At 36.4% G+C, this 144179-nt stretch overlaps 2 protein-coding genes and 2 long non-coding RNA genes across 5 annotated transcripts in view; 2 read left to right on the plus strand and 2 right to left on the minus strand.

Moving 5' to 3' along the window:
- The window catches only part of LOC105437788, a 7758-nt gene extending 2925 nt beyond the window's left edge, over positions 1 to 4833 (minus strand). Inside the window, exons 1-2 of the long non-coding RNA XR_004063009.1 lie at positions 4635 to 4833; positions 1650 to 1742 (exon numbers count right to left, since the gene is read on the minus strand). This is a non-coding gene — a long non-coding RNA (zinc finger MIZ domain-containing protein 1). The remainder of the gene's footprint in view (positions 1 to 1649; positions 1743 to 4634) is intronic.
- A 31122-nt stretch (positions 4834 to 35955) lies between these two features.
- On the minus strand, positions 35956 to 48798 carry LOC115921632. The gene is made up of 2 exons (XR_004063010.1): positions 48649 to 48798; positions 35956 to 36412 (listed from the first exon to the last, which is right to left on the minus strand). It is a non-coding gene; the product is annotated as an uncharacterized LOC115921632 (long non-coding RNA).
- A 7789-nt stretch (positions 48799 to 56587) lies between these two features.
- LOC579484 lies at positions 56588 to 66936 on the plus strand. Its single transcript, XM_794947.5, has 4 exons — positions 56588 to 57009; positions 62099 to 62392; positions 63117 to 64085; positions 64545 to 66936. The coding sequence occupies exons 1-4, from the start codon at positions 56764 to 56766 to the stop codon at positions 64986 to 64988; spliced, it is 1953 nt and encodes a 650-aa protein (XP_800040.1). The 5' UTR covers positions 56588 to 56763; the 3' UTR covers positions 64989 to 66936.
- An 11108-nt stretch (positions 66937 to 78044) lies between these two features.
- On the plus strand, positions 78045 to 98524 carry LOC105437783 (calcium/calmodulin-dependent protein kinase type II). Of its 2 annotated transcripts, XM_030979285.1 has the most exons (4): positions 78045 to 78371; positions 78544 to 78638; positions 87968 to 87979; positions 98062 to 98524. In XM_030979285.1, exons 1-4 carry the CDS (start codon positions 78304 to 78306, stop codon positions 98280 to 98282), a joined length of 396 nt encoding a protein of 131 aa, XP_030835145.1. In that variant the 5' UTR covers positions 78045 to 78303; the 3' UTR covers positions 98283 to 98524. The 2 variants fall into 2 exon arrangements, with proteins under 2 accessions (XP_030835145.1, XP_030835146.1); XM_030979286.1 differs by lacking the exon at positions 87968 to 87979 and having other exon boundaries at positions 78047 to 78371.
- The last annotated feature ends 45655 nt before the right edge of the window (positions 98525 to 144179 follow it).

Here is a 144179-nt window from a genome sequence, read left to right on the forward strand (position 1 = left end):
GTATAAGTGATTCAAATAAAGGATATTTTAAACCTAAAAACTTAAAATGTTGTTAAAGGGAGAACCAAAAAATAGCACGAGTGCTAGTCTGGATTGGGTCTCTGAGTTTCTAAAACTGTATGCACAGTCATATTAAAGTATGTATTCACAATCAACAATTAAGCAGGAACATTTATTTTGCCTTAATATCATATTATTTGATTCTTATGATTCATCTCTGCTTAAGAGTTTAATTTTGAGATTTTTATGAAATGATGATCTTGTTTTTTCTTCTCTTATATTTATGGGCAAATTATTCCGCAGCTTTAAAGTGTTCCGATCACATGAAGAAAGGTAAAATGTATCAAATCAACCTAAAAATATCTTTACCTGACATTCTATAGGTAAACGGTTAAAGAATATGAAGAAAATAAAGGATAGCATAAAAACGTACCAGTCCTGTTCTTTGCAAGTGCGTGTGTCAATACATCATTACTTCTTAGTCATATTCTGTATTAATCATCTTTATTGTAATGAGATTCAAATAAAGGAGAATGAATTTAAGTAACCAAGGCCCAAGGTTTACAAATAAAATTACATGTATATGTTCCGCAGGCAGGGTAACATACAAAATACATTAACAATGTGCAGAAAAATAAAAGCGATAGATATAGATTCATATATTAGGTAAAAATGTATATTTCAAACATGCGGAGCAAAATAAACATTTTGAGGCATGACTCAGAAATCATTAACTTGAAGAGATTAAAAAATTGACAAAATATAATTGAAATATTGATAAAATTATATGGTAACTGGATATAATGAGGTTAAATACCGGGTAATATAAAAGATACTGGTAAGTGATTAATTATTTTGATATCATGTGGGTCATCACTTTGGTAGTTACGGCTATAGAAAGTTCAGTTAATAAGAAATTATCAAAGGATTACTGGTATTGTAATAGCAGGCAAAATACAAATATTTAGATATAATTATTTTTAAAAATTTGACATGTAACCAGCAACTGCAATTAATTGATTTCCATTGTTCTGAAGAAAACCCCAATCCTCAAATATTCCACAGCCTATGGGATGTGAGACAAATAAGGGTGTGTTCAAGCAATTTTTTTTATAGCTAGAATCACAAACATGAATCACATATCAAACGCCGTTAAAAAACACTGTTACTGCGGGAGAGCGTTCAAGCAAATTTTCATCAAGGCTGATTCTTGCTCATTTCAAGCCCACCCACTGCTCATCGCAGTTTGACCCAGGAAGTGTAGGTCAACTTCGCTGCATGCTTTCTGTCTGAGTTTACAGTCGAATGTCGGTCAAACCGGAAGCAAGCCACGATAATGACGTCATAGAATCATGATTGAGACCCATGTTCGTTCAAACAAATTTTAGCGACCGTGATTCTGCAGAATCATGATACAAAACGCATCTTTTTCAGCGTTTCATGTTATGTATTTTTAAACACGTTTATTTTTATGACCGATGAAAAATCGCTTGAACGCAACCATGTTTTAAACTAAACGTCTTTGAAAACCGTGATTCTAAGGTGAAAAATGTTGTTTGAACGCACCTTAGGACTAAGAACCAACTGGACTAAGAAGGACTTGGGGCTTAGGACTTTGGATTTCAGAGAGAGGTCCCTGCTTGACTTACCTTCTGAATACAAGATAGCCTCTCAATGGTCTGCAGAACATGTCTTTCCACGGACACCTCGCCAGCCATCCTTTTCTCTCCTTCCGGTCATCACTGAAATCAAACAAAACAGGTTCACTTTTACATCTCTAACATAATTACAGAGCTGCCAACCTTGTGCGACTAAAAAAAGGACCCATGAAGGCAACAAAAAACAGGAATTTCCAGCAACAAAAAGGAATTCAATAAAATAAAACTTACAACCAAGCGCGACACACTTCCAACGCATAAATGTCCATTCCTCATGCTGTTTTTTTTCTCCATATTAGGACCTATAGTTTATTTACAGGTAGGTATTATCTGCGTTTTATTCTAATAATTTTCTCTTCAAGTATATTTTGAAGTATGTTTTAACCTTAGTTTTCTATTGAATTTGTGATAAAATCAATATTTTAGGGCAGCTGTTTGACGCGCAGTATGTAAAAAAAAAAAAATATATATATATATATATATATATAAATTATTTTAAAAAACGTACTACCATAATTTGGAGGAAAAAACAGTACAATTGCAGAAAAAACGTAATGGTTGGCAGCTCTATAATTAATAATAGTCTTATTTATTCACAGAAAATTCATCATTTCAGCCAGGCAATTTCTTTTTAAATCATAATCATTTTCGTAACAGTTCCGATTTGTTTGTTTTTATTGCTATTGTTGTTGTTTTTGTGTTTCAAAATTTTCAAAATTTCAAAGTTTGTTTGTTTTTATTGCTGTTGTTGTTGTTTTTGTGTTTCAAAATTTTCAAACAAAAAGAATTCATCATTGTCGTAGTTAATCTTAACTACAAATATATTATGACTGAAATTACATGCGTTTTGTCACAATAAACTTTTGTGACTCTTGATAAAACAATATCTAAACTCTAATATATAGTTGTTTAAACAGTTTTTGTCCCTGAAGTGTGTGAAAAGTTAGGACTTTAATCAATCATAAAAAACACTATCAACTTCAGTTTTTCAATCACTGTGTTTGAACAACCTTTCAGTTGCCTAGTTTGTGGTTCGTTCGTCATCAGTCGATATTGCAAACACAAAGGGTAACAGGACAAGTTCAATTTCTACTTCTTGTCATGGTGGTGGGGGCAATTATGACAATAAAATTAACACAATTACTGTATCATATTTATGATATTTACAATAATAATCATGATAATGATAATGATGAAGATGACAATAGTAATAATACTAAGAAGAAGAAGAAGGTGAAGGTGAAGAAGAAGGAGGAGGAGAGGAAGAATACCAAAAGTAATAAAAGCTCTCGCATTGTTTTAAACTAATCGACTTGCACAAGTCTATGATAAACAGAAAAATTAAAATGATGTACATGTAAATGGCAATAATTATTAGTTGGTGTCTTGGTGATGATGATTATGATGAAGAATCAATTTCCTGAAAATGGTGATGATGATGGTGATGGTGATGGTGATGATGATGATGACGACGATGACGACAATGACAACAACGATGATGATGATGATGATGATAGAGTTTGTGATAATCATGATGTGGCAGTTATGCTGATGTGTTGATGATTACGGTATGAATGATAATAACAAACACAAAGATAGTGATGATAAAGATCATAATAAACACAGTACTAATAATGACTACATGTGCATGAACAAATCAAAATGACATGATACCAAGTTTTATTCAAAGTTTGTCTTTAAGTCTGTCTCACATTTTGAACAACATGCAATCGTACTCAAGTGAAAAGCTTTGGGGTTATTGAGAGAGATGAAATGGTGAAATATTATCACGCGTAACAAGCAGGGGAATGTAAATTGCAGCAATGTGCCACTCCGTTTCACACTTGTGTTTTCTGCTCAGTTCTCCTGTTCTCCTTATCCTCACTTTCAGAGCCATTTATGAGGGATATACAATGTAATTAGATCCTGTTTATTAAAGGGATTTGTAGATCTGGTAAGCCTGAAGATGCATAAAGATGTTTCATAGAAATTTATTGAAATTCATACACCTGCACGTGGACAAGAATATGCTATTTTTTAGCAATGTTTGAAATGAAAGATGGAACTCTTTTACCATCCATTTGGTGATTTTCAGGGTAAAGATTTGAGCAATGTCTTGTTTTTACAAGAATACAATGCTATAAGGCAAGGTAGTCTCTCTTTTCTCACTCGACCCAGGTGAGGTAAATGGGTACCTGGTAGGAATTAATTCCTTGAAATGCTAGAGCGCTGTATAATGGCAGCTAGGCTTAAGCCGGGGTAATAATAAATGCACCTCCGAATAGAATTTCTAGATAGACGGCGCTAAAGAAATGCCTATTATTATTAACAAATATCTGTAGTTTTAAAATCACATTTGTTTGGATTACAACTCAAATTCACAGTGCCAGATTTTTAAAATAACATTATCAAAGACTACATCACTTCAAAAGGAAAATGAATTTGACAAAGCAGATAAATAGAGATGCCTCTGACTCTCATGCCCAACCCTTTCTTTTTTCACTCCTCTTTTCAATCCTGATTTCCATCTCTCTCTCTCTCTCTCTCTCTCTCTCTTTGTCAATCTATCTTTAATACTCCCTCTACCTTTCTCTTATGTTTCTCTTTTTACCTGCCGATTATCTCTTGCCTCTCTGCTCTTTCTCCTCCTATATATTCCCTTTCTGAACTTTCATCTCTCGCTCTCTCTCTAACTCTACCCATCTTTCCCTCTCACTCTCTCATCTATCTACCCCTCTTTCTCTCTCTCTTCCCCAATTCAACCCTATAAAATCAAGCTGCGCAGGAAAGAGGGGCAGTGTCACCTCGCGTTGCAGGAAACATGATTTTCTATACCTCGCGCTCATCACCCTAAACAGACCCACAAGACAACTTGATCAATTCCATGCTATGAATACCCAGAGACAGAGCAAAGGATGAAACTGAGAGAAGAGAAAAAAAGATGCAGCGAGCGAGCAAGCAAGCTGGTAGCCCTACCTGCTCCGCTGATTGAATTACATTCCTTGCCGTCACGGTGAGATAAATGGACAAAAATAATTCCTCTGCGCTGACTGGCTACGCTTCCTAACACCCCATCGTATAGCAGAACAAAGATTGGCTTTCAAATCACCACCTCTATTCAGCCGAGCTGCCAAAAGAGGTTAAATACTCAGATAACTAAACGTGAACCTTCAAGAGAAATGCAAGCATGCATTATCCCAAGCCGATGCTCTGTATAATATGGCAAGATAACGTCGCATTCCCGGTGCCAATATCAACTAATTTGGGCCCACTTTTCGTGTTGACCTTAACTTGCCTAATATCAAACTAATCAAGACATTGTAAATTGTCACTTTGTGTGCTTTGGACGACCGGGAATGATAACAGTTTCAGAAATCCAACAATTCTAAAATAATCGAACAAGGAGCAAAGGGCAGGAGAAAAACAAACATCAAATAGGCTGTGGTGTGGGCCCATCATTATATAGCATCACCTTTGGTGTTGTAAAATGATGCCTTTTTATCGCCCGGGTTGTCTGGAGTTTATTGTCGGGCTAAGGATTTACATTCAATTACAAAAGACTTAGCGATCAATTGATCTCTAATTATAGGTTTGGTAGGAGTTCTGGGGGGGCTAAATGAGATCAGGTGTGCTAAGGAGGACCAATGGATTACAGTATAGAATTACCAAGGAAAGGGAAGAAGACAGACAGAGAGTCATACAAGAGATAAAGAAACAGAGGTTAAAAAAATAGAAAGATGGAAAAGGAGGTCATTTATGCCTGCATATATGCTTAAGCAGGTAATAATATAACATTTCTATTATCATGTAGCTATTAATATTCCAATGATTATTAAAGCCCCTCTAAAGTGATGGGAGCCCCAAATTAGAAGAAAAAAAATTGATGGCAAAATTCAACTTAAATTGTATAATAATGTGAAAGAGGGTGTCATTTAAGACACATTTCTGCATAGATTTACACCAATAAAATTTGTTTGAAGACAAATATTGATAAAAGAATACATTCTGTTATACCAGGAAACCATATCATATTCGACTTCAAACGCATTTGTTTTGAAAATCCTTGGAGAAATTTGTCTTAAATGCATCCTTTTTCACGTTAGAATACAATTTAAGTGAAATTTTGACATCAAATTAACACTTTAGAGGGGCTCTAAGATTATAGGCCTACGTATCTTGTTCCATTTTCACTTCATCTCCCCATCCCTCTGTCTGTCTTTCGTGCTTTCTCTCTCTCTCTCTCTCTCTCTCTCTCTCTCTCTCCTCTATCTCTCTCACTCTCACTCCTTTCTCTTTTTTTCTGTCACTCACATGATTTAAAACAGGCTTTCTGATCAACTTCAAAACTTCTATTAAATGGAAGATTAAACTATGATTTCTCAACAATATTTTCAAATAAACTTGGCAGTACCGAGATGAAGTGACAAAGCATTTTCAATAAGAAACAAAGTGTGGTTTGGGTGTTTATTTTGTGTTATGTCAAAGCATTGGACTTTGCCTTGTGGTCAATTCTTGTTGTGTAATCTACATGGTATCCAATAAATAATTAAGGAAATGTTCCATTCTACGGTCAATACAACTAGAACAAAGAATAGTTCAGTGGATTAAAGATGAAGTTGAGTTCTGGTCATGCGATTGCATTGTGAAAGAAACGGTGTGGAATCGACCAGAAAAGGTTGATCATCTGGCATATAAGAATTTGTGTGTATTGCAAGGTTCTGGAATCATCAAAATGATAAGAAATTTGGCCAAGTCTTCGGAACTACAAACACTGGACACAGAAAGATGTATATGGGACTATACGAACACGTGGCGTAAAAATCCCACCCCCGAGTTTTACGATGTTACATGACATATTTAGAATATGAAGGCATTTGAAGAGCCATGCTTTTCAGGGAACATGTTTTATCTAATGTTCTTCCACACTTGCATAATAACAATGATAACGCTCACAAATTATTTTTCACCTCTTCCCAGAACTCAACTTTCTCTTTAATTAATACTCTGGAAGTTGAATTAACATGGTCACAAAGACTTGTTTTTAAATGACCCTCATGCAATTTCAGTACCCCTATCCATCATCTATTGAAAGGTTGTGAACATTACAATGCACTCTTATGTAATTTGAACAATATTTCTATAGGATAAACAATGGGGTCTTAAAATTGCCCTTGAATTGATTTCAAGGAAGTGTTTGAGATTGTGTTAACAGCATGACATGCTCCAGTTAAGAATAGCTCTGCGAGCGATATCCCACCGTCCCCGAATTCCAAACTTAACTCTGGACCAACACTTTATCTTAACTTAAACCTGACCCTTATCCTGCACTTAAACGTAAATCTAACTATGTAAAGTATAATTTCTGATATAAGCAAACATTCCTCTGGAACATTACAGGTTTCAAAAGAGGGGCACTGAGCAGTTAGTTAGCCCCGCCCCCCCCCCCCCACCCCCAGTGATGTGACCTCTTTCTTCAACATTTTTGTCATAAAATATGTGCTTCCCTTTTTTTCTCTTTTTCTTTTTACAAAAACATGTCCTCTCCTGGGGATCTCCTGAAGGGGTAAAGCCTGCCTTCCTTTTCTTATTTGTTGGGGGTGTTTCACAAAGCCTTTTTTCAATGACAAATTTCAAAAATCAGTGACAAATCTGCTGATAACCAATCAGAAGCAAGCATTTCAGTAGCTTATAACATAAACTGTCATTTGTCACTGGTGACAAGTTTTGTGAAATGGGGCCCTGGATGCCCCTCTGCTTATAATTCACTGTGTGATCATTCTGTACATGGATGATGACATGAAAACATTTTGGTTCCCCTATCTATGCCTCCTCATTGACCACTATTTGAGGAACAGTCAGAGTGCTATTGAGACTGAATTCCCTAAACATGTTGCTTTCATCTAGCCTTCAAACACAGACTCCAGCTTATCTCATTTTATATTTAAAACTTTAGTTAAATCTTCACTATCTTCATGAAAGGCTGCACATCATTTTAGAGATGAAGAAGGAGAAGAAGAAGAAGGAGAAGAAGAAATAGAAAAAGAAGAAGAAGAAGAAGAAAAAAAGGAGAAAAAGAAGAAGAAAAAAAAGGAGAAAAAGAAGAAGAGGAAGAAGAAACTACAATACCCCCCCCCCCCCCCCGTCAATTTTTTTTTTGTTTAAACTTGTTATTGGAGCTTTCGCAATTTGTTTGGGAGTGAATAAGATTGATGAAAGTTTGGATGTGTTATAGTGCAAAATAACTGATTTACAATATTGAAATCTCTCTAACTTTGTAAAAGTGTCTAGCTCTAAACACAGCGGTCCTTAGCAATATGTGCAAGCTCCTGGTTTTACATCAATTAAACAACATTTGTGTAAGGAAAAGGAAAGGTGTGGCCATCAGCTCGAGGTTGCCAAATAACGTGCTATTTTCAAAATCGGGATATTATCCCAAAGCTTGAAATTACGTGTTCACCAGACCGATACGCTCATCACAAACTAGCTCGGACGGGCGCAAATTTCCCATATAGCGAGATATTTTAGAAACAGGACCAAGAATTCTCGGGAAATTTTCTCAACTAAATATACCATGACATTAATGTCCTCTGACAAAAAATCAATGATTATTTTCCACACTTTTGTTTTCACATACCTTTCATACCATTTTAGTTTGTACTAAAACAATATTAAGTATCTTTACAACATGACTTAGCCCAGTGATCAGCTTCCTGTAAACTCCTCTGGGTTCAAAAGAGATTCACTTCTTTGAGATAATGATTGAAGTTAGCAGCTACACAACAATAGGATTTGATTCATCCATGACTAAAAACCACACCAATATGACCTGCCAGGGTTTGCGTATGAGAACTAGCATCCGACTTTGAAGAGATGCCCATTGACACGCTACCTTGGCAACCCCTCCTTGCTCCTGATCCAACGCCAGCATTGGAATGCTAATCAGGACTCGAGAGGCCTGTCTTCATCAGCTCGAGATTGCCAAATAGCCTGCTATTTCTGATTTGGGAAATAATCCCGAAGTTATAAATCGCGTCTTCATCAGCTCAAGATATTTTGCTCAGCGTTTGCTCAGCGTTTGCGCATAGTGCGAGTCTTCGAGCTGGTGAAAAAGCACCACAAAAATAGCGGAATATTTTGCAAACTAGCCCAAGATATCATGGGATGATTATCTCGACCAACTGTCCCGCTAATTGCAACTTCGGGCTGATGAAGACGTAAATTAACTGAATAGCGATCAGGATAGTTCAGATAGCAGGATATTTGGCAATCTCGAGCTGATGAGGACAGGCCTAAGGAGAAGATGTTAGGAGGAGATGCTGGGATAAGGACAAACCGGGAGTAGCGTTTTGACATTTGAAAACCTTGTTGTCTGTTTACCGTGTTGCTTCAAGTTTATTGGCTGTCATCACACGAGGCGAGGCAACAAGGACATAAAGATGTGTCCCAACATAACACTTTAAAGCCCTACTGTACTACTTATAGCTACTTGCGCCCTCTATATAGCAAACAATGCCTAATCAGTGCATGTTGGTCCCCCATGATCCTCTTTTTCTTATGTTAAAGGTAATACAAAGTTATGGTATGGGGTCATGAATTTGGTTCAAATGAACATATTGGAAGCATGTACGATCCTACAATATTCAGTGATCGTTGTCGCGGTCGGAATCAACCCTAAATTTATGAAATTGTAAATAATAAACACTTAATGTTGAATAGCTCCCTCTCAAGGTCAAGATATTAATTAAGCTATAAAACAATGTTTATTGACTAAAATTGACCGATTAGCTATTCTCGTTCGGAAATGATATACCATAACTACATACTCTGGGATTTTCATGGTCGCAGCTACTATTGTACGGCCGTAGGAGCTATTTGACATTTTTCAAAATTTACCGGGAGCACCGGTAAATCTTTATATTCTATTTTTCTCAAAAGCAGAAGTGTTTTAGGAACTAAAATTTCTGGTGTTTTAAATACATCCACAGGGGCATCCAAATATATCAAAATTGTAAAGAATCACTATCCACCCATTTTTCAAAATTTCCCAAAACTTTGTAATACCTTTAATAGAGAGCTGATTTGATGAGATAACCTCCCGTCAGCGACCATGCAGGGAGGTCTAATCCCCATGGCCAAACAAGTGAGAGGTGTGAGGTGCATTAGAATGTGGAGATAATAAGGAAGTGTTTGCTTTCATCACTATTTAAAATTAGGTATGGTATTTTCAGGGAGTTATAGTTTAAGGATCACTCATGCCATCTCTGAATTTAAATACAGTCAGAGATCTATATACAATGCAGCTTCACATTGTATTTCAATTATTCCATCTACAACCCATTTATTAATCTAGCCACTCATTCAAGTCCCCCCCCCCCCCCCAACTCCCCTTCCCCACTGTTCTATCCTACTTTCTCATCTGCCCTTTTATTTCTCTCTCTCTCTCTCTCTCTCTCTCTCTCTCTCTCTCTCTCTCTCTCTCTCTTCTCTTCCCCTCTCCCTCTCTCTTCCCATCTCCTTTTGTTTTTTTCTCTCTCCCCCATCTAAGCATCTACCTATCTGTCCCCTATCATTCCCCCCTCCCTCTCTCTCTCTCTCTCTCTACCCCACTCTCTCTTTCTATCTCTCTATATTTTTCTCACACATACACTCTCTCTCTCTCTCTTTCTCTGTATGTCTCCCTCTACCTTTCTCTTACGCTTTTTCTACCTCCTCGCTTTATCTCTTTCTCTTGCCTCTCTGCTCTTTCTCCTTCCACTCCTGTTCTGAACTTTCATTTCCCATTCTCTCTTTCTCTACCTATCTTTCCCTCTCACTCTCTCATCCATCTACCCCCTCTTTCCCCCTCTCTCTCTCTCCCAATTCGACCCCCTCTTTCCCCCTCTCTCTCTCTCCCAATTCGACCCCCTCTTTCCCCCTCTCTCTCTCTCCCAATTCGACCCTATGAAATCTCTCTTTATTTCTCTCTCTCTCTCTCTCTCTAACCTCTCTTCTTTCTGTGCCAACAACAACATTTTCCCTACACTTCTTAACCTATAAAGGGTGTCACAGAGACACAGAATACATCTACTTTAGCTTTACGTACTAACACATTCCACCAGACAAAAACAGATATCACCTGTCATTTTGTAGTTAAGTAGAAAACAAGCTGCTGACATTTGTTAACTTGAATAGTTGATATATTTCTGAGTAAGCAATTACTTCTCAACAGCAAAGATTGTACACTGCTTTGAATGAACAAAATTCCACACATGCCAATGTAACTTACGGTATTCCAATCGTTTAGGTAGAACTTCTACAGACCCATTTACACATAGGAAAAGGTGACATATATTTTATAATTTCCTTGTAAGTTGCCCTTTCATTACATACCAATAAAATAATTAAAAATAATTAAAAATAGAAAAATGTAAATTGCAGTTCAAATCTCACATTTTTGTCCAATAATCACTATGAACATGACAGACAATGAAAGCGGACAAAATATACAGTTCCTCAGGTAGACAAAGGGACATCCCTTCACGGCTATTATGTAAAAATGTGTAGAACAGGTGTCACATGCATATTCACCTTTTTACATAATAGCAGTGAAGGGATGTTCCTTTGTCTACCTGAGGAACTGTATATTTTGTCCGCTTTCTTTGTCAGTCATATTCATAGTGAATAGAATTTTATCTGACTTTCTTTGAACCTCATGACTTCATGCACACTCAGGCACATAGCCAATAACTTTTCATGAAAAATCTACAACTAGTGAGGACTTTGGTGAGCAGAATCTCACTAATTACTATTATTTTTTTATCACACTAGACAGGGAGAAAAATACTTTACAAATTTTGGGGGCTACTTTTCAAGCTTGCTTGCATGAAAATAACACTCTTTAATTTGTTTAGCATTGAACTCTATGCAAATTTTTTGGGGCTCTTTTATGACTTTCAATCATGGGCTCTTTTGGGGCATTTCGGGGGCTAGTTCGGCCGAGCCCCTGTGCATTTTTTACACTGACACTAGAAAAAGAATGATCCTCTGTTTGATTAAATCATCATATTTCATGTCAGTTATAACATGAGTGAACAGCCTGCCTGTTTACAACATGGGCCTTCAAATCATTCTGAAATAGATATATACCATATTCATAAATCTAGTATTAATTCATATTGCTGCTATCAAGAACAATTGCATGTTTCTTACTGGTGACAACAAATTCTGTCCAAATATGTTTACATGGACTTATTTATCTTCTTTCTTTATTTTCCAACATCCAGGGCCACTATTAATCTGTACATACTTGTAAGTGGACTAATCAGTGAACTCACATGAATTTCGAGCACATATAATTTAAATTTAAAGCCCCACTGTACTACTGGTAGCTACTTGCTCCCTCTATGTAGAAAACAATGGCTTATCGGTGACCATTGGTCTCCCATATGATCCTCTTTTTCTTATGTTAATTGAGAGCTGAGTTGATGAGATAGCCACATGTCAGTGACCACCCTGGGTGGTCTAATCCCTCCTAACCAAACTAGTACAGACAGCCTTTAAAATCACCTTTGGTCAATAGTTTACTATTACCCCTCAAATAGTCAATACAAAATAGCATAGCATATTAGCTATCTATAGAAGATGTGAATGTGTTGTGTTTGTATTTAAACTGTTCTTTAAAGGGATCGTTTAACAATGTTAAATCTGAGATGCACGGCCCTACATGTTACCAGTGTATGTGATATAGTGTAATATTGAAGCTCTACAAAAATTGAGTTTCAAAATGATCAAGAAGTGCCTCAAAAAAGTAAAAAATTTGAGTGTCCAGTTTTACCATACTCATTTTCCCCAATAGGTTGTAGTGTTATGAAAACCATTAGAAAAACCCAAAATTTGGTTACAATTTCCATTCATAAATATCTGGATAATCAGACAGGCGAGCAGCTTGTAAAAGTCATGGGATTCCTGACTGACCTTAAGGTATATAATTATGATTGCAGCGTGAGCTAAATCCAGGATTTTGTTTCAGAATCTGAGAAAATGTTACTGGGTCCCATTAATAAAAGAGTCTTTTCTTCAAATACATGTAACACATGTCTTATCAGTGATCATTCATGATTATCCCATATCATAACATGTTGGATTAAATAACCTTTCGAATTTACCATAATAGCATATCAGCTAAACTAAGCATGACTTTAAACTTTGCACAAACATCAACCAATATGCAGACAGACTCATATGCATGGTGATGTTCATCCAATCCTTAAATATTCACACACGCAAAACAGGAAAATCTTTATTCCTTCCTTGAGGCATGATCCTACCTCACCTTGAATAAATCAGAATGTTAAAGATCATGCACATTTCCTGCATTTCCAATATCCCAAGATATCAGCCTCAAGATAGACGTGTCCCCATTTTGAATGTGAAGCATCACACTTCAAACACATACGAGGACTTCTCCATGTCTTCATTACAAGAACCGGTGAGACAGAAGAAGGGGAGGCAATATCTAGATGCAAGTAATTTCCTGCATCAGTCATTACTCTGGTTTGGGGGTAGGGGAAAGGGTACATCATAAAGACGTCAGAGAAACTCTCTTTCTCTCTTGCCAGGTTCAACAGTCAGATTCCTTTCGTCCTGTAACCCCAGCTGTGAAAAGGAGAACAAATTTTGAGGAGATACCTTTTTATACATCTTTGTACAGCACTCCATCCGAAGGCCAACATGTAAGGGGAGAACCCCCGTCTCGGTAAACAATTCCCACACAGACATGGGTATTAAAACGCCCACATTGACATGGCTCTACGCATAAATCTCAACGCCCACATCCGGGAGAGGGCTACAAAAAGCTAAAGATGGTTCAGTGTCTGTAGGCCATCATAGTTCCACCTGCTAAAGTGAGGGGAAATGCTGGTTTGATTGTAGTTTCTTAACAACGGTTTAATATAACTAGTAAATATCAACCTATTAGAGAAATCAGTTTCATCCAAAATTATCTCCGACTCAATATTCAATGGGTCAATAGTAAAACTCCAGGAAGATGGAGGATGTAAAGAAATAAGTAATTACTATTTTAGCAATGATATCTACTTCTAGTTAGTAGTTATACATTTCTTGAAAAGGAGCATTGATAATCATTTTTCATGCAACTGAGGGATGTGTTTTAAATTTTACATTATTAATGATACAAATTGGGAAAACTGATCTGATTGATTCCTTAATTCTCCCAACTATATTATTACAATTTAATTACATTTTAGGAGAATTTAAATCGTCACAAAGCAATGAATTATCTCTATATATTATTCCAGACATTTAGGTGCTAATAGATTTTTAAAAGCCTGTCTTATGTCTTATTTTCATGGAAAAGCAATTGGGGAAAATTCAAAAATGGTCAGGAGAATTTGCTGTTAGAGGGTGTTGCACAGTGACGCCTTCAAAGAAAACCATAAATATCTTTGTGGTTTGAGAATTTGCTCAGGATTTTTTGCATGTTAGAGGGTGAGTACAGTAAAAGAAATATAACAAGTAACATTTCATACAAAAGTTATGCAATTTGTTCATCAACCTTCAACAACGTTACCGAGTCACTTTAATGAAGACATTGTTGGAGAGTTTTTTCATCATTGTTTTTCATCATCTTCCGTCATCCACTATTTGAGGTAGGGTTATTGATTAACCTATACACAGATATAATGTCATGGAAAGGTAATTCAATCTTTATACTAGATAGCTCTTACTAATACAAAGTTGTGATTGGTCCACAGCTTGTCACGTGATATCAACATAATTAGCATACTGCACTCCCAATAATTTTTTATGTTATATGGACAGCCTGGTCAAATGAGTATATTTTTGCTTCATGCTGTATCCAAGGAACTCTGCATGCAATATAGCGCGTACCCATTGTTTGCATTGTCTTAGGTGCACGCATTTGACGTGGAAAGCGGGACGGCTCAAGCAAAAGGAAACAACAAGGCATGAGATCAAAATTACCCTTAGTTTTGTTTAAGAAAGTGTAGTCAAAGCTATCTATTTTAGTAGATATTGACAGGTAGGGCGTGGGATATAACATTTCTTGGACATCAGAAGAGTAATATTTTCCCTACTTGCTAGTTACCTCGTTGAGTTCTAAGCTTGTTTTTGATCTATCACAGTTACAAGACTTCATAAACTGTCCTATTCTTTTGGATTTTCCCCAACTTGTGCTTATTCATTATGTTTTCATGCTTTATTTATTAAGCCAGTCATTTGTTGGAGTAGACTTCCCGTTAATGAGAAAATAGATTTGATTGATGAGGGACACTTAAAATACTCAAGAAAAGTTTAAGCAGTGTCTTTCAAGATTCAAATGAATGAAAGAATCAGATGATAGGTAAGAAGCACAATTTAGAAGAAATATTCACATCCAGTTGCTGTCGCTCGGAAAAAATAAGGTGCAGTCTGTGATTTTTGTTTTTCAAGTTGTTGACTGCTTCAGGGGTGCTCGAGAGTCTCTGCTACGAGAAAGTCACCTATCCTATGCCCGTCTGGTGGGAGTATACCGATTCATGCAGTGACCTTGATTGTTTTGACCTTCACATTGGGTTCAAAGATATCAGCCCTCCAGAGATGAATTGAGAGTTGGTTAACGGTCATGTTCAGGAACACCAATACCTTTCAACTACCGTTTTGTACATAACCTCCCACCTGATGTTACGGGAAGTCATCCATTTTGAAAGCAACGCTGTTTTTGTACGTTTTTTTTTAGCTTGCGGGCGTATATGGATACACTCTGTAATATCTAAAGTGACGTCAAATGGGCGCGTTAGATACCGTATTTGGAGAACAGATTATTAAAATTGGAGAAAAATACTTTTTTATGTCTTTATATCCCGTTTTATTTTTAGAAAAAGCAGTTTATAGTATAGATTTCTTGTCGCTTCGGGGCAGGTGATGGAAGAACCATGTCATCTATTAAGAGGCAGAAGGAAGTTAACTTTGTGTTCAAAGATGTGGATTAACACCCTTCTGACTTTCAGCTATTGATATCTACAAGATACTATGTAAAATTGGTTAGGGTCTGGAAAAAGATATGATTGTGGAATTGTTTTTAAATTCTGAAATCCTTGGATGTTGGTATTCTTTGGTGTATTGTGGCAGGATGCTGTCCAGAAAAAGAAAAGAAAATGCAACAAAACAAGAAGATAGTAAACACAAAAACTGAATGCTTTGGTTTGGAAAAAGGTCATAACTTGTTTTTGTGTAATGATAGGGTAGTTGCATTCTGTGAAAACATGAAATTTTATATTTCCAGACAAAATTACAATTACTATGCAATTTGCCCTCCTCCCTGACCTTTCCTGGTTTTAGAGCTCTTTTTTAGCTTTCTACAGCTAAATCACACTGTACTCTCATACTTGTTTTTAAGTCATCAATCACATGAAATAAAATATACAATTCTACATGAGGCCAAAGTCTAGAGTGATTTGAATGTTGTTCTCAAAAATAGAAGCTATTTCCCTCGTGAAAACTCAGATTCCATTTTTTAGTGAACATGTTAATAATATGCTAAAAGCATCTTGCACGTACATAATCCAATTAAAATTTCTCCATGCAATACACTAGAGTATACATAGAAACTGCTGAAGAGATTCTTCTTTTCTTATGTTTGTGATGTTACAAAGCGGAAAAGAATCGAGAAGACAGGATATCCTCTTCCATAATCTTAAAGGACATCAACATGCACAGCTTAAAGCGAAGGTTGAGTTCTGGGAAGAGGGGACAAATAATTTGTGAGCGTCATCATAGTATTATGTCAGTGTGGAAGAACATCAGATAAAAAATGTTCCCTGAAAAGCATGGCTCTTCAAATGCCTTAGCATTCTAAATATAGCATGTAACATCATACAAATCGAGACAGATTTTTATGCCAAATTTTCATGTAATCCTATATACATCTTTCTGGTACAGTGCTTGTAACTTTACTGAGACTAGGTCAATTTTTGTAAATCATTTTGATGATTTAAGAACCTTGCAGTACACACCATAACTTATATGTTTATAGATGATCAACCTTTTCTGATCGATTCCACAACGTTTCTTTCACGATGCAATCGCATGACCAGAACTTTATCTTTAACTATTATTGTGAAGGAAAAGATTGGAAATTACAAAAGCCCTAATCAAAATACAAAAACAACACATTTATTTTTTTCCCAGTGTTTAAAAATGAACCTTGATAGAAACACGTAAAAGAAAGAATCATAAGGGTTTAATTCTTTTCTCTATAATGGAAAATGCAAAGTGAGATTTTGAAAAGAAGTCTTATCGGGAAAATAAATGATTAAAAAAGGGGGATATTTCCAGTTTCTCAGTATACTGTATCATACCCTAGATGGTTGAGAAAGGTCAGGCAATGATGAAAGAAAAGTAAAGAGGTCATTTTTGTTCTCTTTTGCTTTGGCCTAATCCTCTATAATGATGGATTTTTGCCACTTCTAATTATTTCTTTCTGTGTGAACACATCCAGTACCCAAGACGGAGCACAACAGAATGGTCAGGCAATGGGGCATTTACACTGCAAGCTAAAACCATCAGTTTCTCCCGCATTCCAGAGTTTTGTGTGAAGTTGCTAGGCAACTACTCATAATCATGACGAAAAACTCAAATAAAAAAACCCACTTCTGGAGTGTGGGTTTTTTTTAATGACGACCGTAACAACCTGTTTTTGCAATGAAAATGCTCGCTCTCAAAACACCAGTGAACTATTCTCGTCCTTGCTTCCCCGTTAAAGCATGCAGAGCAGTGATAAGTAGTGCATGTGTAGAATTCACCCCCCAAAAAGAATTATCAAACATCAACGTTATTTTAATGGGTTTCTCCATTAATGTAAAAACGGTAGTTTTAAAAAATTGGTGTTTTTTTTTTATTGGTTTTTCTGTAATGTAAATGGTCCTCTTGAAATCAGTTTACTCTTCCTAATCACAATGTTAATGAGGTCAGTGAGGTAAATCTTTTTCTTTTTGTGTGAACATATAATAAATGGTGATGAGTAAAAAAAAAAAAAAAAAAAAAATAAGGAAATTAGAAGCAAGGAGAAAATAAAAACTGCTTCTTTTTTAAAGGTAATACAAAATTTTGGAAAATTTTGAAAATTGGCTGGATAGTGATTCTTAACAATTTTGATATATTTGGATGCCCCTGTGGACGTATTATAATCACCAGAAAATATAGCCCTCAAAACACTTCTGCTTTCGAGAAAAATTGAATATACAATTTACCGGTGCTCCCGGTAAATTTTGATAAATTTCAAATAGCTCCTACGGCCGTACAATGGTAGCTACGACCATAAAAATCTCAGAAAATGTAGTTGTGATATATAATTTCCAAACGGGAATAGCTAATCGGTTGATTTTAGTCAAGAAACATTGTTGTATAGTTTAATTAATATATTAACCTTGAGAGGGAGCTATACAACATAAAGAGTTAATTATTTACAATTTCATCACTCTAGACTCGATTTCAACCGCGACAACGATCACTGAATATTGTAGGATCGCATATGCTTTAAATATGTTCATTTGAACCAAATTCATGACCTCATACCAAAACTTTGTAATACCTTTAAGCTGTTTGACTTAAGTCCAAACTCTCTTAAATATATTAACGCTCTAAAGACTATAATTTTAAATCACCAATTTTTCAAAACAGTAGATTATTCCTTTGAACATGCTGGATCCAACACTATAAAAGGTTGAGTCTCGCTTGTTAAAAGTGTAGTGTAATCTGTAATTGTAATAATAATGATGGGGACCATGGGGTATGTTTTCTTTTCTTCAGCATCAAATGGAATCGAAGGAGTAATACAAATATCAGGCCATGAGAGAAACGAAAAGTGAAGAAAAATCTTCTTTCTGTATGAACGAACCCAAGGTTAAAGGGACTTGGTAACATTGTTCAGATGAGAGATAGCGGTTCTAAGGTAGTGACTACAATGCTAGATGTACAATTAAAGATAATCTGAAAATTTGAGTGAAAACGGACCATTATTCATGGTACAAATTGGGAAAAACTGATCTGATCGATTCCTTAATTCTCCCAACTAGATCTAGATCTAGATCTATAGAACAATTTAATTACATTTTAGGTGAATGGAAATCTCACAAAGCAATAAAATGGCTCTACATTCCATTCCAGACATTTAGGTGTTGACAGATTTTTTTATAGCCTGTTTTATCTCTTTTTTCATGGAAAAACGGTTGGGAAAATTCAAAAATGGTGGGGAGAATTTACTGTTAATCACTGTTAGAGGGTGCCTCACATCGACGCCTTCAAAGAAAACCATAGATATCTTTGTGGTTTGAGAATTTTTTCAGGATTTTTTGCCTGTCAGAGGGCTAGTACAGTAGAAGGAATATAGTAAGTAACATTTTATACAAAAATTAAGCAATTTTTTTTTCATCAACCTTCAACAATGTTACCAAGTCACTTTAAGACTAGAGTAAAAAGCCAGGCAATGACAAGGGACAAGGGACAGACAAACAAAAAACATCAGATGTTTCTTTCTGAAAATTCTTGAATGGGGTACAGTATTTCTTCCTCTGTATGAACACAGCCTAGAGGGGCCTGGATGGTACAGAACGAAAGAGAGTGAGCATTGAAAAGGAAGACATAAAGAAATCAACTATTTCTCTTTGAAGCTTTTGAATGGGATACAGCATTTCTTCCTCTGTATGAACACAGCCTAAGGGGCCTGTATGAACACAGCCTAGAGGGGCCTGGATGGTACAGAACGAAAAAGAGTGAGAATTGAGAAGGAAGACATAAAGAAATCAACCATTTCTCTTTGACACTTTTGAATGGGGTACAGCATTTCTTCCTCTGTATGAATACAGCCTAAGGGGCCTGTATGAACACAGCCTAGAGGGGCCTGGATGGTACAGAACGAAAAAGAGTGAGAATTGAGAAGGAAGACATAAAGAAATCAACCATTTCTCTTTGAAGCTTATGAATGGGGTACAGCATTTCTTCCTCTGTATGAATACAGCCTAAGGGGCCTGTATGAACACAGCCTAGAGGGGCCTGGATGGTACAGAACGAAAAAGAGTGAGAATTGAGAAGGAAGACATAAAGAAATCAACCATTTCTCTTTGACACTTTTGAATGGGGTACAGCATTTCTTCCTCTGTATGAATACAGCCTAAGGGGCCTGTATGAACACAGCCTAGAGGGGCCTGGATGGTACAGAACGAAAAAGAGTGAGAATTGAGAAGGAAGACATAAAGAAATCAACCATTTCTCTTTGACACTTTTGAATGGGGTACAGCATTTCTTCCTCTGTATGAATACAGCCTAAGGAGCCTGTATGAACACAGCTCAAGGGGCTTCTATGAACACAGCCTAGAGGGGCCTGGATGGCACAGACTGAAAAAGAGCGAGGAAGACATAAAGAAATCAACTATTTCTCTTTGATGGATGAATGCAGTAATAGAAGCCAGTGCATGCTGCAGGGATGCGGAGGTGAGTAAACCTGTGTGACATTTCATCTTTAGAAGGAACAAACAAAAAGAAGAAAAACAGGAACGGGAGGTCTTTTAGGATCATTTTGCATAGTCTACAAGAGCAGACTTTCATCCCGACACGTTCACGGTGACAAATATACCCTCCAGAGCTGAGAGAAGCATGGCTCTAGAAAGGTCATACTGTGTGGAGGAATGAAAATAGCTCTAAAATCATTCAAAATTGTAATATTACCCCACAGGAAATCTCACTATTTATTTCACATGGACATGTTCTCTATACCAACCACAAGAACCTTCGATAAACAATTTCTTTTCACCCAAGTCCTTTTCTGGATAGGTATAATTTCAAATATACCTGTCAGACATGAATTAATTTAAAAGATGATGAGTTTGAAGGAAGGACAGTCACTCTCGAGGGAATAAAATGACATTTTAGCTCTTTCATTACCATTAATTTTTCATCACTTGGTCTCTATTGAGAAATATCATACTGTAATCCCACATATTGATTTCTATGTCCGGTACGATGCTAGAGTAGACAATTCCATGACATTTAATCATTTTAGTTTTCCTCTGGAGCATCAAGGTAATCTAGAGTACCAATATGAACAAGACTTATACTGAATGTTAATGAGAAGGTTGAGTTCTGGGAAGAGGTGAAAAATAATTTGTGAGCATTACTCATTCTTATAATGCAAGTGTGGAAGAACATCAGATAAGACATGTTCCCTGAAAAGCATGGCTCTTCAAATGCCTTCATATTCTAAATATGCATGTAACATTGTATAAATCGGGGGGGGGGGGCGGCTTTTTACGCCACGTGTTCGTGTAGTCCCATATACATCTTTCTGTGTACAGTGTTTGTAACTTTACCAAGACTTGGCCAAATTTCTTATCATTTTGATGATTCCAGAACCTTGCAATACACACAAATTCTTATATGCTAGATGATCAACCTTTTCTGGTCGGTTCCACACCGTTTCTTTCACAATGCAATCGCATGACCAGAACTCAACTTCATCTTTAATGACTGCAAATAAATATCAATGTTGTTACAGGATTCTTTTTTGCTCCACTCTCTTTATTTTGTTGCTCCAACTGTGTTTTTTATTTGTTTAATATATTTTTTTTTTACTGTTTTCACACTTGCTATCTTGCCAACAATTTAGGTATGCCTTGCACACCACTTTTAATGTAGAAGACAATATTATTGACTCCTCAATATTGTTCAACATTACCATTACTCATCATTAAATGTCTTCTAAGGAAAATCCAACCTTAAAGATAAACTCCAGTTCTGGTAAAAAAAAAAAAAAAAAAAAATTCTCATAGAATCAAACGAAACTTACACTGAATGTTCAAGATTACAAATCAATGACATGTGCCAAACAATTTTGGAAGAAAATGTATACTGGCTGAGTAATGAGCATAGAAAGACAAGGAAATCAAGGTAGTACTAGCCCTGACACCATGTGTGTTGACCCATATATAGCTTTCTGTGTACAGTGCTTGTTACTTTACCAAGACTCGGCCTAATTTATTATGATTTTGATGACTCCAGAACCTTTTGATGTAGTGCTGGACAACTTTCCCATTTGTTTAAAAACACAATTATTATTATTTTTATTTTTTTATTTTTTTTTTTTTGGGGGGGGGGGGGTGGTGGTGTAATATTACAAACAAGAAAGTCGTCTACCCGCCCCCCCCCCCACTCAGTGTTATTTAGGGTACGCATATGCATGTTCCCAGCAACACCCCTCACCCCCCCCCCCCCCCCACTACCTTTTCAGCAAATGTCTGGTGGGTAAAATCAATACGGGTCGACCTTTTTCTTTTGTTACGAGCCAGAGAGTTTGGGAACACACATGGTATCCCTCCGTTCACGGAGGAGGGGGCCAGGGTCGTCCATGACTACATCCCATTCCACTGACCAAGTTGTCAATTTGAAATTCTTAAAGATTTAGTCATCTCATACTTTAAATATCCATAACTTATTTTCATCATAAATCTGCTTTATTTGAAACTCTTGCCATTCTGATTCTCTTATTTTTCTGCTTTCATAAAAATGAAGTCATCACAAAGGTTGGAATGCCCTGAAAAGGCCACATCCATGAAATTAGCATCCTTGAAATTAGTTGTATGGAGACAGTGACTAGCCTATTATGATAGAGGGCAGCATACAGGTTAGCAGGAGAGAAGAAAGAGAATACTATCTCCAAGCTGGGCTTGACATTTTTTTTTTTTTAAGTAAGAGCATCAAAAAGAGGCCCCTGCAGGATAGAATTTCACAGAAATAGGCAGGTTTTCGACAAAGACCTTGAAAATACTAAAACATTTAAAGTCAAGCAGACTAGGTCACCTTCTTTCATGGTTGTTGGTTGTTTTTGTTTTGTTTAAGGGGGGGTAATTTTATAAGTGAAAATATGATAATGTTTCAAAAACTGTTTCCACGCACCCACCCAAATCTTGAATAATCTATGAAGTTTCTAGTTGGAAGTTACAAATAATGGAGCAGCTTTTATTTTTTTCTCAATAAAACAATATGCAAAATAAACACAGTCCACTGGTCAGATTGTTAAATTACAAGTACACTATAATCCAATCACCTATGCTTGGGGAGAAAATTCATGTGAAAATTTTCCCATATTTCAGTATCTTCTCAAAGTATCTGTGACTTCTTGGCAGATGTGATAATATACTACATTGAAATCACAGATTATTGTTTGTCTTTTAGGTTCAGCTGAGCTAGGATCATTCATGAAATAAGATTAATGAATTTTCATTCAAATATCTCATATCTATGACGAGAGAGCTGACAGTTAAAGACATTCAGTAGTGACTAATCTCTTATAAATAGCTCATCATTTTATTTTTCAATGCCCTCTTAAATCCTAATTTATTTCCCTTTACCAGTATCTATTCATGATTTACGAACACATTCAAATAATTTGCACCAAGTCCTTAAGATGTCTATTATTTTGAGCTCTAGGCTAAGATATGTTGTCCTGTCCCAGTCTCCCCCCCCCCCCCCTCTCTCTCTCTCTTTCTCTCTATCCCTACCCCTCCCTCCCTTACTTCTGTCTGTAATAAGAATAAAAGTATAATAAGTATAATTATCTGTATACATTTTGTTTTTAATCATTCTGAAAGCAAATGTCAAATAATGACAGAATCATTTTTATGAATAATAACAATTGAAAAGATAAGTGCTCAAATTGACAAAAAGTGCTACAGTTTAATTCTCTGCTGAGACGACAAAGAAGAAATTAAAGTTAAGGGTATCGCAGTTCTGTACATATGAAGGGGCATTATTAATGCAAGCAAAAACCCTGAAAACCTTGAAAATTTTGAGAATTTTGAACATTTTGTCAGACAACTAAGCCGAAATTTATAAAAAATCATGTTAAGCTTCCCCGCCCGCTTTCTTTCCCCAACACAAAAAGACGCACTGCTAAAATTATCTTCTTCTGAAAAAAAATTAAAGGAAATAAAATAAAATAGTACGAGTACAAGTGGCGGCCATTTTTGAAAAAAATCTGGAGGGCACCCTAAAAAACTAGCCTGGCCAAATGTGTTGGAAAATTTGCAGAGTAGCAATTTTATAGACAAAAAAGAAAATGGCCTCCACCTCCATTTTATGCTTAACATGTTTTTATTTTATTTGGCTTAACCAGAAACTTGACGAAAAAACCCATCTTTGGAATTATTTTTTCTTTTAAACTCCTGCCAAAACTCAGCGGCTTTTTGCAATGTAAATGGTGACTCTCCAAACAACCTTGATTTAATCTGGCATTTTTGCTGATGTGACTCTTCTCACTTCTGCGCTATATGGCAGGAGAAGCAACAAGGCATGGCGACTACGAACTGAAAATCCTGACTGTTTTGATGCCATGCAAGCAACAACTTTTATATGGGTTTTAAAGTAGTGTAAACTGTGAATGACAGGGATTTTGTTAAAGATAAATTTTATTTTTATTTTTTCAGTGAAAATGAGCCAAGCAGCAGGCAACCATCTACTTAAAGGAATAGTTGACATTTGTTGCAGAAGGCGCTACACAAAATAATTTTTTGTGAGATAATGAAAAACTGAGTGTCAAGTTTGAAAGAACATACAATTTGAATGACAAAAATTGGTTCGGAGATGGCTGAAATATCCATAATATAACAATTAATAATATTTGTGGTGCCCCACAAATATTCGATAATTTGAACCAGCTGTTGAAAAAACGAAATACTGCCTTATACGTTTTATTCCAGCCAATGCCGATGTTGGCCTTTTCTTGGCTTTTTCTGGTTGGTTATAATACGCAAAACTAGCCGGCCCATGTATTGTTATTAATAGTTAATTAGTTAATTAACGGTCACCGTATTTCTTTGAAAGTAGAGTTGAATTGGTATGATTGTATTGGCTAAGTTTCACACATTTTGGGGTCTAAAATTACCTTCATAGCAATTTTAGATCCTAAAATGGCACTATAATTGTCATTAATAAGAATAAGAGCAATAACCATGCACTTTGAAGGCATTTGCGGTCTGAGACAAGAACTCAACTATCTCTTTAAGAGACAGTGAGATAAAAGCAATATTTCACTTAGGCTTTAAATATCACATTTCATGGTTGTTCACTATGGCAACAAAGACGTCAGAGGAATAGGCTTGTTAAATGAGACAACATCAATATTTAACAACAATAATCTTCAAACTATACTCGATCATTCATTTCCCATAGATAAAGTGGAGCTGCTTCTGGATTTGAAATAATTCTAATCCATTTTGCAATGAAGGAGTATGGAATGTTAAATTTATGTTGGGTATCGTTATATACCTCAAGGGAAATTCCCCCAACACACATAAAAAGATTCTTACCATCTTATCAGTATAATGTTCTAAGAAACCCAGATGTGTAGAGTAAAGCCCCACTCTTCTAATCTGTTTTATTTCTGCATGTCGACGTAATAACGGATGATTTGTCAACAATGCCAAGCTCTCAGCATCATTTTCCTGCTCTTTCGCTCTTCCAATATCGGTCTATCGACTAATCATTAACTAGCCGTAATGAGCTCCCTCTGCACTAGCTAGCTCTCTCTATCTCTCTCTCTCTCTTTCTCTCTCTCACTCTTTCTCTCCCTCTCTCTCTCTCTCTCTCTCTCTCTCTCTCTCTCTCTCTCTCTCTCTCTCTCTATATATATATATATATATATATATATATATATATATATATATATATATATCTCTTTTATCATTACTCTACTTCTCTTTCATACTCTGTATGCCTTTCTCATCTTTCTTTCTCTCTATTTCTATTTCATTTTTCTCATCTCCTCCTCTCTCTCTCTCTCTCTCTCTCTCTCCCTCTCCATCGCTCTCTTTCTCTATCTCTCTCTCTTTATCTCTCTCCCTCTACTTTTACATTTTCTGTTTGCCTCTATGTCTGTGTTTACTTTCTTTTATCTTTTTCTCCTCTCACTCTGCTCCCCCTTCTTTCCTCTCTTCTATACTCCCCTCTTATCTTTTTGTTCATTCCCTCCATTTTCCCCTCTCTCTCTCTCTCTCTTTCACAATAACATACACACACACACACACACACACACACACTCACACACATGGAAATGCTTGTATGCTTGTGTCAAACAGTGTGTCAAACTTGTGTCAATCTACCATCCAGAAATGAATCAATAACCCTTGAAAAAAAATACTATAATAGTTGAAAATTCTGTAGATTTTAACACACAAATTAAGATAGTATCACCACATACTACTGTTTAACTGTAAGAGACTCTGGCACTCAAATGTCAATTTTTTTTTATACACTCTATACTTTGTGCATTTGACTGAGACAAAGCAATTAATTTCAGCATTTCACAATATAGCTATTTTCTACCGTCCAGAAACGAATCAATATCCCTTGAGAAAAAAAAATACAGTAATAGTTTTAAATTCTGTAAATTTAACAAACACATTAAAGGCCCACTGTACTACTTGTAGCTACTAGCTCCCTCTATATAGAAAACAATGCCTAATCAGTGACCATTGGTCCCCTATGATCCTCTTTTTCTTATGTTAATTGAGAGCTAAGTTGATGAGAGAGCCACCTGCCAGTGACCTTCCTGGGTGGTCTAATCCCTCCTAGCCAAACTAGTACAGATTGCCTTTAAGATAGTATCACCACATAGCACTGTTTAACTCCAAGAGACTGTGGCACTCAAATGTTGATTCTGTTTTGTTTTGTTGAGGCACCCTATACTTTGTGCATTTGACTGAGACAAAGCAATCAATTTCAGCTTTGCACAATGTAGCTATTTTCTACCATCCAGAAACGAATCAATATCCCTCGAAAAACATTACTATAATAGTTTAAAATTCTGTAGATTTTAACAAACAAATTAAAGAGAGTATCACCACATATCACTGTTTAACTCTGATAGACTCAGGCACTCAAATGTCAAATTTGTTGAGACGCTCTATACTTTGTGCATTTGACTGAGACAAAGCAATCAATTTAAGCTTTGCACAATGTAGCTATTTTCTACCATCCAGAAAGGAATCAATAGTGCCCACATTTACTACTCCATCACCACTACTTAGATATTGACGGGTAAATATGGTGCAATTATCATTTTAGAAGCTCTGTGTCGACTCTAAATACCATCAATTGTTACGGCCTATGGGAAATGATTACTGTTAATGTGGATAATCTTTGCTGTAATGACATCATTAACTAGCCTAATGCTACATTAGGTAGGATGCCTAAGTTAATGTAGTTTGCTCAGCATTGTGAGCGTCTGTAAAATTATGCCTGGCTGGAATGTTCCACAGGGAGTGGAGAATGTGCGTACATTGTGTGCGGGCAAGCCTGGATTCGATGACCGGGGTGATAATATATTGAACCCCTAATATACACAACAAGTTATTTTTTATGACCGGTACAATTGAATCTCATCATGTGAATCACTGTCCATAAGATGAGGAATAGTAAAGGCAAGCTCAAAAACATGGCATGAGATCTCTGGGAAACAAAATACCAGTAAAATGATATGCGTTCACATCAGGCATATAAAAAGCAGTACCCCCAGTATGAACACGGCCTAAGAAACCTGGACAGTAAAATGCCATTAAAATGATATGCCAATTTAATTGCCAACACATCAGGCTTATTAAAAGCACTACCCCCGGTATGAACACAGCCTAAGAAAACAGGACAGCAAAATGTCAGTAAAATGGTATGCGATCACATCAGGCTTATAAAAGCAGTATGAACATGGCCAAAGAAATCTGGACAGCAAAACGTTATTAAAATGATATGCGATTAAATCAGGCTTATATAAAGCTTATACACATCAATATATCTGTAAAGCGCTTAGAGACATTTGTATTAGTAAGCGCTATATAAAAGCGGAATATTATTATTATTATTATAAAGCAGTATCAACACGTCCTACGAAATCTGGACAGCAAAATGCCAAAATGCCAAGCTAAGATACATGGCGTGAGATCCCTGGGATACAAAACGCTATTAAAATTATTTGTGATCCCATCAGGCTTATAAAAAGCAGTGTGAACACAGCCTAAGAAATCAATACCACTCTACACAACAAAGGATCCACTTCAAGCCTGTCTGATCCAGATGCAATCATATATCAAGATATGAGAGCATCCAAGGTATAAATCATTCCACTATCTAGGCCGCAGCGCATCAAAATTTGTTACACAATAGGTATGTTTTCATCAGCTCGAGATAGCCAAATAGCCCGCTATTTCCAATTTGGGAAATAAGCCCGAAGTTACAAATCGCGTCTTCGTCAGCTCAAGACGCGACCTCGAAACCCGAAACTCAAGCTCGAGATATTTTGCTCAGCGTTTGCGCATAGCGCGAGTTTTCGGGCAGGTGAAGCCACAGCCGACAAATAGCAGGATATTTTGCAAACTAGCCCAAGATATCTTGAGATGATTATCTCAACCAAATATCCCGCTAATTGCAACTACGAGCTAATGAAGAAGCAAATTAGCTGGATAATTTGCGATCGGGATAGTTAAAATAGCGGGGTTCTTGGCAATCTCAAGCTGATGAGGACAGGCCTTTTGCTCTTCTCTTACTCAGGGAAATGCAATTTATAAATGACCTTGTATACATGTTATGTTCTATCACATCTCACACATAAAGTGTGTGCACTTATCTCTTTCTTCAAGTCCACTAGTTTAACATTGCTATGGAGCATTCAGATTTCAGAATGTAAATTACTACTTGTTTTACCTTAAAGGCATCGTTTAACAATGTTAAATCTGAGATGCACGGCCCTACGTGTTATCAGTGTCTGTGATATGGTGTAATAATGAAGCCCTAAATAAATTGCAAAATGAAATTTCGATTTTCACTCATAAATATCTTGATAATCAGACAGGTGATCAGCTTGTAAAAGTCATGGAGTTTCTGACTGACCTAAAGGTTTATAATTATAATTGCAGCATGAGCTAAATCCAGGATTTTGTTTCAGAACCTGAGACAAAGTTACCTGATTCCTTTAAGATGAAACTATTGTTGATCATTTCTTATTTTTTTGTTGATTAATTTTACAGAAGATTCAGTAGATGAAGCTAGGTCATTTACAGAAGGTCATATAACAAAAATATCTCTGTGAAATAAATGAAAAAATATAATTCATATGATTCAAAATTATTTCTAAAAAGTGCTTACCGGTATTATACAACATTAGAACTTCCAACTAGTATAACTTTTCACAATTGTGTGTATAGATCTTAACTCAACTGGTCTAAAATCTCAGGTTATCTTACTCAGTTGAATAGCATGTTCCCTATTTCAATTTTAGAGCTTTAACCATAACCCCCCCCCCCTCAAAAATAATATATAGATAAAGTAAGAAAGAAAGAAATGACCAAAGAAATAAATAAATACATAAATCAATAAATGATATATGAATGAATAAATAAATACAAACATACACACAAACATACATACATACATTAATTAATTAATTACTTAATTTAATCAATAATAATAGTACCGGTAATAATAATACTCTTTGATTTTGATGTAACACTCCCTTTTTCAGTGACTCCGGGCCAAGTTAATGTATGCGTGTTCTACAAATTCAAGTCACATACGTGTAGTTCTAGAATCTAAAATAGGTAGTTCATGTGTTGTGCCTAAATCAGCCATAACTACTAGAAAGTTCATACAAAAGCACAATGATAATATTTTTTTTAAGTTAATGCCCTTCTAGTGCTCAGCAGATGCAAGACAATATCTTCTGTTTGGAGCCAGAAGGCATTATCTCATTAATGGGGCGTTGCAAGAAGGTGCAAATCCCCAAAATCAAGCATTAGTCTTGCGATTAATCGCAAATTTGCAATTGATCGCAACTCAACTTTCTTGCAATGCCCCATCAGTAAGAGAGAGAGAGAAAGAGAGAGAGAAGCAGAATAAAAGCTAGATCTAGTTAACTTCATTTTATTGTTGAAACTTTAATCCTAACAAAATCCTAGGAAATTTAGGAGACTAGTGGGGTGTTGCAGGAAAGTTGAGTTGCAAATATCAGTTGCAAATTTTGCAATCAATCGCAACTTTCTTGCAACATCCCATTTAAACACAGAATTAAAGCCCTTCTGGCTCCGAACTGAACAGACCATATGATGCAACAAAGTCAATGAGATTTTATACAAATAATACACAGCAGTGAGGGCATTAGTAAGAATTACCCACACAAGGTACCTTTGGAACAGTCTAACACGCCAGAGGCGGCAGCCGAGGGTGGTTGGACTATTTTGAAGGTAGTGAGTGTTGGTAAATTTTTACCAATGCCCAAACAAAATGCTGTGTATTATTTGTTTTATAAGATTATGTTTTATTTGTTATATAAAATGATGTTTTATAACATGATTTTACTAATGACCGGTCATTATCCCAATTATGCGTAAGCGAAATAAATGCATGGTCACGTGTACGCTTTCAACCAATCATTTGATTAGGATCCACGTCATCATCTTATAAAAAAGATAATGCATCATGCTATGATGGATATACGGTAAATGGAGGAAAGGGGGAACAGGTTATGAATGCATCGCTAAATAAGATAACAGATTCCTGGAGGATGAAGACAACTTTAGAGCGATCAAGAGGTGCTTGCGAGAAATGGCCCGAGATCCTGATTTCTACCGACCCCTCTTCCCAAAACCCCTCGAGATCCTTTCCCTGGATGCGGAGGTACTGGCCGATTAAATTTCCACCTCTTGGCCCAGTATCCCACATAAATTGAAGCACTTTAAGAAAGTGGAACAAGGTCCGACAAAAAGAAAAAAAGGGAGAAAGGAGCTTAATTCCCCTGGGAATTGTGCCTTCTTGGAAATCTCTCATCCAAAAAAAGGTTGGAAAATGTCACATGATGAGTGAGAAAATTTTGTGAGATAAACAGGAGATGATGGGATAAGAATGAACTTGAAGGCATCAAGAGAAGATGGCGGTGGGTGGAAGAGCTGAGAACAGATGATGTAAATAATATATGGAGAAAAGACGCAAAAATGGACATTCCGTGGGGAGTTGTTCGTTCTTAGAAAAATCTCATCAAATAAACATATCAGAAGACGTCACATACTCTGGAGATTTCATAGTGAGATGACGAATGAATGTACCAAGAAGAGATAACAGGTGGAAGAGCTGGGAAAAGATGTGTTGGAGTGAAGAGAGAAAACACGTCGAAGAATAACTAACAGGGATTCATTCCATTTGAGAAACCTCTCAACAAATAGCAGATCAGACGATGTCACATTATATGTGCCAAGATTTCAAAATCATATTTGTAGTCATGTACATGTGCATTGTGCAGATTGTTGATCATTGCACAACTTTTTCTTATCACTTTTGATTTTTCTTGATGCAATACATTGTACCCCCCCCCCCCCCCCCTTCGGAGTTCAAGGATATTACACCATTCAATCATATCTGATTGACAGGCACAGGATCTATTGGGTCAAAGGCCATGACAATAAGATCAGCCAAACTTCCGATATTTCAGCCCTATTGTTTAAAAATTCAACAAGTTCTCGTCAACATTGGTTCTAGATATTCTCTGAAACTGGCTCAATCTGGTTTTTAATACAGACCTTGTTTACACTTGTATTAGTTGTAAATTGAAGCGTTTCCCTAGTCAAATCTATGTAATCTGAAGGTAGGTTGTATTTAGAAATGTGTTCTGATGACATTATGAAATCAAGCAATATCAAACAAAAGCACACAAAAAATACTAAAAGTTAAAGGTAATATTTCTAATGGATTGAATTATGAAATTTAAAATTTGCATTACCACTGTGAAACCTAGTGTTAAGACTAAGCAACTTTTAAAAACTTGGGCTCTAAAACGCTAAGGATTTCGAGAAATTAAAATATCGAATTTTATCTAATTTATCGGTGCTCCCGATAAATTGCAAATAGCGCTTACGGCCATACAATGGTAGCTGCGATCATGAAAATCTCGGAATACCCAGTTCTGATATATAATTTCAAAACGGGAATAGAAAATCAGTCGATTTTAGTCAAAAAACATCATTTTGAAGCTAAAGTAATATCAATCTTGATTGGGAGCTATACAACATAAAGAGTTTATTATTTACAATTTCATCACTTTAGCCCTGATTTCAACCGTGACAACGATCAATCAATATTGTAGGATTGCATATGTATGCTTCCAATATGTTCATTTGAACCAAATTCATGACCCACATCAAAACTTTGTATTACCTTTTAGGGAAAAGATATTCTTCTTATGGCACAGTGTTTATGTATGAAGAGGTATATTTATTTCAGAATCAAGTGGTTTAAATATTGACAACATATGCAAGGGTCATGGGTTCAAGCCCCTACATAGCACTAATAATCTTAAACAAGATGTCCTCCTACATTGTAGAGGTGATGTGGTCTAGTGGATAAGTCACCCGACTGCATATCACAAGGTACGAGGTTCAAGTCCCGCCGTGGCAAGACATTAATCTACATTTGCCACTCTCCACGCAGGTATAAATGGGTACCTGATATGCTTGAGCGCTAGTTACTTTGGCAGCTTGGCTACAACCAGGGTAATATGTGTACAGCGCCATGAGCGTCAGAGGCTGGTGGATACCAGTGCTATATAAATATCCATATTATTTATTTCCACTCTCAATATGTGCATAAGATAAAGGGTTTGTTTCTTGGATACACTCTGTGATGATAACTGTTGCAGGAGCTAAATCTGGTTTAAAACAGGGAATATTTTACAAAGCACCTTTGAAGTGAACAGGGGGGTGTTTCACTAATATCCTAAGTCGAACTTAACTCTAAATTGGGCTTAAACATTATGGACAGCAATTCTTTAAATACATTCAAAAGCAAAAATTCAAGTATTTCAGACATTTCCTGAATTCCACATCAAAAACATTAAAATTCTCCTTGATAATAGAAAATATGAATGATTTGAATCAACATTTTATGCCTTTTAATTAAAATAACTTTTACAAATTTTTTCAAAGATGCTATAAAAATGGCTTTCCATAATGTTAAATCCAACTTAAAGCCAAGTTCAACTTAGGATCTTTGTGAAACATCTCCCTGACATTGTATATAAAATCGTAATATCAGCAATATTATATTTCTCATATTACATATATGTTATATATTACTGAGCAAAAATAAATCAATGAAAAATGGCACTTGAAAGAACATAAACGCTCTTTCAACCAACTCTATCAAATAATGTCACTCCTAAATTGTGGTAAATTAAACAGAAAACACTCCTCTCACCACGGAAACCCAGGTTCAATATTTGCCTCCTTCTTATGCTGCCTATTGTCTGCCTCGTCTTCTCGCTAAGGAACCAAATTCCTCTCGGACACTTCTACTCACTGCAGCTCAGAAGTAACAAGCCAGATGTCATTGATTTATTTGCTGTTACCATGGTAACAATGCTCTCAATACCCAGAGAGATAATCACGCTTTATGATAGCTAACCACGTCAGATTGCCAAGTCGCTGTAACCATGCACACAATTAGAGAAACCCACTCCTCAAAGGCACAAATGTCATGTAACGACCAACCACCCTCTAAATTTGTTGGATTAAATTTTCTTTTCTAATACAAATGCATAATCAGTAATGTTCTAAATATGTTTGTTAATATACTGGAGTGATTTACAAGCTACAGAGAACTAATCTGAGTAATTGTATCACATGACATTTCATTTGCCACAAGCACACAGCAGGAAAAGTTTACGAGACTCATTAGAGCTTTTGTCAAAAAGCAATTCAAGGTTATTTTTGCCACCTGTGACGTAGATTCTCGCTGTGTATTTAATTCTCTGCTTGTAATCATGCGAAACTATACCTTAAAATCCAAATCACTTCTAGTTCCTGCTGCTTACTCAAAGACACTTTTTCTAAAAGAACACCCCCTCTCGTTTAAATATAGACAGGACTAAAAAGCTAAGGACCTCCTTAAGAGCCCTAATTGATAATCAAAAGTATTTACTTTCCAATAGCGCTCCTTCCCTACCTTTTCAAATAAAAAGTTATACCTGTTGCTTGCAAGAGTGATAGTGAGAGAAGGAGAGAGGGAGGAGGAAGAAGATAACAGGACACCTCAAGATAGAAAGAGAGATATCTACAGACAGAGAAAGAAAGTCAAAGAGAGATAGAAGATGAAGACACAGACAGAGTCAAAGAGATGGAGCGAGAGAGAGGAGGAAGAAGAGAAAAAGACACCTACAGATAGAAAGAGAGATATCTACAGACAGAGAAAGAAAGTCAAAGAGAGATAGAAGATGAAGACACAGACAGAGTCAAAGAGATGGAGCGAGAGAGAGGAGGAAGAAGAGAAAAAGACACCTACATATAGAAAGAGAGATATCTACAGACAGAGAAAGAAAGTCAAAGACAGATAGAAGATGAAGATAGAGACAGAGTCAAAGAGATGGAGAGAGAGAGGAGGTAGAATAGAAAAAGACACCTACAGAAAGAAAGAGAGATATCAAAGAGAAATATCTACAGGCAGAGAAAGGAAGCCAAAGACAGATAGAAGATGAAGATAGAGACGGAGTCATAGAGATGGAGAGATAATGAAATGCGACAATGTATCTGTGATAAAGAAGATCGCAGCTAATTTACAAAATGAACTCAAGGTCAATGTTTCGAAAGTAGTTGCAATCGTGTTCTGTGCTCTTGTCTGCTTAAAATCCAACTTAAACATATATGCTGTCAATGGAATGGATAACATTCAATATACAAAGAAGTCTTAAAAGAATGCTTCTGACATACCAACGTCAAGACAAGACAAGACTCTACGCATGACTCATACGTAGTAGAATTCATTCTTTAAAGGCCCAACGCACTACTTAAAGCTACTTGCGCCCTCTATATAACAAACAATGCCTTATCGGTGACCACCAGCCCCCCATGATCCTCTTTTTCTTATGGTAATTGAGAGCTGATTTGATGAGATAACCACCTGTCCAGTGACCTTACAGGGTGTTCTAATCCCTCCTGTACACTAGTACAGATGGGCTTTAAGTGAAATATGAATAATGCTTTTAAACAACATACACCTGTACAACCAAATACCACAGATACCATCCTCTATCATCCAGCCATACAGGTACTTGCTTTCAAAATTTGCAGGCGGGGAAATAATCATCGTTAGACTATGACGACGTGCATTATCCATTCTTCTTCCATAGATCTGCAAATATCAAATTAATGCTCAATACTCTTGCATCTGTAACAGGATACACTTCAGGCGACATAGCATCCACTTGGAAATGTGCTCTTCCCATCCACAAAATATCATCCTCATACTTACAATCAGCGAGAAGCGAAACCGCAGAGAATCCAAGCTCTTTCTTTCTCTCTCTCCTGGCACTCTCTCTCTGATGCGGCCAACCCTCTCAATCACAACTCAAATTGCACATCCCCACCAGATCTTACTCCTGTGATGTTTTTTTTTTTGCAAGCTCTATGCGCTCCATTGAACTGATTGTTAATCCTGCCTCCCAAGCTATTCTCATCCATAATGCAACTTCTCTATGGTGCCTTTGTTAAATAGCCTGATGAAATTCAAGGCTCTCGTACTAATCAAAAAGACAAGTAGAGGATGATGCCGTCTACTCCAGTACTTGGCAATTAATGCACAATTTTATGTTCCATTCAACCAACAGATTTTAAAAGACCTGGAGAGATTGATCAGGGCAAAATATGATTTTTGTACTTCTCCAACCATCCATTAATACAACCACCGCCCCCCCCCCCCTCCCTCCCCTGGTAATCCATAATTCAAATGGCTGTTTAATTCTGAATTAGCACGGCCTACACAAGTACAATCTTTAATCATCATAGTACATGCTATTCTAATTAGAAAAACTTGAATGGAAAATTTGACAAAGGAATGCACAATACCTGGTATTACCAATCAGTTTTATTGTCAACAAAAGGCCTGCATTTTAAAATCATCAAAATATGATAGGAATTTGTTATCGTTTTATCGTTTGATTTAATCATAAGGTGTTTTGCCCATATTCAGTGTGCATTTGTTGGGTGTTCATACCTCTTTTCAGGAGTTACATTAAAATTTCTGCATGAAACCTCAGACACATTGAGGAAAAAAAATGTTGTAGTGATTTATTTGAAGTGTAATTGAATTACTAAAACTTTAGATGTATGCAGTCTATGTAAAGTTGAAAAACACCATGGAGGCCAATGGCCTCTGCTGGCTCCTCCATATTCTTTGTATTGTTTATATATTTGCTTATATGTATAATGTATAATTGTTAAATGTATTTTTTGCGAGAATTGGAAATAAAATGAAATGAATTTAATTGAATTGAGGCATGGAACCTTAAAAACTAAAGCAAAAGCAATTACAAGTGGTTCCCTTAAATAAAGACAAGGGACAATAACGCTTATTAAAGTAGGGGCACTTAAGAGATATCTTAATGATACCTTACTATACTCTCCATGATGAATACTGCATCATCAGTCACTCACTACAAGGATCTGATGAGTGGTGTGGAGATATGATCAATAAACGACAATATGACAATCCGATAAATCCACTTACCGTAGGGAGTACGACGGTCCCGCCTTGCCCTACCTAGCTAGTGGTCTCCGGTGTGTAATTGACAATGATCACTCCACTCTGTGCACCCATTAGGGGCCCAGGGCACGGGGGAGGGATCCTGGTGTCCAGAGGCCGGTGTGGATGATCAGATGCAGGATCGTTGCAGCCCTCTGATCCTGGACAAAGATAACGTGTGGATAGACCATTAACTCACGTCCTGCGACATTGATATGACAATGTATGTCAGGTGTGATATTTTGGAATGCATTTTAATGCAGGCTCTTTAGTAAATTGCAGCTGTCTTGTTATCCAATAGACTTGGGGAGTGCTTCACAAAGACTAAGATCGACTTGAAGTTGGACCTAACTATGGCAGGCCATTGTTGCCACTGGTTGCTCTTACCATTGGTTTTTCAATTATGATCTTTAGATAATATTTTTGCCTTCAATAATGAACTATCAAAAAATGTAAATTCTGTAGATTTGTGACCATGATTTGTACATCCCTTGAGAGACAAATAGTAAATGGTGAAAGCTAGTGGCATTAATGGCCTGCTATATAGTTAAGTCCAACTTTAAGTCAATCTTAGTCTATGTGAAACACTCCCCAGTTCACTAACATTTCTAAATTTTATGCATACTTTTTAAACAAAGGTTGTTCTTGACATGCTGAAAATTTGTCTTAGACTTGCCTGACATAGCAACAAGTAATGTATGCAGGCTGGATTCAAAGTACTGTAGTTTATATTGACTCTAGGCAGACATTGTTTATAATTTTATATTATTTATCTTGATATTACTACTTTTCTCATGGCCATAAATCTATTTTTACCACCAAGTTGATATCTACCTTAGATCTTTCAGATCAGCTTATAAAACCTGACTGAATCATATATCTTAAGACACTCATAAAAACTCATATCAATACATAAAAGACAAATAATGAGAATTTGAGATACATGTACAAATGCATTCCCTTGTACATCAATTAGCATACAATTCTCAAATACCTTTACGACAATATCAAAATTAAATAATTATGTTAAAATGAATACTCTTACAAGAGCATATAATCATACAGAATTATAGACAGTGTCTAAATATCACACAGGTATACAAATAAGCAAGAAATAAAATGGTCTGAAATTGCTTTCTGCAGTGTGTGTCTTTTGGAAATAAAAAAAAAATGTGTACAGAAAGAGCCTTATAAAGACTCTTGCCTCTACATTATTTACTATGCTTATCCACTGTTTCACATACATGCTTACACATACATGCACTTGAAGGAGAGGGAGCATACTGAGTAATAGCTTGATCAACTCGTTTTTCAAGCGTCCTACTTTTTGCGCACGATCTCCCATCAATCTCATTCACCATGCTCCATCGTTCATTTCTCTTCACTTTCACCTCCTCGGCTTTTTCCTCCTCTTCCCACTCGCGTTCGCCGAGCATCCCCTCTTTCAAATCAATACTGGCGTGAATAATCCCATGATGAAGCTCGACGGGTTCTCATTGGGGTCTTTTGTGTGGAGATATGGTGTCTATGATGACAAGAAGACACGCTTCTCACTTTCAACTAGTATGTTCAACACGTAAAACATATACCGCGCAGGCATACACGGATATATATACGTGGGGATGCAACTTTCAGTGAAAGACGGACTTTGAAATGGGGACTGAGTGGTTTGAATCGCATCAGTCAAAGATGCAATAAGTGTCCTTTTCTAATTACAATGATCCAATACTGGTCACGAAATGAAACAATCCACATGAAGACAATAAGAAACATAGATGAAAGTGGTAGATACATGCATGTCACCAAATTGTAGAACTTGTAAGTTGTATCATAAATGAACATGTATGTGCCAGATTGGGCATACCAAAACTCCACACACACACAGGGATCAACCCATCAACAAAGAGAACTGCATTTTTGTGAATTCTGTAAATGGTACTTCAATATTCACTATATTACATAATATATAATACTACATCATCATGGAAAAAGCAAAGATAACTGGTAAATTTGAGCCCACTCCTTTTTCACCAGCCAAAAATGTAGTTCATTATTAAATATTAAGTGAACTTAATACCTTTCTAATTGATAATTTCTAATTAGCAGATTTTCTTGGAAATCTTTGATTGGTAAGTAGTATACAAATGTTGACTGCTTTGAGGGGCACAATTAAAACTATTACAAAAGGTGATCTCTAAACTGAACTTTGACCCAAGACAAAGTCGAGGGGCATAGTATGCAGTCCCGAGATCACAGAGATGCTCTAGTTTTAACCTTGACAAAAAAGCAGGCAGACAATATACAGTGCGTACCAAAAAAATAATGAAACCAAGAATTATCAATGTTTTATATCATAACTTAATCACAATTTCGATCAATAAATGACACATATTTGTAAAGCTACGATCCTCCTCTTTCATTTGATGCAAATCATATGGTGCATATTTCACGCATGAGTGATTAAAAACAATTTAAAGAGAGGGTACCAAAAAGTCATTTGATGGACGGTATCTGAATTTCAAAGAGAAAATCATATTTCTTGAAAGTTCATTTTCTGCTCTTTCATATGAAACCTCAATAAGGCTGTGAAGGGTAGTCGAATGCTCGAGTACCCGCACGGTTGACAACTACTCGGGTACGATTTCTCGTACCCGAATATTCGGCCGCAAAAAAAATAAATAAATAAATATAAAAAAATTTAAAAAATTTAAAATTTAAAAAATTTAAAAAAAAAAAAAAATGTCCAGGCCGACGCTTACCCGTGCCTGGGTGAGCGGTGGCCGCTGGCATGGTGCCGTCGGTAAAAATGTTTCCCAACTCAAGCACTGTCAAACTCACCACTCAGAAACTGGGACCAAATGTCTGGATTTCTGCTTGGACTTGGAGGAAAATGGATTATTCTGCCATCTTTGGTTTTTAAAACAGCATTGTTCACTGTTATTATTATTATTAAATCGGCGCCTTCAACTGCAACTCAAAGTAAAATTGCATGCGTTTTCGGCGACAGAACTGGGATACTGCTCCAGTGGTATGTATGGTGGTGGCAACAACAAAAAAAAACAAAAAAAATCAAAAATCAAAAATCAAAAAATTCAAAAAAAAATTTTAAAAATAAAAAAAACATGGCGTCCGAATACTGGAGTATTCGCTTGTAAGCATGAGAGTGTACTCGGGTACCTCATTACACTGTTGTGCACAGCCTTAAACCTCAATCAGGAAAAAATGAGCCACGAATACCAAATTTCTGTTTGTTTAAAGTAATGCTTGCATTTCCATTATTTGATTAAACAAATTCATTTTCACTGGTTGCCTGTCGTAGCAACAAACAGAGTTGACAAAAGACTTAACTCCGTTTAGTTGATGATCAGCCATGCAAAAAGAAGACGATACTTCTTTTCCTCCTTTGGACTGATTTTTCAACATGTTTTTAGAAAAGTAAAATTGTACCGCGATGATATTCTAATGTTTTCATTAACTTATTTCATTTCACTGACAACATAAAAATACAACAGAAGAATTGTTAACTTTGTTCAGATGAGAGAAAAATGTTGCAAAGGTAGTGGCTTCAATGCTACGCAGTTTTTTCTTTAACCTTCATTAATGTTACCGGTTCACTTTAAGTAAAGAGACAGTCAAAACAGATCTAAGTCAAGATAGACAGTTCCTTCATGTATCTTTGTCTTTATAACCTTCAATATGGATTAAAAGGATGGATAGTCAAGTACATATCACCATCTTGATATTAAATCAAATGTTCCCCCACCCTCTAATTCCGCATGATCAAGGCTATACCCACTGATGACGAAAGTGCCTCAGGTGTCTATCTCTAAGCACACGTACGCTCCCCGCCACGATCAAGCATGCGTCAATGACATATCTTTTCTATTGCAACACAGCTCAAATTACAGCATAATGAACGGATGCACACTGAGCAAGGATAGGGAAGAGAAAAGAGAGATAGGGAAGAGAGAAAGAGAAGAGAAAAGAGAGATATATAAGAGAAAAGAGAGATAGAGAAGAGAAAAGAGAGATAGGGAAGAGAAAAGAGAAATAGAGAAGAGAAAAGATACAGAAGAGAAAAGAGAGATAGAGAAGAGAAAAGAGAGAGAGAGATAGAAAGAGAGAGAGATAGAAAGAGAGAGAGATAGAGAGAGAGAGAGAGAGAGATAAAGAGAGAGAGAGAGATGCGAGGAGGAGAACAAATACCATAGCAACTTAGGAGCAGTATTATGATTCTGCATAATTCGTGCTGCGGAGGCCAGAAGTCAAAGCAATTTTTACTCCATTATTTCTCAGCACAAGGAAATTATTTTTATTATCCAGTCAAGAAGACTGCATCACATTTACAGTTAGGTACACATACGGCTCTACAAGGGAAGTGGTGTGAATAACCTTTCTTATAATGCAGCTTCCTATAAAGTAGAATTTAATACTAGAATCGATGACATCAACTGATTTTCAAAACTTGTTACCCAAAGTGCAAAAATGTTATGTTTTAGGGGCTCACCCGTGTTTTTATGTATTCATAACAAATACTGTGGCTGAAAATGTTTCTTTGGTGTAGAAAACCAACTACGAACAATGCAATGAAATATAGTATACCAGTAGGCTGAAACTAACAGAAGAGCACAGGGACCATAAAGTTGCTCCAGAAAGGCCCAAAGGATCACTTACTCTAGACATTTACAAGGACTGTTTGAAACTATTTTGTGGGGTAATAGGATCACGATAGATCTCTATTTTGGGATCAATTCAAAATACAATGATACATTGTGGGTATGATGTAATACGGAGGTGCCAATACAACACTCATAATATCAAAACTAATACTCACAAAACATATAAAGTTGGTTCTTAAACAGCACACATGTCAAACACACATGTCAAACATAGAATTAATCATACTCAAGTGTTCTTTCCCTAGGTTTTAGCATTTATGTTATTCTTGTACTCTATAATTTTTCTATACCAATAACCCATTTACTACACCGAGGTCAAGAGAGCTTTTTGTAGATAAAATACTTTCTCTAATGATAACAAACACTGGGCAAAGAATCAAACTCCTCAATTAAAAGTCGAGGGAATAGGTATGTCTTCATCAGCTCGAGATTGCCAAATAGCCTGCTTTTTCTGATTTAGGAAATAATCCTGAAATTACAAATCGCGTCTTCATCAGCTCGAGACTCCACCTCGAAAATTGAAAAGATATTTTACTCAGCGTTCGCGCATAGTGCGAGTCTTTAAGCTGGTGAAGACGCACCGGACAAATAGCGGGATATTGTTCAAACTAGCCCAAGATATTAATTTTACCCAAAATAAAAACCCGGATGGGGAAACAAAGTTTTTCATTTGATGGTGCGGCTTTCTGGAATACTTTACCTAATTTTTTTAAAAATGCACCATCAAATTCTTCATTTACTCTTTTGTTTTGGCGCTATAATAATTTAAATCATTGAACTGGTCCATTGTGTTGTGTTTGTTTCTTTTCTTTTGTTCGAAAATGTTGTAACTTTGTTCACTTTGTTTCGATTTGGATGGTTTGTTTTCAATATGTTTGTTAATTTTGTATTTATGTTGTAGGGCCTCCACGGAAAACAGTATTGAACTACTGATGGAGCCACCCTACTAAAAAAAGACTAATAAATAAATAAATAAAATAAAAATATCTTGGGATGATTATCTCGATCAACTATCCCGCTAATTGCAACTTTGGGCTGATGAAGACGCAAATAAACTGGATAAGTTGCGATCGCCATCGGGATAGTTAAAATAGCGGGAAATTTGGCAATCTCGAGCTGATGAAGCCAGGCCTTATGATCCACTAAACCACCGTGCTCCAAAATGCAAAGGTGCAGTGTTTACCAAAGTGTCAAGATATCCTTCCAAATTAAAAGGGAGAAATTATGGCAATTGGACTGAGCCATTTAATTAAATTTGGGAGCAAAACTAATGTTCTTTCTCATAAACCTGTGCAGATAGGTAAACATGTATCCAGGGGTATTTGATTAGTGCGCTTTTATGGACAATGATACAACCCGACTTGGAGTTTAACAAAACTAATTGATCAGGGGGTAAATTCTAGAAACAAAAAAACAGGAAAGAGGCAAGACATATGCAATGTAAGTAATTACATAAATTTGCTGCAGTTGCTATACTCTATACCAAAAAGCTTCAAATGATCTGAGAATGCTTTTTTTTTAAATCTGCCTTATTTGTTCTTAGTTCTGTATTATATTATGTTTGTAAAGACAATTTTTTTTATTGTAATATGCTCTTTCATAATCACACGTAACATAAATAATTTGCATATGTACACAATGTTTATTTTACATTATTATTTTGTATATTGTAAGACATTGTTAAGTATACTTGTTTTTAAGTATTGATTGTAATAGTAAATTCATTATTTGTTGTTTTGTTACGTTTTCTAAACTGATTTGTACCAAAATACTTTGATTAGCTGTTTAAGGGGTTAGGCTCGACTAGTACATGTGCTATTATCTGGCCCCTTTTACCAACCAATAGTTTCTCTTCTTGTATATAATGTAAAATCATTGTATGAAATGTATTGCTCTTGGTTAATAAATCAAATCAAATCAAATCAACATGAAAAATCTGGTTTCTGCTGGTCTTCAGCTAAAATGATATGCATGATAACATGTTTCTAATTGGATAAATTATCTAGGGTTTGCAATTTCCCAGGTATTGCCTCGAAACTTTACACAGTTGGGAAATACTAGGAAAAACCTGGGAATACTTCTGCAAAATTATGAAAATAATGTGACATAACAAACATAGCAATCTGACATTCTGACTAAAGTCCATCAATTAGATGTTAAAGTGTACAATCACCTGGGGAAAAAAGCAATATTTGTATTTCTATAATATGAAATCAACCAAAAAAACCTGTGCCTTGCATTTAGGACATGTAGGTAAATTCTATGCGAGTACGTAGGTCTGCATCGACTAGTCTAAACTCTAAAGGACACGATTAAGAAAAAAAATAGAAATTCATTATTATTATTATTATATCTATTAAGTATTTGGTGTCACCTGTGCCTGGCAACCGATATGTGTACTCAATCACTGTAATCCTCGGGTCTCTACTCCCACCCAGTATAACAGATTGGGGGTGTGCAGGTGAACCACTACTCCATAGTTTCCCCCTACTCTTGTATAAATAGTATAATGGGTTTTTATCGTGCAAAGGTGGTGACTCTCCTCTACAGGGGGCCTCGATTTAACATCCCATCCAAGGGACAGAGTGTTTTCCACTGTAACTTAGCCTGCATCTATGAAACAGGGAGGGGCACGTTAACACACAACAAAGGCTTTAGTCATCTCCACGGGCTGGATTAAAACTCGTAGGCCCGAATTCACACCGCGTTTTGACGCGTTTTTTACAAACCTGTTAAACCTAGGTTTGTTGACAAACCTCCTTTGTGAATTTGGGTCACAATCTTTGGTTCTGCAGGCAGATGCTTTTACCAACTGAGCCACCTCAGTCGACAAACAGGAGCGTTGACCGTGAATACATCTTAATCCATTGACCACGTTGCCATTCACGATTCCCATAGATTTAGTGATCTTATATTTCTATATTTCAAGCATTCATGATTTTACGATTACTAGTTTTTGTCTAATCTGTTTTTAACTTTGGCCATTCTGTTCCTCTTATTTATTTGATTTAACGTAAATGAACTTACTACAATGGTTTGACTGTACTGCAATGTAAATTGTACCGAAAATATTAGATAATTTTGCCATTGTGCTGCTCTACTAGCCCATATAAAAAATTACTATCTTGAAGTAAACCTCACCCCAAAGAATAAATGTAGGTGTTCTGAAAAATGAGATGTATTCCTGCCCTTTATTGTACAGTATTCCTTGCAAAAATGTACAAGAGATATGTATATAAATGAAGATATTCTTAGCATGATGTGATGCCTTTTAGCATGCCATGTGCGCAGCCATTTTCTTGAAAATATGACATACCAGGTGAAGTTGTACAAGTATCATTCACCTGATAAGAATAACAGTTTTTCAACAGTCAGCATATATTAAGTGTTGCTAGGTAGGGCAATCCATAATGTTTACCCTACCTGGCAACGAAATTGTTGCAGTTCGGATACTATTGTCTACTGAAATACTATTATTCTTACCATGTTTGTATCGAGGCACTTCACCAAGACGTATGCATTGAATTTGGTTACATTATGAAAATAGCCTTTCTCAAAATGTGTACTGCTGTCTGCTGGCACTTTCGTTGTGAGGAGAAACGTCACATCCGTGCGGCCATTTACATGTTTTGCTCAAAATAACCGAAACAAAAGTCGTTCTTAAAAATCACCTGATTGAATTACGTCCATGATATTTTGCAGTTTGAACCTTTGATCTATTTACAACATGCTATCATTTTTGAAAATTGGAGTAGACTTGGGCTTTAAATGGAACTAGCTGGCTGTGGATATTGTAGAGCAACACAAGACGAAGGTGTTCTCATCGCATATTCCACCAGGGGTCTAACTAGTGTTCTGTATGCTGTTGCTTGCAATTTGGGTGAGTTCACCCCAGGTTTCTTCATAGGAAGGCCAAGGTGATGTTAGCCTTTGGGCAGACATTGTCAATTTGTCTGTTCCATCTAAGGTCTGTTGTTATGACACCAAGGCATTTTGTGGCTTCTACAGGAGTAAAGATGGAGTTGCTGAGTTTTTACTGGTGCAGAACCCTGTTTAACTTCCTGGTGACTGAGATAACCTCATACTCTTTGGTGTTCAGTTCCATCCACTTGCTGGTCCAGTCACTGAGTTTGTTATGATCTTGTTGCAGCTGGTCACCAATAGACTTTGTACAGTGAGGTAGATGATGCATCATCAGCAAACAGTTGAGCTCTTGACTTGAGTTGGTCAGGCAAGTCATTTGTCAAGTACAAGAAAAGGCATGGGCCAAGGACAGAGCCCTGAGGCACCCAGGATTCCATGTTGATTTGAGATGATCTATATCCACCCAGGAGCACCTGCTGCTTTCTGTTCTGCACAAAGCTGGCAATCCAATGGTTGTTGGGTCCTCTCACTACATAGTAGTCTAGTTTCTGGATGAGACGCTAGTGGCCAACCTTGTTGAATGCCTTGCCAAAGTCCAGCACTAGGATGTCCGTCTGTTTACCATCTTGCAGGTTATTCATCAGGTTGCTCACCAGTCCTAACAGCGGTAGCTCACACAACTTGTGTTGCCTGAACCATGCTGCAGTGGGTAAAGGAGATCTTGGAAGTTTCCATGCATCATGATGTTGCTAGCTAGGATATGCTCCATCAGTTTATATAAGATACAGGTTAGTGAGATTGGTCTGTAGTTGCTCGATTCTGATCTGTCTCCCTTCTTACTATGTTGGCATATCTCCACTCATCTGGTATCTTCAGTGCTGTAAGACTTCCTGAAGATGGCACACAAGATGTTATGATACCTGACAGTTCCTTGAGTACTAGTGGAGTAATCCCATCAGGACATGGGCACTCCTTGTTTTTAGATTGTCAAGAAATTTCTTGATACCTGCCGGTGTAATAATGATAGCTGGCATGGTTTCATAAGGCGAGTTGGCAGGTAGCAGATCAGGTGCGACTGGAGTCTCTTTCGTAAACACCGCTTGGTATTAGTGGTTGAGGGCTTAACTTTCTCAGTGGCGTCTGTTTTAGCTCCTTCCATCTGAGTTGAGATGTGAGATTCCACCACTGTCACCCTGCTTATGCTTAATGAAGCACAAAAATATCTTCATGGCTACATACCGGTTGTTATCATTGCCTCCTTAAAACATTGACTCAAGATATTTCCAGTATTCTTTCCTAATCTCTGACTGGATTTTTCTCTGAAGACATCTCTTGAATCGAAATATCTTTAACATACCTGCCAACATTTGAAAATAAGAAATATGTACCCTAAACAGGCGATCGCACAGCCTTACCACTGCCATGTATGCAGCGACAGTGTAACTGGCGATATGCGGTAAATCTGTACAAAAAAGCTAATAAAAAATTCACAGCTCAATCCTCCAGCCATTCAACGCATGCTATACACAACTCTCAAATTGCGGCACATGGTAAAACAAGAGAAGAAAAAAGAATCAGAATATTATTTTTAAATGGAACAGTTGGCAGGTATGCTTAAAGAGCAGCTCTTCCCATTTCTCAAACACATTGGCTTTTCAAAATTACTATTAGTCGCTTGGGTCGCAGAGACATGCCTGGTTTTTTAACACAATTTTTCAAATTCATGGTAACACAGATTCTCATGTTTATCTTTGTTTGCAAAATGGTACCAATAATTTCTTTATAATTAATATTCAATTACTCATAAATTCAAACTTAAACAAGCCATGTTCATATTTGGCAAACCAATTAATAGTTCATACTCTATGATTGTCATATTTTTTTTTTAAATTACCAGTCTTCCAATATAAATCATGAATATAAAATTAGAAGAAAATTTTTTTTTTTAAATTACAACATTTTTAATAATTTTAAAATGTATGTATAGCAAAATCAGTTTATGAATCCATTTTCTTTATAAAACAATGGTTTAAATAAATTATAATTACTTTCTGGACAATTATGGTAGTGCTGTAGTCAAACGTTTTACCGTCCGGTATCCGACCGCCCATGGCGGATTCCGTTTTCAATTGGACGGTTTCGTTTTCCCGTTTTTTTTTGTTTTTTGTTTTTTTTAATAATTTTTTTTTTTTTTTAAAGTTTCGATTTAATTATGCCCCTCCACCTGGTACTATGCCTGGCAATGTCTACCAGCTCAGTAATCTGTGTGTTGACCACTCCGAAACTAGAACAACACTCATCTTGGTTTGAAAGTAATCTTTGTAATAGATCTCAATAATTATGTAGTATATAATAATAATTCATCCAAGTTTTACACACGCGTACCACAAGGTTCTATCCTAGGTCCTCTACTGTTTTTAATTTACATTAATGATCTTACACATTCTTCTAAATGTTCTTTTAAATGAAAGTCCTTCCCGCATGGGTTTTTTTCACAGTCGATCAACAATTAAAAAAATAAAATTAAAAAAAAATGATTTTTTTTTTTTTTTTTTTTTTTTTTTTTTTTTTTTTTTAATAATTTTTTTTTTAAATCGTTTAACCGAAAACCGTCCGGTTTTGACTGGCGGTTAAACGAAATTGGAGATATCCGTGATGTTACAGCACTAAATTATGGACCAATATCTAGAAGAAAAAATATTTTTATCATATTTCATATTTTTGACATTTTGATAAAACTTAGCGACTCATATGACTTATTCACTTTGCAATATTAATGTTACTCTCATGAAGAAAATGTCATTATAACAGGGTTGCGATAAAAATTGATGTTAAACGTTCTATATGTTTATGAAAACATGCTTTTGTTGCAGTAATTTTCTGAAAATCATTTACAGTAACACCAGTGGCGACTGTACTCAAGGAGGGGGCGCACTAGTCCCTTAAACAGCTTGGGAATGGTGGATGTGTCATGACACTGAAAGGCACGTCTGATGCTGATCAGGACCCTGTTGCTGTGCCCCTACCGCGCATGCATACTTTCTCTTCGCCATGTTGAATCGACGATATACAATATGGATGAATTGTGTTAGGACAAGGAATCACCCTTTTTCCCATCAAGCTCAAAGACATCTTCAAATTATAATTTCAAGTGATTGACCGGATGCCCTGAGCCGTCAAAAATCATTGTAAGTCTAAATTTTAATTACTACCGGTATTTCTTTACATTTAAAAAAATATAACCAAACCCGCTGTTTAAATAATTTTTCCAGTTTTCCGTAGACCTTACACACAAACCTGTAGACTAAATGTGAGTTTCAGACGAACAACTTCGTCACGCGACTGAATTCTAAAAGTTAAACATAGGTCTAGATCTAGATCTAAACTAAGGCCCAATATCATGAATATATAGTACACAGCATTTGTGTTAATATCCTCTATTTTCTTCTTACGCCTGACCGTTTTAACAATATAATGCCAGATAATTTTTGTTAGGTTAAATTTATTCAATTCACCTACCGGTATCGGTATACACACAATATTTTTTCAGGTGATCTGCTGCAAGCTATACACCTCAACTGGTACTGGTGGAGTGTGGCGATGTTTGATCAGCCAGAGACATAGACCGAATTTTCCGTCTCTTTCGTTCGTTAGCCTCTTATTGGGGTAGGGTCGGCACCGTCGGCTCTCTCTTTAGAGAGAGCCGACCCTACCCCAATAAGAGGCTAACGAACGAAAGAGACGGAAAATTCGGTCTACCAGAGACAGAGCCGGAGCCCGCATCTAAAATCTACGTGAAATGTCCATCATTTCAGTTCAACCAGCCAAACTATGTACAATTTCTAAAAGCTTACCGGTATATGATCTTCTCTCCAAAGACAGTAAGGAAATGCACTTCACAGAGAAGAATAAATATAAAATTCTGTTGTCCAAGAGTTTGTCGTCTGCAGATTCGTACTAACCGCCTATATTCTATAGCGAGCACAATAGGAGAAACATGTGTATTATCCAGACGTCAAAAAGGCAGCTGGAAAAATTAGTCTTTTTAAAGTCTCTATCATTTGAACAATGATATGCTTTTGTGTTTTTTGTATTTTCATTACAATTGATATAATTTAATATGAAATTTATTAAAATATGAAATAAAATCGTATATTTGTGGACATTATTTATGCTCAATTACATGTTAATTTTAACAAAAATCTTGTTAAAAAAACATGTAAAGTATTGTAATAAGCTATGTATGTAAACAAAAAAGTTGAAACTGGTAAAAAGTCATCAAAAGCTGGCGCTACATCACTTTGTTCGTGGTTTGTTTAAATGTGCGTGAAACGAATCCACATGACAAAATAACAATTATTCTTGTTGATCATTCTTGCATTACTTTCGGGTTTCGTTTTAGAAAAATACTGTTATAGCCAAGTGCAAATGCAAAGGACAGAATACTCTTGAGAAAATACATTTATCCATTCAAAGAACGACTAACGTGGCGAATATGAATTGAGATTTATTAATCAAGAAATAATAATTGTAATCAAATTTCAATACAATGACCAGTTAGTATGCAATAATATAGACAATTAAATTATGTGTGGTAATATAAGAAGTATGAAATGACTGAATTACATTACTAGGCTTCTCTCTCTCTCCCTCCCTCTCTCTCTCTCTCTCTCTCTCTCTCTCTCTCTCTCTCTCTCTCTCTCTCTCTCTCTCAGGTGTTCTGCCAAAGGCAGGTTCACACACGAAATCCTTCTTTAGAGCTTCTTTCTCCACCCCTCTCTATTTTTAGCCTTCTTCTTCATTATATCATATGATATGTGACCTTTCATGATTAACATCATCCCAATTCTTGGTCTTCTTCTTCCCCGTTTATCATCCACCTTCCTTAGGTCTTGTTCCAAGGTGTCCATGTGCATGTTTTCCCATACGATGCGTCCTGTCCAGTTTTTCTCCAGTCTCCATATTGTTTTTCTCAAGCACCTTTCTCCAGGCATTCACTCTATCCAGCACTTCATCATTGGTGACCCGAATATAAAGATTTGCGGGCATCTCGTTTATTCACAAAGTCCTGTTTCTAAATGTTGCGAGCAAGCGGAGCGAAAGTTAAACAAATAATTTCTCTATACGTATAAAACATATCGGATATATTCGGGTACCTTGCTTTACATGGACGGATCCAGAGGGGGGTCCCTGGCCCCCAAACTAGCCCCCCCCCCCCCATTCTTTTTCTTTTTCTTTTTCCTTTTTTTCCTCAAAGGGAGGGGGTGTTGAGTACAACAAACAAGAGGGGATATACCCCTTGCCCCATTCGAATGGAGAAATGTTGTATTTAAAAGTACAACGGACACACATAAAAACTATTTGTGTCTCTTCTCCAGTATGTCTTCTATCTTTCACTCCTATCTCTCCAATTATTTTTATTCTCTGCTATATGCTTTACACCAAGGGCGCAGATCGGATTACCCCCAAAGCCTTATTCGATAATTTGATAACAAATAATTACTTCCAGATAGATGTGATTTTTTAAAAACTTGTTATTACTATATTGATGAATACCTTTTACGTTAAGAGTGATTGGGTAGGCCCTGTTGTGCCTTGAGTTAACTATTACATAAAACGTGTCCAAATTGAATAAACTGGATTTAAAGATCATATGTCGACCTCAAAAACTCAGTCTGTTGTTTGAAACTAAATGGACAGAAATACTTATCCTGGAGTTGGCAGCACATTTCAATATAATAGTCGAATACATATTGTAATGGCGCCCCTCCAACAGAATTAGGGCATTCATAGAGCTCGACACATTTTCTTACATATTGATTTAAGCTATGAGATAAATGCTTATAGTCAATGTTTGTGGTTTAACCTTGAAAATTTTACTATTAACTCAACATCCAACGCTATTTTCCTAGCTCTATATCTATAGGCAAACCAAAAATATAATATCGGCAAAACTGCTTGCTTGATTTCCCACATAGGCCTCTAGTATTTGCAAGCCTCAATCTTGACTATCCAATTTATTTGATAATAACAAGAAACGCTGTTTATAGCTGTTTACAACAGTTTATGACAAAATGTGAGAACAAAATTAAGCAAGGAGTCAATCGGTGTTTTTTCTGGAGCGCCAGGAATGTTTAATTTGACAGACATGAAGATAAGACCCCCGCCCCCCCCCCCAAAAAAAAAAACACATAATAATAATTATCATCCTGATCGCCATCATTATTATTATTACGTAAATATATTGGGGAGAAGAAAGAGTGAGAGAGATAAAGAGATATTAGAGTATCATTATAATGATACGGCATTCTTTTAAAGATCAAGAAGGTAACTTGCCTATCGATCACTCAAACAATTTCCAACTGAGAACAATTACAATAACTATTTCATAAAGCCCCTTTAAAATGTTGGGAGCCCTAAATTCGCCAACAATTTGGTGGCAAAATTTAACTTAAATTGTATCATAATGTGAAAAAGGAGTCAGAGACACTTCTGCAAATATTTCCCCAAAACAATGTGTCTGAAGACAAATAATGATAAAAGAGTATATAATTTGGGTTTTCTGTTGAATGCAGAAATATGTCTTTATTGACACCCTCGTTCACATTATGATAACATTTATTTCAAATTTTGCCATTAGATTTTTGGGGCTCCCAACACTTTAGAGGGACTTTAAATCAAAAGAGAAAATTATGTCAAGGTAAATAATTTTTAAATTGCTCTAAAATGTTCGTAGATTAATAATAGAATTGCTCCGAAAACTCCTGCCCAGTGGTGATGCGATATCGCAAACAACGCAGCAGAGCACATTTAAAATTTAAGCTTATGGAGAGAAAGGCGAGTATCTGTAAAATAATTGGCATGCAACCGTTGAACAGAATTTAAGGAAAATCCAACCTTATTAAAGTGCGGGTTCATAGAAAATCACAAATATGGCAAATAGCGTATTACTAGAAACTGGTAAGCTTACAGATGGCCATCATGCAAGTTTTAGGTCAACTACATATCGGGTGGTTTATAAAAATACAAATAAAACAACCTCCATAGCATCTGGGATATGCGAGAGATTCGCCGGAAAAATAACGATGTTTTCATGCCGTCACAATATGAACCAACCCTGCCCAAGCAGACGACATATCCCATAAAGAATGAACATAATGGCAATGCTTTAATTTCTCAAATTATAGAGTTTAGTGTATATAAATGTGATGGAATTTTACACCATTTAAAAAGGGATATGACCTCCATTCTGATAACTAAATTCTTTTATTTGTAAATACACAGGATATGGGTTAATGAACAATCAAAGAAACCATACTTTCAAATTAAAAAACCACCGGAATGATAGCATGGACGTCATTTGTTACCTCTTGAAACGCCGAACATGCCGCGGTGTATATGCAGCTGAAAATACAATGGCGTCTTATTTTGTTTACAAGCGACGGATTCCTTTTTTTTTTATCCTTGCATTTTCCATGAAAATAATACCATGCGCGGGGTTAAGAGTGAGGCAATAGATTAAACATTTCGCTTGAGGGTATTGAAGTAAGAGAAATAAGTGAAGAAAAAATGACAAAACAGCACTGATATTGTGTCAGATGTCATGGGACATCGTCTGCTTGTGCACATCATGTTCAACATGTGACGTCATATCTCAGCAGCGACCGGGGACCTTTTCAGGCGCTATGTCGGGGATGTATCTAAGCGTTTTGTAATCGTCAATAAGCATTACTTAGAATGTTTCCAAGCATTGGCTTTTGATAACCTTGGCCAATCAAAGTGTCACCTTTGCGATAATGACATTAAAGTTACTTTTTTAAATCAATGAACCTTCTCTTTAAGCAACTTACTCTTATTTTAATAGTTTAAACATATTTGTGGCTTACACCCAGTAAATAAGATCGATTGATCGATCTGTAATTGAAAAACAAGTCAGAAAAAATCTTGGAACCAGCGGGATTTGAACCTGCCATCTACTGCTTGCCGGGCAGCGACTCTACCACCAGGCCATCACTGGTCCATGGCACAGTCACGATGAACTAGAAACAAATACCCAAGCTCTCCTGATTCATTCTGACATATTAATATTCATGAGTCCGCCATAGGACAATACATTTTTTAAATGTAATGCGTCCTGGGAGAAATTTCAATAGTTTATTCATATTTGTGGCTTACACCCAGTAAATAAGATCGATTGATCGATCTGTAATTGAATATGTTTAAACTATTGAAATTTCTCCCAGGAAGCATTACATTTATAAAATACTCTTATTTTGTTTTGTTTATAGTTGTTATCACTATGGGCCTATATACGTATGGGCACCTCACTTGAAATTGGCCGAATCGGTACTGTCAATCTCCCGTAATACCGGACAACTTTCCCATTAGTTTCAACAAACACTATTACCTAAATATCTTTTGTTTTCTTCAAAATGTATGACTCAGGAAGATCCTTTCTCCTATAATACAATATGCTATCCACAATCTATTTTGAGTAGTGCCTTGGGGGAGAAGTCATGTAGGAGAAACAGAGAAATTATTGAAATTTGTGTACACGAGAAACGAGAGAGATCTTCGTGACAACGTCACTAGCCACTGACCAGATTGCCAGTTTGAGATTTGCATAGACTTGGTGAATTAATATTTTAATTATTCATAACTCTCTTTTTGTATCGGTCCGATTTATAAGTTTCGTCATTCTGTTTCCCTTATTTTTCTGCTTTCATACAATTATTATAACGGTTGGAATGCCCTTTAAAGTGACTCGGTATTAATTCCATGAATTCCATAACTTTTTCAAGCCGATCGCCTGTCTGATTATCAAGATATTTTTGATTGGAAATCGAAATTTCATTATTCGGTTATCCTAACGTTTTTTTTTACAACACAACAGTCTATTGGGGAAAATGAGCATGGTAAAACCGGTCACTCTCATATTTAACATTGTTAAACGCTGTAAGTAGATTATAGACACCTCCCTAATATAGTAAGACGCAATGGTACGTCCACCTCGGGTTTGAGCCAGACTACACTCCTATCTTCTCCCTCTTTGAATTGGGGAGATTCTGCCCAAAATGTATCGATTTCTGGATTTCTTTGCTTCTTGAAAGGAAAGTTACATCGTACACATTCCTTTTTTTTAAATCAGTAAGAACACCTCCCCCCTCCAGGAATGTCAAGAACAGAAAGGGAGACAGGTAGAGAGTATGAGAAAAGGATGATACGAGAAATATCTTGTCAATGCTTTCTAGCTGATTGAATAAATTGCGTAAACCAGCTGGTCTTGAAATACAGCGCCCACATTTAAACTGAACCCTAGTACACGGCTTCTCGAATGATTTTTTTTTCTCTCTATTGATTTATCTATCTATTTTTGTACTTATTTATTCATGTATTGTTCTCATGATTTCTTATATCTGGGTGAAGGTCAATGACAATAATGACTTAACGGTTTTACGAAGATCATTTGTCTGTTTATCGATAAATGTTCATTTTCAAAATGTTTAAGAATTGCCATTTACTATTTTACGGAATCTACGTTAGAGTTTGTTACCACTAATGTAGCTTTGGTAAAAATATGGAAGATTTTCTAGGGAAATGTAGGAATTCATAATTTCTAGTAAACAAATATGGTGACTAGTGGGGAGGGGGGGGGGCTGCATGACAAAAACATGGTCAAATTACCAATTTATCTCAATATACAGCGTAGTGAATATTATCTATGAAATGAAAACCTTTTTTTAATATGTAGAAATCCCGAGGAAAGGGGGATGTGCCCCACACGACTTCAAAAAGTAGACATAGTTTGTAATGTCCTCCCCGTGTTATATGGAAAAAAGAATAACAATCGCCCAAAACGGAAATTACCTGCCCTTTTGAATAGAGATAAACCAAAACATACAATTACATGTATATACTTTTTAAAAGTATATATTATATCTTGATATCTTATTTTCTGAAAGACCAAACAGAGAGTCCCGGTTGTAGTTTTTTTGCTTGTCCGTCCTTTTTATATATTGTATTTCATTTTGATAGAGCAACGAGTCTTTAAAGATGTTATCGCTGGGCTAGAATAATTAATTATCGACGCGCGAAGCCTTTACAAGCAAAACATTGACTAAAAGAGTGACTCCTTTATGACGTCACACAAAAATCGAAACAAACCAAATCAACACATCCTCAGATGCGCATTATTTGTGACGTCACAACAAGGCTACACAAACCAAAACATTGTCTGCGCGCAGTATGCACGCTTTATGACATCATAATAGTCGAAACGAACCAAATCAACACATCCTCAGATGCGCATTATTTGTGACGTCACAACACGGCTACACAAATCAAAACATCGTCTGCGCGCTATATGACGTCATAACAAGTTGACACGAACCAAAACATTGCCTGATGCGCACGCTATTTATGATGTCACAATAGGCTACATTCGTCCAAAGTGTAAACACTTATTACGTCACAATAAAGCTACACGAATAAACACAAATTCTTATGACGTCACAATGAGGCTGCTTTTTCAACAATCATACACTGTTGCCGATAAGTGGGAATCATTTTTCTTTACTTTTTTGATAACGTGATTGTGGTTGTAAGAATAAGATATTTTCTTTTTAGATAAAGTGTATATCTTCTCAGAACCTCAGAATCTAAAGATTCATGGAGAGATTGAGCAATTAATACCGAAGTAGATATACATGTTTATAAAGGAAAACAGAAAACATGTGGTAAATATAATTTCATGGAAAGAGGTAAGAATTAATTATTCAAAATTTATGGGCAAAAGTGTAGTTGCTCGATTAATCAATCTTGATAGCAGAATCTTATTTTTGTTTGTTTATTAAGTTTTGCTTTTTTTTTTCTTTTTTTTTTTTATAGATTTTGTACGCAAGGCCTAGTGACAGGAGCCACGAGAAAAAGGAAACAAATAACAAATAACATTTAAAACTATGAACATAATAAAAACGAACAGACAGTATACAGAAAAATAGATATTTTACATTTACCATACGTTTAAGTCTCATGTGTTTTTTTATGAAATGATGAAAATAATTTAATCCTTTGAATGAAGATGAATTACCAAAAATTGGGGAAAGATTACGCAGTACCTCATTGCCTCGACAGATCGCGTCGGGGCCGGATCTAAATTTATCTACTTCATTTCTACTTTTTTCTTCAAACTCAATTCTTTGAGTAACACATTTTAAAGCTGCATAATATAGTAAACCTGTTGTTATCAGACAATTAGAATCAAAGAAATGTGACAAAATTGATTGATTCGGAAAATTTACGGAAATGTAGATAACACTTTTAGGAAATGTTGCTACTTTTTCTACCAGTCATCACATTATTCTGAAGATCGCAACTGCAATAAATTCCATATTGATATTGCCAGCATACAATGACAAATGCATTCATTCAGTCTGGATGCGAGACTAGTATTGTATTGGTCTGAGTTCATGACCTGTCCCCCATTTCCGACACTTCTATTTACTTGGCCAGACAGGTCCCTCCGTCTAGCACGGAATCCTATCCAAAATGCACAGAGTGAACACGAACAACGAATCTCACCCGTCTGGACAAGTGAACCAGTCCGGCAAAAATGTGTAGTGTGGTAGCGTGCGACCATACGTGTAGGTGTGCTAATTTGCATTGGATAAGGGGACGAGAAAAAACGTGCGTGCAAAACCAATGCAATGTGCCGTGACAACACAGCCCGAGTGTGTGTGTATGGTTTTCTGTGTTGTGTATGGGTGTGTGGCTAGACAGTGTGTAGAGCACGGCTTAGAATGCCGCACACTGGCCACCGTTCAATACTTATTGTAAAAAAAATATATAGAACCTGTGCGCCGATATATACACAGTGGCACGGTACGGTGGGCTGGTCGTGCAAGCAAAATGGCAGGCGCTATTTCTAAAGATGATTTGCTAGCACGTATATAATTTAATATTTTAACACGATGCAGAAGGGACCTAGCACAGAGGACCCTGTAAAATGGAGCACGAGGCTTGTCATGACTTGGATGAGGTCGTATGACGACAGCAGAGAAGAAGTTAAGAAGAAGATTTTGGAAGTCGTCGAAACAAATGATATCGATGGATTGACGCTAAAGCAGCTGCGAGCAGACAGCGAAGAGATTCATACACTTTTTCCTTCGCTGAAAGATCGTCTCACGTTCAAAGCTATGCTCAGGGATATTTTCAAAGTAAGTCAGGCCTTTTAAATCTTTTACCCCAATATGCCATATATACACAGCGCCCGTGAAGAAGAAGACAATACAATTGCAGAGCTATATGGGTCTACCCGGGGTCTACACGAACATGTTGTCATTGAATATTTGTGTGTGGCGAGTGTGTAAACTGTAAATCATTATTGTACAAAAGGTGTGCGTGGTAAGCCTGCACATTATTGTTGTGTACTGCATGTCTTTCTAAGCCACAAACGTTATATAGCACTTTTCAGTCACATGCGAACATATGAACGCAATTATCGTTTGTGTCTAGTCGTACTTATTTGCACCAAACTAGTTCAGGAAATTTTCAAGATAAATTGGTACAAATTACAATTGATAATTGTACAACAATACAAATAAACGTCAAATTTACACCATGTGAATTGAGAAAGTACTTGATTGAAGTTTGTTGACACTAAATGTTGATAAAGAGTGTTTTTCCCCTTCATCAAACTGTTTTTAAATATCTGTACAAACCATCTTCAAATATCACCAAAACACGCACCTGGACGGTCGCGCGGACGTCCTATTGTTTTAACCACGTAACTTTCAACCAATCAGCGACGCGCATTGCTTCTCAGTGTCCTGCTTGCAAAATCTTTAATTTGTGATTGGTTGATAATTCACAGCCAAATATACAGGTGCATTGTTTATGCTGAAACGCCGTGTAAGCAAGTCTGACTGTTCCTTTTGCGGTATTAGGCCTATATCAAATTTGAAAAGATGTAAATCGAACAGTATAATTTTAGTTTCCGAGTAATTTTGCCACTAATTTTTGTGTCACATAAATTCAAATTTTATTTGAAAAAGAGATTACAAAATTTCAATGTTCAGTACATGATTGAAAACCTATTTGTATCTTCTTAACTTTGGATGCCCAGTTGATCGAGACAACGATTTCATAAGCACGACGGTGGCGTTCTCGTTGCGTTAATTGCTGATCAATGCAATAACGACGAGGCGATATTTGCTGATGCAGGAGTGCGTCAGTGACTGGCGCAATCATTGACGCAGCATGTCAAAATAAAATATTTCCGCTTTTATATAGCGCTGAATATAGTCCAGGCTAGGCCCCATATGGAAAGGCCTGAAACTTTTTTTAAATATATATATATATATATATATATATATATATATATATATATAATACATCTATGATGTCTCTAGGCGCATTACATATATACTATTACCCCGGTCATTGGATTCAATACTTGCCCGCACACATTGCGTGCACAATCTCCACTCCCTTGGGAGCATTCCAGCCAGGCGTTACTTGACGCTCAAAGACTGTTTGATCAACAAGGACGGTCGCATCCTACCGGGTACATATTTAATACATGGGTGGAGAGTAGCAAGTGCAGGTTAATATCTTGCCAAAGGATATTAGTGCCGTGTCGGGATTCGAATCCTCGACCTTCGCATCTCCAATCAAGCGCCTTAAACCACTCGACCACGACACTCCTATGGCATCTTTCTCAAAGTTAATGCAAAATTACTGACTCATTGGCTAATTTCATGAATCTCGATTTATAGTGACCCAATCGAAATGACACCTCGTATACAACGGACCAGTGCGCGCCTAACATTTCACCTTCAGTTTCACATTTGTTTCTTTACTATTTTCAAATAGTATAAACAAAACAGATATTTAGTGCAAAAAATAAGTGCATTTTCTGATGAAGAAGAGTGTTCATAAATATGAGCAAATAGCAATTTAACAAAGACAATTTTATAATATATTGTTACACAAGTTATGAGCATAAGGGAATTTGATTCTTTGAAAAAAGAAAGGACATGCTGAAAAGCTAGGCTTGTAAAACTGCATGTCAAGTCTAATTTCAAGTTAAGTTTAGTAATGGACCTACTAAGTAGTAGGTCCATGGTTTAATCAAATGTCCGTGCCGGACACACAAAAAAGGACATACTTTCATCGTTTTGATGGGTATACTTCGTTAAGGGGGTATCTCACTGAGCGGCGAGTGCTTGCGAACGTACCGAATTTGGGGTTTCGCCAGGGTTCGTGAAAGGTTGCCAAAGGTTGCAAGAAAGTTCACCAATAGTTGTCAATGTTGCAAAAAGTTTTTCTTGTTTCTTGTTAGCCATCTGCAAACAGTTGCAGGCGTAACAGTCGTAAGCATTTGCAAACGGTTGTCAGACGGTGTCGCTCTTTGTTTTCGTCAGTTCTCTTTGATTCGCCAATGCTAGCGACCATGTAATGATGTTACCATATGGTTCCTTTATAAAAATCGCCACATTGAGTACCACGAGTACAGTCGCTAATAGTCGCCAACTGCCTTTCGCAAACAATTTCGGAAACTTTCTTACAAATGTTGCTAATTGTCGCTACACGTCACTAAAAGTCGCTGATTTTCGCCAACATTCGTCAGAAAAGTTGGCAAATCCACATTCGCAACGTTCGTAAGTATTAGCCGCTCAGTGAGATACCCCCTTTACTTGACATTGACGAAATGTTACTACTGCCACGGAAATAATAAATAATCATATATTTATGATAATGGCCTCCTATCCATGGTAGACTTCTAGAGGTTTGAATTTTCATCGGAACAGCCTAAACACCAGATAGTAGTTGCTTGAATATTTCAAAGATCTTTTAATCCACAGATGCAATGAAACATTGAATCACGGACTTGCATTAAGCCTAGGTATTAAACTAAAAATGCGTATTACATGTGGGCCTATTCGATGGGAGTAAATTATTGAATTTATTAATGAAATTAATGTTTCACAGTCATAAATCTAAAAGATGAATTTTTAAAAATATGTAATAAAATTGCGCTTTTATATAGCGCCTAATACATCAACGATGTGTCTAACCCCGTGCCTTGTGATATGCAATCGGGTGATACACTAGACCACAACACCTCTATTTAACATAATATGGTAATATGATGAAAAAAATTATGAATGAACACTCTGCTCATTTTTGCCATTACAACATAGCTGTTCTATACCGATGGTTCCTGAAATAAAAGATAAAAAACGAGAGAAATCGAATTGAGGAATATTTTATTTTATTTTTTATTATCATTATTTAACCCGTAAGTCTTTTCTTCACGGAAATGGATCACGGGTTACCTAAAAATATTATACATAATCAGATTTTTTTTAAAGACACAACACAAGACAAAGACACAACAACAACAACAACAACTTATCGATGACAATGCATAAACATAAGCTCGAAAATTGCAATATGTTATCTCAGTTTTCACTGGCATTTCTGTCTGAATAATGTATTGCTGAATACATTTCAAGTTAGATTCATTCAAATAATTACGAAGACGGCCCTTAAATTTAACAAGCCGAGTAACTTTTGCGCATAGTATGTATTTTGAATGTCTATCCCATTTCAACTATTTATCTATTATAACTCCTAAATATTTTACAGTTTCTTGTGACTGAGTAACCTTATTTTTGTATACGTAGCTTAATTGCATTAACATTTTACGAGACCCAACTAACAGACTTTCTGTTTTGTCACAGTTTAAACTTAACTTATTCGAACACAAGCGTTTATAAATGTTTTCGGTGTAAGTTCTATACATGTTACATCTTTATGAGAAAAACAAATTACTGTGACATAAGCATATTTTAAATGAATAGTATATAATTTGCCTATATAGGTCAACTACCCCCTATGACAACTACCCCCTAGGGCAACTACCCCCGGAACAACTACCACCCGGAACAACTACCCCCGGAAAACTATCCCCCAGATAACTACCCCCTAGGACAGTTGTCTGGGGGTAGTTGTCCTAGAGGATGGCTGTCGTAGGGGTAGTTGTCCGGGAGGTAGAGTCCGGGGCAGTTGTCCTGGGGGTAATTGTCCTAGGGGGTAGTTGTCCGGAGGTAGTTGTCATAGGGGGTAGTTGTCCTAGGGGTAGTTGACTGGGGTGTAGTTGTCATAGGGGGTAGTTGTCCTAGGGGTAGTTGACTGGGGGTAGTTGTCTGGGGTGTAGTTGTCATAGGGGGTAGTTGTCCTAGGGGTAGTTGACTGGGGGTGGTTATCCGGGGGGAGTGGATGTCCAGAGGGTAGGTGTCCTTGAACCGTGTGTGGGACGTTTCCGTCTTATTTCTTTTCTTCTGTTTATCTATATAGTTTATTTCACTTTTCTCTTCACCTCTCTGTCTCCTTTCTGTTTCTTATACGTTTTCTTTCTTCTTACTCTGTTCTTTTCTCTGCCTTTCTTTGCCTTTCTTTTTCTTTTTCTTCTGTTCTGGTACCTTTCGGTCCTTTTCTCCCCCTTGCTCCGGCCTGCATCTTCGCTTCCATTCTTTACCTTCATTTCTTTTCTACTCTGTTCCTCTCGCTAAACAGTATCATGATTTTTTCTAACTTTCATAATTGTAATGCTTCCTGGGAGAAATTTCAATCATTTAAACATATTTGTGGCTTACACCCAGTAAATAAGATTATTTACTGGGTGTAAGCCACAAATATGTTTAAATAAGTATTATTATTTATAAGAAAATAAGGGGAATACTTGAAATTATGTTTTTCTATTGTATTGTTTGGCTTCATATAATATTTCTCTAAACTATGCAATTATGTTACCATTTCATGCTTTTTGTTTTAAATTGCAACCAATTGTTCACTTCAAATTTCTTGTGTGTTTGCAAGAGACTAATAAATACATCTATCTATCTACATCGGTCAATATTATTGATAAAATCATAAACAGTAAATACTAATGCCCCTAAAATTGAGCCCTGGGGCGTACCATAATGGATATAAAAGATAAGATGCTGCATGATTCACTCATGTACATATTTAGCGGTTGCTCAAATAACTCTTGAACCAGATAAGACTATCATCTGACTCACCAAAAGCTTCAAGTTTTTCAAACAAAATACAAGGGTCAACGATATCAGATGACTTTCGCATCTCTATAAAGACTACTAATTGATGTGCCAATCATTAGGTTTCGAATTTATTTTGTCATGGATATGTTATGTTTTTTACTCGACTCCTTTATCTTTGTTTAAAGAGTTTTAAGAGTGTTCAGTCTAGTTTATGCTTTGGTACTTTTATGTTTGATAGGACGTTAGATGTTCACATTGTCACACCAATGGAGGATCAGCTGGAAACGCATGCAGCCATGAGCCACCAGCACAGAAGCCAACGCCAACACAAGCCCCAGCCCACGCCCAACAACTCAGCTCCAAGACAAATCACGCCACTCAAGCTGTAGCCAATCACAGGAATGCCGCCAACCACGCCCACAACGGAGAGGCCAATCATAAGCCAGCATCTAGTCACGTGTCGCGAAGATCCCCGCTCTTGTCACCGCGCCCTCATCCACTACCTCGACAGGACTCGCAAGAAAATACACAGGTATGGAAATAAAGTTTTTCTGTCTGTTACAGGGTCGTCGCTAGATCATTTTGAATAAAGGGTTGTTGGACAAAATTGCCGACGAGTTTATAAGGGTAATCTATGAAAGTTGTCAGAACAAATATTGTTGACATTGGTCCTCCTCATTTCTCCTTCGCTTAGTTAGAGTCCTTGGTTTTTCTCAGACAGCGGTTAAAATGCGCTGGAACTTTACTATTAAGAATAAATCATAATTTTCCAGCCCAGAATTTTGAAAGAATGTAAACAAATTGAAATGTTGTTGTGATGAAAAAGCTGAGAAATATTGTATGTAGTTGTTTCTGTTTTTTTGCTCCTCTTGCAACTTGGTGGCCCGAATTTACAATCGACAAACCTAGGTTTTCGTGCGTCATATGACGCGTTTCGACGCGTTTTTACAAACCAGGTTTGCAAAAAACGCATCAAAACGCGTCATATGACGCACTTAAACCTAGGTTTGTCGACAAACCTCCTTTGTGAATTCGGGCCGGTACGTTTAAACAATCTCTCAAAGCGCATTAAGACATCTTAAGCATAATACATCGATAAATTTATCCCGGGTAATGACCACATTAAACAGGATTAAGATAAACCTCTTCAATGTCCATCTGATAAGTGCGATTTCAACTCTGCAGGGAACCTTAATGCCAAATCCAGATATCAATCATACAAGTTCAACTTTTGTGTTGTCTTCCAAATCTTATAGATTGTTCATAATGACAATGGTCAGCCTACCTCTCGCTCTAAGCTGAATCCTCTCGCTGTTACCATGGTTCCTAACGTGCAGCCCGTAATATCACCTAGAGAACGCGAGTTTAACTCCGCCCAGATGCATCGCTTCATGTCTCCTCAAGTATCAGGTATCCATAGCAACCAAATGATGCCTCATGGTGCTCCCGCAGTCTCCTTTCCGTTTGCCCCCATCGCTGGACAGTTCAATGTGTCAGTTGCCAACCAGGCCCTTGCCGCAGCTCTTGCCGCACGAGCATTGCCTCATCAGCAAACGTATCAACAGCATCAGCAGCCAATTGCCCATGCCACCTCTGCATCTACTACGGTTGGGTCCAGTCAGGCTGCCACATCAAGATCAGCAATGTTTCCACCGCCAAACCACCACCACCACCACCGATCCATCGCACCTGTTCCCACGTCTGCTCCTCCACCTCCCCCTCCTCCCACTGTAACTCAGAGGATCGTTGAAATTCTCTCCAAAGATGACAAAGACCTTCCTGCCACATCTACTACCTCAACAGCTTCTCCTAGCGAACATCCTCATAGTTCTCAACAACCTCATAATTCTCAACAACCCACCTCAAGTAATGTCCCAGTCACGATGCCGCTGATTGGAACACGCGGCCGTCCAGCCACCAAGGGGGCCATCCGATCCGCCAAGATCTCACAGAAGTACAAGAAGATCATCCAGCGGATGAAATCAGCCCACAAGCAAGTGATCGAGATCCCCTACCCTGCACCGCTACCCAGCTTCTCCCAGCTCCTCAGGCAGCAGATCGGACGAGGGAACATCGCCAATTTCCGATCGCGTTTCACGTACGAGTGTGCCCAGTATTACATGAGCTTGAATCCAACGCCCAGCCACACCGAATATCGTAACATCAGCAAGACAATCGTAGAAAACTTCCCCGTTCTGTCGTCACCAGATGAAGATGTGCCATGGGTAAACAATTATAATTTCTTAACTCTTAATATTTTTCCTTTCTTGATTATTTTTTTCTTCCATCCATTTTCCCCACTCATCTACTCTATATCACTTTCTCAGACACTGACTGGTCAAATGTGTATATTTTCATTGGTTTCAGAAGAATACTAGTATTAAACATGTCATATTATAAAGAAACCTTAGCTTTTCCGACTCGTAATGTAACAAAAACATTTAACCCCACTTGGGGTTCATGCTATGTTTGAGTAGAATAGAATTAAATGGAAATGTAAACATTGGTCCTAAGCGCAATCGAATTTCGTTTGAATTGTAGCAGAATGCAGGCTTTAAAAAAAACTCATATGATTTATAAAAATTGGAGAAAAAAATATAGTATTTGTTTATAGTTTTGCAAACACATTTTATCAGGGTTCACATACTTATTTGCTAATCTACAACTATCTTTTAACTTTCCAGAGAAAGTTTAACAACCAACTCAGTCAAGCCATACGAAACATCCGTCGACAGCTCCGTAGCGTACCAAACTCGGGCTACCCACCGGCACAGAAGCGTAAGTATTGGCGGAATCTGGCTTCCCAGTTCATGTGTAACAGCCCTAACGGTATGACCCTGAGTCAACTCACCCAACAACAGCAACAGCAGCTAGGCCTCGTCGGCTCGTCCGGCGAACACGGCAACGGCAATGACGACGGCGATGACGACGACGATGATGATGATGATGATAACATCATTATTCTGAAGGAAGAGGATGATGAAGATGATGTTGATGATGATGAGAGAGGTGATGGGAGAGACGACGATGAAAACGAGGGTGGCGATGTGGACGATGGAACCACCGATGAAAGCGACGATGATGACAGTGTGGTGCCTGCCGAGTGGTCTAACGTAAAGCGTGAATAGACCGTCTCCTCTACAGAAGACAAAGGAGCAATTACGGGCGCCAATTGCCGTCAGAAATAATAAGTTTCTGATACAGTTTTATTGATTACAAGTGATCTTCACTGGATCCAATCTTTGAACGGGTTTATTCAAATGAAAAAGAAATAAAAGCCTTTCTGCGCGTGTGCCAGAAACTATGTTTTAGATACATAGATTTATTGTTCAACGCGTGCGGGCTGAAAATATATACCTCAGAAAACTATGTGGACATTAATGTAGCCAGTCGGATCGGGCTGATTACCGCACGCCAATCGTGTAAATACACGATATCTGGCGATGCGTTTGCTGCTTTGTATATACACAAGTACCGCATTTGAAAGGAAAGAAATTGTTTAACGTTTTTATGCAGCTTAGATTTTTTATGCAGCTTGAATATTTTGTACAGAATAGCCAAATATATTATCGTATCATAGTTTTATGTACTTGTACCTAATCTTATTTTGGGTAAGGTCAGCTGATGTTTTACGGGATATGCTGCTCTTTGTCCTCACAAAATGTCTGCAGATTTCAAAATTGCTGCTCGAATTTTATGGAAACCTAAAGCAACTGATTTTTATTCCTCAAAATTGTTGATGCACCTGATTATGTATAGATTCTAGAAGATATTGAAAAGAAGGAAGAATTGAAAGAAGAGAGTTTCACAGGTCTACTGTTTTTGTTAAACTTTTCAAACAAGCTTTCAAGCCTAAATACGATGTCAGTTTAAAATACAAATATTACATCATTTTTGTTTGACCGGGTCACATGTTTTCAAAGCGTTAAATCCGGAGTAAATTCAAATGAATAGGCGCTGTCATTTTGTCTCATTTCAAAGTGAACATATTTGACTCCTAGAACTCACAGCTTTATTTCTTATTTTGTTGTAATTTATGTTACTTTGATGAAGATTCTATAATGAAGAGGCTTTAAACAGCGTCTTTGATTGTACAAAACTATTAAGTTTGTATTCATCACATTTTATTTCCTTTGTTGTTGTTTTATCCATGGACTATTCGATTACTTTGTGCAAGGCGTTCTCTCATTGCTGCTAACAAATAAAATGGTTTAGATATGATTGTGTTCGTGATGATAAATGCTGCTATAGGTAACTATACTCTGTTGCACTAAGGGTCCAAGTTATTGGCCGCATTTTCCACATCTCCGGCAAAATTAAAAGTATTAAAAAACGGTGAACTTTTAAAATGCCCATTTTCAAAATTGTAAAATTGCAATCGAAAACAAAAACATTTCACCCCCCCCCCCCAAAAAAAAAAACCTCCTCTGCCTAAATCCTTATTTTTGGTAAGATAGCAACCGTAGGTCGGGCATTACGCACCAAGCAGATGAACGAGACCGTAGGGTGGGTTGTACCTCCTTTTTTAAAATAGAATAAGAATAAAAAACGGCATTTTTAAATTGTCAGAAAGGATCCGAAGTAATTTACTTTAATGAAATAGCAAAAAAGACATTTGGTGATTTTTTTTTTCTTCATTTCTTTTTCATTTTGTTGCCCTTTTCTTGTTTTTCATTGTCAGGATCCGCCTCCCTTTTTTTGGGGGGGGGGATATTTCTGGGTGCCCCCCTCTACCAAATAAAATACAAGTGAAAGAAGGAATTTGAAAGTAATTTGCGCGATTCCTCTTGACTGGAAAAATACTACTAATTGTGACACCTAGTGCAACAGAACAAATGACTGATGATTATTTTGAACGATTGACTGGTCACAACTCAGCAGAGTTGACAAGGATAAATGCTGCGAAGATTGTAATGCTGCCTGTATATTTTTGATTGTTTGACGAAGTAGTCTTTTGACGTCGTGTTGTGAACTTTTTCCCTAGGACGGTCTTCATAATAGACCACGCAAGAAATGACTAGTGTTCTAACGTGATGAAAAATAGAATTAGGCATCAATTGAGCTATGGAATTGAAGGGGAAAAATCTACAAATGGGAGTCATTAGAAAAGATTATATGCTATATTATGAGTATATGTGAATATGATGTATGAGTTGTGATATTAAACAAGGGCACAATTTTGTCAAAATATGTCAAATGGAAATTCAGAAATATGAATGAAAACCACCAGGACTGAAACACCTCGAAGAAAACAGAGTTTCGGAGTTATTAAGCAGCTGAAGAATTTACGCATGTCTTACAACTATATGGTGAAAAATATTCTAGTTAACGTTTATAGGGTAATTACAAAATATTCTAAAGAGGTAATAGACACAGAATACATTTGTGAGGATTTTCCCTAACTTCGACTTTATTTCAAATGAATTTTTAGAAATGTTCAAGTACTTCGGAAAGGGCACGGTTTATTGAATTTTATGCAGTATGCACTACCACTTTTGTACCTAAACTCTCAGTTCCCCCTGTTTCTTTTGTGGAGTATTTGTTGCCATGGACTTGGTACATTTTGTTTAGGGGTTTTGTGTTTAGGTATAGAGTATATAGACCTCTCCGTATACCTTTTCGATCATGAATAGCCTTAAAATGTGTTTCTCTGTTTTTATGTGTAAGTAGCTGGTTATTGTAATTTATCTTAAATCAAACATTGCTGCATTTTTGACGAGTACTCTCGTATTTTTACGACGATTAACGCACGCCCTATAAGAAGAAAGGGATCTCTAGTCTCGTCAACACGAACTCTTTGCGACGAAAAGACAAGAAGATGATCTCGTCAAATCCACTTCCTTGAGACGAGAAGACGATCCCTGACCTTTTCAACGCAACATCCTTTCATTAATACAAATACAATACTTTCTATTGTATGTTTGAAAAGCCAATAAATAATAATAAGAAGAAGAAGACGAGAAGACGATCCCTGAGGCTGGTCGTGTCAACCCGGATTCCTTGCGGCGAGAAGACGATCCCTGATCTCGTCAACACAAATTCCTTACAACGAGAATACAAGACGATCCATGATCTCGTCAACTTATTACGAGAAGATGATCCCTGACCTTGTGAACTTGTCTCCCTTACCATTGGAACACAGGAATACCATCTCTTGTGATCTCGTAAAATATACTGGGCTAGGATAAGGAACACATTATCATGGGAGCGAGATTCAATAAGACGATCAGGATAAGAAGAGAAATCAAGGACCCCGTCTTCTAAACGCGATAGCTTTGTCGTAAAAACACTCTTTTTTCCTTTTCCCCAATTCGTGAGAAAATATTTAGCAGCGATTCATCAAGCCGGTGAATAAGCAGAGGGGAGGGGGTGATGGAGAGGAGAACCACTAATTAGTTTTGAGGGGGTGAAAACATAATTTCTTCTTTTTTGCTGGGGGGGGGGGGGTCAGGGGGTCCGCTTTTGTTTTTTGTTTTAAAAAGAGGTCAAATTTACGTTATTATACTATTTTTGTTACCGTTTTGGGGGGCTAGGGCAGGCCGGAGAAATCGCAACGTGGATCCGCGCCTGTTGAGGAGATCAACACGTTGATCCGAATACCAGTTACCAGGGGAAGGGGATCGTTGCACGAAAGCGTCATCGTATAAGTTCGCCGACAATTCATTGAAAGCCGTGTATTAAAATAAACAATTTAAAATGCGTTTCAATGGGATGTCTTTTAACTTGTCTTTATGACAGGTTTCGTGAAACGGTGCCCCGATCAAGTAGATCGGGGATCTTGTCATCTCGTCTATTTGTGCAACAGAGGTCGACATGATGTCATGAGAAAAGTTGATCACCTCATCAACTTGACAGCACTCACTCTTTAGCTGCCGTGCTTAACAGGCGAAATAGAAATTCTAGGTTCGAAATCGTCTATCTCGATGGTCTCAAAAATAATGTAATATATATAAATATTATATACAAATATATATATATGAGTACTTGCACTGATAATGAAGTTAACATGTTGAAACAAACATTTGTTTTTTCTTGATGTCAACCTGTCACTTGTAATCGGCCACCATCTTAATTTCTGTACACCAAAATCACCGCTGCATTTTGCCAACAATTCTACATATATTAAAACTAAAACAGAAATGTATACGATGCCAAATCGTGAGAGAAAAGATATAATATTTATCGGAAACAATTCCACATGCGTCTTTATAAATTTGTAAAAGGACACCTTAGCTGAGCGTATTTAAGTAGACACATTGATTACCTCTGTTTCTGTTTTGATGTCTATATCTGTGACTTTTTTTCCATTGCTGCATCAACATGATACTGTAAATAGTTGTAAATATAAAATCTTTTGTACTCATTTAGCTTCATTATACCCGCAGCTGTTTACCTCAAGTAGCTCTAACTAACTTTGTTTTATTTTCGCGTTTGTTATCCCTCTGCTTTCTTTCTTGTTGTTATTTCTTTTACTTTTAACATATATTTGTCCGGATGCTAAGTATTCGTTTAAGTAAAAGCATATTCGTGTTTGTGATGTAATTATGATTGATTTATAGAACTTGTAAAGATAATGCATATTTCAGAAAATCGTCAAAAGTTTACATTGACTTGTAGTCTGTCATTTTTTTAAAGATTAATTATTCTTATTCTTATTTCTGGTTGCATGTAAAGAAATTGTAGAAAATAAGGTCGAAACAATGACTTGTGGGCAATAGCAAGACTCTAAAATGGCATTGTTGTGTTACAAGATCATAAACCCACTCAAGTATAGCTTTAATCTAATTCGATGTTATAGGGTATAAAGAAAAGTGCCGTATATTTTATTCGACTATCATCGTGGATGCTCTTTGTAGGTAATAGCATTTGTCGGTACGTCGTAGTGATATACAATTAACAACTAATTTAATCATACCCTTACCAAGTTTTGTTATTTTTTAAGTATGTGAAAAATTGATGTGTCCCCATTTATTCTTGTTTAAAAATTGAATTTCATGTAATAAAGCTTACATTTAAAGTATTCGACGAAGGCGCTAATTCAACCAGGCCGCCTTTGATTCTTGAGTTACGAAATATCCCCAAACTGACATGAATATTTACAAGTGGTATGAATAATTTAGTTTTTAATAGCTCTCAGTTTGTACATTTTCTATTGAGTTCATTTTTAATTTTATTTTTTTTAAACATCATCAAATCATATGTCACTCTGGGTTTAATCGTAGTAAAATCGTTGATATAATGGCTATGAAATTCGATAATTCTGATTAAAAATGCGTGAATTATTCGTGATTATGCACAAATTAAGAAAAAAAATCTTTCTTGAACCGTAACCCGGTGCTAATGTTACAATGTACGTATGTATAGAATGCACATTGTATACGTATGTATAATTTAAATTGGGGTTTTAATCACAAGTACCTCAAATTTGTATTAATATGTGTCAAAATTGTTACCATTACGAATCTTACCGTGTAGAGCAAACGACAAATCATTTGATAAGACAATTCATCATCCATGACCTTCATTTTGCTTGAAATGTCAGGAAATGATTAAAAACAAAACATGGTATGATATAAAATGTCACATGACCCCATTAATGGTATGTTATTGAAAATAGCATAGTGTTCAAAATATAAGTTACTGATATGATGCAGTGCAAATGCGCTATTTCTAAGATAAATACTTTTTTCTCGTTTTATGTCAAGGATATGGATAATTATTTTTTTAATTGTCCACATAATATTGCTGCATTTTCATTGGCGTATTTCATGTATTTTGACCTTTGTACTTCGCACTTCAATTTTATTTAGAAATGTAATCCGTGCAGCTCATTGCTAAAAGCAGTTGAATACTTTTTTTGATTAAGATTTGAAAAGGGAAAGATGACTTAAATTGTATTATATGTATGAATGTTCTATTACGTATTTGTATTTGGCAGCTCCAAGAATAAAGTTTACTGGTGAAATAAAAGTGTTTATTGGCTTTTTTTCTCGATTTTAACAAATTTCTTTGAGGATATATACATGTATTTGTTTTGTTAAGAGGCCAAAAAAGTTAGGGAGAGAGAGAGAGAGAGAGAGAGAGAGGTGGGCGATAAATTGATTTGTTCATTTGTTTATTCATTGAGTTTAAATTATATGAAATAAGTTATATATAATTTATTATCCATACATTTTCCTGGAAGTGAGAGAGGAAAAGGGAAGGGATTGAAAAAGAGAGAGAGACTGCCAAAAATACAGGCAGAGAGAGAAAAAGAGAGTGAGTGACAGACGACATACATACAGACAGAGAGAGGGAGACAGAGGAATCATATTTCATTTAATTCTTCGTTTCGACTTTCGACTTTCGACTTTTTGTTGATTTAGCCCCCCCCCCCCCCCCCCTACTACCCCTCTCCCCCACTTCTAAGTTTGTTCCCTATTATCAAAACCCTCAAAACAAGAGAAATTTGAAATCAATATAAGAAATATGATGATAATGTTAGTGAGACTGTCTCCTCTCACTTATATTTATATATCGATTTCTTTTTACTTTTCTTCCTTTTCTTTCCACCGACTGTTTAAAGCCCAAGTCCACTCCAAAAATAACTCACTTTCAATAGAACCAGAAAAATCAGACAAACCAATCAAAAAAAGTTTGAGCAAAATCGGATAACTAATAAGAAAGTTATGAATTTTTAATGACATGAAAAACTTTGAAAATCACTACACAAACTGGCAACTCACTCATGAGTCTGTGACGTATGGTCCTCACTATCCACTAATTATTTTCTGTATATTAATAATATAAATTTCCTATTTTCACCCTTAGAATCCTATTTCTTCACACCAGCATCCAAGTTAGATTGTTAGTAATATGTGTATGTTTGGATGCACAAATAAAGAGTAATTTTTGTCCAGTTAAATCATGAAAAATATGAATTTTGATAAACTATTTATATAAAAATCAATAATTATGAAATACAATATTCAGAAAATAGTATCAATTCTTCAAAATTCATAACAGTTTTTGGGAAATGTCATGCACGCAATATGATACAAATCATATAACCTGGGCAAAGGCATGGGGAAATCAAGTTTTGGGGGATAAAAAGGGAAATTAATGGGATTAAACTATGTAAGGCAATTGATAAGTTGTGAGGACATGACGTCACAAACTGATAACCATCTTGGCAATTTGTGTTGTGATTCTCATTGTTCCATAGTTTTACCTACTTTTTCAAAAATTCATAACTTTCTTATTAGTTATCCGATTTTGTTCAAACTTTTTTTGATTGGTTTGTCTGATTTTTCTGCTTTTATTTAAAGTAAGTTATTTTTCGAGTGGACTTGTCCTTTAATCTCTATTATATTGTGTGCCGCCCTCACTGGCGATGAATAGAATAGTTATTATGAGTCATATTCTATCACTGAACGCTTCAGGTCACTCATTTTGATGGTGCAATAGTTCAGTCTGTGATAAATAGTAAAAATAACTTAAGTTTGTCGGGGGTGAGCCGTGGTGTAGTGGATATCGTTAGAGACTGAAGCTAACGGACTTAAATCCAATGCCATAATCATGGTGCACAATTGGGTTTGTCTGCTGCACTGTACTCGATACTCATCCTTTTTTTTATATATTTTTTTTTTTATTGGAATATCTCATAATTAGTAATGAAGATTCTTTAGAGAAAGGATTTGTTGTGTAAGAATCAATACCAAAATTAATTCGTGTATGCTGAGTTCTCACATATTTTAGGAAGATAGTCTTATCTTGATAGAGAAATGGAAGTGGGGAAGGAACGACACAAATGGAAAGAAGAGAAGAGAGAGAGAGAGAGAGAGAGAGAAAGAGAGAGAGAGAGAGAGAGAGAGAGAGAGATGGTGAGAGGGGGGCGGGGCTATTTACAGGTCTCTGATTTTTTTAAACCTAGAGCAAGAAGGAAGAATGAGCCCCCCCCCCCCCCATGAAGAAAAAAAAGAAAAGAAAAGGAAGAAACACAGTGAATATAGCACGAGAGAGAGAGAGGGAGGGAGAGAGAGAGAGAGAGAGAGAGAGGGGGGGAGAAAAGAGAGAGAGAGAAAAAAAAAAGCTATTTAAAGGTCTCTGAAAAGGTTACCTAGAGCAAGAAGGAAAAATGAGCCCCCCCCCCCTGAAAAAAGAAAAGAAAAAGAAGAAACACACTGAATATAGCACGAACGAGAGAGGAGAGAGAGAGAGAGGGGGGGGGGGGGGGAGGGAGATTGAAAGAGGGAGAGAGAGAGAGAGAGAGAGAGAGAGAAAAGAAAACAGCTATTTACAGATTTCCGAAAAAATTTACTTAGAGCAAGAAGGAAGAATGAGCCCCCCCCCCCCCCCTGAAAAAAGAAAAGAAAAATAAGAAACACAGTGAATATAGCACGAGAGAGAGAGGGAGAGAGAGAGAGAGAGAGGGGGGAGAGAAAGAAAAAAGAGAGAGAGAGAAAGAAAGAGAGAGATAGAGTGGGGGGGGGGAGGGAGAGAGCAGAGCTTTTTAGTAGGAAGAGAGAGAGAGAAAAATACAGAAAGTAACAGAGAATGGAAGGAGGTGGAAAAATAGAACACGGGAGTGAAAGAGGGATTTAGGGGGAAGAAAATGATGATAATAGTAATAATAATAATAGTGTAAACTTATAAAGCGCACACACCGTCCAGAGAAGTAAAGTAAAAAATTTTGCAATATTTATATAACCCATTTCAATTCTCTGCTCTGATAGAAATAATAATAATAATAACGGAAATGACTTTAATAATCATTATAACTAATGATATTGATAACATTAATGATAGAAATAATAATAACGTAAATGATTATAATAATCATTATAACTAATGATATTGATAAAAATTGATGATAGTAATAATGATAACGGAAATATTTGAATTAAAAAAAGGCTTCTACCCGCCCCAATATTACTGGATGTGCCACTTTCCTTTTTTAGTATCAATTTTTGTGACGAACAAGACTGCTGCCAATTTTGTTACGCATTAATTATTGCAATGCTGCCACCTGGCGGTCATTACCACGATGGTTGAGATCTCTCGCTGTGTTTCGCTCGCTGTTGTCACTCCTTGGCCATAGCTAATTTAATAGCTTTAGCGTTACGGAACGACATTTCCAGAGAATTTTTAAAAGGGAATATTTATTAAAATCTACAAGGTGATGACACAAGATATAATCTAATATGAGTTACTTTCACAACAGTTAAGTTTCTTACCGACCATTCAAACAATTTATAAAATATTGCACTTTAAATAGCTTTATCCAAGTGATAAAAAATGACTTTCTATGTCATTCCGTAACAATATATAAGTTTCCATATTTCATAAATTTGATGAATGGTTGATAGGAAAGCCAAAGGTTGTAAAGGTATCTCAGGTTAGTTAATTTATCATATCATTCATTTGTAGATTTTTACTATAACGTCTTTAATGTTTGTTTTATTCAAATGTCATGTCATTTCGTAAGGCATTATAGAATTGACATAACAAAACGACTTGTATTGAAGTTATGAAGTCTGACCAAGCGGTTATCACATGACAGAGGACGGTCTTTGATCAATCTTTGATATGACTGAGTTTTTGTAATGAAATTCAATGTTGATAATTTGATAAACCGATATACTTGCTAGTCAATTCGTCAAAATTATCTACGTGATTTATCAACTGGACAATATATCCAAGACAACCAACACGTTTACATTATCTCTCGACAGCTACCCATCTTCCCTATAGGCTATAGTATGGGTATAATTACTTGCTTTCTTCGCTCTTCTCCACGGCCGCTCATATGGCATAGGTGCAGTTTTGCACACAAAAAGGAGCACCAATTGACAGAAGGAACAAAATAGTTTCGCAAAAGCACAATTTTCGGACAACTCTTTAACACCTCGCACTGGAAACAGTCGAGTCATCTTGAAGCCTTTGCTATATCCATGCAAGGGCGTCAATCCGGGGGGGGGGGGGGGGGAGGGGGGATCATATCAAATGTCCCCCATGTTTTGTCAGAAAAGAAGAGGAACCACCAGGGAGCAGAATTGGCACAAAACAAAAATAGTGCCTCTTACCCCCCCCCCCCCCCCCCCTCTTATTCACTGGCTGGCTGATTCGCCGCTAAATACTGACGGATTGGGCAAAAAAAAGAAGTTATTTTGTCCCTCCCATGCTCAAGCTCGGATTGACGCCCTTGAATTCATGGACCTACTACCATGGTATATCTTTACCCTCTGATAAATACAATGTGGCACAGGGAGATTATTTGTGTGGCGTATAAAGAGGAGGGATCGCATAAACTTTTTTAAGGTGGACTTCTGATATTTCAACCGTTGCCAGTCTGCCCCATGTCGCCGTCCGAGGCCACCCAACAAACTTATCGAACAAACATATCGATATAGGTCTATATCTATTTTTTTGGTTTTGTTTGGGGGGGGGGGGGGCGTTGTGGTGGTAGTGGTGGTGGTGGTGGTGGTGGTGGTGGGGGGGGGGTTATAAGTGACTGTTGTGGTCATTTGCCATGCACCTTATCCAGCTATGCTAATTGTGCTAATTGTATTAGACTGTAGACTTGTTCCAGTAATTGTACATTTTGAAGGTAAAAAACAAACATTAAAATAACTTCTCCGTTTTTGATTTTTTTTAAATATAAATTTAAACAACACCAGACAACATCAATTTCAATTATCGACAGAGATCTGTTAACAACTGGTCGTACCAGCAGTCCCTTTGGCTCAGTAGGTAAAGCGTCTGCCTGTCGAACCAAAGATCGTGGGTTAGAAATGTAACCCAGACAGATGACTATTAAAAGCCTGTGTTGATGAACCCCTCCCATGTTTCATAGACGCAGGCGATGTCACAGTTGAAGGAAAAAAAACACTCTGTCCCTCGGATAGGACATAGGGCATAAATTGAGCCCTTGCACTACTCGGACGCGAGTAGGACTAGGGGAAACTCCTGTGATTATGTAGCTCACTTGCACACCCCAAATCAGAAATACCGGAGGGGGGGGGGGGGGTGGAGACCCGATGGTTGCAGTGATTCAGTTCGCTCTTCGCCTCAGGTACAGGTGACACCAAATAATAATTTTAAAAGAGTTCCCAAATAGGTTATATCCAGAACTCAAAAGGCTTAATCTTCTCAAACAAGTGGCTTCCTCTATTAAACAGCATGCATCCTTGTTTTTAACCAGCAGTTCCCTTCAAGATTCTGATTGAGCCACAAAACAGGTATTTTCCAATGACAAAAAGAACTACTGGGGTGAAAAAGTTTGAGCACCGTTTCAGAATTTTTCTCTCTTTCAGTGCCTTTAGATACTTATTTTCATCCATTCTATGTTGAATTCGGACTGTGAACTATTTATAAAAACAAAGCAAACAAACAAACAAATAAAGATAACAAATTGTTTATCTTGATTTGACAGAGGTACTGTATAATTATGTTTCTCCTTCGCTAGGCTACTCCCATTACGATTAAAATTTCATTTATTTGCAAACGCTTCAAACTTGATACATTTATATGCTAGTTGTGTTGCTTCCAATGAAATCTCAATCATCTGTCTATGTTAAAAAATTCTTGTCTGTGTTAAAACATTTCTTATGATGTGATTTCTTTTTCTATATATATATCATCTAATCGTTTTCTATATGCGTTTCTTGTCCAGAACGTACGCAAAGTCAGTCTCAGTAAATGCCATTAGAAAAGACGAGAGAGGACGCTATACCGTCAAACATTCCAGAGCCATCTACACACATAGTTTGGCCCACTTGTTTTCAGTTGGCCATCACCCCGGTCATCACATGGCGTATATTATTTTGTGGTGGTGGTGGTGGTGGTGGTTATTTTACCAGACTGCTAAGAAAGCACAAACGCTTGTAAGTAAGCAACCAGACGGCCGACGGCTTTAGGTCCTCTCCGAGGGACCTGGTAATGAGGATTAATGCCTAACCAAAGGGCACTTATAGCGCATCGCCTTGGTTTCGAACCCGGGTCACCGGATTACGAGACCACTGCTCTACCGACTAAGCTATATTATAACCAACTATTAGAAGATGATTGTCCCAACTCTGTAAATTGATGGCTCTGAGACACTCCTGACCTCGGCTCAATCACAAGACCTTTGCTAATTATGTACCTTAAATCAAAAGCTTAGGAAAGCAATACAATATATACACCAAGTAGTTATAACTAATCCTATAAAATCAATCCAAATTATTGATCGAAATAATTGGACCATCAAGAGGAACATCTATTACAAATCATAATTTTCATAACTTTCTAATTACTCGTTTTTTTTATGAAGACATTGATAAAGTTTGTTTAAAAAACACGATAGATCGCAAAAGATTTTCAAAAAAATCTTTCTAAAAGCAATTAGAATTACCTTCTCCATAACCCATTGAAGTGTTTGAACATTATTATGAAGTTGACATATTTATGTGTGTCATTTGATAACGATTTATAATTTTATATGGGATAAGGGCGATTGTGGTGGATTATTTTTAAAACTATTTTTCCTGACGTGTTTGATAGTGTAGACCTAACGAACGAAATGCTTTCTACCTACAGCGAAAATGGAACGAAAACAGTCCTTTAGCATTTCCTAAAATACTATTTTTAGTATCATGTCTTTATTTGTTTAAAACTACCACCCCCATATCTGCATTATAAAATACGAAAAAAGAATAAATTGCAGGCTCATACAAAGTAATATAATGTGAAATATATGTATACTATCATAAAATAACTCTACTTACTCTGATATTAAATACTATAATATAATTATAATATGAAATAACATAAAATAATTTTATATAATTATAATATAATATAATATAATACAATATAATATAATGTAAATACAATATAATATAATAAAATACAATATTATATGTAATATAAAACAATATAACACAATACAATACAATATAATATAATACAATTAATGTAATTTAATATAATACAATATCATATAATATAATATAATATGGCATGAAATTACATAATATAATATAATATGACATAACATGGTATAATATAATCATTATAATTATTATAATGTATACACGTTAATCCTTCGTAATACTCAAAAGACCATTATTCTTGAATATGAAAATTATTTGCTACCACCTGTCCGAGACTTGTAAGCAATCAGATTACCCCATATAGTTTGCTTTGCAAATTTGCAGACAAAGATCGATTGATACATTTCCTACATCAAAGAGCAAGCCCAAAGTGGTTCAGGTCAAAATGAAAGGAATCAAGAAAACACGCATAAAATCCATTGAATTTGCATAAATATTGAAAAGAGCTTTTTATTGAGGAGAAAAATCTGTCCATACATCCGCCCGAATCTACATGGTACTGCTAATTGTTCACCGTTACATACACGCGCCCCGCCTACCCTCGTAGCCCGTGTACGTCAATCATTCGCTTTGCGTTGAACTCACCAACATGGCGGCTAGAGGATGTGCCTCAACACGGTTTAGTGACGAATATGATTTGAAAGATGAACTTGGGAAGTGAGTATTTCATCGGAAATATCCTACTCTATATTCTCATCTTCTCAGTCGAAGATTTTCGTATATAAATTGCACCGTTTCTCTGCAAATGACGACTTATTTTGATGTGTTTGGTTCACGACTCATATGTTACATGTCTCTCATCTCATTTGTGTGTGTGTATTTATTACAGGGGAGCGTTCAGCGTTGTTCGCCGGTGTGTGAAGAAAAATACCGAATTGGAATTCGCTGCAAAAATCATCAACACAAAAAAGCTATCAACGAGAGGTAAATATCTTACTCGATCAATTATGTTTTAGAATATGAAATGTTCCTTAAAACGGCAAAGTTTATTGCAATTTTAGAAACCTCATGAAAAGAGAGTTGTTGTGCATCTTCATGTGCAAGTGGATATATTTTAAATGTACACACAAGTATGTAAATTTTCGGAAGGAATGAGAGAGATAATTTATGTTCAGTTAATAGGTTAAGAATATTATAATGCAGAACATAGAGGCTACACATGTAAACATTCATATTTATTTTCATGAGTCATTACATGACCTTTTCATTAGGCTTCTAACTTTCTAAGTGAATGTCTGTATTTGTATAAATTGGGTGGATTCACAATTAACAGTGCCCCTAACGGCAAACCGCGACACGCCAATTTGTCAGCTCTCTGGTTGACATCTTTCAACCAGTGTAGTGTAGCAAAACGCTAGCCTGTAAATGAAATTACCAAAGAAGTCCAAACTGGGTAAATTCATTTAATGGGATTGATTTTTCTGATATCTGCACATTTTGTTATATTGAATTTGGATATCAATTGATTCTGACCATAAGTTTGGCCGGATTTTGGACTAAAATTGTCATTTTTTGCATAAAAGTGACTCAAAGGAACAAAACGTTGTGAGTAGGGTCAATTCGACTTTTGGGAATCACCACAAAATTTTACACCAGAGCTATTCAAACCTTCCCCACCAAGTATTCAGATTAAATCCCACTATCTACTAGGGTACATGCATATACAGTATATAACAGTGCCACAGCTGATACTTTTGGCTACTTTTTTTCCATAATGCATCATGTGAAATGGACTAAACACTGGTGTCGCTAGATGGCGCTGTGGGTTGTGAATCCACTATGATGAAGGCTGTGGATCAATAATTAGCTGTAGATGAGAGTATGACTACACATGTACATTTACACACAAGATTATTTGTGCATTGGTGCAGCTAAATTTTGTAGATTAATATACCATTTTTCTTATTTTATGCACCTTTCTTGATCCAAATTTGTTCTGAACTTTTGGAAGGCTCGCCCAGATGCTTGCCTTACCTAGCATCAGAATGTATTCAAAGGGGATTCCATCCATAAAGATGTCATTATATAAACATGGCAGGTGATGTCCAGGGGATGTTTCTAGAAACTATCATAAGTCTAAGGGTGCGTTCAATCAACACCTTTTCACCCTAGAATTACGGTTTTGAAAGAAGTTTAGTTTAAAACACAGTTGCGTTCAAGCGATTTTTTGTTGGTCGTAAAAAATAACATGAAACGTAGAAAAAGATGAGTTTTGTATCGTCGCTAAAATTTGCTTGAACGAAATAACGAATGGAGATCTCATTTGTGATTCTAGCTTAAAAAATCGCTTGAACGCACTGGTTTTGCTGGTTTCGAGGTACTCGCCCCAGGGGTCTGGGTCCTTCGGGGGAGAAACATGCATAAATTAAATTTCATGAGTCAACAGGTCTATTCACAGAGACTGTTATGTAGTAATGTATTCAAGTTTCTTCAGACTTAAGTAATATTTGATGATTTGAAAACTGCTTGAGGAGTGACCAACATAGCAACAAAACATTTACAAGCTACATTCTGACAAACGAAACACAATGTCATGTAAGAAATTAATACAATAAGCCAGTTCATAATTGCAGTCTGAGCATGAGCAGATAAAGGTCATTGCAGACCGAATTGTGAAATACACTGAGACAAAATACTAATATGTGCTCATGAAATATGTAATTATTATTCATTTATGCACAAGCAGTGTACTCCATGGTACACAGGTGGAAGTATTCTTTGAAAAAGGGGAAACAAAGGCTGTTTTTGTAGCACCTCCATCGCTGTAGGAGTGATTATTTCAAAATGTACAAAGTGGGATCTCTTCATGTTTTGAAGATATGTGGATATTCGGGGTCATTTGGAACATGTGCTAACTGTGAACTGATTTATACCAAGACATCCTCTTGTGCATAGTAATGTGCAAGGGGAAGGAACAGAAATGCGTGTTGGATATTATGTTCACATAGCAGCAACTGATGTTTACAACTTGCATTTCGACTATTTTATACAACACATAAATGCAATAGTACATTACTATACTCTATGCACAGGTGAATGACTATACAGTGCCTACCTCGCATAACACAAATACCATACAACATAAGAATGGAAATGGAGTAGTTTATTACTATGCATAGGGGAAGAAAAGATTACAAGGACTGCCCCACATAGCAGCAACTAATATGTAGAACCTGCAATTTAAAGAAGTGATAAGTGATAATGTTTATATGCAACATGTGAATGCATCCAATGTAGTACATGTAGTTAATAACTGCGCATTTAGAAGTATCCGTATTTATTTACATAATGTAAGCGGATCTTATGTAATCACTGTCAGTTTAGAAATTAGTTTATTCTGTCAATTGTCATGCTATTGCTCAATAGTCATTACTTCGTTGTGGCGAACTTACACAAGAAAAATCACTGGAAATTTTAACTTATGAGACTTTTTGATATTGTTTATTCAGCGTAATATAATAACAGGCCATATCCATTTTGCTAGGAATTGAGGGGAGGGGCTAAAATTGTGAAAATGTTAAAACCTATGCCAATGTATTAGACTTCTCCTCTTTTTAGCTCCCTTCAGCCGGAGGCTCAGGTGAGCTATTGTGATCATTTTCTGTCCATTGTCCCTAAACTTTTTTTTGCATTTTTAACTCCTTCTAAAAAAAAAGAAGAGCCGTATTTTAACCAAACTTGGTAGGAATCATCCTTAGGCAATTTGTTAAAATGGGGTATACATGTACCCCATATGGGAGACCTGGGGAGAGCATTTCTTCTTCTTGAAAACCCATGGCTTGATTCTAAACAAAATATGTAGGAACCACCTGCAAGAAAGGGAGATCTTAAGTTGTTCAAAGGGGGCTTGGGGGCAGCCTTTGATAGCCACCATCCAAATAGCAATGCTCCAATAGTATGAGTATTGAAGTGACAGGCTGGCCATAAGATGGAATCGTTGATACAAAAGTGTGTCATATTTGTAATTAAGGGAAATTGTTGTCACAGCCCAGAGCTTTTGCTAGTTTCTTTGAAAATTATGGTACATGAACCGTAAATACAGACATGTACATGTATACAATGTACCTTACATGTACATGTTTTAATATATACAATGCAGCTACAGGTGTGGTAGTAAAACCAGCAAAAAAACTGAAAAGGCCTTTATAATGCATTTATAACGTATTCACCATGGGTTGACCATATTTCAGTAAAAAAGAAGAAAATTACCGGTAAGCAGGGTTGCCTCTCCAGTTAATGAACTGCTATCCCTTAGGGCCTTGCACACTAAAAACAATGCATATTACGGACTTTATAAGTGTTAGTTTGGCGTCAAACATCTGCGGCTTGTATGATATTGGTACTTAGGCTAATTTTGGTCAGGTTATCACTATAATAGTGTAATGGAATAATAACCATGGTTTACACACGTTTAAAGTGGTGATGTGTGCACCGGAATCAGGATGTAAAATACTACCGGTAATCAGAATTGCCAAACTGAAACACAATTTCCTGGTATTGCATTCATATTTTTTTTGTCAGGAAACTCTAAATTGTGCTCTATATTTAAAGGTAAAGACCAGTATTGGAAACGCCCCAATTTAAAAAAATGAAATGGAAGCTCTCATTACCGATCATGTGAAAGAATATGTTTTGACTAATACATGATGATAAAAAATTTGCCGGGAAACCGCCTACTAATTCATATATTTGGTAAATTTGTTTCTCTCATGGCCTGTGAGAGATATAGGGTAGTCCCATATACATCTTTCTGTGTATAGTGCTTGTAACTTTACGAAGAATGGGCCAAATTTCTTATCATTTTGATGATTCCAGAACCTTGCAGATGCTAGATGCTAGATGATCAACCTTTTCTGATATATTCCACAACGTTTCTTTCACAATGCAATCGCATGACCATAACTGGTCTTTACCTTTAAAGTTTTCTTGCTCGTATTAATTAAAATGATCAGGGCCTATACTCATAAAACCTTACTACCTGTAGGTTAGTTGCTAACTAATTTCATAGGCTATAGCCAGTGTTATAGCTAGAGACTTTTTAGTGGTGGGTGCAATATCAGAATCGCGAGCTATGAACACAAAAACATGGGTGTTCTGGGCGCTTATCAAAACAAACTCGGCTCAAACCTTATCAATAAAAAAACGAATATTTTTTAATTTTATAATTATCGGACAAATTTTACAATATAAATAATGAAATGAACATATTTTATAGTATTTTAATTAACTTATTCTGAAAAATTACAACATTTTTAATCACCCTATTAAAAATAAACATCTATAAGAACAGGCTGCTATCTCTGTGTATTATAATGTATACATCGGTAAAATTGATATGGCAGCTTTCATGAAACGTAACATAAGACAGCAACAGTCAGCAAATCTTTAAAAAAATATATATATTTATCGTCAAATTGAAAACATGACTCTTATACAATTGTAAATAAAACATGATTAAAGACAGAAATATGATTGTAAATGTAAATACTACTACTTTTTGTCACAAATAGTTATGTTTAAAGTATTTTGTTATGATAAATTAGTGCCAATCAGAAGCAGTGTCTTTTATCTGTACTGGTGGGCGGAAATCCCCTGTGCTGGTCAGGCCCGCCCAGTGGCGACCACCGTAGCTAGAACACTGGCTATAGCACATAGTTTGTTGACAACTAGGCTTACATGTAGTAAGGTTTTGTGAATATGGACCCATCCAGTTTTACCAGCCCAAATTGGCTTGTTGCCAATGTATTCAAAGTATTGGTGCAGAGCAATTTTATTTAAACTGGCTAAAAATCACACAGAATATCATGCAGTAAATGATTTGTTTAGGCTAGTAGAATTTATGATGAAATAAATCTGGCAGAAAATCACAGAAACTAAGCCTACAATGTACTACCACCACACATACAGTATTGATAATCAGTCCGTAAGTATTGTTCTCTTTGTTAGGATAATTTAGATATTAGATAAATTTAAATATCAATTAAAAATCACCTGTTATGAGCTCTTGTATTTCAGGACTCGGCATGAAGGGTTACAAAGTACAACCATTCACTGCTGCAATGGCAGGCAAACCTGATTTACCCAGTGGAGAATCATTAATCAATGTTTAATGTAAAATTTGAAGCAAAATATTGACCCATGTAAATGTATTTTGTAAAACTTAATTCCAGTTACCGGTAGGTCATCCACAATTTATACCTAGTGGTACATTATAACATAGACTTTTTGTGGTATATGAGTGTTCCTTGTTTGGCATGTTTAGATTGGCAAAAAAAAAATATAATGAACAAAAAAAAAACAATTATATTCAGGGCAACTACATGTGCATACATTGTATATATGTGCTTTGGGCCACCCTATGTAGTTTATGTTTATGTTGCCCAGAAATGAAGTAAAAAAAAGTCCAGTGCTTTCTTCTGCATTCATCACATTATTTTATAATTACATGTATATACAGACATCAGTCACTATAACTCAAAGTTTGAAGTGAATTAGGGACTACTGTACACTGATAAAATTTGCTCAATTTCACTGAGAAAATGAACACCATTTATGTGTTAGTAAAGTCCTGTTTGCGTATTTCTAATTTGCACGGTCTACTAGTCATGCATTATAACCACATCAATTATTCAGCAGTGTTGTGTGCTGTTGGTGTATACTACGAGGCCATTGCCAAAGATTTCATGTTATCAAATAGGAAGTACAGATCACTCAGAGAGAGAGAGAGAGAGAGAGAGAGAGAGAGAGAGAGAGAGAGAGAGAGAGAGAGAGAGTGAAAGGGAGAGAGAGAGAGAGAAAGAGAGAGAGAGAGACAGAGACAGAGAGAGAGACAGAGAAGGGAGAAAGAGAGACAGAAACGGGAGAAAGAGAGAGAAAGAAACAGACAGAGGGACAGAGAGACACAGACACAGAGACAGAGATAGAGACAGAGACAGAGACAAAGAGAGAGAGAGAGAGAGACAGAAAGAGATAGAGACAGTCACACACAGAGAAAGAGAGAGAGAGAGAGAGAGAGAGATAGGGACAGAGAGAGAGAAAGAGAGACAGAGAGAAAGAAAAGGAGGGAGAGAGAGATGGAGACAGAGAGATAGAGACAGAGAGAGAGAGAAAGAGAGAGAGAGAAATAGAGAAAGAAAAGGAGGGAGAGTGAGAGAGAGAGACTCCATGTTTATGAGTGTACAAAGTATACAGGCTTGCCTCCCTATAGAATTTGTGTAGTGATTGCAAATTATGCATATTGATCAGCCAATATTACCCGCTATGCCTTGTGGCATATCGCACCGTATGCATCACAAAGTAATGATAATACACCCCACGTCACGAGCTCAATAGGTTAATTATTGAAGCTTCTAATTGGATGCCCCTCTAAAATATGGCCATTAAAATCTCATAATTTACAGTCCGCGTAAAATTAACATGTGGTATCTTCATTGTCCTTTCTGCATATACTCCATCCCATAATATAAGTGTGATAAATGTGTAGGTGTTTTTTTTTAAAGAGAATGTTTAGTTAAAGGGATAGTTGGGTTCTGTTGCAGAGAGCGCTACATAAAATGTGTTTTTGTGAGATAATGAAAAAATGAGTGTCAAATTTGAAAGAACATACAATTTAAATGACAAAATCATCTTTGTTTGATCAAAATCGGTTCAGAGACGGCTGAAATATTGATTAATGTAACAATTTCCAATATTTGTGTACCACCACAAATATTCGATAATTTGAAAAAGCCGTTGAAAAAAAGAAATAGCGACTTTTACGTTATATTTCAGCCAATGCCAATGTTGGCTTTTTTGTTGGATTTTTCATGTTGGTTACATTACGCACAATCAGCGGCCCCATGTATTGTTATTTTTAATTAATCAATTAACTAACGGTCACCATATTTTTTTGAAAGTGGAGCTGAATTGGTATGATCATATTGGCTAAATTTCACACATTTTGGGGTCTACAATTCATAGCAATTTTACGTCCTAAAAGGGCACTAGAAATGTCATAGATAAGAATAAGAGCAATAACCATGAACTTTGAAGGCATTTGCGGTTTGAAAATAGAACTCAACTATCCCTTTAATAAAGGGCTTGAGAGTTAAATTGTACATGTAAATTGGTCATTTACATGTATGTTAAAATGAATGAGTCTTGTATCTTATGCTGGTAACTGCTAAAGTTTACGTGTGTGTGTGTGTGGGGAGGGGGTGGCATTTAAGTGCCACTTAAGTGTCAATTTGTAGTTGCTGTTAAAGGCTAAGACCACTCCAAAAATAATTTGCTTTTAATAGATGCAGAAAAACAAGAGAAACAGGGCAGACAAAATTGAGTAAAATTAAATAACCATTTAATTTCCCTTTTTATCCCCCAAAACTTGATTTCCCCATGCCTTTGCCCAGGTTATATGATTTGTATCATATTGTATGCAAACATGTCACAATCCTTTTATGAACTTTGAAGAATTGATACTTTTTTCTGAATATTTTATAATCATAATCACTGACTTTTTTGGGGCGGGATATTAGTTTAGTGCATCCACACAAAAACATTTTACTATCAATATCACTTGGATGCTGGTGTGAGCCTAAGATTCTTAGGGGAAAAATGGGAAATTTATATTATCAATATAAAGAAAACAATTAGTGGATAGTGAGGCAATGATGTCACAGACTCATGAGTGAGTTGCGAATTTGTCTTGTGATTTTCAAAGTTTTTCTTTAAAAATTCATAACTTTCTTATTAGTTATCTGATTTTGCTCAAGCTTTTTTCGATTGGTTTGTCTGATTTTTTTGCTTCTATTGAAAGTAAGTTTTTATGAAGTGGACTTGCCCTTCAATTTAGTTATTCCTTTTGTCTTACCAAGAGTATTCAATAAAAGTGGTGGATCAGGAGTAGTGTAGGATGGAGGAGAGAGTGGGCATGCCCTCTTTTACAACCTGTTAGTCAAATATTGATTACACACACACACACACACACAAAGAAAATGTGCCCCTACTATTTTTGTCCTGGTTTCCCCATTTTAGACTTTAATGGGTATATGAAATTAAGATAATGCTATTATTATTAGTAGTATTTTAGCTTGTTAGGATTACTACCACCATCATCATTTATTAAAGTCGGCATGTTCCCTTCTACATGTACATGGAATTACTGATTTTCGCACCATGATGACTTTAATTACATGTAAATTGGGATATATATATATATATATATATATATGTATATATATATAATATTTTTTTTTTTTTTTTTTTTTTTGGGGGGGGGGGGGAGGGGGAGGGGTTAGATTATTTTGACTTGTGTGTTGTGTGCCCCCCCCTAGTATGCTATTCACACTGGTAAAATTTTGCTTAGCCCACTTTCTGTTCAGACACAAATTTACCAAAGTGGGCTAGCCCCACTAAATTACTGGGTTAACTGTACAAAAAGCAGGGCTACATGTAACTCCGCAATTGCGGTGCTAACATGAATTTATAGGCGCTTATTACCGGATTAAAACAGCGTTGTGAAAAGCCAAAAAGTTTGTCCAGGGCTAAGCAAAAAAAGTGTGAAAAAGCATAAGAGAATCTGGAATCCTCCCCTGATTTCAACTTGGTGTGCTGAGACTTGCTTGCCACATGCATGTTTCCTAATGTGCTCAATCACTTGCTCATGCGTGTAGGATATCCATATCAAAAATGTACTTAATACAATTTGATAGGGTACTTATTGGTAGAACTAATTGGCTGAAACCTGCTACTACCGTAGTTAAGAACATTACAAGCTATATTGATTTACCACGAAATAAGATGTTACATGTAGCACGGGTACTTTCTCCTTCAAAATATTATATATATACCCTAATAATTTATGAATATGCTTTAAAGGTATAGGTCAACCTTTCTTCTTTACTGCAGTCTGAAAATTGGTCAAAATTGTGATAGACATCAAGATAACAAATAAGAATTACATGTGTAGCTCGGAGTAGGATAGGAAATTGCTGATAATAAACATTTCTCTCATAAAGTTTGAACAAAATTGTCTCTTTTAGAGAACATGATTTTTTAACAATTTAAAATGCATATGCAGAGTAATCGATTGTGATGTTACCTTTTAGAAAATGACTCAGAATTAGATTAAAAGAGGAGATTTGCTGTGTTAATTCTTGAAGTTCATAATTAATAAGCATGTGATTGCAAAATGTGATCTATATGTGCATGAAGTTCCTGCACCAAAGATTTCTTTTTTTTTCTCTTTTTTTCCAAAACATTTTCTGGAAACGCAGAACAGGAGAAAGGTAGGCTAAATTTCAAAAACTTACCCAAAACAAGAAATAACAATATCTGCAAAGTTGCCTAATATTCAGTTTAATAAGTATATGCATGCCTTTTTAGAGTTTAATTTTGACAATTTAGATTGTAGTTGTTATTGATACAATATCTACAGATAGCTTATCAATAACCTTTGGACCATAACCAATTTCTTTGACACTGAAATGATTTAAACATCATTACATCAACTAAATTTCAAGACTGAAAAGACACTAGATGAAAGTGATTTATTCTTTTACATGAAGTTCTAATAGTGATTTTCATATTGTTTTATACATTCAAATTTGCACTGTAGGTAAAAAATACATGTGAATTACACTAATTTTATGATTGGTGAAATATCTGCTAAATCAATTTCAATTAATATAATGTCTGAATTATCCTCACAAAGAGAACAATAATTATGGATTGATTATCAATACTGTATGTGTGGTGGTGGTAGGCTTAGTTTATGTGATTTTCTGCCAGTTTTATTTTATCATAAATTCTACTAGCCTGAGCAAATCATTTACTGCATGATATTCTGTGTGATTTTTAGCCAGTTTAAAGCCTGTCTGCACTAGTTTGGCTAGGAGGGATTAGACCTCCCTGCATGGTCACTGACGGGTAGTTATCTCATCAAATCAGCTCTCAACTAACATAAGAAAAAGGGATCATGGGGCACCAACGGGTACCGCTTAGGTTTTGTTTGCTATATAGAGGGCGCAATTAGCTATAAGTAGTGCAGACAGGGTTTAAATAAAATTGCTGTGCCATTTAAGGGAATCAACATTATATTCCTTCCTTATATATCATTTATGATAATCTGAAATGTAGTGATTTTAATTGGGATTTAGGGAATTACTAATTAGTCCAATTTGTAATACTGTTGATGGTATTGCCTAATCAGGGGCGCTGAAAACTAATAAACTAATAAAATGATATTGCTAACCCAAAATGAAATGTGTCATCACTTAAATGTTTGGAATGGTATATAAAGCCAATTCATTGCTTTGTGATGATGTACATTCACCTAAAATTTGATTTAATTATAATAATATAGTTGAGAGAATTTAGGAAACGATCAGATCAGTTTTTCCCATCTTTGTCATTAACAATGGTCTGTTTTCACTCAAAATGTTAGATTATCTTCAATTGTACATCTAGTATTTAAGTCACTACCTAAGCACCATTTTCTCTCATCTGAACAATAGTACCAAGTCCCTTTAAAGGCTGTGTCTGTCATTTTCAATTTCATTTTTCCCCCTTCAATTTCCAGTTAATTGATTAATTTCATAAAATAGAAAGATATAATATAATGTACAATTGTGCCTTAAAAATTGTATTAAAAAGCAAAAAAGCAAAAAGCAAAATTCACAGCAATTCCCACCTAGCATTGAAGTCACTACCTGAGCACCATTTTCCATCATCTGAATAATGACACCAAGTCCCTTTAAAGGCTGTGTCTGTCATTTTTCAATTTCTTGTTTTTCTTCAATTTCCATTCAATTGATTAATTTCATGAAATAATAATAGCTCGTTCTTATATAGCGCTTTTCAGGACCTCTCAAAGCGCTTTACAGATAAATATTATTACCCCAGTCATCGGATTCAGGCTTAGCAATGTATGCACATTATTCACTCCCATTTTTACAAGCGCCCACTTGCTAATCTAAACACATTAGCTTTCGCATCCTACCGGGTACCCATTTAACACCTTGGTATTAGTTTTGTTAATATAATATGTATTGTAAAATTGTGCCTTAGAAATTGCATTAAAAATCCAAAAAGCAAAAAGCAAAATTCACAGTGATTTCCCTTACAAACACGAGGCTCAGAGCAAAATCATTGTGAGCTTATGTGTTTTAAGAGCCCAGAATTGAAATTATATCAAACAGTGTAAGCAGTTGCTACTACATTTTCATATGCTTTAGAAATTAATGCGTCATTTTAGTTGTCATATTAGCTTAGCCTTATCAGTAAGCTAATCATGTTTAGACAAAAGTGTATTGAAGTAGCAATTAAATAAAACCTTTGTTCACTATTAGGACTATAGTAGTTTTGAACTTTAAGTTTGCAAAACCTCAGAGTTATAAACAATGATCTACTTTACTTTCACTGGTGAGGTTTGAAACAATGAGTATTTAAATTTTAGGGAAATGCAACCCAAGTAGACAACTACTCTAAAAGCAGAAAACTCAGAGAAGCAAACTGATGAAAGTTTCGATTGAATCTGACTAAATAAAAGAAAGTTATTTTTTAAGAGTTCTAATCTATATATGTATGGGCACTTCAAATTGGCTGAAGCAGTAATATCAATGTGACGTAGTGCCGGACTAGTTTCCTATCTGTTCCAACGTATAAAATGAAATGACAAAATTTTAAAATTTTCAAAGATTCCGGGCTCAGGAGGGTCCATTCATTTTTAGAGGACATATAATGATATGCTATCTATAATATATTTTGAGTAGTGCCCCAAGGGAGAAGGAACTTACAAGAAAAACAGAAATTAATGATATTTTTGTACACAGCAAATTGGAGAGTTATCCACGTCCTACGTCACAATCCACTGACCAAACTACCAATTTGAGATTCGCATAGACTTGGTGATCTCTTATTTCAAACATTCATAATTTTGTTACTATTGGTCCGATTCATTTAAAACTTTTGCCATTCTGTTTCTCTAATTTTCTGCTTTCATTCAAATCAACTTATTACAAGGGTTTAATTGCCCTTTAAAGTTAATTGCATCTGCATGGCACATAACTTTGCATGAGGGTTCCTCACTGCTCGTAGTTATCACACTAATCTCAAGATGCTCATGATTAACAACCTCATGTAAACTTAAATATCATAACCACGTGTTCATCTGCCCAGTCCCTAACTGCAAATTAACTTTGAAGTTTGAAACCCACCACCTAAACTTACGATGAGTGTACTCGTGTTAACCTCACTAAAGTCACATACAGGTATCTTAACATATTTTAATGGGGAACTTAACAGTCATAAGATCAGAACAGTGGTTTGTCTATTGCATAATGGTCATGTTTTTAAACAAGATTAAATGATGAAGTGGAGAGAAGAAATAGTGATTAATTCAGTTGCTGGAGGCGTAAATCATTCACTTTACTGAAATATGAAAAATATACAGTTGCTTTGATAGAGATTAGATTCACAGTATAGAATTTATAGTATTTAAAATGTGATTTTCTATTGTTTATTATGCCCGATTTTTGTTTGTTATGGTAAAACATGACGTGCACGTGTACTTGCATTCATATGGATCAATTTATGTGTTGCTGTACATGTACTCTCATAGCAGTTCAGATAATTCTAAATGATTAAACAAATCAGCTCATCCACCTCAAATTGGCAACAGTTATTTGTATTTTCCAATCTTTCATAGTTTCAAAGAAATTAAATGTATATTAGATAAGATAAGTGAATGAAAGTTACAAAAAATCAATAAGAAATTACCAATTAGTACACAAAAATATTGATTTGAAATTCCTCACTGTGATGCCAATTTGGAGACTTCAGTGATTATTATTTTAATATCGAACCGCCCTTAATCATGAATGACACAATGTACTTCAACAGAAATAGTCTCAAAATTTCAGTAATTTTTACCCTAACTGCTCATGTACATTTTGTTATTCAAAACACACTGGATGAAAAATTTATAAAGAAAACATCACCATAAGGCCTAAAACAAAAGATGTTGTATTGCCCTTTAGGTGCCAAAACATGGGTCGGTCGGTCGTTTGGTTGGTCGGAAATCTTTTTTTTTTTAATAATTTTTTTTTTATTTCTCTTTGGGCTGATAATTCTCAGATTTTAATGATTTCATTTGTTTTTCTCTAAAAAACGGTTAAAAACAACTTTAAAAAAAAAGCTGAACGTAGATTTCAAGATTTTGGGGTTGGTCACAAAGGGGACAACATTTATTTTTTAGGCCTAAGGCAACACTAAAATGCTCCGAACTCTTGATCAAAATTCATAAAGAAAATATCACAATAAGGCAACACTAAACTGCTCGAACACTCTGGATCAAAATTTAAAAAGAATACATCACTATTAGGCAACACTAAACTGCGCCGAGCACTCTGGATCAAAATTTAAAAAGAATACATCACTATAACGCAACACTAAACTGCTCCGAACACTCTAGATCAAAATTTATAAAGAAAATATCACAATAAGGCAACACTAAACTGCTAAGAGCGCTCTGGATCAAAATTAAAAAAGAAAATATCACTATAAGGCAACACTAAACTGCTCCAAACACTCTGGATCAAAATTTTAAAAGAAAACATCACTATAAGGCAACACTAAACTGCTCCAAACACTCTGGATCAAAATTTTAAAAGAAAATGTCACTAAAAGTGACACTATAATCCTTTGGGTCAACCACGCTGTATTATTACAACACTGTTTCTACCACAACTGTTGAAACAGGAATAGTGGTTATGTATAACCATAAAAAGTCAATCATTTTTCAATATTTGGTGACAAACTGAACATTATTATTAATTCATTGGTTTTGCTCTTAACTCGTTCACTTCACATAATTACCTACATTGAACTCAAGTCCAAGATTTGTTTTGGTGAGTGCTTGTTTGGAAAGATAATGTCCAGTTAAGACTCCTTATGGAGCGCACACATAAAATCTGAAGACAGAACATACCAATTACAAGTACAGCATACAGTGCATGTCACTGATGTTCAATTTTGTTTTTACATACCGTAATTAACGGTGTATAAACCGCCCTCGTGTATTAACCGCACCCCTCTTTTTCGCCCTAAAAAAAAAAAAAAAAAAAAAAAATTTTTGCTGACTCTTCTTTGCCAGGTCCGTGTTAAAAAACCCACGCATGAAGGCCTTACATTTAACTGCGAGGTGCAGCTGAATGTGTAAGATCATTAATGTAAATTAAAAAACAGTAGAGGACCTAGGATAGAACCTTGTGGTACGCCATGTAATAGAAGAAAAATTGGAGGAATTATTATTATAAACTACATATTGAGATCTATCAGAAAGATTACTTTTAAACCAAGATGACAGACAAATATGAGTGTTGTTCTAGTTTCCGAGTGGTGAGTCAACACACGATTACTGAGCTGGGAGACATTGCCAGGCATAGACCAGGTGGAGGGGCATAAATCAAAACTTAAATTTTTTTGTTTTTTTTGTTGTTGTATGTGTGTGTACCGTGTATAAGACGCACCCCCGACTTTGATTTTTTTTCCGCTGCAAAAAAGTGCGGTTAATACACTGTTAATTAAAGTACTCATTCTTTTTTTCCCTTCAAAACTGTAGACTCTTTCATTGTCTGCTCAGAAATAGAACTTTGTCATAGAATGATACTATCTCATTTTTAAATCTTCTTGATTTTCTTCAGCATCAGAAAGAGGAAGTGAATCAGATTCGATAGAGGCAGATATCCCCCTCTAGGCCCTGTTCACATAAGCAAAATAAGAGTGTATTTTAATGGGAACTTAACAGTCTTAAGATCAAATCAGTGGTTTGTCTATTGCTTATAGTCATGTTTTTTAATCAAGATTTAATGACTTTCTTTGGGCATCAGAAAGAGGAGGTGTATCAGATTTGATAGAGGCAGATATCCATCTCTATGCCCTGTTCACATAAGCAAAATAAGAGTGATGCAGAGACGTTGTGTCTGGTAGCATCCTGTTGAAGCTTCCAACAGGTAGTCTGTCTGTAGTAGTAGGGTTCACATTAAATAATCTTAAAGCCCATCTGTACTAGTTTACAGGAGGGATTAGACCCCCCTGCAAGGTCACTGACAGGTGGTTATCTCATCAAATCAGCTCTCACTTAACATAAGAAAAAGAAGATCATGGGGGACCAGTGGTCACGATTAGGGATTGTGTGCTATATAGATGGTGCAAGTAGCTACAAGTAGTACAGTGGGGTTTTAAAGAAATCATAAACAGACAGTCAAACAAATAACAACCAGAAGCAAACAAATGAAATCTCATGAGCCATCCTGTACAATACCCTATGGTCCATCCACACTCTTATAATTATGACATACCTATTTTTAGTATGAAAAGGGGCTATACAATACCCTATGGTCCATTTTACACTCTTATAATTATAACATACCTATTTTTAGTATAAAAAGGGGAATACATATGTGTAGATGTCTATGAATTTCTCGCTATCGCTAATATGCCCAAAATGCCTGGCTGTGTACTTTTGGATGTAATTTGGAACCAATTCAGAAACTTACATATTTCCGGTGTATGCATGTCCATGCATGTGCATGCATGCTTGCGGCGGTCACGCAGAAATATCTGTACTTTATTACATTTGACTTGTGCAGAAAATTATCATTAACACAATAATATTTAATTTCATATTTGTAAAAATCTTGTGCTTATATTGCAACAAATCTTGGTGTTATTATTGTTATTGTTATTATTATTATTATCATTATTAGTTGATTATTATTAATTACGTATAATAGTAGATTATATTCAAACAAATACGAGCCACAAAAGAAAATTATAGGAAGGAATTTAATTCATATACATGTATATTCTAATGCTTGAGGGCTTTGATGATTAAACAACCTTTATATTATATTATTTTTACTGTTATTATTAATTACTTTTACTGCTTCATGTATTATCATCATCATTATTATTATTGTTGTTATAATTGTCATCATTATTTTTATCGTTACAGTTGTTGTTTTTGTTTTGTTTTGTTATTGTTATTTTTGTTGTTTTTAACAATTGTTAATGATTGTTACTTGGGGAATGCCACTGCATGTCCATTATTTTGTAATTGTTTTTTGTCAAAATGCCATGAACATAGTCTTGATTGATCAATGATTGCACACTTGGCTTGCCTTTGGAGCAACTTTTTCCAGGTCACACGCTGTGTAGGGGTTTGTTGGGAATTTTACCCAGGGATATTTCCAAAGTTTTTTTGTGTGTGTTGTCGTGCAACCAACACACAGCAAATTCACAATATCGCCCCATATCCCAACTGATAATTCAGTTTAAAAAAAGTAGAAAATTGCTTACAATGATGTACAATCAAATAAGGCGGAAGACAAAGTGAAAGGTGACAAATTCCGACTATTCCAATGTGTATACAGCTAACTCGATCGACAACACCGAAACTGGTCACTCAAGGTCGCATGTACTGTATACACACAAACACAACCGATCAGTTCCTGCATGCACAGCACAGCTGCACGAAATAGACCAGGGGGTGTTTCACAAAGATCTTAAGTTGAACTTATCTTTAAGTTGGGCTTAACAATTATGGAAAGCTGTTAGCATCTTTGAAAACATTTTGTAAAAGTTATTTTTATGTAAAAATAAAATGTTGATCCAAATCATTCATATTTTCTATTATCAAGAAGATTTCATTTTCTTGATGTGGAATTTATAAAAAGTCTAAAATACTTGATTTTTCGATTTGAATATAATGGTTTTTAAGGCTACAAATGGCTCTCCATAATTTTTAAGTCCACCTTAGAGATAAATTCAACTTATGATCTTTGTGAAACACCCCCAGAAGAATCTTGGGCATCCCAGAGTGCATCTAAAATGGGGCTTGCACAGGTATTTTATTATATTGACGATAGCTAGAATTGTCTGAGTTGTAAATTAATTCTTGCCACCTGCATAAGACCCAATCACACCCATAGAATATGAATACTTTTACTTTGAATGCGAAGAGGGTCCTAATTGCCCTTGACACTGTAACAGAAATCCTTTTCCTCCTGACATCCTGCTCTAAAGACTCATTCAAACCCATAGAATAAAGGCCTGTCCTCAGCTCGAGTTTGCCAAATAACCCGCTATATTCAGACTCCAGATATTATCCCGAAGCTCGAAATTGCATCTTTACCAGACCGATACGCTCAACACAAACTAGCTCGGACGAGCGCAAATTAGCCCGCTATTTCCTAAAAAGTGGGATATTTTGGAAACAAGACCAATATTTCTCAGGATATTTTCTCAACCAAATAACCATATATTTGCAACTGCGGGCTGATGAAGACGCAAATTAGCTGAATAATTTGCGATCGGGATAGTTTAAATAGCGGGTTGTTTGGCAAACTCCAGCTGATGAGGACAGGCCTTATGAGTACTTTACTTGGAATGCGAAGATGGTCCTAAATGCCCTTGCTATTGTCAGAGAAAACCTATTCTTCCTGCCATCCTGCTCAAGTCTCAATTTTCCATGAAAAATTAAATTAGAACAATATATTCTGGATTGTGATAGAGACCAGAGGTGACCGACATTGTTGGGTCAACTTAAATTGCCATCTCTTTATATGATTGATACATGACGTGTTCCAGTCTATAAGGAATTCTTCTGTAGTTCATTGTCTGGGAAGTAGCTACCTGTACAGTCCTGGATTAGTATCATTGACTCATCGAATCCTGTTTGCCCAATACATGTCATATTCTATCAGAGTCACTGTGTAATTGCGTACGCAGGGTTCTGCTCTAACTTTTTGGGAAGGGGGTCTCGATCAAACTTTCTACAGTCTGCACGCATGAGCCCTGTGTAAAAATTGCCAAATGGGGGGGGGGGGGGTTCTGGCATAGATTTTTGGCACCTATGTGTCAAAGGCGCTCGATAGTGTCTACCGGTAGCCCTGATGCATGGTATAAATTCAGCACAAGAAAATTCACATTTTTCTTTACCCCCAGGGGATTATATGTAGTAAAGGTTGGGTTCCTTCAAGGACAGTTTGAATAAATAATGAAGAAATATTTTGACGCCATATTTTGACGCCATTTAAGGCAATTCAAGGGGGTTTCCCAGGCTTAATTAACAGACTTCCATGTTAACGCTTTTTGCTGATTGACTTTTACTCTTCTATAATAAATAGTCAAATCAAAGTCATTTCGTTCCATACCTAACTGACCCCTCTTAAGATTCAGTATATCGGTTGACTGTATCAAGCCGATTGCCCTACTGGAGCTTAAAACGGACCAAATATCAGATGAAACATTTTCATGTCGAATCATTATAACAATTCCTCCAAAACTATTTAATAATACTTGGTATTTCGTGGCATATGGGACAAACTTTAGACTTGCTCAGATACAAGTAACCTTTAAAGTATTCCATCCATGATTTATTCTTCTATTTTACCCTGACTGAAAGATAGATCGGCTAGCCCTAGGCAGATCGGGCTGCTCTTTTGGCTTGGCTGCTCGAGAGGACACTGTAAATGTCATGTGCATATAATTGTCATTATTTAGCATGCTCCCTGGAGTCTTGTGTACGACAACGAGCATGAATTTGAATCTGATATTGGGTCACATCTCTGTTTTATAGCTGCCCATGCATGTATTCCACAAGTGGCCTTTTAAACTGCAACGCCAGAAACTGTCATGTGCATGAAACATTCTGGAGTTTTTGCAAGTGGTTTTGATCCGAGACATTTTCGTGGTCCAAAATAATGAAATCACATGTACTTCAACACAAAATTTGTGAAAATTTGCAAAATTCCTGCCATTAACTATTCCCCAAATTTACATACCAGTATTGTGAAAGTTTTTCAGTATAAAGTTGAAGGGTGGGGGGGGGGGGGGGAGGGGGAGGCATGCTTGCTGTTAAATCATTAAATGCCACACAAATAATCCCACTAGGCCTGTCCTCATTAGACCAAAGTTGTAAAATAACCCGCTATTTTCAGACTCAGGATATTTTCCCGAAGCTCGAAATTGCGTCTTCACCAGATCGACACGCTCATCAAAACTAGAAGAAGACGGGCGCTAATTAGCCTGCTATTTCCCACAAAGCGAGTTATTATGAAAACAAAACCAAGATTTCTCAGTATGATATATAGTATAAATGAAATGAAAAATACAAAGAATTATAAATTTCATCAGTAGATCTACGGCCCACATAGTCAACAGCCTGCAAGTTCGATATGCAGGCCTTCTGATTACAAGTACTTTTTTTAATGGTTTATTTGTTTTGTTAAATTATGCCAATCTTTTTTCATAGTGTTTCTTTTGATGATTTTGTATTTATAATTGTTTTTACATTCTTCTTTCTTAGATTTTCAGAAGTTGGAAAGAGAAGCAAGGATATGCCGCAAATTACAGCACCCTAACATAGGTAAGTCTGTTTGTTTGTTTGTTTGTTTGTTTGTTTTTGTTTGTGTTGTGTTATTAAAAATGGTGAAAAATTCAATTTCTAGTTTCTCGGATGCTGATGTGAATGATGAGTTTCCAAATGTCAATCTTGATGAATACAGTAGCTACAGAAATACATGCTGATGTTTGTATGCTGTCTTGAACTCGAGCAAGAAACATTTATCGATTGTTACAAAATAAACTTATTGATTGGACATTGAATCATGAATTTTCATGAGAGTGAGACAGATAGATCAACAGATGTTGTTCTTGGAAAGTGAAAGCCTAATATTTTGTTTAGGCAGGTGAATTTCTGCAAGAAAAGTGACTTAAATTGATTAAGTTGGAACCTTACTGATATGTAGTGGGTGCACAAGAGAGAGAGAGGGGAGGGAGGGAGGGGGAGGGAGGGAGAGAGGAGAGAGAGAGAGAGAGAGAGAGAGAGAGAGAGAGAGAGAGAGAGAGAGAGAGAGAGAGAGAGGGAAAGAGAAAGAGAGCATGCAAGATAAATGGGATGATGGGGGAGGGGCTAAGTTGATTTATGAAAATAGTAGAAAAAAGGTAAGATTTACCTATATTTCTTGAACTGATGAGGAGAAAATGCAGAATCTTTATTTCAGAGTTTCAGAGTCTTATCACTTGTCATGAATGGTGGTTTCATCGTTTGTGTGCAATTTTTTGTCGTTTGTATATTGAGTAAGAGAAAAAGAAAATACAAAGAAAGAAAATGAAATCGAATAGAGAATTGAGAGTTATGGAGAGAGAGAGAGAGAGATTGAGGGAGGGGGAGTGAGAGAAATAGAGAGAGATATAGAGAGAAAAGGGGGGGGGGAGGCAGGGAAAGAGGTAGGGTAAAAGGAAGAAGAAGAGAGAGAGAGAGGGAGAGGAAGAGAGAGAGAATCCTTAAGTAAAACACACTTTAAGAAACAATGAAGCTATCACATTCTAGTATCTCTTTGTGATAATGCACTAAGAAGGAAAAATTTGAGATTTTCCCAAAACATTTTCCTCTTCTGCATAATTAATGTATCTGAAGAAAAATGCTTACCGTAATTGAAAAAAAGTTTGAAATGAAGCCAAGCATTAGACACAGAAAAAAAACATCAAGAAAAAATACAGATGTCTACATGATATCTTTATTGAATATTGTAAGATTTGATGTTTTGCGAACAAATATTTCAAAATAAATATCCACTGCATGTAAAATTCAGTGTGAAAGAAGGCTAAAAGATTCTTGAATAATCTTTCAGTGTCTTGTACAAGATTTTTTTTTCATATCACAGGCTATTCTTCCATAGAGTATGTTATTATTATGTTGTTTAATCTTAAGGTATTGTTATAAATGCAGAACGGAATTGTGTTATCAGGGGAGCATGGGGTAGACTGATGCTAGTTTGTTGCGAAAATAATACTGGGTTTTCACCACTACTCATCTTTCCCTTCTTCTCTATTTTCTTTCTCCATTGTACTTATTTTCTTTGATTATTCTTTACCCCTTCCCATTTCGTGTGTTCTTAACTATCTCATCTGTTTAGTAAAGCATCGGAGACATGTTGACAAACTCAGAAGAAAATTGATACATCAACTCGCTGTTTGTTTGCAATGGGAAAACAAAGGCCAGATGCCTAAAAGCCCGATGACAAATCAATATTACCCTTTAATGGGTGCACAGATATTCTTGTAAATCAGCAAACAGGCTGGATCGTGTTCCCCGCGTTTCGTACAAAAGGGGAGAGCGTGAAAGGTTATTCGGCGGTAACGGTGCATGTTGTACATGTATGCATATAGCCCGCAGTTGGCATTCAATACCCCGCATGTGTAATGCATGCAGCATGCGTCTACCGGTTTGCGCTGGGTACTCATCGCCAAATTTATTCATTTTGGAGAAAATTGGGTGTGTTGTAAAATATGGATGGGCAAAGAACGCAATCTATGGAAGGGATGTTTCAAACCAGACATTGTAGGGGACTTTCTAAAGACTTTCTGGAAAGAAAAACAAAATGCTTGATGTTTCCTTGTTTTAGTTGGTTATTCTCTGTTTAAAGGTTCAAGTTCATTCATTTTGGAGAAAATTTGGTGTGTCGTGAAATAGTTATGAGCAAAGAATGTAACCTTTTGAAGGGGTCGTCTGAAACCAGACTTTATTCTTGAGTTGGTAATTTGGGGTTACACTCCCAAATCTATTAAATCAGAGAAGTGTCATGTAATAGTGATGGGCGAAGAATGAAACATTTTGAAGGGAGTTTCTTGAGTCAAAGATTGTTGTATGTTAAAAAAATATGATGAATGATGCAATGCTTTATTCTAATTTTGGATAGGAAAAATTGTTAAATGGTAAAATTCATTCACTTCTATTAAAAGAGAAAGTTTGGGTGTGTTTCAGATATATTTAAAGGGAAAGAATGCTACCTCTCAAATGGATTGTTTCAAATCAGAATTATAAGAAGAAACAACCAATGGGTAAAATGAGGTATTCTTGTTTGGAATGGTGACCTTTTATTACAAGTCTACATCTATTATTTTTAGAGGAAAATGAGTGTGTCCCAGAAACATTGGCTGGGGAAGATGCAACCTTTACAAGAGTTTAAAAGGGTTGTAGCATGACGAGACTACGTGTCTTTCCCGTGGCCTGACTCTGGGCCAATCGGGTATAAAATGACTACGGACGACGCGACCGCAGTATTCACGTGGGTGCAACATAAGCGAAACTGAAGCGTAAGGAGAACTTCGGTCTGTTTTGTGAACGCTAGCGTGCTGACTGTTGATCAAGTCCATTCGTTTACATGCAGTTGTCCAAAAGAAGTCGTAGATGGTGTTAACCAGTATTTGCCATGCTACACCCCCTTTAACATGATTAACATGCCCAGTGTTTATTGCCTTTAAACCCTTCCGACTGACGATAATTTTTTTTTAAAAATCACAGAACAAACAGCTATACATGAGAAACTGCAAATTTTCATTGTATCTGAAGTGAAACAAATCATTGCCTAAAAATGCATATAATTTCCTCTTGTGCTATAATCGTTGAAAATTACAAACCTCTTTTAGTGACATGTAATCGCCATTATTGCGGGTGGAGGATGAAAAAGCGTGTCCGAGTCATCTGTGAATCTTGTCAGAATGCGCAAAAAGCGTCAAGATTACAGGGCCATAAGACACAGGAGTAATTTCCGTCCTGTTGTTAGGCAGCTGCCATGCTTCCCAAGGCTTGCCTGATCGTCCAATCATGGTGTTATCTCGGGAAGCAGTGAATGACGCCATATCATGTTCCACATGGATTCATCTCACATTATTCATATCCCATCGGAGGTTGGTACAACATATATATGTACTCCGTCGATAGTTGCTCTGTCCCGTTATAAAACGGTCCTGTTATAAAACCGTCCCGTTATAAAACGGTCGTCACTTTTCAGCATAGGCTAACAGAGACGGTGTAATGGCTCAGGGGTAGAGCAGTTGTCTTGTAACCATGAGGTCCCAGATTTGAAACCAAGCCGATGTGCTAGTGCCCTTTGGTAAGGCATCAATGACCAATTCTCATTACCAAGTCCCTCGGATAGGACTTAAGCCGTTGATCCCCTGGTTGCTTTGATACTTACACATGCTCTCCTAGCAGTCCTGTAAAAAACAAACAAACCATCAAACAGAATTCTTTACTAACCCTAAACCTGAACTCGATCCCTAGTGCAACCCCAACCCTTATGGCCCGAATTCACAAAGGAGGTTTAACTTAAAGGTAAAGACCAGTATTGGAAACGCCCCAATTTCAAAAAATGAAATGGAAGCTCTTATTACCAATCATGTGAAAGAATATGTTTTGACTAATACATGATGATAAAAATTTTGCCGGGAATCCACCTACTAATTGATATATTTGGTAAATTAGTTTATCTATTGGCTTGTATAGTCCCATATACATCTTTCTGTGTACAGTGCTTGTAACTTTACGAAGACTGGGCCAAATTTCTTTTCATTTTAATGATTTCAGAACCTTGCAGTACACACCAATACTTATATGCTAGATGATCAACCTTTTCTGATCGATTCCACAACGTTTCTTTCACAATGCAATCGCATGACCATAACTGGTCTTTATCTTTAACCCATGGTTTAAACCCTCATTTACATAACCCATGGTTTGAAAATTAGTGCAAATAAGCAATGGGTTAAATTTGAACTTCCTTTGTGAATTCGGACCTATATGTTTGATGAAATGAAGCCCATGGCAAATGTCAAAAGAGCAAATGTCAGATCATCCTAAAGGGACATTTGCATTCCATATTCCTATTCTCCCCAGGGAGTGGAAAATGTGCATACATTGTGTGCAGGTAAGCCTGAATCTGATGACCGGGGTAATATATCTGTAAAACGCTTAGGCACATCGTCGGATCGATGTATTGAGCGCTATTTAAACACGGAATATTATTATTATTATTATTAATGATATTCTGTTCTTGTATAGCGCATAACACATGATGATATAAAGTCTCTATGCGCTTGCAAAGAGCTTTGGAAATTATTACCCTAGCTTTAGCTCCGGCAGCCGTTATCAGCGCACAGTGCACAAATATTGCCACCAGGTACCCATTTACCTCACCTCAGGGGAAAGCTAAATGATGCCCTCTGATCTTTCTTTTGAAATTTAATCTTATATTCATACCCTAAAGAGACATTTACAGTCAAATTTTGGACAGTTGGTAGACAGGGAAAAAATACACAGGGGCTCAGGGCGAAGTAGCCCCTGAAATGCCCAAAAGAGCCCCCGAAAGTCATAAAAAGGCCCCTTAAAACTTGCATAGAGTTCAATGCAAAACAAATTAAAGGGTGTTATTTTCATGCAAGCAAGCTTGAAAAGCAGCCCCCGAAATTTTTTAAATATTTTTTTTCCCTGGTAGAGCAGTATTATATTATTTTACAGGATATCCATGCCTATGCATAGAGATAGATCAATGCTGTTGTTTCCTAATCCATATGAAATATACTGATGTGTGTATTGTTTGTACTGATGCAGATGACTGCACATTGACTAAATCACAAATGGGTTGGATTTTCAAGGCCACTTCATTGTCGAAACTGGGGCCTGCATATGTATTTATTCATCACAATAATCACATAATGATATAAAGAAGCCTGAATATGATCAGTTTATTATAATCTCTGTAAATGATGTTTAATTAATATTGCAGGATTCTCTATACAAAATACCATCAAGATTTGAATCTGATAATAAGTGGTTTTCTACATCCACGTAAGCCGAGCTTAGTAGCTCACCAAAGCTTTATTGCTCATGTGGAGTGCCTATTATGCTCTCCCTGTTAATTGATGCATAAATGGTGGAAAATAAAGAGATTATGTGATAACGCAGGAAAGTTTTACCCTTCATTGCTCAGGACCGCTACCGCAAAGTCCTTCATAATTTTTTAGAATATTTTTTGTTATTTTGATTAGTGTCTTAGACTTAATCTATCTGAAGGTCTAAGTTTGATTTCTTGTACAATGAGCGTTCATCCTTTCTCCTGTTAAATAAATTTTTCATTTTTCTATAACGACAATATGTAATCATTTTGAAGTATATTTCATAACGATATAATTGTGTAGGCCTATGTTTTGATCACAATCGTTCCACTAAACTCTTTCTGAAGTAAAAAGAGATATGCAAATTATTGACGGAATACATGACACTGCTAGATTTAATGATCATGGTAGTCACTTATAGCAGGGTTTAGGGTATAAAAAAAAATAATCTCCCACTAAACTCATTCTCAAGTAAAAGAGATATGCAAATTACATTAGGAATACATGACGCAGCAAGATTTTTTGTGATTACGGTAATCACTGATTGTAGGGTTAAGAGTAGAAACATAACATTTCTTCCAAATGACTCAAGTAGTGAGCACAAATCTGTCTCAAAATAGACACAGTTTTGGCGTAGACAGAGAGTAGAAGACATTTTTTTGGGTTAATTAATATTTAAAATTATTGCTTCTTTATTTCAACAAGGAAATAACTGAAAAACATTAATATGTGTTTTACAAATTAATAAGTCAGAATCATAAATGTGACCACAAATGGATTAAGGCAAAAGAAAATAAACACGCCCTTTAGTTTAAAAGGAGATTGTGTCTTCTTAATACATCACTTATCCTTCTACATCTTCATCAGATAGCTATCAAGAAGAAGGCTTCATTTATCCCCAAGATGCATTGAAAAAAGAGAATGACCTTCAAAGGTCACATCATCTGCTACCGACCAGAGGGCCGTAAGTATTATCAATGGCAGTAAAGGCCTTCTGGCGGGCAGCCATTGAAATCAGAAGCCCTTCACTTCGGTCAATGTCGCAAATTGAATAATCACATCAGAGGCATACATGTACACAAGATGTCGCCTGCCTCACGCTTATTTTGACGGGTATTCTGTGAAAAGCGGGCACTTGGCGCTAAGTCCATATCTAGTAAAGGTAGCCACTGGTTGCAGTGTTGTAGAGTCTACATACTGCAATCTGTTGGTCACATATATATATACAGAAAGGATAATCTAGAAAAAACAATATTAACAGGGAAGATTGCTGGAAAGAGAAGCAGGGGAAGGTGGCGGCTCACGAATGGGCAACCAAAAATGAAATCAGCAATATCAGCTTCTTTTTAAGAATAGCAGATAATCGACACAAATGGAGGGCTATGACCGCTGATGTCTGTATTAAACAGACTTGGCACTTGATAGTGATGATGATGATGATGTTTGTTTTCATATGGAAATTCATGTTATCATTTTTTTCCTCATTTTCCCCATTTTTTCTCATAATTCCCAACATGGTAGTAAGAAAAACAGAAGTCATTGTAAACCGCACTTATAAATTAGTAGATAAATAAACTTAAACAAATCACCAGTAATGATAGAAATGAGAGATGACCATGTATTTAGATGCACTGACGTTGATAATAAAGAACAAAAGGGTGAATGAACCAAAATATCAGAAATAAGAGGAAATCATTAAAGATATGAAAGGAGAGTGATCAAATTTCAAATAAGCATTGGCAACTCAAGCTTTGTGTGAGATTAAAAAATATTCCAATATCAAGATCTTCTGCCATAGATTTGAGTAAATATCAACCGGGAATATTCATCTGATTTGATATCATATGGTTTATGCTGTCTGTGGAGACCAATGCTGAAAGCCGAACATACAATGAACGGAGAGAGAGTGAAAACAGCAGGGAAAACTCATTCTGCCCTCTTGCTTGCATTGCATGTTAAATTCACATCATGCACTCAATGATATATGCTACGGTGATATCCAATGCCTCAATACCACTTGTACTAGCTCTGTGTGCATTTGTGTGTATGCGAGTTGAGAGGGAGAAGGAGAGGGATGAAGAGGGAGAGGGATGTAGAGGGAGAGGGAGAGGGAGAGAAAAAGAGGGGGGAAGAGAGAAGAGAAGAGATTAAGACAGAAATAAGAGAGACAGAAATAGAAAGAAAGAGGAAGAATTATGGAGAAGAGAAGGGATAAAGAGGTAAAGGGAGAGGGTGGGAAAAAGAGGAGAAGAGATGAGATGCAGACACAAATGAGAGAGACAGAGATGGAGAGAAAGAAAGATGATGGGAAAAGCGGGAGGATTATGGAGAAGAGAAGGGAGAGAGGGTAAGATTGATAAGGAATTTGAGAGGCAGGGTAAAAATGGAAACGGAGAGGAGAAAGTAGGGGATAGAAAGGAAGGAGAAAATATATAAGGAAGAACAGATATATATATTTTAAAGTCAGGATGGCTTGAAGATATGAAAAATAAGATACTATTCAGAGACTTAGAGAGAGAGAGAGAGAGATGTGAAGTGATGTGGGGAGGGGTTTGAGAAAATAGAATGGCAAGAGATACAAGATCAAATGTATAAAGGAGTAGATAGATTTGTGGAGAGATAAGGGAACGATAGAAAATAGAAGAAAGAGATAGAGAAAGGGGGACTAAAACCCCAAAGGAGAGGGGACAGAGAAAGAGAAAGAGAGAGAGAGAAAGAGAGAGAGAAAGAGAGAGGAGAGCAAAGGAGAGAAGGAATAAAGAGCATAAGAGCAATGAGGGGTAAGAGAGAAAGAGAAGGGTATTAATCGGTGGTTTATGCAGGGAAGCCGTATGCAGTGCACGCATCACCAATCAGTATGTAAGGATGGAAATCCACAAGTGAAGTCGTCGGTAGGCAAGGCTGAAGCGTACAACCAGCCAGCCAGCTACCACGCTGCAGCCACGAACGATCCCCTTACACTGCGTCTGCTACGTCTCAAATCATCTTCAGAGTAGATCATGAAAAGCTCTCCGCTCGCTCGCCCCGTAATCAATCGTAATTTCCATCACGGCCAGAAATTGAATAAGGCCATGGTGGCGTACAAAAAGGACATGAAATCCATGCTAATGTTCAAGGCCGGGAGAGGCAAGGAAGCCGATTTTTCTATTTGCAAAGTCAACGAAACCAAGTTCAGCGTTTAATGACAAAATTTCCACAATAATTATCCTTTGTCTTTGAAGATGTGCATGTCACTAACCCTTTAAATTAAAAATAAAATGGAGGGGGAAAAAATCGGTGACCTACATGTACTATTTATTTACTGACTGTGTTGAATTTTATGAAATCTCTCCTATTAAAAGAAGTTAAGTTCTTAGTGAAAACAAATATTTGTAGCAGATTAAAAGTGCTTTATATTTGTATCAAATATTTGATTGTAACATGAATAAACAATGAGATTAGATTGCTTTGGAAAGTTGAATTGAAGTTTGTGTTTCTGATCGCTGACATAGGCAAAGAATACTATTAAAAGTGCAAATGATGAAAATGTAATGTTGCAAGAATGTAATCTGACAATGGTGAAAAGTAAATTCCAATCGTAATTCCAAGATGGAGCTACATTTGATGTCAAGTACAATGCAAGTTCTTTGCCTGTATTATGGCATCTACCATTCTACCTTAAAGCTAACATTTTAAAAGTTTAATAATAACCAGTAGCTATTCAACTAAATATTTGACTTTTGAGGGGGAGGGGGGGGGGGGGGGGGAGTGGGATAAAGAAGGGAAGAGAGAGGGGAAGAAGAAGAAGAGAACACATTTACTGAATATCAAAAATATTCCGGAGAAACACTAAAATGCATCATTTCTCTGACAAGCTGTCTGCCCCCCCCCCCCAATATTTAGAATTCCTACTTAATGGTATATTGTGGTTAGTGAATTTAGTCGTAAAGAACAACCATCATCCGTGCTCTTACAGAGCCATGTATATGTGGAAAAGACACATAAAAAACCACAGTCATATGAATATAATTATGTTTGTCTCATGTTCGTTCCTATGTTCCTATTAGAATTACTCATAGAATTTCTTTGTATCAGCTGAATTCCTTAAGAGAATTATTGCATTGTTAAATAGACCATTTTCGTAATGCAATCAAATTTAAGGCATACATAATTATCTTTGTTAAGTGCCATGTTACCAATTATTTCATGCACATGTGATGAATACGGTAATTGTAATTCAATACTCAGAATGCGTGTTGCATACATTAATTGTAGGTAAAACAAGCCTATATGTTTGTCCTACCTAGCAACAGCACGTGATGTATGCAATTCAATTTCTCATTCTCATTATTGAAATACAATTATTTGTAACAATTGAAATAAATAATATGTAATGAGGCACGTAACAAGCAATTGTGCATTAAATTGGATTAGATCATGATAATGGCTTATTTATTGAAGAAAAATAGGTATTTGTTTGAATGTAGATTAGCTCACTAAAAGTCTCTTTGAACATATTATTTTATTTTATCTATGTTCTAAGCCTAACAGAAGGAAATTCAGGACTTATTTAGTGAAATTGCATGTATTCCATCATTGATTGAAATGTGATTAATGCTTTTTACACATTCATTTGTTCAATGGTTGTAGGAATCAAAAATAACAAGTGGCTTTTTAAAATGAAACTTTGATGCTTCTACCTTTCCTGTACAGTGTATGGCTTTCCCAAGTATTCATGTATGATTCAACCACTGTTATAGTCACTTGATGTCTATGAAACATTATCTTTATTGAACTGTAGATTGCATAATATATACAGTCAAACTTATCTACAGCGACTGCCCAAGGGAAGAAAAAATAGTGCTTCTTGTCGACAGGTGGTCTTTGTAGACAGGTTCCTTTAGTACATGTACATGTTTCAATGAGAAACCATTTTCAAGGGAAACAAAAAATGTGCTTGTTGTAGACAGATGGTCTTTGTAGACAGGTGGTCACTAAAGCAGGTTTGACTGTATCTGATAAATTACATATTTATAGGAAATACAGTTGTAACTGCTACTTATTTTGTACATTTAATTGTCACCAATTCATTGGAGGCTGAAGTGCATTCAAGTGGGGTCAATCATAATCAAGTACCTGCTTGTTTTGTGACATTAACACATGTAATTAGTGGAAACAATACCATAAAATATTGAGGGATGATGAAAATGTTGAGAGGGGGGATGTATCAATGTAATAAAATTGATTATCTTGTTGACTAGGTACTTGGATTTGGTTACATCATTCTTTATGAGTGGGCATACAGTATGTCATTGTACTCTCATGTTTATGACGTACCATGAAGGCATTGAAGGGTAAGGTTTACGTGGTTTGTGTGAAATACAAAATGAGTACAGTCTATGCTTACATTATGTAACAACTAAATTATTCAAAACCTTTAATACCAAGTTTTGTAATTATTAAAGTATGTGCTAAATTGATTTGTCCGGATATTTCTTGAGAGTGTGACATACTAAAGCTTACGTCTAAATTTTTTTTAAAAGGCCATAACTAAACCAGTCCACCCTTTATTCTTGAGTTACGGAAAGAAAATATGTACAAGGAGTATGAATAGTTAAGTTGATAAATGTTAATGTTCATGGAGAGAAGGCATCTCTTTCTCCATGAATATAGTAGTATTGTTTGCTTTTTGTTTTTTTTCCTCATTTTTATAGTTCCACATCCCACATAACAGGATTGTCTCAAACATAAGATTTAACAAGAGAATCCATCATAGAGCATTACGATAGACATGTATAATAGAGAAATAGTGAGGTGAAATATGGGAGACCTATACAGAAGCAAAGCCTGTATATTATAAGTTCCCATTAAAGGTTGATCCAAAAGGAGAGTTTCCAAAGAACCCTTCATTATCGCATGAAAATTCGGCTCAAGCAAATTTATTACTTATTCCTTAAAGATGACGGTATAACACTCCACAGAAACTGAGTGGGCTGCTTTTAACGTTGCATTCCCCACGCTTTCCTAGAAAAACCCGTGCCGACTTCTCTCGCAGCAGCAGTGTCCTGCAAATAATGCGAGTTCTGTCATACGCCAACTCTCCCAGATAATCCAAAGATGATATCTTTCTTTCTGTTTCTCGGGATAGTTATATTTAGCTCGGAGACAAACAAATATGGATTACTCTGTATCCCATCTATCTCATCTGTCCAATGTTTTAGCAGGGGTAAAATGGAGAAATCCTGCCTAAAGGTTTCTAATATTTCAGGGTGGGGTTCGTATAATTTGATGTCACCATTACTTTAGGTGACTTTGTATATTCAGATATAAGAGGATTTGCCTGATATGATGTAGGTGGATAGTAGTTTGTTCATCAGATACATGTATAGTTATATAAATGCATTTTTGTGTGGGGTTTTCCCTTCCCTAAATATAAGATCTTGTAGTATTCCAAATCAAAGAGCCTGACTTTAAAAGCCTACTTTTTATGTTTTTATAAATTAAATATAAATGAAATGAAGTTGTGTGGCATGATAGAGACTTACAGTATCTTGAATATTTACCCAACATTTGTCTCAACTTATGTACCTGTTATCTACCTTCATGTATATATGGATATTATATAGATGTATATTTTTAAAGTTAACATCAACTTTTCATCTTAAATGTTCTTGAAAATTGCTTGTGAACTTGAAATCCCACGCATTGTATTCATTTCTCAGTCAGGAGATATTTATAGTATAGCTGAAACTAACTTTGAATTACATTATTATCTAGGTACATTTACATGTAGCTTTTCAACAGCAACGAGTCGAATAAATAGTCTCTTTGCCAAGTATTTTATTTCCATTTTTTAACTTTCAGCTTCTAGATTCTGAAAGAAAGGGATATTTTAAGTCACTGCCCTTGAGCAATATAGTGAGTTCATATCTAATGATGTAGTGAAGGTACAACTTTTTATAACTCCAGATGACACATTGAAATGCTTAGATCTACCATCATAAAATAATTACAGTGATGGATTCAGAAAGTTGATGATGGCAAAATGCATGTGTCCCCAAACTGACAAATTTGAAACATTTTATTTTACTTATGTAAGGCCAGATTGCTCATGTCTGTGCAGCGCCCTTAGCTGCGCACAAAACAAAACAAAACACGCAACAAACACAACAATCTTCAAATCCATTTAAGAGATGCATATTCATGCAAAAACAAGTAAAAGCTGATGAGAAAACTCTAATTTAAGTAATTATATTCTCAAGCCTCAAAATGCAATCTTTCACTTAAAAAAACACAAACCCTTCTGCGTGTAAAGTGAACAAGTGGGCACACATGGGAACCTTTGTTTTTGCAATGTCAAAATGACACCACCGCATTTTCTTGTGAAAATTACACAGCTCTCCCTCAAATATTTATGAAATTTTCGGCACACTTACTCTTTAGAATATATGGAATAAGACGGGATCAAGCATTAGAGGAATGCAACAGAAAATCCCACTCGATTTCAAGAGGAATTTTAGGAGAGTAGACTAGGGCTCCCCATCATGTACTCATGTAACTTTTGGAGCCAAGATAAAAAGTCTATAATTTTTTTTACTGGTAATACATGTACACATATATGACTATCCCAGGATTTCAAAACGACCCCTTCTTTTGGCAGGAAAAGAAATTGTTCAGCAATTAATTGCCATATTTAATTAGAAAAAAAGGGAAAATATAGAAAATGTAGAAAAAAACATTCATTTTGTTCACCTCAAAGTATTAATTTTACCCCTTGTCAGCATCTCAGGAGCTATTGAAAAAGAAATCCCATATAAACGTAATTCTACACAAAGTACCTGCTTTCTCTTTCCTAAATTTCTTTGAGGAGTTGATGTACTCTAAATCATTACTAGTTTTGATCTCATTTTTTAATTTTCCTGGTTCACATGCATACGTTTCCCAATGCCGTTTGCTGGACTGGATAAGGGGCTTGTCACAGATTATGCATAATGTACTCACCCTCTCTCTCTTGCCTTGTTCTTAAAGGGAGCCAATCACTGAAACAGGATTTGCTCTTGATGTAAGGGGTTCCATGTTGCTATATGGTGGTCAATAGGGAGCCCTGTATGCAGTTTTTTTGTTGTTATCCTTTATTTTCTTCATACTCCTTAAAGATAAGCTTTTGCTTATAACAGCGACCTTCTGCTTTCTTTCTTTATACACGCAATGGCCCAACGTATAAATTTACTCTTACTCATGTATTATACATTTGTTTCTATATTTTGTATATTGTTTGCATACCTTATGTTTTATATAATTATCCATATTTGTTGTATAACTGATTTTATTTGATTGGAGAAAAAAAAGTCTTTGAAATGAAATGAAATAAAGGTGAGTTCTGGTCATCTGATTGCATTGTGAAAGAAATGGTGTAGAATGGATCAGAAAAAAGTTGATCATGTAGCATGTAAGTATTGGTGTGTACTGCAAAGTTCTGGAGTCATCAAAATCATAATAAATTAGGCCCAGTCTTGGTAAAGTAACAAACACTGTACACAGAAAGATGCATATGGGACTACACAGACAGTGTTGGGGCTACTTACCTTGATTTCCTAATCTTTCTATACTCATTACTCAGCCAGTATACATTTTCTACCAAAATTGTTTGGCAAATGACATTTATTTGTAACCTTGAACATTCAGTGTAATTTGATTTGATTCTGTGAGAATTAATTTTTTAATTTTTTTTAAAACCAGAACTCACCTTCACCTTTAACCATTAACCCATAGAATGCCAGGTTTAAAGTTTTTTAGGTTGATTCTCTACAGTCTACCAATACACAAATTATTTTTTGATGTGATTGGTACACTTGTACAGTCAAACCTGCTTTAGTGACCACCTGTCTACAAAGACCACATTTTTGTTGTTTCTCTTGAAAACTGTTTCTTATTGAAACATATACCAAAGGAACCTGTACCTAAAGACCACCTGCCTATAAAGACCACTTTTCTTGTCTCCCATGGGTGGTCTTTATAGACAGGTTTCACTGTATACTGTATGTATGTACATGTAGGGAGGACAGTGGAATGGTTTGTGTGGACTTTAAAGCTCATCTGTACTAGTGTACAAAAGGGGTTATACCACACTGCAAGGTCACTGGACAGGTGGTTATCTCATCAAGTCATCTCTCAATTAACATAAGAAAAAGAGGACCATGGGGGACCGATGGTCAATGATTATGCATTGTTTGTTATATAGAGGGCGCAAGTAGCTATAAGTAGTGCAGTGGGCCTTTAAACACTGTGAGGAGATGAGTCTGTGTCATGAATAAAGATGAGGATGAGATGAAAACAGCAGGGGGCTTTATAATCTAACCTTTACTCAAAATCGGTTTAGTGTAGGTACGCATCTTGGTGGTTTCACACAAGCCTGGTATGATGTCTGAATTTATACAAGTTTAGAAGGTTGAACATTGGTTTTTGGAGGTCTCTGAGGTAGAGATTGGTGGATTGATTGGTAGGAATATATAAGAGGGAAGGAATTGAGAAAGGGGGGGGGGGGATGGATATATCATCATTTCTTTATTGCAACTAAAACGATCTCAAATACAAATGAAATACAAACAAATAGATAACAATAATATAAATTATGTACACAAAGTGAAAGAAACTGGATAGTCCAATACCTAAATGAATAAATAACAGTGTGTTACAATCAAGTTATTACACATAAGCTCATGAGTACAACATTTCAAATTGATTGCACTTAACATCAGAATTAATTGGATATGTATGTCTAGACAGAGTAGACAGATGGATAGATAGAACTCAAGGGTAGAGGCAAGTGAATATATTTAGAAATGTGCTAAGGAGTGTTGTAAATATAGTCGGCAATATATTAAGGAACGTTTTTAGGGAGTATGTTGGAAGTTTTCATTGATTTTATTTACGTGACTGATAACCAACCTGTATTTGTCCATAATGCGGCTCAAGGGGAATGGGACTTTTGGGTCTAAATTCCTACCTGTAGGATAAATGCCTTATCTAAGGGCCAAGGGCACTAAGGCTGTGATCTAATGCTTTGAAAAAATTGCGATCAATTGCAAGTTTGATATAACGATTCTAACTGAATAGTCAGCCTTGTTAATGATATGTACATGCAACGATGACCTTGATTAGCCATTACCATTTTGCAATATATAGCATACCTTTGTGTTACGAGACCCGGCCGAGTCTTGAACCTGGGACCTTCCATTGCTCTAAACCTTGAAGCCAAACCAACTTCCGGGTCATTTCTCCTCAAAGACAAAAATGATTGGGAAAATATTTTTCTGGGCAGCGTTTCACGAAACCGTCATAAGTACAAGTTCACAGATATCACATTCATTTAATTTAATTTAATTTAATTTATTTTTCATATTTCTCATGGTATACGAATATACATTTCAAAATAAAGTACAAGTTTTTGTATGTGATAAAATAATATTCAATAATACGTAATGAATAACATAAAGATAAGTGGTCAATATAGAGTACTGATTTAACTGAGAGAAATATGATGGGACCTACATGAAAGCAAGCTTGTAGAGCTGTAGGCCCCAGTGAAATAATTTGCGAGTTTAATTTAATACATGTATATCAATGGGATGTTGGTGAAATTGTACTTGAGATGGTTTTGTGAAATGATGCAGTAGTGTTGATACTCCCGATCCCTTATCAACCCTTAATGGTCACGTTTGGACGGTCGTTTGGACGGTCGGTGTTGGTGTGGTGTACTGTGGTTAAAAAGATAGTCTCATACCACCGACGCAGGAGACTCGGTTGGATAATTATACCATTATGAAATGATTGCTACATGCAGGGTTGATCTCTTAGCGCTGTGTTTCTTTGATTAATTTGCTTTGATGACATACCGACAAGGATCCTGTGAGTGCTTATAATTAGCTCGCCTATTTGTTCTACTTTGAGAGTTCCCTACTTGAAGCATACAGAATACTTAAGGAAAATCGGGGCTGTGGAGTGACAAATTCTTTTCATTGGTAGATTTCACACTAATGATATGCAGGCTCCAACGTGTACAATGTTGAATATAATAATGATAATGATAATAATAATAATATTAATAATGATAATAATTATGATAATAACAATAATGAATAGCTAAAGTTAATGCTAATGCTATTGTACTACTAGTACTACTACCACTACTAAAAAAAGAAAAAGAAAAAATGGAAAAAAAAAATGAATTCACATAAAGGCATCTGTATTATAAACAAATAACAGGAGAAAGATATAACCTACGAAAATGAAAGAGAACAATTAGTTAAATGCCGAATTAAACAGATAAATCGAGGTTAATGATATGAAAAGGTTAAGTTTCTTTAAGTTAGTTTTTAAGATGACCATATGGTAGGAATAATCCCCAGAGAGTGGAGATGGTGCACATTGTGCGTGAATGAATCCGATGACTGGGGTAATAATATCTTTAAAGCGCTTCGAGATGGTATATCATATTAAGCGCTATATAAATCCAGATTGATATAATTATCATTTGCTCCCAGATCGTCGTTGATCATTGCTTATTAACAAGTTGTTCGCACAACCTGAGAGTGACTGTCAGTGTGTCCACACACAACCGAAAGTCTATAAAGAAACAGTGTATAAAGAATCATCGTCTAAATTCCAGGGCGTCCACTCACAAGAAACATCGTATAAATTCCAGGGCGTCCACACACAAGAAAGTAATCCCAAAACTCTATAGCAAAACGTTGTATAGGTGCACAGTTTGCTACTGCGTTCATGAAACGGAAGCGGAAATGAGAGGTCAGGTCTCCTTTCGCGCGTGGTCATGTTAAGCCCCGCCCAGTTATACCGTTCTTGTTTGACCAGCTATACTAGTTACGTCCACACACAACAAAGTCTGTGATTCTTTATCGAGTTCTAGTTCAAAACGATGCCCAGAACCGCGTAATACGACGTTTGGTTAAACGACTTTTGGTTATACGACGTATCGTTAGTAAGCGTACACACACACAATTTCATCGTATAACTATCCCAAGACAGTACTGTTTTGGGATAGTTATATGATGAATCTGCTGTGTGTGGACACAAGGTCTGTTTCACAAGATAAGGCAAGGCTAGCCACAGAACACACCTGTTATGTTTCACACTAAACCATGGACACTTGGTAAAGGGAAACAAAAATGAGGTTGGGTATGTAGACTAATTAAGTATAGCACCTTTTTATTCAGTGGATGGGAAGTCTTACACTGAGCAGAGCCTGACTAGTGGTCTGGGAGAAGATTGTGGAGCCTTACAAGGTTTTAAAAAGAAAAGAAATATTAATAATAATTTCCATTGCATATGTGGGACAATTACAGATGCGTTTGAACATTATGAAAAAGAGTGTTAGCCCTTTGTAAATGTATTCTAGTGAGCAACCTTAAGGCTCTCAGTGAATGACATGAAGAAATTAATATTTCTATCAGGGGTTCTTAATAAATATAATATGACAGGGCCGAAGGAAGGAAAGGAGCCAGGGAATTTACCTCCGTTTTGTAGGTTATAAGAATCATGCAAATGACCAAGGCGGTCAAGGGGGCCGGTCAAAAAAACTGATTTAAAAAAAATTACAAAGCACTTGAAAAAGCTACACATTTTATGAATTGTTTCCAATAAAAAAATAGATAAAAGGAAAGAGAAATTACAGAAATCTACATTCAGAGAGAATCGTTTAAAGATATGACTTGATACACCGATTATCCAGAACATTTGAAATTGAGGGGGAAGGAAATGGAAATGTCGATGTACATGTGTATGTGTGCCACTTGTATTGTTTATTGGTGGACTCCAAAGCTAGACCCCTAAAGGGTCCTTGGAGGGCTAAATAATTCACATCTGGCATCTGGTTAGAGTCTACATGTAGTTGGGAATCAATAGTCAGCCCAATCACGGGCGCAGATCTCTCTCTCTCTCTCTCTCTCTGTCTCTCTGTCTCTCTCTTTTTCTCTCTTTCTCTCTCTCTCTTTCTCTCTCTCTCCATCTCTCTCTGTCTCCCTCCCTCTCTCTGTCTCTACATTTGAAGATCAATACCACTATATATGGATTTTTTTCCCCCATTGCCAGTCCGATGGGGTATCATCGTTCGGTTGACTTTTTTCGGCAGACTGGGGAAATTCATGTCCGTGCGCTCAGTCGTAAAAGCTAGGAATTCATGAAATATTCATGTAGCCCATTGTATGGGTTTATATGTACCGGTAGTTACAACTCGCTGTTTAAGTTCATGTTTGAAAAAACATACCGTGCAATTGCAAATTCCTTCACCCTACAGCCAGTAGGCTTACATGTATGTATGCTATTATATGCCCTGAGACAGAATTTGTGCAAGATATTTATTTATTTCTCGCGCAAATGTCATGTTTAATAGAAGAGGGAAAAAAGGATGTGTGGATAAGAAGAAAGGCATTTAGTTAGGCATGAGAGGAGAGGAGAGGAGAGGAGAGGAGAGGAGAGGAGAGGAGAGGAGAGGAGAGGAGAGGAGAGGAGAGGAGAGGAGAGGAGAGGAGAGGAGAGGAGAGGAGAGGAGAGAGAAAGAGAAAGAGAAAGAGAAAGAGAAAGAGAAAGAGAGAGAGAGAGAGAGAGATTGGACAAATATCTACGACCATATTTTATTGCTTCCAAATCCTCTCCTTCTTGACAACTCTTGTATGGGAAGCTGTAAGTATATTCTCAGCCTGTCACGCGCCTTCCATTTAAAAATGCTCCTACAGTGCCTTATAAATTATATGTCCATTTATGTTTGACCGTGAAGGGCGGAGCTTTGGTCATGGACAGTCCGATCATGTAAACAAAAAGGTGTCAGTCAGATATTGACAATGGAATGAAAAACTGAAGCTGGGGCGTTTATCGGTGGCTGCGATATATATTCTAAAACTAATAAACAAACGCAAGATAAAGCATCTGGTATTGATAAGGAGCAAGTCTATTATTTGTATTCCCACCTCCTCTTAGCGCGGCGATGGGAATGGCTACCTTGCCTTGCAACGTGAAGCAGCAACGCGATACGTTACGAGCGTCTCCACGGGCGCGGCGGTGGTGAGCTCGAGGATACTGTGGCAATTATTAGATTGGGCATGTGTTGGCTGATCACACCATATTCTATGTGTGGGACTTAATGAACTTGCATTGTGCATGCTTGGGTAACACTGTGACTGCAATATTAGATTGGGCTCGAGACTGAGACTGACAGTGAGGGAGAACAAATTGAGTCGTCTCATCATGCTTGAATGAATGCACTGACCTGGAGAGAATTGCATTGGACAGTTTTTAGTTTATGCAATATGTAGTGCATTATTCGTATGAAAATACATTTTTTTTAAAATAATTAAGAATCAATAGTATTTAAAAATGTTCATATAGTGCATTTGTATTTTCATTACCATTAATATTAAGTTACTAAAACACTATTTGGAATTTAAAGATCAGTGTAAATTCAATTTTGTAAATATGTTTTTTTCTTTTTCATTATGTATGTTTTTCCCCTCTTCTCATTCTATCATGAATTTGTCTTCCTTTTTTATGTGATGTCACTCTACCTCTTGTATTTAGATATTCCTTCCTTCTCATACCACATGTCCTATCTTATAAGTATGTTCTTATCATAACACCACTATCTGTTCTTTATATATTTCTCTTTCATTCTCTTGCTCTTGTTCTCTTTATAACAAATAAAAATTCCCCTCTTGTTCTCTCCATTTCTCTCTGCCATTCTTTCTCTCTTCCATTCTCTCTGCCCTCTCTCCCATTTTCCATTTTTCCTTTCTCTTTCATTATTTCTCTCCTCTCTTTCATTTCAATTTCTATTCTCTCTGTCCTCTCTCCCTGCTCTCTCTCCCATATGTTTTCTTTAAAAATATAAAAAAATGGTTCCTCCCTTCTTTCCCATTCTCCCTCTCATTCTTCCATCACAAATGTGTCCTGGGGCTGTTTCACAAAGATCCCGAGTTGAACTTAAATATTATGGAGAGATTATTATTTGTAGCCTTAAAATAAAATATATTCAAAAGCAAAAATTCAAGTATTTTAGACTTTTCATAAATTCCACATCAAGAACATGAAATCTCCTTGATAATAGACAATATGAATGAATGATTTGAATCAACGTTTAATGCCTTTTAAAATAACTTTTACATAATATTTTCAATGATGCTAATGGCTTTCCATAATTGTTAAGTCCAACTTAAAGATAAGTTCAACTTAAGATCTTTGTGAAACACCCCCCAGAACAAATGACAAGGGTCTGCAAACAGTAAGACTATCGCTCGGACGGACGCCTCTGTCTGTCTGTACTGTTTGTTCATTTTGATTACCCTCTCTTGTTTTATTTCCACGGAGCGTGTTCTTCCAGCCGGCTCATCTTCTCTCTATAAATATGCTAGGTGGATAAACTTGTCTCTCTACCTGTTGGCATTCTGTGATGTCTTAATGGCAAGCCAGGCTGCTCAATCTTAACCCGTTAACCACCATCTTCTGACGTCATTTGGGATGAAACCTTTTCAAAATGATAGGAAGTAGGATTGCAAGCATAAAGCCATGTTTTTAATGCGAAAGATAATGGTTTTGAAGAGGAAGTTGAGTAGTGATCATTGGATTACATTATGAAAGTAATTCTTGGAAGAAATTCTGAAAAGAATGATTATGTAGTACGTCAGAGTGGTGTTTACTTAAAGGTTTTTGAATCAGCATGTGGTAAGAAAGTTTGTATTTTGGAGTTACAGCAAAGGTCTAAAGATGCTTGCAGCACAGCAACTGAAAGCTTAACCCAAAACAGATATTTTAATTCTTTTTAATTTATTTTTTTAATACTTTACATTAAAAACAAGACATCTCAGTACCCTTTTACTGCTCAGCAGATTATAAACTTGTCAGTAGTGCTTCGTTGCAAGAACAGTGTTTGCGATCTGGATCAACAGACAGCTTTCTGAGACTTTGTATAGCAAGGAGGGAAAATAGGGAGAAATGGGAGACTTTTGACTTTTAGAGAGTGACCTCTGGTTTAGAGCTAGATGAGGTGAAATCTATTGATCTACCATGAAGAGGACATCATCAATCGGCCGGGATTGGAGGAAGAGAACGAGAGATGGAGGGAGAGGGATGGAAAGAACGGGAGAGGGAGATGGAGTGGGAGAGAGATAGAGGGAGGAAGAGAGAGAGAGAGAGAGGGAAAGGGGATAGAGAGGGAGGGAGTCAAAGAGGGATGGAGAGAACGAGAGAGGGAGAGGAAGTGGGTGAAAGAGCGAGGGAGAAAAAGAGAGAGGAAGAGAGAGAGAGAGAGAGAGAGAGAGGAAGAGAGAAAGAGAGGGAGAGAGAAAGAGAGGGATAGGGGAATGGGAAAATGTATACCCCTTTGTAACTAGAAACTAGAAATGATGTTGATTGATATGGAGACAGAGAATGAGATGAAGATAGTGGTATTGATCGGAGAGAAAATGTCCAGAGATGAAAAGAATCAGAGGATGAGGGTAAGTTAGAGATAAAGAGACAAACAGGAGGAAAAGAAGAGATGGGATGAGGGGTTGCGTTATATGTTGGACGGGGCAAAAAAAAGAGAGAGAGATGAGAGAGGTAGGAAGAGGAAGAAGGGAATAAATGGAAGAGCGAGTAGATAGAAAAAGTGGCTTGAAACAGAAGAAGGGTCAGAGGTACATCTAGCGATATGTGATTTTGAGAGAGACAGAGACAGAGAGATGGAGAAAGAGACACAAAGAAAGAGATAGAGAGAGAAGGAGGGAGAGAGAGATAGAAAGAGAGAGATAGAAAGAGAGACAGAGAATTAGACTAGTGGATTGAGAAAGCGTAAGGGCGTGATCCGTTATGATTGATAAGACAACAGCAATCCATCGAAAAGAAAAATTCAAAGACCAAAGTACTAGAGAATTGAAAGCAAACTGCTTCCAGCAAAAATCAACAGGTGGATTGAAATGTTATATTTCAAACACCCGTTTGTGATCCTAAGACACTAAAGTGCTTTACCATCTACCATAGATCTTAAACTATGCAAATTAAAAATGTTATGCTTATTAGTGTGTCTACTGCTCATGACCCTTTTAAAGATAAAGGAGGAGGGGAGGGAGGTTGTATGATTATGAATGATCAATCATTAACATCTCTAAATTATCAATATGATTCATATTGATTTTTTTTTCTAATTTGGTGGAGGAAATACATACTTTAATTTAATGAATTATGATGCCATCTGAAAAGTACTTCACTCTCCACTCAAGAAAGCTGTGTGACGTGTTTTGTTCCCTTTTTGTGAACAGAAATCCGTTATAGCTCACAGGCCCATGATCTTGAATATTGGTGATATATGAATATTCATTGTACTGAAATGCCAGCGATCTTGAATGAATACTAGACAGATCTTATGATCTTATCATCATTATCATTAAAATTACCTTCATCTGTATCAGTTTACCACATCTCAAAGTATCATTTAACTTTAAAAGGCTGTTTTATTGAATTACCCTTAAGTTTAAAAGGTTGTTTATCCTTCAGTCCTTACCCTTTAGTAAATTCAGAAGGTTTTTCCTGATTATGAACTGATCATTTTTATACAATGAGCGCATGAAACCTATACGTTTGATATTGAGAGGAAGGTCTACATCACTTCATCACCTAGTTAACCAGATGACTTCCGTACCACGCTAGATTGGGTGTGAACCGATTGTTGCTTTGCCGAAAGCCAGGTCTCTTAAAAATAGCGTCGCAAGCCCACTTTAGGCACTCAATAGCATTAGAGTAAATCAATAGATGCACAAAGTCTTCTAAAGCTAACAGATGTGTCGCGTTGGAAAGAGAAACATTTGTACATCCAACGCCCACTCCGTAGCCATGTTGGGACTAAGCATTCAGCATCGTTTGTGGTTTGTGTTGAGTGGGACGCATGGTTAGAGGTAGAGAGCGATATTGGCCGGAGAGAATAGAGAGCGAGAGAAATGAGAGGTGAAGTTCCAATGTGGGCATGGTTGTCCTTTAGTTTAATCTTTGTATGCAGTATTCCTCCATGACCAGATAATGCTCAACTTGCTTAGCTACTCATTCTCTCTCTATCTCTCTTTCTATCTCACCCTCTCTCTCCCTCTCTTTTTACTCTCCTTTTACTCTCCATCTCTTTTTACTCTCGCTCTCTTTTTACTCTCCTCTCTTTTTACTCTCCCTTTCTCTCCTTCTTTCTACATCTATCTCCTCTTTTTTTTCTCTCTCTCTCTCATTTCTCTCTCTGTCTCTCATTCTCTTTTTTACTCCCTTTCTTCCACATCTACCCTCTCTTGGCTATCTCTTTTCTTCCTCTTTTCTCTCTCTCTCTTTTTTTTTCTCTCTCTCTCTCTCTCTCTCTCTCTCTTTTCTCTCTCTCTTTTCTCTCTCTCTTTTCTCTCTCTCTTTTCTCTCTCTCTTTTCTCTCTCTCTTTTCTCTCTCTCTTTTCTCTCTCTTTTCTCCTCTCTCTAAGTAAGTACAGGGGTCCAACCAAGTTAGCCATTGGGCATTCCTTATTCTTGGACGCATGACCACTTGAATTACAAGAAGCGTGGAGGCCGAACGAAATTGTGCAAATACCCATGTTGTAAATTTCATGATGGTGTGGTCGCAACCCCTTCTTGGACCATGTTCATTTCCAAATCTTGATTCTAATGTCGCAGCGCAGAATCGCGGCGCAATGAGCCTTATGTCGAATCAACCGTGCTTTGTTCCAACTGTAAAGGAAGTTATCTCTCTCTATGTGCATCTAATTGGGTTGATATTGTTCCCCATGCTTTAAAGAGAAGGTTGAGTTCTGGGAAGAGGTGAAAAATAATTTGTGAACATTATCATTCTTATTATGCAAGTGCGGAAGAACATCAGATAAGACATGTTCCCTGAAAAGCATGGCTCTTCAAATGCCTTCATATTCTTAATATGTCATGTAACGTCGTAAAAATATGGGGTAGGATTTTTATGCCACGTGTTCGTGTAGTCCCATATACATCTTTCTGTGTACAGTGTTTGTAACTTTACCAAGACTTGACCAAATTTCTTATCATTTTGATGATTCCAGAACCTTGCAATACACACAAATTCTTATATGCTGGATGATCAACCTTTTATGGTCGATTTCACACTGTTTCTTTCACAATTCAATCGCATGACCAGAACTCAACTTCATCTTTAACGCTACGACTGCTATCATATTTGTGGAGATGCACGATTGAGGATATCATCTTTTGATAGCTAGAAGGGCGTTAACTCTATGTAAAGGGACGTAGTTAATGTCCGTCTGGCTCTGAGCAGATGATCTATTAGCAGTTACCTGGGGAGGGGGGGTGTTTCACAAAGATCTTAAGTCGAACTTAACTTTAAGTTGGACTTACAAATTATGGAGAGCCATTTGTAGCCTTAAAATATAATGTATTCAAAAGTTTAAGTATTTTAGACTTTTTATAAATTTCACTTCAAGATCATAGAATCTCCTTGATAATAGAAAATATGAAATATTTGAATCAAGATTTTATACCTTTAAAAAAACTTTCACAAAATATTTTTATAGATGCTAACGGCTTTCTATAATTGTTAAGTCCAACTTAGAGACAAGTACAACTTAGGATCTTTGTGAAACATCCTCCTGATCGTGCATTCGTCCTCTGTGTTTTGCCTTCCGTCATTCTCTTTCTCTCTCCGCATGTTTTACTCCCCAAGACACTTGTTTCTTTTCATCTATTGTAGTTGATATTGGTTTCAGTATACATGTATTATTAACCCTATGGATGCCAATGTATTTATGATAGAAGCTAAACTAGGGATATATCAGCAGCCATTAGATCCTTTACCTCCATTGTCCAGTCTTACTACTAAACCCTTCTCCTTCCCTTCTCCTTCCCATTCTCCTTCCCCTTCTCCTTCTCTTTCTCCTTTTCATTCTCCTTCCCCTTCTCCTTCAGCTTCTCCTTCCTCTTCTCGTTCTCCTTCACGAATCTTACCTTGTCCTTCACCTTGTCTTTCTTCAAGACTGGTACCAATTCTCAAATGGAAAGTCATGACTTGTCTAAGAGGCGTGGCCAAATCAATATTACTTGTGGGGGAGTTGGGGCTCACCACTCTATTGAGAGTCTCATGTGTATACCTATTAACAGGTGTCTTTAAGCATTCACTCAACCCCCTATCTTTACATGTACCTTCTCATATCTTCCCTTAATGTCTATCAAGCGTGCATGTCATGTTACAATTGGAAGAGCAGGGTCCGTTCCTTCCACACCACACATGATCCAAATTGTGAGAGATATCCTCCCTTTGTCACTCCCACGTCGTCGCCGTGGAGATGCGATGCTTGGCTGTGTGCGTTATCATTATCATCGCCTCAATTATCTAATGGAAGTGAAATTTCACTCTCATTTTCCTTGCAGGGGGATGAGGAAAGCAAATAGAAAAAAAATCACCACCACCCCCTCCCTCTCTCCTTCTCACTCTCCTATTGTTCAGAAAAGAGAGATCACGGTATGAAAAAAAAGATCGTAGAAAGAGGATGATATGACCATGACACGCTCTGATGAGCTTAATGTATTACGCTTGTCTGTTAATAGAGTGGTCTGCAAAGGCAGACCCTTTTAGTTTATCAGTTTATTGAATTCACTCTCTGTCCAATAAGTCTGTTTAAATACTATATTTTCAGTTCATATGAATTTGTAAGGGTAAATGAAATTCATATTTGTTTATTGAAGACTTTGACAAACTCTTGGATTTAAAAGAAATGTCTCTTTTATTTTTGTAAATGAGTATTTTTAATCTAATCTGCTATTTCAGACTATTTTCATCATTTGCTATGAAAGACATTTAAGCATTTGGATGTTGGAATTGAAGCTATGATATATATAAATGGTGTAAAAAACAAATCATGTTTAAATGAAGTGATACTACGATTTCTGACACGGGAAGATGTATTAATCAGCCTATTTACTCCATATTCAAATATTTACCTGTGTCCATTACTGTTACCTAATCTCAACAGTTTGACGTTATATTAAAAAATAAATTGAATATAGATGCATGGCATTGGCTAAATTAAAACAAAGACTGAATTATTAATCTCATTTTAGCCAGTTATTTACAAGTTACATATATTATTCAGGGATGCCAGTTTTCAGGCAATAGCCTGAATTCAGGTCCTGGTGAGTTATTTTCAGACCCTAGTTTAGGCTTTTTTGTATACAAAATAGCTTATTCTAGGTGATTTTCAGGCCCTCTGATCAATTCTAACTGGCATCCCTGATTATTCAAACTTAATAAATATATTTTATTTAAAAGAAACAGGAGAAGACGTACAAGATTGTGAGAGTATTTCCACATCATCATCCTAAATCAAGTTAACACCCTTCTAGTTCTCAGCGGACAATATAAGCTTGATTGCAGAGGGGGAAACCGGTCTGTTGCTAGACTGCTTGACAATTGACAGGCCGAGGATCATCAATTATGCAAATAGGTTAATCTTAACTCAGCATGCATTATTGAAGGGGGCCATTGAAAAAGCATGGAGGAAACCTCATTTGCGAGCTGACATGGAGAATTTTCGCCATTTAGCCGCTTTTGATGGATGTACCTGGCAGGGATGTGCGCAGGGAAGTAGCGCCGTGTCTGCCGCCTTATTGCTCATCCAGTTTTATTGAATTCCTCCGTGACAGTCGTACGGTATTGAAAACAATGGTACCGATACGTAGTTAATTGATGTATAGAGAGCGGGCATTCCAGCTTCATTCAAAGCTATATATATATATATATATGCAGGCAGGGTTGATGATGTCTATATCACTATGAACATGATGGACAAAGAAAGAGGACAAAATATACAGTTCCTCATTCTACCCTCAACAATTGCTGTGGTAGACAAAGGAACATCCCTTCACTGCTATTATGTACATGTATGTACAAGTAGAACAGGTGAATATGCATGTGACACCTGTTCTACACATTTTTACATAATAGCAGCGAAGGGATGTTCCTTTGTCTACCACAGCAATTGTTGAGGGTAGAATGTTCATAGTGTATGCAGCATCACAATAAATGCTACAGTAAGATTGGTTCTGCAAAATAAAATCTTTTAGAGAAATTCCTAGTTGATAGTTGAACTGTTTGAGAAACAATGGCAATGATACATACCTCATTGATGTGCAGAGAGTGAGTCTGCTATCTTCAGCCAAAGCTTCAGTGAAAAAAATACACGGGGGCTCGGGGCGAATTAGCCCCCCAAATGCCCCAAAGAGCCCCCGAAAGTCATAAAAGAGCCCCCCAAATTTGCATAGAGTTCAATGCAAAACAAATTTAAAAGCTTGAAAAGTAGCCCCCCAAATTTTTAAAGTATTTTTTTCTCCCTGCAAAGCTTTTCAGACAGGGTGCATGATATTGATATGAGCCTCACAACAAATGGTTCTTAAGGTTGATTCTGCTAAATGAAATAACACATATTCTGGCGAAGGTATATTTTTACAAGTTCCATGCAAAATGGGCAGGATTTCATTTAAATGTTGAAACTTAGATATTTTTACCAAGTGAATACATGTGATCAAACAACCAGGAGAAAATCATATCCTCAAAATATATGTCCGCAGCAGCAAGTAATTCTGACCAGTTTTATGAATCTCTGTTTAATTCATATTATTAAAAGAACTGTCAGGATTATGAACAAATCTTTGATTTTTGCTGTTACACTAGAAAGTTTGCCTGCATTAAGCTTGAGAAAGAGTAATAATGCAAAATAGAAGATATTTTTGTTAACAAGTGAATTTTAGATTTTAGTCTTGCTATGAAAGTTGTCACAACGTGATCATGAAAGGTTTTGGTTGCGAAATTATCCAGTTTTACAATACGGAACGTTCAGTATGCGAACAGGTCTTGATTTTCCTTATGACGCTTTGCACTAACAAACTACTATGTACCTGTAGTGTTTACACTGTGTTTACATTATGTTTGGCCATTGGTGAGCTGAAATTGCCACCGGGTTGGCTTGGCTGCTCAATGCTGGCGTCTTTTATTAGAAAAACGTCAGTTTGTGTTGCTCGCTTATGATTTGGGGAGATCACATGTTGAGACACAACGACGACGTCGGTTTGTGAATTAGTCACGAGACAATGCGAGATAGATGGATAGATATTAAAAGTAGATATTGGAAGCACTGTAATTACCGTACATTTTTGACTGTCTGTTGTTGATTTGGATTCAAAGTGTCATTTTGCTGATTTGCAGTGAGGGATTCATGTGTGGGCTGGTTTGTTTGAAGAATTTTGGATAAATGATGTCTTTTCCGTAATGGGTTATTAAATGTAGTAGTCGACCACATCACATCTATCAGAAACTGACACATGCAGCCCCCTAACCCCAAGCAAAGAGATAGGAGGGGAGAACACTCAGTGCTCCCAAAATGCAATTTCATTTTTTGACTGTTGACATTTTATTTTCTTAAGAGATTTGTGGCAATACCAAATCGATAGAAGAGTTAGAGAGAGATCTGGAGAGAGAGAGAGAGGGGGGGGGGGGGGTGGGGGGTACTGAAGATGTAAAGAGAGAAGAGAGGTATAAAGAGATAGATTTATGGTGGTGCACAGAGATGAAGATTGAAAAAGAGAAAAATGAGAGAGAGAGAGAGAGAGAGAGAGAGAGAAACAGAAATAGAAATAGAAATTTCGTAGAAGAGTTAGAGAGAGATCTGGAGAGAGAGAGAGAGAGAGAAAGAGAGGGGGAGAGGGGAGGGAGGCAGAGGGGGAGGGAGGGAGAGAGGGAGATATTGAGAAGAGAGAGAGAGAGAGAGAGAGAAAGAGGCAGAAAGAAACAGAAATAGAGACAGAAAATGAGAGTTACAGATTGATCAGAGACAGGGAGGAGGACGGATAAAACAGAGAAAGGGGGAAAGAGATAAAGAGGGAAAGAGATAAAGAGGAAAAGAGAGAAAGAGGGAAAGAGGGAAGTAGAGAGTGACAGAGAAAGAGAGTGATAAAACAGAGAGAAAGAGAGAGAGGGGGAAGGAGAGAGTAACAGAAACAGAGAATGTGAGTGCGAGAAAGAGAGAGAGAGAGAGAGAGAGAGAGAGAGAAGGATGTAGAGAGTGGTAGAGAGAGAGTGGTAGAGCCGTAGAGGTGTTAGTTGAAGTAGCTGTCAAGTCCCACCTGCCATAATATATTGATTGCCATAGGTGACAACACAATCCCGCACAAGATGCAAAATAACAGAAAATATGCTGTACCTCATATATATTATATATGTATGTTCCCTCCCGTGTGACGGTTAATAATAATTACTAATTTTACCTCCCCCTTATTGGTGTGACCACAAACTTTTTTTCTATCATTGACATTTAATGTCTGTTGATTTCATGGATTTTAGCCTATTTTATTAGACGTTTTCATGGAATTGCCCTTATAAAAGATATTTTGAGTACACGATGCCATTTAAAAACAAGATTGTATACTAATATGTCTTTGAAAGTCTGGTTGTGGGCTGAATTAAACCTCATTAACATGTTTCGAGGAACGCAAGACTTTTTTTTTTACCCCAAAGCCTAAGTATTATCAATCTGTTAGAGGCATGCAAAACCTTTTAAGTCCAGAGCCTGTGATATAGATATCCTCGAGGTATAGAAGACCTTTGATGTGAAAGCCTTTTAGAAAGCTTCTTAGAACCTCTATTAAACCCATTTTCCAGGTACAAAAGATGAGAAAGGTTATATTTGTATCTTTCTGAGCCAGAGGATATAGATTTTTGTATAGGCGTGGACGTAGCAATGATATTGAATGCTTTTCAATACATAACGGAAATCAGATGAAAGTGAAGCAATTAGAATATGGATGAATTTATTTTCAGTTAAATGTTTGAGACATTTTGTTGAGCAAATGGTATGAACACTCTACAAGGGTAGGTACCAACTTTATACCAGAACTCATCATTAATATCATTACCATGACCATCATCATGGTCATATCATCGTCATCATCATCATCACCACAAATATCATCATCATCATCATCACCACAAATATCATCACCATCATGAAATTTAACCAAGTAATAGATCCCCAGCAGAGGGAGGGAGGGGGAGAGAGAGAGAAAGAAAGAGAGAGTTGGGTTGTAGTACAAAAAAAGAATAACTGTGCGAAATAAGTTCAAATAACCGAATTACATAGCTATTGAAATCATAGTTTTAACCTGACCCCCAGGAAACATTTAGAGATTTAAAACATTTGGAAATATTAGTTAATTACACTTACAAATATAACAATTATTACTGCTTAAAAAAGATGTCTTGAATTCAGTAAGTACTATTCGCTATAAATATCATCTTTCCCTGTAACAGGCCTATATGTGTTCAGATATCCACGTAATGGCCTAATGGCAGAATTGCACATGGCAAATATATGCATTTTTGATGACATGCGGCATGGTATAAATTATGCACGGCGGCAATAATCCCCAATACCGTACCTTTGTGCTGTGTAGAATACCAATTGTATCCATCGGTGGAGAGTATCCCTATGTACCCCTATTCCTTCGTTGCTTACCCCATCACTTCTTCTTATGTTCTCTCTATCTTTCTCACCTCTCTCTGTCTCTTTCTCTCTCACTCTCTCTCTCTCCCTCCATCTTTCTCACCTCTCCATTTTCCCCTCTCTGTTTCTCTCTTTCTCTGTTTCTTTCTCCCCCTCTCTCCTTTTCCTCCCTTCTCTCCTTTTCCTCCCTCTCTCCTTTTCCTCCCTCTCTCCTTTTCCTCCCTCTCTCCTTTTTCCCTCTCTCTGTTCCTCTCTTTTCCCCTTCCTTTCTTCCTCTTTGTGATCTTGCATTATTACAATATATTTATCTTTTGTTGACATATTCATTTTCTCTATTCTCTTACCTTCTCCCTCTCTCTTTCTCTTCCTTTCCTCTCTCTCTCTCTCTCTTTCCCTTTCCCCTCTCTCCCTTTCCCCTTCTCTCTCCCTTCCCCTTCTCTCTCCCTTTCTCCCCTCTCTCTTTCTCCCCTCTCTCTTCCTTTCTCCCCTCTCCCTTCCTTTCTCCCCTCTCCCTTCCTTTCTCCCCTCTCTCTCCCTTTCTCCCCCTCTTCCTTTCTCTCACTCTGTCAGACTCCATATCTACAAGATTTTTCACCTTATTGATGCCCACTAACAGGCTTATTTTAATATTCTCACCTTCTGTCTCTCTATGCCTGTCTTTCCATCTCTCCTTTCTCTATCTATATCTTCTGTCAGTTTATCTTTGTGTCTTGTTCTCAGGTCTATCTTAAAACCGTTTTCCCTCTCTATTTAATGTCTCTCTGTCTCTCTCCTTGCCTTCCTTTTCTCCATCTCTCTCTTCTCTTTCAGATGTACAGTACATCTGTTTTTTTTTCATTTCTCGTCTCTTTCTCTGCATCTATCTCTCTCTCTTTCTCTTTCTCTGCATCTCTCTTTCTTTCTCTATCTCTGCATCTCTTTCTCTTTCTCTGCTTTTCTCTCTCTGCATCTCTCTCTCCCTCTTTCTCTGCATCTCTCTTTCTTTCTCTATCTCTGCATCTCTTTCTCTTTCTCTGCATTTCTCTCTGTGCATCTCTCTCTTTCTCTGCATCTCTCTTTCTTTCTCTATCTCTGCATCTCTCTCTTTCTCTGCATCTCTCTTTCTTTCTCTATCTCTGCATCTCTTCCTCTTTCTTTGCATCTCTCTTTCTTTCTCTATCTCTGCATCTCTTTCTCTTTCTCTGCATTTCTCTCTCTGCATCTCTCTCTTTCTCTGCATCTCTCTTTCTTTCTCTATCTCTGCATCTCTTCCTCTTTCTTTGCATCTCTCTTTATTTTGTGTTTCTGTCTCTCTCCATCTGTCTCTGGCTTTTTCTATCATTTCAATTCTCTTCATCTTCTCTTTTCACCTTTCTCTTTACCCTTCTCTTTTCCTCGTCTCCTGTAAGTGGCCTCCTTTTCCAGAAACCTGCTGTTACCCTGGGAGCCAGGAATCATCCGTCATCATTTATTTCATTTTTCTCATTTCACCCTCCCATTAAAATCTTGCTTGTATTCATTTATCTTTTATTATTGGTATTTTTCAACCTCATCTTTGTCTACCTCAGTTATTCATTTCTTTACCCTCTTCCTATTTTATCAATTCTTGAAAATGTCTAAATGCTCTTTTCTTTTCATGATTTATAATTGTGTGCGGTAGTTGTGCTTCTGAGTTGTGTTAACCGCTGATGGAAATATAAATGCTTGGTTAGATTTTAGGCTCTTGAATTTAAGAAGAAACAATGAATGGATAAACAGACTAATGTTTAGAAATAAAACAATGATTAGCGTTGAGGTCTTTATTTACGACTAAGTGACATTAAGACATAAAGCATTCCTGATCCTCTAGCTTCATCTATAATGCACCCTTTGCAGTGCTGATCTTTAAATTGGCCACGTTCGGATTCACATCGCAGCTGTATCAAAAGTGTTTTTGACTGGACAATCCTGGGCCATCTTAATATCTTATGCCGTTCTACTTCTGGAAAACACCCCAGGTCAAAACTGCTTCTTCTACCTCATTTTTTTTCCTTTTAGTTTGGCCACTGTTGGGACCGCTGAGTAGCAAAGGATAAAGGGCATTGATAATGTATACAGGAGCTTGACATTAGCAGTTGCCCTGGCCGCTAGGGGCTGCTGGGGGGGGGGGGGCGCTATCCAACCCTAATGCCGGGGGACTGAAGGATTCAAAAGTCAATTCTTACCTGGAATGGGCGTCTATTTCTGACTTGAAGGTTTTCAGAGATACACAAGAATCATCTGATAAACTATATGAAGCATGATGCGTAAATGTGTAAATATTTGCCATTTTGTAACCTTTTTCTTTGGTAATTCATACTTGCGAGCAGTGGTTACCAAGTGCCAACCATTTGTTGATACGACGACTCAATCTGGCATCCCCTATAAGTTTCACTACCTGGAAAATGCTATAATACCACTCATTGGTACTCACGCAACTATATGAAGATTCAATCCATTAATTACTCCAAAGATTTACAAGTTTTGTGTCATCCTTAAGTATGCTTGTCTTTTTTAACATAAAATTAAAAAAATGTTTTTTGTTCACATCAAAAGAAGAAGTTTGAATCATAATCATTCCTCATTTTGAATGTTTTAATTTCATATTTTCCTTTTTATCATAATATATCTATTCCTAAAGATAGAAAATTGATGTTCAAGATTATTACAATCACCTGAGCTATCATTTCCCTCACTTTGAATAATTACAATATCCATTACACACATACGGAAACAATTAAGTAGTATTAATCTCTCTGATTGTACTCTCATTAGGAGGCACATGCTATTTCAATATCGCAAATCAAATGTCTTTTATGCGGTTCTCATTTTTTATTAAGACCCGATTCTCCCGTGTCTCGCGTCATGAGTCACAATTTCTTTTGTATTATTTATGCGTCATGTTCAAAAGGGAGACCTCGATCTGCAAGTTTTTTAATCAACTGATTGTCAAGTCAATGCACTTAGAAAATTGTTTTTTTCCCCCAAAGGTGCTTCCTCATTAGCCCATGCCCACTCGAGCTTCAGAAGTAAGACCGATTAGCGCTTCCCCCAAATTATAGTTGAAGTTCCCTGTTTCCATTAGCGCAAGATGAGCTTTATCTTTGTAAAATGGTTTACACGCTTATTGGGAAGCATTCACGGTACAGGGGATCTCATTTTCGAGTGTGAATGTGCTAAAGAAGATAGCAATGCATGCATTGTCAGGTCATAGAAATTGGTCTGAGTCCTTTTTTACCATGAATAACACGTAGATCTGCCAAAGAGAAAGCCATTTCATGGAAAAGAGCAAGATGACTTATGATGTGAGCTCAAGCTAGTCCCCCAAGCAAAGTTCTGAAATAGTGTGCTTTCATTTTCAGTGTGAATTGTGGCTATATAAATAATTTTGTCTACATCAGAATGAGCAGGCTATTTTCATACTTGAGAAGGCGCGATAGCTCAGTCAGTAGAGCAGTGGTCTCGTAATCCGGCGACCTGGGTTCGAAACCAAGGAGATGCGCTAGTGCCCTTTGGAATGGCATTAATCCTCATTACTAGGTCCCTCGGAGAGGACCTAAAGCCGTCAGTCCTCTGGTTGCTTACCAACATCTTAGCAGTCAGGTAAAATAACAACCACATACTTGGCTAATTACCCCTAATCAGAATGGGTGGGCTGTCTCATGATTGGGCTAATTTATGAAGATCAGACGTAGAGGGGTGTTGTATAATTGGGTGTATTTGCCCACATATGAATGAATGGGTTATTTCTTACTTAGGCTAACGTCCTCGATCAGACTTAACAGTTATTTTCAAATGTCAGGCTAGTGAAAACACACCTTCTGAGACTGGCAAATACTCAGACATGTATGTGTGGTGACAACATTGATGTGTTCTTACTAATCAAATACGTGCTCATCTCACAGTCTCTGTATCGGTGTAAGATTGCAATGAAATGTAAAATACTCTTTGTCTAATGATGTACAGCTTGATAAAACCGATTCCTCTTGAAATGCAAGATCACCTTTGAAGCATTAACCTTCAATAGATACTTCCTTAATGATGGTCTTCCTGTTATGTGGTACAACATGATACAAAGACTTCCAGAAAATCAACCAAGTCAGTTTCATTAGCCTTGAGCAAAACCTTTTGTAACGTGTGAAAATTACTGTGACAAATTACGTAATCTAGCATGATTTCTGCAATACGATGGGATATTGAAATTGCCATTGTGTTGATTTTTATGGCAGAAAGTCTTTTTGATTGTAGAAGTGTTGTAGTCGAGTGGTTTAAGCACTGGACTTGAAATATGAAGGTTGTGGTTCGATCCCCGATACGGCACTAATGTCCTTTGGCAAGGCATTAATCTTCATTTGCCACACTCGACCCAGGTGAGTTAAATGGGTATCTGGCAGGAATTAATTCCTTGAAATGCTGGAGCGCTGTAATGGTAGCTAGGCTAAAGCCAGGGTAAAAATTAATGCGCCTTGGAAAAGAATTTCTAGATAGATGGCGCTATATAAATGCCTATTATTATTATTATTGTGTTTTTTAATGATTCAAGATTTGTATGTATCTACTGCATTCCATAGAAAAATGGTTAAAAAAGTGTGAGAAAATGGGCCATCATGTCACAAGGCCTGTCATAACCTGCCACACGGAAAGAAGTTCAGGTTTAAAAAAAGACTTCTATTGATGCACTTAATAGGCTGTAAATGTAGCTTCAAGTGCAAGTATATTACTCCTGTAAAAGTCTACGCCAGATCGGACAGTGCCTCAGGCATCGCAGAAGCCAAGGTCTCTTTCCGGCTGACAATCTAGAACATCTTTCCTGCCTAAATCCGATCAATTTTTGTTTGTTTTCATGTGAAAAATTACCCACATCCCCCTCTCTTAAAAGGAATATTTTTCTGGTGATCTTATCTTTGAATACTCTCATCCTGTCTCAAGTCTTGATCTTGAAGCGTATGCTAGCCATGCTGCTTGTTCATGAACATCTTGTAAGCTTCATTATTGTATGTACTGTACATGCATGGCATAGAGTTAAAGATACACAGAAGGCCTGCCTTCATCAGCTTGAGTTTGCCAGATAACCCGCTATTCTAACTATCCATCGCATATCAGCCAGTTAATTTGCATCTTCATCAGCCCACAGTTGCAATTAGCGGGATATTTGGTCGAGAAAATATCTGAGAAATTTTGGTCTTGTTTCCAAAATATCCCGCTATTTGGGAAATAGCGGGCTAATTTGCGCCTGTCAGAGCTAGTTTTGGATGAGCGTATCGGTCTGGTGAGGACGCAATTTTGAGCTTTGGGATAATATCCCGAGTCTGAAAATCGAGGGTTATTTGGCAAACTGGAGCTGATGAGGACAGGCTTAGAAGGAGTGATCTGTGTTGCTCTAGAAACCTATCAAAGAGCACCGGGGAATAAAATCAGCAAAGAGGAAAGAAAAGGAAAGAAAATGCAAAAGTAATCCCTAAATGTTAAACCAGCAAGATAACCATCAAAAATATTAAAGGTATTACAAAGTTTTGGTAAAAATATTTAATTCATCTGAAACTCTTTGATGTTATAACAAGATGCTATAGGAATATCTTTAACCAATCTCCCCCGCTGAAATACTTTTTTTTGTTTGTAGTGAATTAAACAGTAATTAATAAATCAATTATTAGTTCCAAGCTGCCTGTATTTAAACCAGCTCATGTTGTTGTATACTAGCGCCATCTACTGTTGTAAATGGTTCATGGTATAATCGATATTGAAAATGGGCTTTCGCCCCGCTCGGCGCTGACCCCGCTCCACAGCGGGAAAGCCACTGCATTCGCATGGCTAAGGTCCACGGTCTCTTTTAGAGCTCAATGGTTCCAGCATCTGTGTGCGTTTGTGTGAGAGCAAGTACCGTTCAGGATTGTATCGCACAAATCAATGGAGTTATAGTCTCCTTGCAGAGTGAGTAACCTATGGTTTGACGTACCCGTAAACCCTCCTCCGCAACCGTCTCAATCTAGTCTCAGCTTCGACTGATCAGTCATTTTGATATACATTTATAACAAACAGTTTCAATATGCTACGGGATACATGAAGTCTTATCATTTTTTCCAATTATTATGTCCGTGAAATGCATTCAGAAAAGAATATCAGAAAGAAAGCAATTTGAAAATGAATGACCACACAATCGTTCAAATAAACATGAAAGAAATACAATAAATATGTCTATCCATATACCGCTCTCTCTCTCTCTCTCTCTCTCTCTCTCTCTTTCCTACAGAAGTTCGTTGTAATGTTCATCATACCCTTGGAAGTTTCGAAAATAATTATTTTCACCACATAGACCCTCTCTCTCCGAAATATAGACCCAGGCTCTCTCAGTCACTCTCACTCTCACTTGTTCCCTCTTTCCCTTCCTCTCGCACCCTCTCGATCTCCCTCTCTTCGCCTGGACCTCTGCACTGAATGTTTGACTTGTTTTATGATCATTATTTTCTTTCATTCTCATCTACATTATAACCCCATCAAAAAACTATGATCCTATCACGTTGAATGAAAACTTCTATCGTCTTTGTGATTATTATTATCTTTGTCATATCTTTATATCATCCTCATTTACATACACCCCAACAATGGTCCTATCGCGTGAATGAGAACTTCTATCGTTTTTACGATTATTATTATCCCTGCCAAACATATATTATCATACTCATTTACATGAACCACAACCAAAAAATATGGTCCTATTACGCGAATGAGAACTTCTATAGAAGTTGTCTTCGTGATTATTATTATTGTTGTCATAAACTCCAACCAAACACTACTATCCTATCGAGTGAATGAGAACTTCTCTTGCTTTTGTGATAATTATTATCTTTGTCATATATTTATATCACCCCCATTTGAATAACCCCGATAAAAGAAATATGGTCCTATCACGAGAATGAGAACTTCTATAGTCTTTGTGATTATTATTATTGTTGTCATAACCCAACCAAAAACTACTGTCCTATCACGTGAATGAGAATTTCTCTCGATTTTGTGATAATTATTGTCTTTGTCATATTTATATCACCCTCATTTGAACAACCCCGACAAAAGAAATATGGTCCTGTCACGCGAATGAGAACTTCTATCTTTTTTGTGATTATTATTATCCTTGTCATAAACTCCAACCAAAAAATACTGTCCTATCACGTAAATGAGAACTTCTCTCGCTTTTGTGATAATAATTATCTTTGTCATATATTTATATCATCTCATTATTTTGAATAACCCCGACAAAAGAAATATGGTCCTATCACGCGAATGAGAACTTCTATCTTTTTTGTGATTATTATTATCCTTGTCATAAACTCCAACCAAAAAATACTGTCCTATCACGTAAATGAGAACTTCTCTCGCTTTTGTGATAATAATTATCTTTGTCATATATTTATATCATCTCATTATTTTGAATAACCCCGACAAAAGAAATATGGTCCTATCACGCGAATGAGAACTCTTATCGTCTTTGTGATTATTATTATTCTTGTCATAAAATCCAACCAAAAACTACTGTCCTATCACATGAATGAAAACTTCTCTCGCATTTGTGATAATTAGTATCTTTGTCATATCACCCTCATTTACATAACCCCGACAAAAGTAATATGGTCCTATCAAGCGAATGAGAACTTTTGTCGTCTTTGTGATTATTATTATTGTTTTCATATATTTATATCACCCTCATTTACATAAGAAAATAAGTAATAACAAAAGAAATATGGTCCTATCACGTGAATGAGGACTTTTATCGTTTTTGTGATTATTATTATTGTTGATATATATTTATATCACCCTCATTTACATAACCCCGACAAAAGAAATATGATCCTACACGTGAATGAAAACTTATATCGTCTTTGTGATTATTTTTTTTTTGTCATATATTTATATCATCCTCATTTACATACACCCCAACAATGGTCCTATCGCGTGAATGAGAACTTCTATCGTCTTTGTGATTATTATTATTCTTGTCATAAACTCCAACCAAAAACTACTGTCCTATCACATGAATGAGAACTTCTCTCGCTCTTGTGATAATTATTATCTTTGTCATATATTTATATCATCCTCATTTACATACACCCCAACAATGGTCCTATCGCGTGAATGAGAACTTCTATCGTTTTTACGATTATTATTATCCCTGCCAAACATTTATTATCATACTCATTTACATGAACCACAACCAAAAAATATGGTCCTATTACGCGAATGAGAACTTCTATAGAAGTTGTCTTCGTGATTATTATTATTGTTGTCATAAACTCCAAACAAACACTTCTATCCTATCGAGTGAATGAGAACTTCTCTTGCTTTTGTGATAATTATTATCTTTGTCATTTATTTATATCATCCTCATTTGAATAACCCCGACAAAAGAAATATGGTCCTATCACGCGAATGAGAACTTCTATAGTCTTTGTGATTATTATTATTGTTGTCATAACCCAACCAAAAACTACTGTCCTATCACGTGAATGAGAATTTCTCTCGATTTTGTGATAATTATTATCTTTGTCATATTTATATCACCCTCATTTGAATAACCCCGACAAAAGAAATATGGTCCTATCACGCGAATGAGAACTTCTATCTTTTTTGTGATTATTATTATCCTTGTCAAAAAATCCAACCAAAAACTACTGTCCTATCACGTGAATGAGAATTTCTCTTGCTTTTGTAATAATTATTATCTTTGTCATAACCCTCATTTACATAACCCCGACAAAAGAAATATGGTCCTATCACGCGAATGAGAACTTATATCGTTTTTGTGATTATTATTATTGTTGTCATAACCCACCCAAAAACTACTGTCCTATCACGTGAATGAGAGCTTCTCTCGTTTTTGTGATAATTATTACCTTTGTCATATATTTATATATCTCCCTCATTTGAATAACCCCGACAAAAGAAATATGGTCCTATCACGCAAATGACAACTGCTATCTTTTTTGTGATTATTATTATCCTTGTCAAAAAATCCAACCAAAAACTACTGTCCTATCACGTGAATGAGAATTTCTCTTGCTTTTGTAATAATTATTATCTTTGTCATAACCCTCATTTACATAACCCCGACAAAAGAAATATGGTCCTATCACGCGAATGAGAACTTATATCGTTTTTGTGATTATTATTATTGTTGTCATAACCCACCCAAAAACTACTGTCCTATCACGTGAATGAGAGCATCTCTCGTTTTTGTGATAATTATTACCTTTGTCATATATTTATATATCTCCCTCATTTGAATAACCCCGACAAAAGAAATATGGTCCTATCACGCAAATGACAACTGCTATCGTTTTTGTGATTATTATTATCCTTGTCATAAACTCCAACCTAAAACTACTGTCCTATCACGTGAATGAGAACTTCTCTAGCATTTGTGATGATTATTATCTTTGTCATGTATTTATATCACCCTCATTTACATATTCCCGACAAAAGAAATATGGTCCTATCACGCGAATGAGAACTCTTATCGTCTTTGTGATTATTATTATTCTTGTCATAAAATCCAACCAAAACCTACTGTCCTATCACATGAATGAGAGCTTCTCTCGCATTTGTGATTATTATTATCTTTGTCATATATTTATATCACCCTCATTTACATAAGAAAATAAATAATAACAAAAGAAAAATGGTCCTATCACGTGAATGAGGACTTTTATCGTTTTTGTGATTATTATTATTATTGTCATATATTTATATCACCCTCATTTTCATAATCCCGACAAAAGAAATATGGCCCTATCACGCGAATGACAACTTCTATCGTCTATGTGATTATTATTATTCTTGTCATAAACTCCAACCAAAAACTACTGTCCTATTACATGAATGAGAACTTCTCTCGCATTTGTGATAATTAGTATCTTTGTCATAAAATCCAACCAAAAACTACTGTATATGGTATATGGTCCTATCACGCGAATGAGAACTTCTATCTTTTTTGTGATTATTATTATCCTGGTCAAAAAATCCAACCAAAAAATACTGTCCTACCACGTGAATGAGAACTTCTCTTGCTTTTGTAATAATTATTATCTTTGTCATAACCCTCATTTACATAACCCCGACAAAAGAAATATGGTCCTATCACGCGAATGAGAACTTATATCGTTTTTGTGATTATTATTATTGTTGTCATAATTAACCCACCCAAAAACTACTGTCCTATCACGTGAATGAGAGCTTCTCTCGTTTTTGTGATAATTATTACCTTTGTCATATATTTATATATCTCCCTCATTTGAATAACCCCGACAAAAGAAATATGGTCCTATCACGCGAATGACAACTTCTATCGTCTATGTGATTATTATTATTCTTGTCATAAACTCCAACCAAAAACTACTGTCCTATTACATGAATGAAAACTTCTCTCGCATTTGTGATAATTAGTATCTTTGTCATAAAATCCAACCAAAAACTATACTGTATATGGTATATGGTCCTATCACGCGAATGAGAACTTCTATCTTTTTTGTGATTATTATTATCCTGGTCAAAAAATCCAACCAAAAAATACTGTCCTACCACGTGAATGAGAACTTCTCTTGCTTTTGTAATAATTATTATCTTTGTCATAACCCTCATTTACATAACCCCGACAAAAGAAATATGGTCCTATCACGCGAATGAGAACTTATATCGTTTTTGTGATTATTATTATTGTTGTTATAACCCACCCAAAAACTACTGTCCTATCACGTGAATGAGAGCTTCTCTCGTTTTTGTGATAATTATTACCTTTGTCATATATTTATATATCTCCCTCATTTGAATAACCCCGACAAAAGAAATATGGTCCTATCACGCAAATGACAACTGCTATCGTTTTTGTGATTATTATTATCCTTGTCATAAACTCCAACCTAAAACTACTGTCCTATCACGTGAATGAGAACTTCTCTAGCATGTGTGATGATTATTATCTTTGTCATGTATTTATATCACCCTCATTTACATATTCCCGACAAAAGAAATATGGTCCTATCACGCGAATGAGAACTCTTATCGTCTTTGTGATTATTATTATTCTTGTCATAAAATCCAACCAAAAACTACTGTCCTATCACATGAATGAGAACTTCTCTCGCATTTGTGATTATTATTATCTTTGTCATATATTTATATCACCCTCATTTACATAAGAAAATAAATAATAACAAAAGAAATATGGTCCTATCACGTGAATGAGGACTTTTATCGTTTTTGTGATTATTATTATTATTGTCATATATTTATATCACCCTCATTTTCATAATCCCGACAAACGAAATATGGTCCTATCACGCGAATGACAACTTCTATCGTCTATGTGATTATTATTATTCTTGTCATAAACTCCAACCAAAAACTACTGTCCTTTCACATGAATGAGAACTTCTCTCGCATTTGTGATAATTAGTATCTTTGTCATAAAATCCAACCAAAAACTACTGTCCTATCACGTGAATGAGAACTTCTCTTGCTTTTGTGATAATTATTATCTTTGTCATATATTTATATCACCCTCATTTGAGTAACCCCGACAAAAGAAATATGGTCCTATATCACGCGAATGAGAACTTCTATCGTTTTTGTGATTATTATTATCCTTGTCATAAACTCAAACCAAAACATACTGTCCTACCACGTGAATGAGAACTTCTCTTGCTTTTGTAATAATTATTATCTTTGTCATAACCCTCATTTACATAACCCCGACAAAAGAAATATGGTCCTATCACGCGAATGAGAACTTATATCGTCTTTGTGATTATGATTATTGTTGTCATAACCCACCCCAAAACTACTGTCCTATCACGTGAATGAGAGCTTCTCTCGTTTTTGTGATAATTATTAACTTTGTCATATATTTATATCTCCCTCATTTGAATAACCCCGACAAAAGAAATATGGTCCTATTCACGCAAATGACAACTTCTATCGTTTTTGTGATTATTATTATCCTTGTCATAAACTCCAACCAAAAACTACTGTCCTATCATGAATGAGAACTTCTCTCGCATTTGTGATTATTATTAAATATATTTATATCACCCTCATTTACATAAGAAAATAAATAATAACAAAAGAAATATGGTCCTATCACGTGAATGAGGACTTTTATCGTTTTTGTGATTATTATTATTATTGTCATATATTTATATCACCCTCATTTTCATAATCCCGACAAAAGAAATATGGTCCTATCACGCGAATGACAACTTCTATCGTCTATGTGATTATTATTATTCTTGTCATAAACTCCAACCAAAAACTACTGTCCTATATGAATGAGAACTTCTCTCGCATTTGTGATAATTAGTATCTTTGTCATAAACTCCAACCAAAAACTACGGTCCTATCACGTGAATGAGAACTTCTCTCGCATTTGTGACAATTATTATCTTTGTCGTATATTTATATCTTCTCATTATTTTGAATAACCCCGACAAAAGAAATATGGTCCTATCACACGAATGAGAACTCTTATCGTCTTTGTGATTATTATTATTCTTGTCATAAAATCCAACCAAAAACTACTGTCCTTTTACATGAATGAGAACTTCTCTCGCATTTGTGATAATTAGTATCTTTGTCATGTATTTATATCACCCTCATTTACATAACCCCGACAAAAGAAATATGGTCCTATCACGCGAATGAGAACTTCTATCGTGTTTGTGATTATTATTATTGTTGTCATATATTTACATCACCCTCATTTACATAAGAAAATAAATAATAACAAAAGAAATATGGTCCTATCACGCGAATGAGGACTTTTATCGTCTTTGTGATTATTATTATTCTTGTCATAAAATCCAACCAAAAACTACTGTCCTTTCACATGAATGAGAACTTCTCTCGCATTTGTGATTATTATTATTGTTGTCATAATATATCACCCTCATTTACATAACCCCGACAAAAGAAATATTGTCCTACCACGCGAATGAGAACTTCTATCGTCTTTTGTGGTTATTATTATTCTTGTTATAAACTCCAACCAAAAACTACTGTCCTATCACATGAATGAGAACTTCTCTTGCTTTTGTGATAATTATTATCTTTGTCATAATTATATTACCCTTATTTACATAACCCCGACAAAAGAAATATGGTCCTATCACGCGAATGACAACTTCTATCGTCTTTGTGATGTATTATTATTCTTGTCATAAACTCCAACCAAAAACTACTGTCCTATCACGTGAATGAGAACTTCTCTTGTTTTTGTTATAATTATTATCTTTGTCATAATTATATTACCCTCATTTACATAACCCCGACATAAGAAATATGGTCCTATCACGCGAATGAGAACTTCTATCGTCTTTATGATTATTATTATTCTTGTCATAAACTCCAACCAAAAACTACTGTCCTATTACGTGAATGAGAAGTTCTCTCGTTATTGTGATTACTATTATATTTGTCATATTTATATCATCCTCATCTACATAACCCTAAAAAAAAAATAATATGGTCCTATATCACTCGAATGAGAACTTCTAGAGAGAGAGAGAGAAAGTTGGAGCGAAAGAAAGAGAGAGAGAGGTGTGTGGATAAAGAAAGAGAGAGTCATCAGACAGACGGTCACAGACCGACAGAGAGAGAGACTAACAAGTGATATGGATATAGAAATATGTAGAAAGGGATAAACGAGGTGATGCGATGAGAGGGAGAGAGAGAGAGAGAGAGACAGACAGATATACATCAAAAGAGAAATAAATAGAGAAAGGGTAGAATGGTATGGGGTACTGAGAAATAAAGAGAGAGGGAAAGAAAATGGGAGAAATAAAGATAGCGAGAGAGAAGAGAGAGAGAGAGAGAGAGAAAGAGGAGAAGGGATAGAGAGGGATACAAAAGAGAGAGAGAGGGGGGGGGGGGGGGGAGATGAGAGGGATATAGAAGCGACAGAGAGAGAGAGAGAGAGAGAGAGAGGGTGAGAGAGAATATCAAGTGAGAGTGTTATAACACGGACCTGGTCAATGCAGTTGGTGCATGGTTATGAGACGGAGGCGAAGAATATAATTCAATTATACGGAAAGAGAGAGGTTAGCCCAAACACGTGTAGCAATTACTGACCTCTACCAGAGGTCATTAGGCTAAATAAACAAGCGTACCGTACCCGTAAACTCACAAAGGGATGATCTCAAAATAAGAATGTGCAGTATACACATGATCGACTGTTCGGGAAAACGTCAAGTCAACCTTATTATTGATTTATCTTCGTTTGTAAGATTAAACGTATCTTCTTTATTTTTAATAAAGAAATGCAAAATAAATAATGTTACGTTCTGTATATAAATGATTACCCAAACTGTCCCCGTACAACGACTTTGGGGAGTATTTTGAGATTATCCCTAAAAAAAATGTGCTCGGAAATTCTTCTGGCCAATCCGGCCCAACACACATAGACCAGGGCATGTGAGTTGTACACACGTAACATGTACTATACGTAGGCCTAATACACATGCATATCAATGCCAGATCTTTGCAGTTCATCACGGCCAATTGACTTGACCAAAATACAGGCAATATGTGCGTTCATTCACAGAGCTGGCGAACAACAATATTATCAAAGTCGAGCAATAACAAATGCATTTCAAAGTTGAAAACACAGAAACGATTAAGAGAGGGAAATGGAAAAATGAGTTGAAGAGAACAACACAGGATATTCCGGTCCGCGCAGGAAATTCATAGATTAACGTACGTAAGTAGAAAGCCAGTAAGATATATGGTGACGGTCCGATCGATTATAAAATTATATATTGCGATTACAGTGTACAGACAAGTATATTTTTCTTCAAATTTAGGAGACAGTATAAAAATCTTACACTAAGGCAACTCGACTTTAAAATAATTATCTTCATGATTATATATATTGTTTAAGTCTGGTAATATGATTGGGTGTCAAAACATGTTAATTATTACACTTTGACAATAGTGCTATGTATGTGTTATGCTGTTCAGATGACATGTAAATTTTCGAACTGAGAGGGAGCTATACCAAATTTACCGGGAGTACCGGTAAATTTTTTTATTTTTTAAAATTTTAATTACTCCAAATCAAAAGCTTTTTAGAGCCCAATTCTTTTAGAGTTGGGTGTTCTAACACTATATTTCACAATAGTAATGCAAATTTTAAATTTCATGATCCAATCCTGATGAAATATTCCCAAAACTTTGTATTACCTTTAAG

Source organism: Strongylocentrotus purpuratus, unplaced genomic scaffold (genome assembly GCF_000002235.5).
Source record: "Strongylocentrotus purpuratus isolate Spur 01 unplaced genomic scaffold, Spur_5.0 spur5_scaffold_10, whole genome shotgun sequence".
NCBI lineage: Eukaryota > Metazoa > Echinodermata > Echinoidea > Camarodonta > Strongylocentrotidae > Strongylocentrotus > Strongylocentrotus purpuratus.

What these genes read in the sequence shown, in the direction of transcription:
- LOC579484 (XM_794947.5), top strand. Translation starts at nt 56,764, where the DNA reads ATGCAGAAGGGACCTAGCACAGAGGACCCTGTAAAATGGAGCACGAGG. An exon ending in TGCTCAGGGATATTTTCAAA is followed by an intron (nt 57,010 to 62,098) that starts GTAAGTCAGGCC and finishes TATGTTTGATAG; the next exon opens with GACGTTAGATGTTCACATTG. An exon ending in CAGATGAAGATGTGCCATGG is followed by an intron (nt 64,086 to 64,544) that starts GTAAACAATTAT and finishes TTAACTTTCCAG; the next exon opens with AGAAAGTTTAACAACCAACT.
- LOC105437783 (XM_030979285.1), top strand. Translation starts at nt 78,304, where the DNA reads ATGGCGGCTAGAGGATGTGCCTCAACACGGTTTAGTGACGAATATGAT. An exon ending in TTGAAAGATGAACTTGGGAA is followed by an intron (nt 78,372 to 78,543) that starts GTGAGTATTTCA and finishes TATTTATTACAG; the next exon opens with GGGAGCGTTCAGCGTTGTTC.